This window comes from Pithys albifrons, chromosome 5, assembly GCF_047495875.1.
Source record: "Pithys albifrons albifrons isolate INPA30051 chromosome 5, PitAlb_v1, whole genome shotgun sequence".
In the NCBI taxonomy this organism is placed as follows: domain Eukaryota; kingdom Metazoa; phylum Chordata; class Aves; order Passeriformes; family Thamnophilidae; genus Pithys; species Pithys albifrons.
In genome coordinates this window covers 10,850,507-10,979,655 of record NC_092462.1, presented here as the reverse complement: position 1 = coordinate 10,979,655, position 129,149 = coordinate 10,850,507, and the positions used below count along the sequence as shown (strand labels likewise).

General features: G+C 41.1%; 2 protein-coding genes across 4 annotated transcripts in view; both read left to right on the top strand.

Moving 5' to 3' along the window:
• The first annotated feature begins 10,625 nt into the window (after positions 1 to 10,625).
• GAB1 (GRB2 associated binding protein 1) lies at positions 10,626 to 113,880 on the top strand. 3 transcript variants are annotated; one of them, XM_071555688.1, is made up of 11 exons: positions 10,626 to 11,412; positions 71,905 to 72,199; positions 83,757 to 83,970; positions 90,768 to 91,372; positions 93,866 to 93,951; positions 94,251 to 94,461; positions 105,874 to 105,963; positions 108,115 to 108,208; positions 108,539 to 108,662; positions 111,638 to 111,760; positions 111,999 to 113,880. In XM_071555688.1, the coding sequence occupies exons 1-11, from the start codon at positions 11,341 to 11,343 to the stop codon at positions 112,155 to 112,157; spliced, it is 2,073 nt and encodes a 690-aa protein (XP_071411789.1). In that variant the 5' UTR covers positions 10,626 to 11,340; the 3' UTR covers positions 112,158 to 113,880. The 3 variants fall into 3 exon arrangements, with proteins under 3 accessions (XP_071411789.1, XP_071411787.1, XP_071411788.1); XM_071555686.1 differs by having other exon boundaries at positions 94,158 to 94,461; XM_071555687.1 differs by lacking the exon at positions 105,874 to 105,963 and having other exon boundaries at positions 10,627 to 11,412; positions 94,158 to 94,461.
• An 11,779-nt stretch (positions 113,881 to 125,659) lies between these two features.
• SMARCA5 (SNF2 related chromatin remodeling ATPase 5) overlaps positions 125,660 to 129,149 on the top strand; it is a 23,851-nt gene continuing 20,361 nt past the window's right edge. The window contains exons 1-2 of the mRNA XM_071555685.1: positions 125,660 to 125,985; positions 128,220 to 128,294. Of these exons, the coding sequence (XP_071411786.1) occupies positions 125,857 to 125,985; positions 128,220 to 128,294 (204 nt within the window). The 5' untranslated portion in view covers positions 125,660 to 125,856. The remainder of the gene's footprint in view (positions 125,986 to 128,219; positions 128,295 to 129,149) is intronic.

Here is a 129,149-nt window from a genome sequence, read left to right as displayed (position 1 = left end):
CTATAGCTAGATTGTTACAGAATAAAACTAAAGCAAAATCACTGTTGACCATTAATATCAATAGACCTTTAAATAATTTTCTTTCATGCTTTCATATTCTGTTTTTTATTAGATATGTAAGGCACAGTGTTCTTATTAAGATCGCAGAATGTTGCAACTCATGAAAATAAGCCATTGCAACAACTTTGACATTACTAGTCAGGAACAGTTCACGTTTCATAAACCTGTTTTATGGGAGCCTCTAATTATACATTGATAAGAAAATATGAACTAGATACAGTTTGTACACTCTTTAAATTTAAGACAGAAAATTTTAGTGTAGAAGTTAGATCAATTTAAAAGGGAGGAATGTGCTATATTGAACCAGGATATGAAAGAGATTGACTGTTTACACAGAACAGAACAACTCTTTGTGGCAAAACTATTGTTGATCAAATTGTGGTGGTGCAAATTTTGGTGCTTTGCAGGAAAGATCCTGATTCCTCCATGGAGATGGAGATGTATAATCACTGACAGACACAAAAGTGATCATGGTCATAAAAGCTTGTAATAATTCTCACCTCATCATGTGAAGTTATTTAAAGTCACTTTTAACCTTTGGTTGGGTCATAAATAGGTCTTTATCAAGGCTGCACACGCATGTAACAAATTAGACTTTAGCTTACTATCATTATTCCTCTATCTGGTTTTGCTCAATTAGGTATATTGAGCATTTCTTAAATGGGAGTAAACACTTTATTTTTTACTGCCCTAAACTCACTAACGTCTGGGTCAGGAAGAGAGAAAAGGTACCACTGCATGCAACAAGGCACCTCCATCCAACAGCACACTAGGGCGTGACATTGTGAGGGTTGGGAAAGCAACAGCAAAGCCGCTCCTTTCCTGGAGGAGCCTTGGTGGAACAAAATTTGTGGGCTTAGTGCCTCTTTGATCACAATACCTGGTTATTTCTGATTTGCTGCCTGTGGGAGGCCAAGGATTAGCACAGAATTTAGTGTTGCAAACTCAGATCTTCCTGCTACGTGACTGCAGTATTACATACATGTAATAACACGTTAATAATATATGTAAGTTGTTACTATCATGGAAGGGCTCACAACAGGTTAAAAACATGAGGGTCAAGACAGCTTTCAGAGGGAGCTGACTTCACATGCAGCTGCTTGGGACCACAGGATGGTGATGGATGAGTCAAGCCCTGTATGTGCCTGGGGCTCTCAACCTCCTGCTGTCCCTCAACTTCACAGCACCCGTCTCTCTTCCTCCGCAGGGGCAAATGAGCAGAGGTGCTGCACTCATTTCATACTCCTGGCAAGCCATGGCCTCCTGATGGCACCACAAGCACCTTGTCATGCACCCTCTTCAACACTCCATCCTTGAGTCATGTGACTGGTCAAGTAAGCAACAGTTTTATCTCTTATTGTGCAGGATGACCTTGTGTACAAGGTGATGGCATGATCAGCGAACTGCATGTTTGTTTTCCTTAACTTCTACGTTGGGTTTTAGTCCCTCCAGTTAGATTGGAAAATGTCTTAGTCGTGGGAGAGAGACAACAGAGTCCCTTCCCATCTACATCCATGTTTCCCAGCCTCCTGAAACTTCCCATTGAGTATTTCTCATTCCAGACACAAAGTCTACCTCTCCTGCTAAGCTGGAGGTTGGTGCTCCTGAGGATGAAGACAGTCTAAGTCATTTTTGTCCTTATCTGTGGGAAGGCAAAACTTGAGTTGGCCTACATTACTGAAAAGGCTTATGATGTCTCTACACATAAATTTCACACACTGAAAATACTCAGAAAGAAATTAGGTAATTAACACAGTGTAAATATTGGAAAGCAATATGCATAACAGTGAGTTTTGTTCAGCAGTGCACTTTCTGAAGGAAAAAAAGTCAGACGGACACACTTTCTGTGATAACTTCATTCTACCTGCTGGGTAGAAAGCAATGCTGGTCTTAGATCTTTATGTTCAGCAACAAACTGCATGTGGGGTGGGGGGGTGAGCTGTTCTGCTGTATGGGTCAGCTCCTCCCTTTTGGGGAGCTAATGGGTGAAAAGATATATTTCTTCCTTCTCTCCTTCTGCCTAGAGTGTAGAGCAGCAGCACATTGGAGGAAACATGATGAAACCAAAGAAGTAATTCAATAATGTCTGGCCACATTATCTCCTTTTACATGCTGGCAGTCTCTGCCAGTGGTGTGGGACTGGCATAGGGAGGGCTGACCAGTTGTGAGTCCGTATAAACACTGACCAACTACAGCTCTGTCTAAAGCTGCTCATCTGCACCGTTTTGATCAGGTCACAGCAGCCCCCAGTTCCCTCCCCCATTCCATTCTCTGAGCAGGTGAGTTAAGCACAGCTTACTATGTTTTTCTGTTTGCACCCTTCTCTCTGTTTTCCATGAGGATTTTGTTTGCATCACTGATTTATAAAGGAAACACTGCCAACACATCCAGCTTTCAGAGGAATAGGAATACCCAGAGAAAGCTTTCAAGCAATCTCAAAACACTGGAAAGAAGAAGCATGAAAAAAAATTAACAATAGCATTTATAGAGAATTATAGTAGGTGATACCCTTTAAAAAACACTGTTAATCACTACTTAGCAAAATCCTTATTTGAATTGCTCTTTTCACATCCTAACTCTAAATGTTTTATTTTTTCCTCAGGAAAAAAAAAAAACCACCAGAAGAACACTTTGTGAAATGTTCAGTGCATGTGATGAAAGAGCTTAATGATACCTGAGGCCTACAGCAATGGCCCTAGGATGAACCTCAGACGAGTGCCTTTTTCCTACAGCATTTGTGTAATAGATACTGAATGGCAGGAATGCCTGTGCCTGTCTGCCTGCAAAAGCCACTGCTCTGGAACAGGTTTCAGCACACAGCAAATGAAGCAACCAATTCAAGCTACAGATATGCCATAAAAATCTGATAAAATAAGTATTTCATCCCTGAAATAACAAACCCTTTACTAAAAGCTCACATCTTGACAACCACAAAGAATTATGTCTGTGAAAGCCCACAATAAAAGTGGTCAGCTTACAGATGAACACGAGATTTATGGTCTAGAAAAAATGGTTACAATAAATCCTTTAAAATATAATAGTCTCCAGGAAAGGTAGACAAATCAATAAGTGAAAAATATTTAATTAGGAGTCAAACATAGCTCCTGATCACAAGTTTCCTGTGAACAGTTTAATTTATGTTTTCTTGCAAAGTGTGGCAATTTAGCTCTAAGTTGTTCATAGTGACTATTCACCTATCAATATTGGAGTTGTGTGGCTGATCAAGTAAGCAATACTTTTATTTCCTACCACCTTGGATGGCCTTGTGGACAAAGTGATGGCCTTATCAGCAAACTGGGATATTGTTACCCTCCAGGAGACAGTGGTGGGTAAAGGGATAGAGATAGGAGGTGATTCTTAAGAAACTTAAATTTTTTCTCTTAAATACAGGTAGAACATTCTATCTATTCCCCTTGCAATTTAGAAATATTTTTCCCCATCCTTTATTTTTAAAATTAAAATATTTGTTTGTGTCTGGAAGAATCAAGGGGAGTGTGGCATTTCTGTTTCATGACTGAGGAACTGCAGAAGGGACTCAACGCTTCAGCTCCATTGAAAACTGTCAAAGAGGCATCATTTTGTGGAAAGAAGAAAAAGGAAAGGATTATTACCATAGTGACTTTTGCTGAACTCTTCAGAGTTCATCTGAATTTTGCAGTAATGACAAGAATGGCAAGAATGAGTCTGCACCTGTCTCAAACTTTTATCTCCCCCATTTCTCAGATTTGTCTCATTGTGTGTTACTGGTAACTCTGATTGTCATCCAAAAGAACTGGAAATAAAAGAGAAAATGAACAGTGTTCCTAAATTACCAACCTGATCATTGATACCACTTGTAAAATTACTTGTAACCGTCTCTTCCTACCCTTTTTCTGGACTTGGCCTGAGAGATCCTGAGGAAGCTGCTGTGACTCCACTGTCCTCCTGCCATCCCATTTCCCTTATTTGTGGGACATTGCATGATCACAGGCCAAGGAGTTTCTCCTTTCCTGACAGTGGCACAGCACAGCTCCTGTCTGATTTTTTGTGGTTTGAGGAGTACAGAAATCCTTGGAAGATGTAATTGCAGCTCAGGCAATATGATATGTTCCACTCACTTAGCTGAGACAGTCTGCTTTGCTCCACTGCAGTGCACTTCTGAGGAGATAAAAATTCTTGCTAGAAAAGCTCAGATGTAGCCTGAAAGTGTTCAGATCTACCAAAAAAACCCCCAACCCTGATGGATCCAGAGTCCAGTGTGAAAGCTCTTAAAATAAAACAAAATAAAATAGTGAAAATCTTGCAAAGTAAAAAAAAATCCATGTTCCCCCATTTAAAATGACAGAAAAGAAGTACACCTTTCTGGTTTGTATTTGGAGATTTAAGATGCTATAGTGGTCTTAGATATTAGAAACTGATAAAATAATAATAATGGTGGAGATACATTTAAATCTCCTTAGCTTCAGGCTCTGGAAACCTCAGGCTAAAATACTACTAAGGGTTTTACAAATAACTATAGAAAAACTACATCTCTCCAGTGTACTCTACCTGGACAAGGCTGTCCTGTCTTTGTGTTTGACTCTGGTTCTTGGATCTCTTAATCCAATTTTTAAAGTGATTAGAACTCCTATCCTATCTCTTAATCAAATTTTTAAAGTGATTAGAACTTGATATAGGCTGAGGATTTTCAAAATTCTCAAAACCACAGAACTGAAATAAATAGACAGACAGACTGACAGACAGACAGATAAACCCCCATTCAGGACTGAGAATGTGATTGCTTTTCTCACTCACATGCTGTGGTTTCATCTTACTTAACTTTACATGTCACAGGCAGGGCTGTCTACCTCTGAGCCAGGTGTCTAGACTTTTTCATAGTCAATGGAGATAAACAAGCACTTCAAGGACACAATTCACCCAATCAATTTAGACATCTGCCTTTGGAAGAGATGAGATATGTCCCAGTTGCCTGTATCTCGCCACTGACTCTGGAGAAGGTGTAGGTGAGCAGTGCATATGCAAACCACCAGGCTGTAGGTGACTACAGCGAGAGGAATCCCAGCCAGGCTGACTTGCACAGCTGGTTGGAATACCATGACAGGACTCCCTTTGGCTGAAGGTGCAGGCAAGTGTCAGGACTACCCCTGAAACTGCCCTTACTCCAGCAGAAAGTATGAGAAGCTTGCATTTCTTATTCTTCCAGTAAGATAAAAGATAAGTTAATTTGGCTGTCTGAAAAGCAACGGCTCAGGACAAAGGCAAAGCACTTCTAATGGAGGCACCCTCAAGTCTGCAGAGAAAGTAATTTGTAGTGGTGCTAATTTCTCTGCAAAGTACCAGCTCCCAAACAACATGAGTTTGGGCCCTACTGTGTCACTCTGTAGCCTGAGAACATGTTAGAAAGACATCTTCTGGCCATTGGCTCTCTCTTGTGATGATAGATCCTTTTTCTGCACTGTTCAGAGACATCTGTGTGTTCATTAGATGGGGCCTCTCCTCAAAAGAATCTTTTGAGTTTTTACCTGTTGGTTTTAACTTTATGTTCCCAGTTGGTATCAAGATATTCCAAGACATCTAACTGTCATTTTTTGTTTTAATCATTTTAATAATTGAAATTTGGGAGCACTGCAGGAATGGTTCTTGGATTAATCTGTTAGAGGAAGAGATGAACTTCAGCTGAACACTTCTTAAAACTGACAGGCATTCAGACATTTTCCCTTCTTTCTTCAGATACTTCTAGGAAATCTTTGGATTTCCCTACCTTATTTTCAGGATCCCAGTTGTAAGGAACTGCTTAAACATGGAGATTCAAGCAAAGAAAGGTAAGAATATCTAGTTGACATAACTTACTTGCATTGCAAACTGAATTATTGAAATTGTATTATATAAAAAGGCTGTCTAACCAAAATATTCCTTTATATGAGCTTGCTTTTTAATGCTGTAGCAGAAACCACCAGCCTGCAATTCATCATATTTGCAGCCTCTTGAATTTAATTTGCTCCCCAGTATTCTACATTGCAATACATTTTTCTTCTGGAAGGTTTTCAGTATAACTTTCACCTGTGCTTTTGGAGGACAAACCACATTCAATCAAACAGCATGGGTGATGCTTTATTGACTATGCAAAGCTTTGGAGTATTGGTCTCTTATATGACCATGCCTTACTTTTTTTCCTGAAAACATGATCATCTCTACAAGTAATTTTTATTTCTATTACAAGCCCAAGCCCAACATGAATGAACTATTAAATTTCCATTGTGCTGAACTTGTGAAATGCTACCTATGATAGAAAAAGTCACTCATTTTCAATATGTGAGGACACGTGCAAAGGTACTGTCCTGATGGAGGGAAAAGCTTGCCAATTAATTTTTGAACAGTATAGACCTGAGGAAGGTTCTGCATGGCTGGCCAACCAGCCAGCTGCTCCTTCTTTCTTGCCTAACCTAGAAAGAAAAGGGAAATTCCCTTGCATGAAATAAAGCAGTCAACTGATACCCTGATGAAAAAACAGAGGACAAACATTTACCAGTGAATTTCCACTCCAGAACTGGGAATGAGAGTTTTCTACCAAATACAGAACAGGAATCTCAACATATTACACCAATGCAGAACTGAAAACAGGTCCTTTTCTGTGTGAGTTTTGCAGTATAGTATTGCCTTTATTTGTCTACATCAATATTAAAAGTAATCATAGAAAAGAGATGAGGTAGTTTAACAACCAGTAAACAACACTAAAGAGTGTGGACATACAGTCATCTCATTTAATTATGTCTGGTTTGTATTACTGCTCTCAATGTCTTTGCCAAATAATCTAAATAACTACAGTCTGAAAGAAACAGTAGATAACGTCATCCATGAACTGACCAAAATAACTACATAGATTAAATCTATGTGGGAATAATTTTGAAATCAAAAGATAAATATTTGAGATGAAAACAAATGTGTAAATGCAGGGGTTTGCAAGTTTAAAAGAATCTGTCTTTTTGCACAGGGTCATTGTTACACAGATGCCTAAAGATGTTTTGGGATGTAGATTGACATGCAACTTTTTTGTTAAATTAATTTTTATTAGGTTTGGGGTTTTTTAATTGGAGTGTTTAGTCTATTTTGTCAAAATACAAATTTTGTTTTCCAATGTAAGCAAAGTGCGTAGAGAAGTTTAGGGATCAGTATCAGGAGCCATAGCTGACTGTGAAACTAGAGAGAAATGCATAGGTTTTCATATTAGAAGTGTAATACACAGCTGGGACCTGTAGTGAGCCCTATCTTATTATGCAAGTCCAGAATTTCTAAGCTATTTGCATGAGGAATTAGTGTCATTTATACTTTTAAAAACAAACCCATGTGTATTTAATCTCCTCTTCTATCAGCTCCTGTTGCCTTTGTCAAGGTGACTTGGCAAGCAAACCACAGGCAAATAGGATTTCCACATAACCTACTTTATCTGGCAAGATACATAAATAGTCTACTCCAAAATTCTGGAGAACCATTTAAATCACTTTGGAACGCACTTGTGGAAGAAGACAAGGTCAGTGGGGATCAAGGCATTTTGCACATGCTTTGTGAGATGGAAGGTGGCACAAGCACTGTGACTGCATGTGTAGTTGTCACAGACCAGACCATGCCACCACCTTGGCAGCATTTTTTGTACTGCAACGTTGGTCACAGACCACAGAATGGGTACTGTTTTGGATGGCAATGGCTATGTGGGATTCAGAAATGGCAACATGCCCAATGCTGTGGTTGCTGGGGTTGGGTTTTGGCACTGCAGGTAGAGAGGATGGATCCCTCCTGAGCATCCTTCTCTAACTGCTCTGCTGGGCACATCCTCTTCTTGGCCACAGGTAGCTGCCAATTGCAAGCCCCTTGTCAAAAACAGGGAAAATTCTCTTTCCTCAAAAAAACCCCACAAACTCCTCTTCCCTTCTCTCTTCTTCCTCAAAGGACTGGCCCTATATAGAAATACCAAGGACCTCTGCAGTGCAATTAGTTGAGTGTAAAAGACTTTTGTCCTTTGGGCTTCCTGAGGGACAGCACAGAAATAACCTGAGGAAACAAAGTGAGGGGAAAGGGTGGTTATGTCCTGATGTAAAGTTATAGCAGTTCTGCAACCAGTGGCTGCCCCAAAGGGTATTTGGTACTTCCAAGCATAAAATGTATTGCGGGATAATTTAAAAATGGAGCAAGTTTAGTGGTTTTTAAACTCTCAGGACAAAAGTATAGCAGGCAAACTAGCTCTAGCAGTCATTCTGACAAAGGTCTTTGTGACTTTTAGACTCATTTCAGGAAATTATAGCCTAGTCTAAGCTAAGTGTAAGACATTATCAACATGGAGAAACTGTCTGGCATAACTATTTTACTATTCTCTTCACAGACAGTTTTACAGCTGTAAATATGCAGGTGTTAAGAGTCAGACACAAATATTATGCTGTTTATGAATTTCATTAGTCTTAATTGCTTAGGTTTACCCTAATACAGGGTATCTAAATTATGAACTGCAGAGCATTGCTGGTTCTGCACAAAAATCCACAGCATTAATATTCTTGGATTTGCTAGCTGTTCACTTACTTGGGAAGAGCAGGTTCCATGCAGCCCTCTCCCGATATGATTAGTGAATGCTTTAGTGGGACTGTGGATTGGTAACTCAAATGGTTGAGAGCAGAAAAGGAAATCCACTGTCATGGCTAGGAAGGGAGCAGCCCAACAGGCAACATCTTAACTAGGGATTTGGAAACCTTGCTTTGTTGTATTATGTTTTCCTCAATTCAACAATGCAATAAAATTATTTTATATCGGGTACTGGGGCTTGTGATTAGGTTCAACAACAAAGTGTGGCCTAAAAGGCAGTTTTTATTACTTATTATTCATCACTATGACATTAACTCTTTTCCCCCAACCTAAGTTTTATCATTATATGGCAGGGACGAAACCCACACACAAAATTTGTCTCTGGATGGCTATTTTTCAAAAAAATGAATTGACAAACAAATATATGAAAAGTAATGCTGGAGTCCAGGCTCACACTGGTTTCAGCATGTTTTAAAACACAAATGTAATGTTTTGAAATTTGACCTCAGGACAATCTTGCATCTTTGGACCAGATAACTTGTTTGGTTGGTGCCTCCATAGAGTCTGCTTAAGCCAAAACAGGCTTTCTTTGATTGTTCCTCAAGACATGGGTTAATTAATGGGATTTAAATGAACCATTGGATCACATTGCAATGCTCAAAGTCAATGGCATTTCTAGTTAGTTCACACTGATTCTACATGTTCTTGATCTGACAGTACTAAATAGTCTCCAGGGTTCTAAAGGAAACTGGAAAGTTTTGTGGTCTTATCTGGCGCTTAGATAATCTCAAATGTGGAGATTCTTAAAACAATGGCATTAGTAGTTTAAACAGAAGAGCTGTACTGAAACCCAGCTTGAAATCTAAACCTAACAGTACAGTTTGAGTTCATGTTTGCCAGCTACACTCTATGAAATCACATTTTTACTCTTCCCACTAGCCCCACTGAAATGATGATGTGCAGAGAAGGTAAGGATGGGTTCGATGCGAGGATTTGTGGACTTTTAATATTGATAAAGACCAACATTCACTGGCTTTCTTATTTCAAATGCTTTTGGCAAAGTATCTTCTTTGATAGTCTTTATTTTAGTGCTTAATAGTGCTTCACCTGTTACAATTATTGTGAACAGATTTATGTTGAAATCGCTGCACAGATTTTAACACTTTTGGGCTTTCACCTTTTTTTTTCCTGTTATTTCAAATGCCGTTATACACCACAGCTTTGTAACTTTTCCATGCACTGTACCTGGATGAGCAACAGGATCGCCAGACTCCCTTCAGCCAAGGCACACTAGGGGGACTATTTCTCTGCAGTGGAAGAGCACCGGGACTAAGCAGCACAGCAGCGGTGCCATGCCAGAAATTCGCAGTTTATAATCTGGGGGAAAAATAACTATAAAATGTATAACTATTTTTTATGCAGTAGTAGTTATGGATTGTATTTATTTTCTATTATTACTTATTTGGAGATCTTTTCTGGCAGAGTAGAAGAGACAGAGAGCACCCACAGCAGAGATGGTGAATGAGTTGGGCTTTCTCTTTATTTTGGTGTGGGTTTGGGTTTTTTGTTTTTTTTTTTTTTTGCTAAGGCAGTTTCAGACTTGCTAAGCGGAGTTTACTTTGGCCGAACTGATTTTTAATGCAGTTTTCATAGGGACCTTTAATTTGCTGTTTAGTGGGTTTGCTTTGTTTGTTTGCTTCCCCCATCGCCACTGAAGGCTTTTCTACCAGGTTGCCAAAGACCCCGCGCTCCAACCTCTGTCACTCCCCCCGCCCCGGCCCCGGGGCCGCCCCCCGCCCGGCCCCGCCGCGCCGCCGCATTGCCCGCCCGCCGCCGCCTACAGCTCCCAGCATCCCTCTAGGAAGCTCGTCCCTCCCTCCCTGCTTCTGTCTCTCCCAGCCCTTGTTGTTTGAAAAGGCTCCGGCGGAGTTTCGGGGGGAGCCGCCGCTCGGGGCGGAGCCGGGCGGGGGCAGGCGGGGCGGGCCGGGGCGGTGCCGTCGTTCGGCGCCGAGGGGGAAAGGGGCTGGGGAGGGGGACACGGTGAATTCCAGGGTAAACCCCTCCCTCCCTCCTTCCCTCTCTGGCCGGGAGGGAGCGGACCGAGCCCCTGGCCACGGCCCCAGCCCCGGGGCGAGACCACCGCCCCGCCACTCCCCGCGCGGGGAAAGGCGAGGAGGGAAGGCAGGAGTGCTGCGGGATCCCTCCTCCCGGCGAAGGGGGAGGAGGAAGCGAGGGAAGGGGAAGGAGCGATCCCGGGGAGCCGCGGCGGCCAGCGCTGGGCTCGGCGGGGCTCGGGCAGGGAGGGGAGCGGAGCCCCCGCGGCCCTTCCCGGCGGGAGGGTCCCGGCGGGGCGCGGGGGCGGTGCCAGCGGCACGGGGCGGCGGCTGGATCCTGGATCCTGCCCTGGGACGCCGAAGTTGCGGCGGGGCGGCGGCCGCCCCTGTCGTCTCTCCCGATGTCCGTGTGACTCGGCGGCGAGGAGAAGGAGGAGGAAGGGGGGATCCTTCCGCCCTGGCCCCGCTCGCCGCTCCGCTGCGGCGGGTTGTTGTCCGAGACAGACAGACACACACCCCCCGCGCTGCCCGTCCCGCCCCTGGCCCCGCAGCCCCGGGAGGCCGGGCCGGGTGCGGTGCCGCCGCGGATCGCGGCTCCCTCGGCCGGGCCGGCTCGGGCGCCGCTGTCTGAGTAGCAGGAGGAGGAGGAGGGAGCGCCCCGGCGGGCAGCGGCGCAGCCATGAGCGGCGGCGAGGTGGTCTGCTCGGGCTGGCTCCGAAAGTCCCCACCGGAGAAGAAGTTGAAACGCTACGTGAGTGCCCTCTCCCACTCGCGGGCCGCGCTCCCTCTCTTTCCCTCCTTCCCTCCGTCTCTTGCTCCCTTGTCTCCCGGGAGCTCCGCGCTCGCCTCCCGCACGGCCCGGCCCGGCCTCCCCGCGCCGTCCCCGCCGGCCGGGCCCGCACTGGCCGCCTCCCTCTCCCAGCCGGGACCTCTGCCCGGCACGTCCCGCGCGGCTTCCCCAGCCTCTGTTTTCCCTTTCTTTTTCTATTCCCTACTTCTTCCCCCCCTTTCTTTTTCCTATTTTTTCCCCTTAAAAAGGAGCGCCGAGCGGTCAGATGTTTCAGCCCAGCTTTTATCGCCTTTCCGAGCGAGTCGGGAGAGGGAGGGGGCGGAGTTTTCCCCCTGTTCCTTTGGATCCGGGCTCGGTGTACATGTATTTTTGAATGTAAACACTTGCGGTCCCGGTGCCGGTGCCCGATCGCAGGGGCCGGGGTGCCCCGGCACTCGGAGCCGCTCCCGGCGGGATCGCAGCGGGTCTGCCGGCCCGGAGGCGGCGGGAGCCGGGAATGCCCCGGGAGGGCTCTCCTTGCTCTCCGCGCCTGGAAGAAGGAGGAGGGAGTTGTCGGAGAAGTGCCCGTGTCTCTGCCGAAGTTGTTGCCGCTGTTGCTGGCGGTGGCTGCGCTCGCAGAGGGAGCGGAGACGGCGCTGCTGGCAGGGAGCGGAGCGCTTTGCTGAGCGCGCAGATTCCGTGGCGGGGCAGCGGAGCGGCCCGGGGAGGCTGCCGGGTCACGTAGGAGGGATGGGTGATGCCAGGAGTCATCGCTGCTGCATGAGCCCTTTCCCACTGGCACCCGGCTGGCTTCGCGGCATCTGTGTAATTGGGACAAAATGTTGAGCCGCCTTATTGGTTTTTTTCTTTTCTTTTTTTTTTTTCCTTTCTTTTTTTTTTCTTTTTCCTTTTAAGTAGCTGAATTTTCAGATTCTTTTGAGAATGTGAATACGGATCTTAACGTGACCGTGTTGTTTTCCTCTGTTAGCGTTTAGCATCCACTTCTCCTAGAACTGTTACTGTTATGGACAGGGTGTTTTTTTAAATGCCCGGAAATTGGTGAAATGAGACTCTCTTTAAATTTAAAAAAAATATTTGGGATAGCCCACTCTCCTTCCCTTTGTGCGAAGGACATGGAACCAGACTTACAAAGGGACTGTCCTGATGGGTCATAGCAGGGTTCTGCTTCCTGGCCGAATTCATTATGGACAGTATTTTTGGCCAGCTCTTCACAGCTATTTGTATATTCACAGGATGCTTCTTTACCAATGTGTAGGAATTAAGTATTAATGTTTTTTAAAAGTTTGAATAAATTTCCCACTCAAACTTGAAATCCTGTACATTTTGTGCCGTCTGTCAGTGGACAGAGTTGTAAGCAAGAGTTTGCCCTCCTAAATCGATCCCATAAGTCACTCCCTAAATACACCAGCTTTTCCCCTTGTAACTGCCCCTTCAGTGTATTTATAGCTCCACTTCCATACTGGAATTACACTAGAACCTTTGAGGGGAAAACCTTCACTAGAGCATAGGTCAAGTGGCTCTCTGTCCAAAAGAGGTAAATCCTTAATTTTCACTTGAAGGGGGACCTGCTTTTTGAGGAGGCAGAGTATCAGAGTAACAATGTGGCTCTCACTTACCAGAGTGTGACTTGGTTTAGCATCTTCATACACTGTGGGCCATAAGGTCGTGAGTTTAAATCTTGCACGTTGTTTTGGACTGTTTTCTGCTTATATGAAAGAAAGGTGCCATTTAGAGAAGGACTTAAAGTAAAATTCCTCCTGCTTGTCTGTAGTGCCTGATCAGTTGCAGGCTGAGGGTTCACACTCACTTCAAAGACCTAAAAGTGACCTTGACGTTATGGTCACCGTCTTGAAGCAAACAAAAAGTTGACGTCCTTAAGACGATGAACTTTACTGAGTGCATTGACTGAAGTGTTGGCCTGTGTTCTCTGTAATTCCACGCTTAAGTGAAGGCACAGGAGAGCTGTGTGTTTTAAAGCTGTATTTTATAGTGCTGATATTTCAAGAGCTGCACCAGATGAAAAGATGGGAAAGTGATTTCAATAGGAAACTGCTTTTCTGCAGTGCATACTTTTCACATATATATATGGAAAATTGTAACTTCACGCTCTATTAGCTTTGCATGCGAGTGTTGGGGCAAACCCAGGTTACCATCTGGGAAGGGAGATAAAAAGTCTGAAATTGCAGTTAAATATGGTTTCAGTTCTTAGGAAGGGTGAAAAGGAGCACTTTGAAGCTAGTACATAGACATATGTTTCACAGGGACTGCAATTTTGTTTGAAATAGTTGGACATGGTATTAAAGCTAACTTACATTCATTTTGAGGCTAAAAAAAGAAAAAAACTCTCCAACCAACCCTGTCCTGCAGGTGGAAAAATCAGATTTCCTTTCATGTATGCCTTAATGCCATGAGCAACTATTTCCCCCCTTAAAGGGAGTTCTATTCTCATGCCTCATTCATGTGTTTTTGTTATGAGTTAATGTTCTGATAGACATTGGCACCTGCTGTTGGTTCCCTGGAGCTGATATTCAGAATAGTTTGATGGAATAGAGCGATTGCTTCCAGCAGCAGATCTCTGAGGAAAGTACAGGTAACTTTTGGTGCCGACTAGGGGTCCAAGATGAGGATGTGGACTTAGTAGAGTAGGAGGAGAAGGGAGCTGGGGCTAAATCCTGCACAGGTCTCCACAGCCTATGCTGTGGTTGCACAAGTACGTGAAAGAACTTGTTTGTACAGAAGGATGGAGGAGGGCTAAATTTCACAGCTTCTGCTGCCCTCTTGTATGTTTTTCTTTCTTCCTTTGTATGGTAGTTTGTTCTGTTGCCTTCAACTTTGCAAACATTTATGTGCTCACCTTAACCTGCTGTACATTTTCTGCTTTGGTCTCCTTATTTTTAAAGATGTAAATGAAAACCCGTCTTTCCCCATCTGTCCTTTAAGAAATGATAGCAAGCCTTGGCTTCGTGGTTTTCTGCTACGTTGCAGTTCTGCTGTGCACGTGCCAGTTAAAATAGCTGATTCTTTGTGGGAGCAGCATAGAGGGTTTTTTTACTGCCATTATGCTATGAAACCACCAGATATTTAAACACAGCTGTCCGTGGTAAAGCAAGGGAGAAAAGCTTGAGGGAATGGGAATAAATCTTAAATTCTCTGCTATAACTGCTGCACTTTTGTCTGGGATAGGCTAAGGCTCAGTATGACAACTGGATATGCTTAAAATCAAGATCTTGGCATTGATGGTTTATGAAACCAGTTTTTAGAACTGTAATATATTAATTCTCAGTATTACAAGGGGATCTCATTAATGCAGATAAATATCAAAGGCAGGTGCCAAAAGGATGGTGTCAGACTCTGTTCAGTGGTGCCCAGGAACAGAACGAGGAGGAATGGCCATAAACTAAAACTCAAGAAGTTTCACCTCAACATGAGAAAGAACTTCTTTACATTGAGGGTGGCAGAGCCCTGGAACATCTACCCAGGGAGGTCACAGAGTCTCCCTCTCTGGAGACATTCCAACCCCACCTGGATATGTTCCTGTGTAACCTGCTCCAGGTGACCCTGCCTTGGCAGGGAGGTTGGACTGGATGATCTCCCTTCCAACCCTAACAATTCTGTGATTCTTATGTGTCCTACTTAGAGTGAAATAGATTTTATTTGATGAAAGGTAAAACTCCACTAAAAATGTCTTACATAGATTAAACACTTTTTGCAGTAAATTGGTTCAGATTTTTCTTTAAGAGGCTTCCCTGTACTTCTGAGAATTCTTAAGATGGTTTTGAAAGTTAATTAGGAATTAATTTTGATGTAATTGTTACTAAAAATCCTGTGGTTATTTGGCTATTCCTATTGATTGTGCATTTAATTATTTAAAAGCAAAGAGTGTGAAAGTGAGAAATAGGCCTGATCTCCCCAGGACAGGAGGACACTGATACCATTCAGACAAGGCCACAAAGAGCATCTTCTTACTTTCTAATCTTTGCAGTCGTAGACAGTAACTAAAAAACTGCCAGACTATTAAGTTTAGTTACTGGTGTTTGAATTAGAGGCTAAGACAGTATAAGTACAGCAGTGGAATATTTTTCTGGGGTTTTGTTTGGCAGTTGCTCTTTGGCATTAATCACATAGTGCCTCTCCTGTCTTGAGTAATACTTAAACGTGCTAAGATATATAATGGTGTTAAGAAATGTTTTATTCAGCAGAATAGTTGTAATTTGGTAGAAGCTGCAGTGCTTGACAAAGGCCCTTTTTCTGGAAGACACCTGTTTGTGTTAAAGCTTTTTTGTGATCTTTCATCAGCACAGTGAGCCAATTTAAGAAGCCAGTTGGTTTACAGGAGGAAAAAACAAGATAAGCTTGTTTGACATCATTCAGTGCTGTCCCTGTGGTGCTGGGTCAAGTTAAGTTAATGCAAGACAGATGAGTATAATCAAGTAACATTATGTGACATCTTAATAATCTGAACGTGATTGTGCTTGTGCTACTGGAAGAGTTGCTGAAAACCTTGCAGAAATTGGTGTTCGTGCAGAAAACTTTCCTTCTGGAAGGAATCCCGTCCCTCCCCTTCTGCTGTGCACTCTAGTCAGAAAACAGCAGTTTGACTTTTGATCTTTTTAACCATGGGTTAGTAAACCCCAAACGATGAAGTTGAAAGCAGGACTAAACATAATGTTTTTGTTGATTACAGAAGGAAGTTGCATTGTTTTGTGTGCCGACTGAAGATGCCAAATTGATCTTGGGGATGACTTCAGGGCTGTATCCACCCCCTAAGCTTCTTGCTGTTTGGGGAATTAACATGAGGAGTGTGTAATTCATTGTACAAGTATTTGTGATCTTTGACAACACATCAGCAGCTGGTGTTGACTTTGCTGCCAGAGCAGCAGTGCTGTTAGTGCTTGACCTGTGCTCTGAATTAACTCCCAGTGGATGGTTTCAGGGGGTAAGAGCAGGCAATGGTATATGGAACAGATTAAAAAGTCTAATATAAGTAAGATTCTCTTCTGCTAGTTATTTTAACTTTTATGTAGCATACCATGCTGATGTATACTGTTAATTTAAGTGTTTCTGAGCTTGAATGGTCAGACTGTACCTGAACTGCTTGAATGCTTTTTGTCCTGGAGATAGACAGGGAAGTCGGAGTCATAAGTGACAGAAATTGTCCTTTTGCAGGTGAACTACTGGGCATATGAAATAAGCCAGACATTCTATATATGTTAAGTGATGTGAACAATTTTTCCTATCAGCTGCTAAATAACAATGCTTAATTTGGGACCATGATAGCTGAGAAATGAGGAAATAGCTGAATTCTGACTCTCTGTGATGCTGAAGAAGGTTCTCAGCTGGATGTGTAGCAGCTTATGGATGTCCTTTGCTCTGCTTCTGTATTTTGATAGGTGTGTTAATAAGATTTGGTGCAGGTAATCGCAGGGGATTACAATTCAGTGAGGAACTAACAGGGAGCAGGGAGAGGAAGTGGAAAAACAAGTGAATGTCTCCCACTTTGTGGATGCTGCGTGGTGGCTGCTCCTCCATGTATTCCCAAACTTGCAGCACTGAACATTCAGTATAAGCAATGTATGTGCTGAGCAGAGGAAATAATGAAATGCCATGAATTTAACTTACAGTTATACACAGATGAGCTTGTTTTACATGCCTCTTAGTCAGTCATAAGCCCAAAGCAGATGTGTGAAATGTGACTTGGATGTATTGAAAGGAGAATGTTTCATTGGACAGTTTAGCTTAAAAAGGTATAGGCCTTGACTGTCAAAATTAGTATCAATTCTGGAATCCTTTGGTTGACCAGCTCACTCTTTCAGCTCAGAGGAAATCCTTCCATTTCCATTCATCCTTTTTAGTATTCAACAGTCCTTTATTTAAAGAGAGAGGAAAATGTCAAACTGAACTGTTTCTAGTGCCCTTTTCTCTCTCTTTAAATTTTAAAAATTCTGAAAATGATGGTTTGGTCACTTCTGAGGTATGTTTTTTTGGCATAACCTCTAGATCAGCTGATCAGAATAAATTATTATCCTCTACAGACATTTCGAAAACATTTATTTCCCATTAAAGTTGGCTTATGACTGACAGAAATCTCTGCAAAAACTGAGGGGAACATCTGTGATTCAAAATGTAGCAATTTTAAAAGAAATAATAAATTTGTGTATTGTAGATGGCTCTGTCTTGGCTCTGGGATCTTGTACTTCTTTAGTCTTGCTGTCACCTTTTGCTAGTCTAAAAATAGATGTCACCAAAATATATTGGGTGAAATATTTTCTTAAATCAAGAAGGTGAGTACAACTGATGAGGTGAAAGTTTTCTTTTGACATAGAGTAAATAAACATGAAGCAAAGACACACATCCTTATTTTTTTCATCCCTGGTTTTGTAGAATTGCTGTGCCAGACTTCTGGAGATCTCTTCAAAATGACCCTAAAATTTTCTGTGCTTCAATGACTAATCATTTTATTGCCAATAGAAATGATTTCACCTGTTGCAATTTCATTGCAGTATTTCATTAGGAGGGACAGACCTTGTGTCATGCAAATTGCTTGAGCAAGGCAGGCAGAAAGATCAGACAGAACGGAGTAATCTTGTCAAGGCAGGTGTGTCTTGTGTACCAGTGAATATTGTAGTCCAGTGTAATTTGTTGCTGTTTTAGTGACTCTAATGTGAATTCAGCTCCTTATATGTACAAACAAATAATTCTTAGGCAGTACTATGGCGTTTGGGGTTTTTTTTGTGATTTTTTTTGGGTCGTTGTTGTTGTTTTGGGCTTTTTTCTTTGGCGGGAGGTGGATTGGGGAGGATTCTGCCATCTCCACTCTGCAGTAAAATATTGCTCATTCTCAAGTCCCCCTTTATCCATTCTTGATTAGGCTATTGCAGTGGTTCTCTTATGAATTCTCTGGCTCATTTGCTTTAGGAAGTGTTCATAGTTGCAAAAATAATATTAGCTTTGTAAATACTGTTCAGTGCAATGTGCAAGTTGTATTTTTTCTTCTCTTTTAAAAAGGCACCCCTGGCTTCCAATAAAAGGTTACATAGTATGTTTTTGTACTTGTGTTTGCTTCCAGCTGTTGACAAAGGTTTTGTTTCTTATGATGAGCCTTTGAGGCTCTTTGAAACATGCCATACCACTTTTAGTTGTAAAAATAACCTTATGTTACCTAATATCTGTCTGTTTCTTTAGCAGTTTCCAGCAGGGAAATGTTTATAAGGTGACTTTTCTGTGAGATGAAAGAGACTGAATTAACTGTTGAACTTTCTAACCCTCTTTTTCTTGGTATGTGTTTGTTTTCTTAACTGAGGAGAAGGAATATATATTTAATTTCACTTTCTGCCCCAAAATTGCAACTTTAGGATTAAACTCCCTGAGGTTATGGTGACACATTTTTCTTCCTCTTTTTTTTTCTGGTAAATGGTGGTTATTTGGGATAAATGACGGTATGAGAGTTGTCTCTCTTAGAACTGGTGGCGTAATAACATGCAATTAAAAGTGTCAGGCAGTTATGTCCATATGGCTTGTGTATTATTACACATAATATCTGTACATAATACAAATAACTCTGTTTCAAGGCATACCATGAAAAAGAGGCAATACTTTGGCTAAGAAACTGTGCCAAGTTACTATACCAGCCTGTCAGTTCTGGAGAGCTGAGTTTAAACCCCACGTCAAGGAGTGAATTAAATGAAAAGCTTGTGCTCGTTTTTATTTTGTACAATAGTTTATTGGCAGAGTGATTTTAAAACAGCTCTGCTTTTTCAGGAGCTGTGCTTATTCTTTTCTCTGAGAATTTCTAGGAAGCCAGGAGAAAGGTTTGGTGTCTCTGCATGTCTTCTGTGACACAGAAAGGGACCTTGCTGTGGGGTGATGTGCAGGCAAGCCCCTGGCTGGGGATGGTGGGTGGGTATTGGGATAAACCCTGCCCAGCAGGAGCAAAGCAATCTTGTCCCTTTGCCTGTTTCCCACACCAGAGTTTTCCAGCCAGCTCGCTTGTCACATGTGGGTTCTCGGGCTGCTTTATAAATGAAAACAACGCCAGATAAACCCTTCATGGCAGTGGAGATAGTGGCTGTCACAAAGTAAATCTGGTTCCCCACCCACTTCCCAGCACAGCCAGCCTTGGGGCAGGGTGATGGCAGATCTGCTGCCTGCCTTGCTCGGGTGAGCCTGTCCCCGCCCCAGCACCAATGCCATGGGTTTCAGTGGTGCTGGCCAGAGTGCACCTCTCTGGGGCCACAGCTACGCCAGGCTCTGCAGTACTGCTGCCCCAAAGGGAAGGGGGAAAGGAAATCAACACAAAATTAGGGTTTGGTTTGTTTTTCTGTGTTTTCTGGGGCTTGGGATTTAAAAACAAAATAAACCCTCTGTAGGTGTTTATTGCTGACAGTAGGAGTTCACAGGATTAGATTTGGGGTATGGAATAAGAATACAGGAAGCTATTCAAACACAGTTAATACCCTTGCCCTGGGCGGTCCCGTGGTGTAATGGAGAGCACTCTGGACTCTGAATCCCAAGGACCTGAGTTCGAGTCTCAGTGGTGACCGTCCCCTGGCAGTTCAATGCCTCCCTGCCATCAGACCCTATCAGATCTCGGATGCTCAGCAGGGTCAGCCCCGGTTCGTATCGGGTGCTGTGACAGTCCCGAGGACTTCCCTGCCACTGTCCAAGCTTGCTCGGCCGTGGCAGATGGACCTTGGGACTTACGGTGGGGCCAGTTCTGTACACGCTGAGCCTCACCTAAAAAATGCACTGTGCAGGCTGGAAGGGCACGTCCACTTGGGGAGAGAGAGCCCTTCCCAAATCTTCACTCGTGAAGTCTGGCCATACAGTACCCTTGTCTTCAAATAGACCTTTGATGCAATCAACACATAAGAACTACAGTCCATTTGGGAGAGTTATTAAAAGGGTAAATAAAAATGGATTTTGAGTTTCAAAATGGAATGATCCCCATTTATTTAAAAAAAAAGAAGCAATTCCAAAAATTATGTGCCAGTTTGTCATTTTCCTTTTGTATGACTGCACTGAGTCACGTAATGTGCTAGACGAATGTTCCCATTCACACTTAATGCATGTTTCTGTTACAGTTTTCTGACGTTTGTGTTTCCATGTAGATTCTTAAGCAGGATCAGATGTAGTAGAGACGCTGTGCCTGGTTTTGGAATTGGTGCAGGGAGGATTGCTGCTTCGGGAGGGCTGCTGTTGGCAACCAATCAGTGTACAGCAATCGCTTACATCCAGGAACTCCAAAGTCCATATACAGAATCTAGCAAACATCTATGATTTAAAAAAGGCATGTGAATATCTGTGATCCTTAAAAATATGGTAAAATACTGGCAGTAAGTCTGCCCCTTTCAACTATGGAAAAGTAAGGAGTGTATTAGGAAGGAGTTGGTGGGATAATTTATTTGATGCTCATAATGCTTATTATAAGGATTGGTGTGCATTTGTTTCATCAAGAAACAATCAAGAAGGAGGATGTCAAAATAATGTATGGACTTGATCTGAATTGATAATTTGTCCTTGCATGGTTTAATTAAAAAAAAAAAAAGGACAGAGAGAAAAAGTGGGGGAAGGGTTTGGAGTGCAATTTGAAACAGAAGAGACTTGTGTTTCTCAGTGCAGATGAGGCAGTGGAATGCTTTGCCATGTGGTATCCACACTGGGAATGCAGGAGATTCCAGGGAGGCTTGGAGAGAATCTTCCAGCTGTAAACATGAGTGCTTGGAGGTCTGGGGTGTGATAAGACTTCTAAAATCTGGTGTTGTAACCAGTTCCTTTCGTTTACTTACACGATTCAGTCCTTTCCTAGTTCTGATGTGAAGGAAGTGTCAGAGGTAGGCTCTGGGTGTGATGCCATCTGGCAACTCTGCTTTTCTATAAAGTAGTGATATATATGAGCTGAATTTGAGATTCAAGCCTCAAACTGACAAAAACGTATCCCTTTTAAATCTCTCACTTGGATTTCTTGTGGTGCCCTTCATCAAAGAAATGTTTCTTCGTTCAGTTACATGTTACACTAGGTAAGGTTCTCATGGTGGCATTAGATAAACTTGTTGTTTACAAAATCCTTTCGTGTTGCTAAGGGAGATAACTGCAATAAGTGCAATGTATCAGCAAGTGTATCTTTCTGAATCTTGCATGTCCTAATGCATTTCTGTTTGCTGTTTGTATGCTATTATTGCTGAAATTATTTGCATCATGCTATGTAAGTTTTGCAGTCTAATGACTTGTTACTCAGTGTGAAATAATGCCCTTAAAGCTCAAAGCTGAGGTCATGTCACGCTCTTAGTTATGAGCTATCTAATAGTTGTCTGTGTGCACAAATGAAGGTAAATTGCATAAGCTTGTCAGCACTATGAGAAAGAACTTAAGTTGCTCTTTACTACTGAAGGTCTGTTGGCAGAGAAGACTCACTTATATGCACTTAGGAGCCAGTCATTACTAAGATAAAACCTGGGTTTGATTTTCTGAAGTTTTGGAGAGGGGAAGGGAGAAATGGGACAGGAGGAAGATTTAAAGTGAAGAGTAGCATTCAAATGACTCATTAGTGTAAATTGGGAAACTTAACCCTGGTTTCATCCCGGGGTAATTTTATCCCAGGACAAGTAACTACAGAGTTTTCTGCTATGGTGTATACTTCAGTGCTAAATTAATTCAGTCCTTTGCATCTTTCCTTGATCTGATGGCTCTGTTTGTCTGTGTATCTCTGAAGCTTCAGGGAAAAAAAATAGGAGAGCAGGAATTTATTGTCTGATTTATAAAGTGAGTGGCAGGAAGATCTTTACTGATTATATAAGGGAGGCACCACCATCATTATGTGAATTTGATCGTGTTCTTTGGTGGGGTTTTCTTGCAGTGCAGCCATAACTTACTGTGATTCAAACCTACTTGTTTGCTGCTTTTAGCCTTGGAATGGGAATGTTAATTATGCAGGCTATTACTGCAGTTTAAGAAACTAAACTTTTGCTGGGATCTGACAAACGGTGGCTGGGAGGTGCAAAGTGGTGAGCAGCACTGCTGAGATGCTCGATTGCTTCCAGCAGCTGCTGGGAAGGCAGTGCTATTCCCATGGGAGCGCTTCTCGTGCTCTCGGCTTACGGGAAGAGGTTTTCCTATCAGTCTCTGCAACCAGCATCCGACAGAGCTGAAGTGTGTTCCTGCCTTCCTTAGCTGGCTGGGGAATGAGCCCTCTTTTCATCTGCTTTTCGATCCTTTGCTTCTGGGAGCTGCTGTGTAAAGGGAGGGCAGATGGAGTGCCCTTCTCTGAAATCTCAGTCTGCTTAAACAAAATAGGGAATAAGGAAGACAATGATCTGTCCTTTCCAGCTTGGAGAGTAAGCTGGACAGATGTTTCTTACTCAGTGCAAAGGAGGAAAGTCCCTGGCTGGGGTCTCAAGAATGAGGGTTAAAAGGTGAAGAAATCCTACAGGGGCCTCCTACTGCAATGATGGCTCCAGCCCTGCACAAGTGAGAGAGAAGATCCAAAACTTGTGTCTCTTCGCCCTTTCTTTCTCCTCCTCCTTCTTCCTCTCATTGCAACTATTTTGTATTTTCCTACTTTTAAATTACATAATTTAGTCCTTCCTGTCACTTCCTAATGTCTGAATCATAGGTAGGTTTTCCTGCCTGCAGTAAACAAACACTTTACTCCTGGCACCTTTCCAAGTTGAAATTGTGTTTATGAACGTGGGGGGGTCCCTCTGGCAGTGTGCTTGGGAAGCTCATTCACTTGTGTACCGGTTGGATAAGCTGCTTACTGCGTGCCTCCCTGGCCAGCTGATTTCCTTGTCTTTCCAATCGTCTAAACTGATGCAGCTGCTTGGCTGAACAGGACCAGCAGGTGAATGGTAGAGATGATAAAAGCAGAGTATAAACAGTGCGTTATGAGCTTCTGAAGTTAATAACAGTAGCAACTGGGTTGCCTCAAGTCTTGCTGCTGTTGTGTCGCCTCTTCTCACTTGCATACCTTGTATGTAGGTACAGTGTGAGATACAGTGTCTGCCATTCAGCCAGTCACTTGTGAGAAGCCCTGTCTGGTCTAACATTAGGGCTTTGCTCATTTTTTGGATTCTTTCACTGCAAGACAAGAAGATAACACAGGGTACTTTGTGACATGTGGTCTGCCTCCATCAGCCTGATGGACCTCTTATACCATATTTGTAAAAGCTGCAGTGTCACCCTCACTTTTCATAGAATCATAGAGTCGGTTTGGGTTGGAAAAGACCTCTGAGATCATCAAGTCCAACCCTTGGTCCAACTCCAGACCGTTTACCAGATCATGGCACTCGGTGCCACGTCCAATCTCAGTTTAAAAACCTCCAGGGATGGGGAATCCACCCCCTCTCTGGGCAGCCCATTCCAATCCCTGATTACTCTCTCTGGAAAGAATTTTTTCTGATCTCCAGCTTAAATTTCCCCTGGCAGAGCTTGAGCCCATGCCCCCTTCTCCTGTTGCTGAGTGCCTGGGAGAAGAGACCAACCCCCACCTGGCTAGAACTTCCCTTCAGGTAGTTCATATTTCATATTGTTGCTCCTATTTCTAAGCTTTGAAAATCCTTAATTTTATTTTTGAATTTGCTGTGAATCCAGAATTATGCACAGAAGACATGGCTGACACCCATGGAGACTCCACACCTCTCCTATTATATTCACACTCTCTCTCTTTGCTGGTTCTCGTCCCTTAAGGGGAAAATCTGTCTTGAATCATGGTAGACCAGCCTCACAGTGTGCTGAACGCTCCAGCTCCTACACTGGAACTGCATGTGTAACTGTCAAATGGACTTAGCTTGGTAAATGGAGACAGCAGAGCAAAGATCCAGTCCCTGTTCTGGCAGCTTTGCATTTGTACCTTCCTATCCATCTGTGCCTCCTCACTTCCCTCTCTCGTTCTTCCTCCTAAGATGCCAGGAAGGTAAGAATAAGTCAAATATATTTAGGACACATTAGGTGAGGTAAGAACACCCTCAGTGTAATGCTGACTTCATCATACTTTCCTGTAAAAAAGAGAGAGAGCACCTCCTCTGCCCCAGTTAAAGCTTACCTTGATTTTTTTTTTTTTAGCAGTGGTGTGTATAGCATGGAGAGCATATTCTCAGTGAAGATGATCAAAAAAAAACTACCAAAAACATTTTGCAGGTTGTGCTAGTATGACAAATCAACAAAATACTATCTAGTCTAGTTTAATACCAATTTCAGAAAAGACAGTTGAAGCAAAAGAGCACTGCTGTTAATGCCATAGGACTGTCTGATGTCGTTTCTTCTGGCTGAGGTTACATATCCACAGGGACAGGGGGTTCTCCCTTGTGCCATTTGTTCTCATCCAGTCAGTAAATAAAAGGATGAAGTTCCTCGGAAAGATAAGTCAGAGGGATGTTGAACCTGGCAGGTTGTGTTGGAAGTTGATTAGGTTGGACACCCTTTCTGTCGTCATTGCCTACCTACACTGTTTGCCTGTGTGTACTGAAAAAATTGACATTTCTTTTCCATACTAGTGGAAGGAGTTACTGTTTCTTGTGGTTGGGGTTGAAATGAGTTTTCTGTATTTGGAGTATGAAATTAATTTTCTTGGGAGTGTGATTTGGTAATGCACAATGCTAGGGAATTGGAAGGAATAAAGGATGATAGAAGATAGTATCCTGTTTATAATATATTCTAGTCTAAAATCATGGCAACCTGTTTCTTAATAACACTGTACCATGTGGAAACTGAACGTGGAAACAATTGCATGAAAATATATTTGTTTTATGTTTGTTACGTGTGTTTTGGATTTCTTGAAACTTAATAGTACATATTCAAATAAATGCCATGTTAAATAATGTAGAAAATGCTTTTGTGTCCTTTGTACAGTGTGTGGTGAAAGTTTTGCTGAATCAGAAGCAAAAATGTAAGGGTTGGGTCCTGTAATTATAGTATTACAGACCTGACTACTATTGTTGTTTAAATTAAGCTTGTAATATAAAGTGGTTTGGTTAGAATGAAGATAACACTGACCAAAGGATAATGAAACCCAATTTTTCAGCCATTTGCATTACCTTGCAATGTCTTGTAATGTTCCACAGTATCTATTTTATCAGTTCTAGTCAATAAACATCACAGTGGTGTACAAATCTTTTCATTTGAACTTGAGGCTATTAAATTATACTCTTGTATTGAATTTCAGTGATTGGATTGTTGTCAGTCATCTGAGGCGATGACAAACTTGCCTCCTCAAAGGATACTGGGCTTTTTGTTTCTTTAAGAAGATATAAGTAGTTCTAAAGTGAAATCTGGTGGAGTGTTGTATGATTTTTAGCAAATTGTTAAGCAACGCTTCTGAGTTGCTTGTGAAATTTCAGTAAGTCTCAATTTAGAGTGCAAATATTTCTCTAGGCAATTGAACTATGCAGCCTTAAGTTGTTATTAAACACCTTTATGGTGTTATGAAAAAATCGGGCTGAGCTTTATACCAAAACTTGTGATTCTGTGAACAGGCGTAAGCCAAGAAAATCATTGAGACTGTAGTAGAAACATGTTTTCCCACGAAATAAAATCCAGGGATGTAGCCACTGTAATTGTGCAATAAATTATCATAAATGTGATGTCATAGTCTCTGCAACTTTCTGAAGGGGTAGTCTGATTTTGAAATCAACCGAGTAGGGAATAACAAGCCTCTGAATTGGCCCAGACAGCAGCAGACATGTCTGCATCATTTGGGGAGAGCAGTCATCTCCTTAGAGAATTAAACTATTTCAAAATAGAAGTTGTTGACTCAATGTGTTAATCTTGGCTTTTCATGAAGAAGTGCAGCATCCAACACTGGTGAATTATTTTTTAATAGCAGATCCCTAGACTACAGGGTACAGAGTTAAAAAGAGACAGATTGAAAGAAAGTTCATTGAGGCTATTGATGTAACTCTGAACTGCAGTTATTTCCTACTAGCATTCAAACATTTACCTGTAGGAAAAGGTCCCCAGATGCAGATGCTATTGCAGGATTGTAGCTTTCAGTTTACAAGGATAATTTCACAGGCTTGCCCAAGGGTGTATTATGAAGATTAGGCAGAACTCAACAAATCTTTTAAGATGTCAATAGCATTATTCAGAAAATTTGTTTTGGATGATTATGGGATGTAATTGCAAGGACATACTGCTTTAAGTGTAGCTCTGTTAGTCATTTATTATTGTAACTTAGAAAGACAAAATGAGAAAGTCCTCTAAGTTTGTTATGGGTCTGGATTAAAAATTAAGTATTGTTGATGAAATTATTTGAAAGAACATGTTGAATTTCAATTGAGTGTTTTACAACTTACCTCCATGTCCCAGTAAGTACCTATTCTCAATGCAATCAAGCTCTGTATATATTTTTCAGCATTTACCATAACTTCTTGGTGTGTGTATATAGTAATTAAAACAGTTCAAACAACTGAAATTAGTGGCATGGCAACAAAATATGTATCTTTGCCTTCCTAGTAGGAAGTAGGAGAATCTTCACAAAATCTGCATTCCCATGTCCTTCAGGTAAAAACCTGGGTAAGTAAATAAGCCTTATAGTGTCTCTCAGAAGGTCATCTGTGAGGGGTAGGTTGGAGCACAATTCAGAGTCAAGAGCCTTCCCAGAAAACTATCGACTGGTACCTCTCCATGTTTGGAAAGCTTTGGCTTTAATTTGGTTCAGTCTCTCCTCATGACCTTTGCAGATGCCTGCAGAGACCTACAGGTGACCTTTTCCAAGCCGATTCTTGTGTCAAAATTTGTTCATCCTTTTTATTTTTTTCCCTTTTCATCTGCATTTGCTTTAGAAACAATCAAAAACTCCGTGCTTGAGCTCTTGTATTTAGCCCTGTGACATTATACCCTGCTACTCTTGAACTTAATTCATGCTGTTACCAAAAGGCAATAATCTTTTTTCTTTTTTTTTGCTTTTCTTTCCCTTTTGGTCTCTGCTTTAAGGATCTGCAGCTTCTGTGTTAGCTGGTAGCTCTTCATCTTTGCTCTTCCTTGCCCTTGATCTGTCATGGATGGTTTTTCATGCCCATTTTATGTAAACTTTGCATCAATGACACGTGTCAGTCCCTCTGCTCCTTAATGCTGCCTCTTTGACTTGTCTTCTGTATGCTACTACCACTAGTGTTTTGCTACCAAATTAAGTGTCTTTTCTATTTTCTTGATATTTGTCTTTGGAGCTCACGTTTTCTCTTCCTTTAACATATGCCCAGCATCTTCCTAAACAAGTCTCTTGATCATTAGAGCTGCCTGTTCCAAGAACATGTAGGTGTTGGCCTATGTTCACCATGGGTTGGACGTGCAGGCTTTGTCCAGATAAAGCCAACTATAGCTGGTGTAATTTTTTTCTTTTTTGGCAGATCTGCTAAGCATATTCATAGAGTCATTAACGTTGGAAAAGACCTCTAAGATCATGGAGTCCAACCACTAACCCAGCACTGTTAAATCCACCACTAAACCACGTCTGTGCGATTTCTGAGCACCTCCAGGGACAGTGATTCTGTCGCTTCCCTGGGCAGCCTCTTCCAGTGGTTGACTATCCTTTCAGTGAAGAAATTTTTTCTGATATCCAGTCTAAACTTTCCATGACACAACTTGAGGCCATTTACTCTTGTGCTGTTTGTTGTTAATTGGGAAAAAAGACTGACCCCCACCTGGCTCCAGCCTCCCCTCAGGTAGTTGTAGAGAGCCATGAGGTCACCCCTGAGCCTCCTTTTCTCCAGGCTAAGGAGCTCCAGCTTCCTCAGCTGCTCCTCATAAGATCTGTGCTCCAGACCCTTCACCAGCTCTGTTGCCCTTCTTTGGACTTGCTCCAGAGCTTCAATGTCTTTCTTTTTGTGAGGGGCCCAGAACTGGACACGCGATGTGGGGTTTGGCCTCACTAGTGCTGAGTACAGGGGGACAATCACTGCCGTGGTCCTACTGGCCATGCCATTGCTGATCGAGGCCAGGGTGCCATTGTCCTTCTTGGCCACCTGGGCACACTGCTGGCTCATGCTTACCTGGCTGCTGACCAGCACCCCTGGCTTCTTCTCTGCTGGGCTGCTTCCAAGCCACTCTGCTTCCAGCCTGTAGCTCTGCATGGGGTTGTTGTGACCCAAATGCAGGACTCAACACTTGGCCTTGCTGAACTTCATACCAGTGGCCTTAGCCCAGTGATCCAGCCTGTCCAGAGCTCTCTAGGAGCCTTTCTGCCCTCCAGCAGATCAACACTCCCACCCAGTTTGGTGTCATCTGCAAACTGACTGGGGGTGCACTCGATCCTCTCGTCCAGGTCATTGATAAAGATACTAAACAGGACTGGCCTGTGTATCTCTAAAGGCTACAACTATTTGCTTCATAAATCCATAAAATTCAGACTCCTTGAAGGTTGTATTAAAAGCTGTTTGTAATTGCACTCTATAGCGACTTGTATCTCATTATTTTTCCTGCCTGCTCTAACAGTTTATTTCTGTTTTTAAACTCTGCACTAAGTTTGGGATTAAGTGATGAAACTATTTTCTGAACTATTAGAACTGTTTTTCAGTTCTCAAGGCTAATTTATTCTATTACATGGACAAAGGGTTTGTGAGGTTGTTCTATTCACTTGTATATTTTTGTGAAGAGCTCTTGTGTCTATATTGAGTGAAGGAACTGCTTATGATTTTTTCAGGAGAGTTCATGGTGAAAAGCATCTCTCTCTTAGCCTGGAAAGTGTGTAGAAGGCTTTAAGTGTAATTGCTACTCTAGTCTGAGTAGAGTGAGACATTCCTTTGGAGCTTGGACTTTGCTCATATGGAGATCCATGAAGGCTGAAATGGCTTGAATTTGTGCATGGAAACAATTGACAGAATGCAGACTGGTGAGCATGGGAATTATCTGTGCTCTTTTGGGAGCACTGCCAAGATAAGCTGCTGTCTTCTGTATCAGCTGTAAAGTTTCTTTGTGGTCATCCTTCAGTAAAGCCCCAAATAGCGTGCATGGTTCAAATTCCATTGAGATATAAAAGCAAACACAAATATGAAAGCTGACCCCTGAAAGAATGCAATTTTGACTATAAAGCCAGTTTTTTTTATTTGATGATCTCACTACTCTAATAATAAAATAAATACATTAAAAATTTTAAAAAAATACCCAAACCAACAAAAGCTGAAACCAATAGAATTCTCAACGTGCATTCCTTCACTTGAACAGGGTAGAAAGCTTTTGAGTCTTTTCAGTGCTTCCTGTAGCATCAATCTTGTCTTGCCTGGACTTTGCCTCTGTCGTGTAATTTTTTCCTAACCTGTGTCAGGCAAGTCTGAAGTGATCTGGAGCTGGCAAATACCTTTAGGGTGGAGATATGGCCACTGGGGCTACTCCTTTCTGTTTTCACATCTCTTTAAAAAATCTCTAAAAATGTATGACAAAACAGAATTGATTACTCTGCACAGGAGAGAATCTCAGCCCTGAGTGCCACAGTGTAATCCAAGCCTGTTGCTGTCCAAGAGGGAATAGTTGTGTGAGCCCCTCAGGAGGGTCCTGCACGTCCTGCCGTGGGTCAGGGCACTGGAGGCTGGTGCTGATTGAGTTAAAGCTGCTCAGGCTGCGTGTTTGAGTTTTGCAATGACCACACTTGGGGGAAGAGATACAGCTGTCTGCTTACGGATGGGACAGTAAGCTGGAAGTGGTCCAGAGCTGTTTGTGCACTCTGCAATTGTTCTGCTGCATCAATCTGTGCAAAGGATTCCTGGAAGTGAGGCGAGGGGGAGGGTGTATGGGGGGGAGAAGGTGATGAGTTGTTATTTTCTGGTCTTGCTAACCTGCAGTGTTCTTAATGGGAATAACTGGAAATGAAGAGGCTACTCAGGTGTAATGAGGTTTAACTAATGTAACCAATGTTTCAACTTGTTCTACTGCATGTTTGCTCTAAGGCTTGTTTACGTATTGTATAAGCCAAACTCGCCTGTCTTGTTGGGTGAGTGTGGTTAACTCTGCAGAGCTACGTGAATGTGCTGTAATATCTTACATAGCATGAACAAAGTGTGGCCCTGTGGAATGGCACAGTAATGGCACATGAAACCTGTGTGCTTTTGAAACACACCTTGGAAGGATGAGATCATGTTTTTGCAGTTTGGGGGAAATCAGACACACTCAAAAAATAGTAACCATCCTCATGTATTTAAAAAAATAAGGGAGCAGAGACCTGGCTTCTTAAGGAAGGTAAATGGAAGTTGCAGATTTTCTTATTGATGGTCTTTGGACTTGTCCTGAAATATGGTGGAAATGCTTGTGTAGATGGACAGTTTATATCAAGTGAGGTGACTTTTTTGTTTGGTTTTCTTTTTAACTTCCTTCCCCAAGCTCAATTCCTTCTTGGTCTCTTGGTGAGGTTTTGAAGTTCATCACTGGAATATTTTTGGTGATTTGTATAATATGGCTACTGTGAACAACTTCTTTCACTGAGAAGATCTAGTGTGAAAAGAATGTAACAGTCATTCAGCATAACACTTCTGATGCTAAGGAAAATTGTGCCAATTACATTTTTTTTCTTTTCCTCTTGGGCTAAGCTTCATGAGTTAATACTAAGCAAAATTTAGTAAAGAATTTTTCAAGTGAGCCCGTTAATCAGAGGTACTGTAAGTTGATTGCTATTATTCTAAACAGAAAAACATGAAATAAGTCTGGTTTTGAACTAAGTTCTGCAGTTATATTTTTTTCTGGTTTTGTTCATGAGAGCTGCTTCAGCTGTAGAATCTGGTCTGTTGTAAAAGTTTGGGGGTTTAATGCTTAGAATTGCTTTTTGTTGTTCCTTTTGAACCTTAATATGTAATTTCTGTCTGTCTCTAAGAACCTGAAGTTACTCAAACAAGAAAAGTGAAGTTCCCCTCAAGAAAGTCATACCAGAATTGCTATCTAGATGAATAGAAATATTTTATTATAATCTGTTGTCTTAATGACTTTTGTAGAAAAATGTTTTGTTACTTCTTGCACAGTAAAAAACTAAATATTTTAATTTTACCATGAAAATGGTAATAAAATGTCATCAGAAGACTGAAAATACAGCTCCACTGTAACAAAACATTTTCAGATTAGTTTTTCTTCTGCTATCCCCACTCTCCCAAAAGGTTGGAAGGAAACGTAGCTTCATAATCTTGTGAATTCCTGACTTTTCCTGTTTTGATAGTCTTCCAAATGTGCATGTCATAGTTTGCTTGGGGTGGATTGTTCAGAGTTTTTCAGAGTAGCTTAAAGCAGAGATAGTGAGCATATATTCATGTATAGTTTACCATGTGGCTCATATCTCAATATTTCTGAGGAGTTATCTGCCCTCCTTAATCTCTGCTGCAGGAAGAAGGTTTTTGCAAAACTCTGGCTTTATAACAGAAGAGGCCATGACCCAGAGTGATTTTTATCTGGAAACAGTTGCTAGAAGGGAAGATGTTCCCTTGTTTGAAACTTCTTGGTAGTTTGAGGGTTCTTGGTGGGTTGTTGGGTTTTGTTGGGGGTTTTTTTGTTTGCTTTTACTATTTCAATTTTCAGTCTATTTATTTTCTGTGTCATGTAAGAAACTGCTGTCTTCACACTACACTGATGTTAGCCCAGTGTGTGGATGAAAATCTGGCTTTCCCTGGGATCCAGAGGTGATGGTGGAGCACTGTGAAGATGCCAGACTTTACAGTTCTGTATTGCCCTGTCTGACACTTCTGTGTGTCAGAACCTACAGGCAGAAGCTTTGCCTTGAAGTAAATAAATGATATTGTGACTGGTAAACTTTGCTCTAGAGTGGAAAAGATCTGTCTGTTTAGCAAACTGGAGGAATTCCTTGCTGGTGTTACTGCCTTAAATTGAGAGGATCCAGTGAAGAATTGAGTAATGTGGGCTGCATGCACTGTGGGTGATGGGATGGCCTGGTATATTTACATTTGACTTATTATAGTATAGTCATTCTTCTTCGTCTTCTAAAATTAGCAAAGAGCAGCACAATTATAATACTTTCATGCTTCAGGATAAGCTTTGCATTTCATTAGTTCATTGGTTCTTATTTATGCTATGTCAGTTCAGGAAGAAAAATGTTAAACTGGAATAACTTGTTTTGAAAGTTCAGTACACGTGTGTGCTTTCTTCATCTCTAATTTTGAATCTCCCACCTCTCCTCTTAATGTGAGAGTCTGTTTGCGTGTCCTCTGTGAGGAGTTGCAGACTTCACCACGGAGTAGCATCAAAGCAGTTTATTTGCTTTCAAATGCATGTGTGTATTTGATGAGAAGTTTTTAGTTGACACCCCACTAAATCCTCCTTTTTTTTCCTCCTCCCCACGCAAATATTTGTAGGACAAGATTTACTGGTAAAAATAGCAACAAGTTAGAGGCACTTTGCTTTATCTTGGTTACGCTCCTCATTAGAGACTGATGTTTGTGCCTCTGTGTGGTGGCCTCTGTCACCTGAAGGGCCAATGCCAGCCCACCAGCACCGAATGGCTGCTGCTTTCTCATAAGTCGTGGCCTTCAGCAACAGTGGTTTCTAACTGTTTTGGGAGGAAATTTGGTTGGTAATTTGAGGACAGGTTTTCTTCTCCCCCCTAAACCCTGTTGGGTGTGGGGCTGGAGGCTCCTCCCCACTCCTCCCTTCCTCAGTTGAGACTTGTGGGGCTCTGTCTCTCTCAGCGCAGAGCCTTCCAAGGAGACCACCAAGTGCAACTGGCTGTCCAGAGGGAACCTCCAGATGTTCCTGCCCTTCTGCCTTGTTCTGGCACTGCTGGTTTTGTGCACGTTGCAGTGTCTCTCCCACCTGGGCTGGGTGTGCGCTTTGCTGGTGGGAACAGCGGGCACAGGAGATGTCAGTGTTCCTATGGGTGTTTATCTTCCTTGAGCACGGCTTTAAAGTTAGCTGGCAAGCACTGCACACTCTATAAAAGATCACAGCCTTGTAGAATTTCTGTGGATACTTTGAAAGGCAAAAAGGAGCTGGGTTAGCAGGCAGATAAATGTGTGTGGCCCTGGGGCCTCGTGCGCTGGGGGAGCCGAGGAACCTTTGAGACAGAACCAGAAGGAGAAGGTACTCAGTAGTCACATTTCTGTTCCTTCTGTGCCTTGTGGCCGAGGCTGGAGTGACAGATGAAACACTCACCCTCAGACCACTCTTCAGAGCACAGACATGTGCTCCATCTCAGTATCTTTTCCTTGCAGTTGATGTTAATGGAGGTAGCCTTTTTTGCCACACATTTTTGTTTCACAGGCTTCTCTGTGACCTTGCAGTGAAGTCATAAAAGCTTGAGTCTTTGCTATCGCAATCCTTGCCATAGCAACATGCGTCATAGCTGTATAATTATTTATTTAATGGGTTTAATTATGAAAACTGAGAAAGGCACTTACGAAAACTGGATCAGGTAGGGCAAAAAAAGCACTAGTTTTAAAGTAAAAACAAAAAACAGCAACACTTCCATGATAACTTGAGACAGGAATAAGTACTGGAGCCTTTGTTTTAACTACTTTGTTTTCTTCTCTATTTGCCTTTTCCTCCTTTTTTAATTGTTTTTTTTGTCCAGTGTGCAAGAACTGTGCAGCTGCTTCAGTGATCCCCCCCGTCTGCAAACCTATAAATACACTTCCTCTGTCATGTTGTTTCCTAAGAGCTTTACTTCCAGATAGCTTTGCTATTTAAAATTTTTCATCTTTAAATTTCATATTCTTATGTAAAAAGTAATTAGAATTCCTAAAATCAAATGCTCTTTATTAGTCTTTAAATTTCAGGTTGCCTGTGGCTTTCCCTCCTCGCAGTCAGAAATGAATTTTGCCATTGATAATCCGTCTCAGATCTACAGGAGTAAAATTTAAAGTATTTAAGAATGTATCGAAGCTGGCATATTCTCAGATTAGAGAAACTATGTATTTTTTACAGCTGTGAGTACTACGCTCTGAAGAATTTCATCATTTATTATTATCATCAGTGTATACACCAAAAGTCACATGATCTGCAGCAACTTGCAGTACCATACTGATGGACTGATCTCTGAGTAGCAGCTATTCCTTTTCCTTAATTCATGAGGAAAGAATGAAATGAGACAAATAACTTTATGGATTCCATTTCAGACTTTCTGGCATGTTGTGAATCTTTACATTTAACTTAATTGATACTTCAGTAGCTGTAACAGAACAACACCGGGACTCCTGGCAGAGATGCCCTTTCCAGGTCTCTGCCTTCAGGCTACCCTGGAATCTTGAATGAGAGTGGCAGCGAGTGGAGTGGCAGCATCAGAGCAGGTCTTGGCCATTTATGATTTTATAGATGGCTCTTGCTGCAAATATGTTGAATACTGGTTACGAAATATGACTTGGTGACAGAGCAATGAATTGTTAATCCAGGATGGGACTAGAATTTCAGATTTGTGAACTTTTGGCAAGGAGAGAAGGGTGGAGTTTTGGAAGGAATTTCATTTGTTGGATCATGATATAAAATGCAAAGACTTTTAACTGAATAGGTCAAAAACTAATTTGGAACAACTTTTTTTGTTGAAGTCAGAAGCTGCCATGAGTGAATATTCCTGCTCAGGCCTGATGTGTGACAGCAGAATTCAAATTTTTGTTGTGTGTGTACGTTTTTGGTGGTTTTAGTTGTTTTCTTTCAGTTCTGAAAAGTGAAACCTTTCCTGTTGGCATGCTGACTGGCTTAACTGCTGCTTTGGTAGACTCTTTCTTGCTGTGTAGGAAGAAGAGATATCCACTCCTCTGCTGTCTGCGGAGAGCTTTGTGAGATGTGATCTTTTTTCCCTTGGAAAATTACATTTTTGCATTTTAGTCAACAAATCTGATGCAAGACTGTGTAGAAGTCTCAGAGATTAATAGCAGTATGTTAGAAGGAAAATCTTCCTTTAATAGTTAACATCAGTTTCATTCCTGTTGCATCTTCTTGGCTTCTCATGAAAGTCTGCATTTTGGATTCTCAGTGCTTGTGAGAAAGTACCTTGGGCTTGGGAGCAGCTTTGTGGCATCGCTCTTCGTAAGAGGAATCAGCAAAGCCCTTTTGAGTTAAAAACAGGAAAGAAAAAAAAAGCAGTTCTAAAAGTAGACTGTGGGATAGTGAGAGCTCTCTGACCCAAGTGCCTTGTGAGTGAGGGACGTATTTAACATGTGGATGGAAACCACTGGAGGGCAAATAAATGTATGTGGCCCCCGGGCTACAACAGCAGAGCCTCAGAAGGAGAGTTCTGCAGCCTTGTGAGGTTCACAGATAGAGTTGGTGGTGGTCCAGAAAAGCATACTTTTATATTCCTGATAAATCTTTACCCTGCATTGAATCCAAGCATAAATTTAGTATTCACAATATTACTCTGTAATTGTCTCTAGACCTTCAAAGAAAAAGCCATACCGCCTTAAAAGTACTAATGCAAAGGTATGCAGAAGTGTGTACAAACTTGTAATGTATCTCTCTCTCTTCTGCAGCTGTTTTGACTCAAACTGTCTTCCTTAGTCAAGCATCCAAAAACTGGAGGAAACTTGAAGTGGAAAGTTTTCAATTAAAAATAGCAGGAGAGCTCCCATTTAAAATCACTGCACTACAGTGTCAGTTTGGATAAGCAAAACCTATGTAAGGTCTTCCACAACATGTTAGGAGTATTGATAATGTTTACCGAGGAACTTGGGGCACTGTGATGTCTGGCTGGTATTTCTGCCAGAGGCTTCTCTATTAGGTTGAACTTACCAGGAATCAAAACGCTGTTGTTTGGGTGTAGTGCAGCCTTTGCATTTGGAAAGGCAAGGTGGAGTTCTGCCAGTGTCCTTTCCTCACAAGATACTCCTCCCTTTTTTGGAGCAAAGGAGTCCTTCTAGAAGTCTGTCACCACCCAGAGTTTGTAGTTGTTATGGGGGAATCTACCAGTGAGAGGACTCAAGGAAACTGCATGAACCTCAGTCCGGGAAGGTTTCAGTTGGATATCAGGAGGGAGGATTTCACCCAGGTTGTTGAGCACTGGAACAGGCTCCTCAGGGCAGTGGTCACAGCACCAAGGCTGACAGAGTTCAGGAAGTGTTTGGGCAGTGCTCTCAAGCACATGGTGTGATTGTTGGGGTGTCCTGTGCAAGGTCAGGAGTTGGACTTGATGGTCCTGATAGGTTCCTTCCAGCTCAGCATATTCTGTGATTAAGTCTGCAGCAGAAATGTGTCACATCCACACTGGAGCTCTTGGCTGTCTCCTTGAATGACTGTCCTGGTTTAACCCCAGCTGCCAACTATGTAAGAGTTACTTGGAAAGACAAAATGGCATCACTCCAAACATGCCCCTTTCTTCTTCTTCCACCACTTTTATATGCTGAGTATGATGCTGTATGGTCTGGAATATCCCTTTGGTCAGTCAAGGTCAGCTGTCCTGGCTGTATCCCCTTCCAACTCCTTGTGTACGCCCAGTCCATTTGCTGGTGGGGTGGGGTGAGGTGAGAGGCAGAGAAGGCCTTGGCTCTGTGTAAGTCCTGCTTAGCAGTAACGAAAACATCCCTGTGTTATCAACACTGTTCCCAGCACAAATCCAAAACATAACTGATACCAGCTACTATGAAGAAAATGAACTCTGCCCCAGCCAAAACCAGCTCATTGCCACTTGAAGAAAAAATGGTGGTGTGAAAGAAGACATAGAATCATAGAAACGATTGGGTTGGAAAAGACCTCCGAGATCATCAAGTCCAACCTTTGGTCCAACTCCAGTCCATTTACCAGATCATGGCACTCAGTCCGATCTCAGTTTAAAAACCTCCAGGGATGGGGAATCCACCCCCTCTCTGGGCAGGCCATTCCAATGCAGATGGACTTTCTCTGCTGTCGCTTATCTTTGCTGTATTCCTTTTCTCTCAACTTGATGAATGTTTCTGCTTCAGACAGAAACTTCTGGTCTTATCTTGGGCTCTGAGTGTAGAATCCTGGAGAGTTGCTGGCCTGTACCAGCCAGGCTGTGCTTGAGAGGTGTTTTACTGGGAGCTTTAGAAGTGAGCCTACACCTGGGGAGAAGGGAGTGGTGGGAATAACTTGCACCTAAGAAAACAAAATAAAGCTAAACTGAATAGGAGAACTTTGTAATGTAACAGACCTTTCCATCTGCTTAAGGCAAGGTCAGGAAATTCACTCTTTGCTTCCATAAACCTTGGTGTGGGAAATCTTAGACTTATAATCCAGAAACTGCTGAAAAAACACGGTTTCTTCCAGTGCAGTTTTTATCTTTTTTTTCCTCTGTCAGTATCTTGACAGTGAAACTGTTTCTTCAGAGGAAGATCAGATGTTCTTTTAACATTGCAGCAAAATGTACCACTTAACCGTGTTTTGATGCATAATGTAATCAGCTTGATTGCTTTTTAATATGTCATTCAGACCTACAGTTGCTGTCAGCTGGGCTGAATCTGTTCTCTTGGGGAATTTCAGTGTTGCTTTCTGGTGGATCACAGCACCTGGTGGTAACAGGGGTTTTATTCAGGGCTAAATCTGTGTCCCCAGGGGAAATGGGGGCAAAGCTTACAGGGGAAGGCTGAAGCAAGGTGTGGAAAAGGTGCTGGGTTCTTGGTCTCCCTCTGCTTCTGCAGTGGCAGAAAAGGGCTGGGTGGGGTTTAGACTCTGCATGTGCATCAGGAGGCACAGCTGGAGTGCTGTATGACAGCTCTGAGGGATGCTGGGTACATACCTTGCAGGTTTTCCCAGGTGGAGAAGCTGGTGGGGATGAAGTGGCAGCCTGGAAACCTCCCTACAGAGAACTCTTCCTTCTTAGCTATTAGTTGTGCAAGGCTTGTTATGGTCTGATCACAGCAAAACTAGTACTAAGCTGTAACAGCTTTGAATGTGTTCTGTTTACTTTGCAAATCAGAGTGCCAGGTTCCAGTAAGAGACAGGGTTTTTCTTTTTGTGTGTTTTGCTTTTGAGAAGTTTTATTGACAGTATGAGGTGTGAAAATAAGGCATGTATGTGGCTGTGCTTTTTTTTTTTCCTTCCCCATCTGAGTGTGTGGTACCATATCATCTTTAATATGAATATGATCTCACTAAAATACCAGATGGTTGAATGTGGGGCCTTTTAATGTAATGCATTCTTAATTAATTGGGAACTAGACAGGTTCAAGAATTAAGATTTTTGAGTTTTCTTATTGGGATGTGCTGGTCCCAGAAAACACAGGTGTTTCCATTTCTCCTTCATTAAAAGGAAGCGTAAAAAAACCCCAAACCAAACCCACGTGGACTCATTAGAAATCTACAAGTGACATGGGTAAGAAATTAGATTTGGTATTTTCATGTTTGCTTGCTTAAGCATACTGTTGTAACTTCAGTATTCAGAGACCTTTCTCTTAACAGCAATATGCCTGGTTTCCTGTGTCTGTGGCAAGATTCTTGGCTGCAGGTTGAATGAGTTAAAAATGGCAAGTTCCTATTTTATATATATTGGGCACAAAAAAAAATCTGACATAATGAAGTACTTGTGAAGTGTCCTTAAGGGAAAAAATCTTCTCTGTGTGGGAGTGTGAGGAAAGATGAAAACTGAGACAGTCATTAATCCCCCTCCCCTCTTTTTAAAGAAAGAAGGCTTTCCAAGGAACACTGGAGAAAAAGAATACCACTAATTAGAAAGACTTAAAGATAAGTGAAAGAATATTGATTAAAATAAGGCTAATAACTTACCCCTTCAGACTCATTCCACAGGTGACTTGCATAGAATACAGATACTGGTTTCTTACTTTCATGTCTCCTTCTTTTTTAGCCTTTCCTCCTCCTTTCTTTTCTCTGTAGAAAACTTTTTGGCGAGGCTACTGATGCAAATTTGACCTTTAAGTTTTTGACTGAACAGCTCGTGTATCAGGAAATAGCTTAGAATGTGCAAGATAATTTATTGCAGGAATTTTGTGCATTTTGTCAGTCTTTGAAACTTTCAAGGGCTTTTCAAAATCAATCTCTCTTATCTTGCCCTTTACCATGAAGGGCAGTGCTTGGTCAGGTGCCCGTGCGAGGTGCTGGGTGGTGTGGCTGGTGCACCTTGGTGTGCTTGCAGGGCTGAGGAGGCAGGTCTGGTTGCCTTGTGAGCTCCTTGGTGTGAGAGCCATGAAAGCTGCCCAGCAGGGAGGGGGATGTATGTCTGTCTGTCTGTGTTTCTTCTGTAGTGAACCCAACTGTGGCCTGTGTTAGGTGGCACAGCAGGTTTCTGTGCTGCAGAAGGGGTGGCTGAGCGAAGGATGCAACCCCCTCGATTTCTCTGGCTGTCCCCCTGCCTCTTGCTGCTCTGGCCATATTAATATGGAGCAGCTGAAGTCACTCAGCTGGCTCTGGGCCAGCCTGTGCTGTCTGTGCCACTTGTGTGCACACCCACTGTGGGGCACAGACCGGTGCTGTGTGTCGGGGAGAGAGAGGGGCAGCGCCAGGACAAAGGTAGGTCTGGTCTTTCTGTCCTGCCATCTTTGACGTGCCCAAATCCTACTCCTGCACTTGACATCTCCTTTATTCTCCTCACTGGACTCTCTTTCTGTCCCACTGGGGTAACTTTGCTTTCTTTCTGGGTAGACTGAACGATGCTGTTTGTAAGCTGAGGGTCTGTCTCCGTGAAGTCATTAAGCCACTGCTCTTCCTTCAGTCTTGTTCAGCAGCCTTGGCGTTTGAGGGCAGTGGACTATCTTTATGTAACAGAAGGGCAGGGGTGTAGCTACAAGCATGTCATACAAGTAATTTTTTAAAAAATCATAGCAGGAGTTTTTTGCACATGATAACTACTGGTACAATAAATAGAAGTAGCAACTCAGATTATTACTATCTTGAAAGGTTCTGTATTTACTTTTTCTTTTGGAAGAAGTCAAGCATTTTGTCTGAAATAACTCAAAAGTTACTAAACTGTGGAGAAAAAAAATTATGTGAAACCTGAAGTCATCTTGAAAGGGACTTCTTGTCATAATTTCATTAAACCTGTTTCACAAGCCTAGAACTTGGTATTTCTCTTTGCTTGCAATCTCAGTGACTTTTTACTTGCATTTAAAGGGACTTTAAATGTGTGGTGAAACATTAACTGGATTTACTACAGTGTTTAATATATTTTTTCTTGAAACAGTGTTGGTCAACTTTTAGAGAAAGCAGTTCCTCATAAACTTTTTATGAGTTCTCCTCAAGAACTGTAACAATAAATAAAAGGGAGGATGTTTGAAAACTTACCACAGAAAGCTAACAAAAAAACTGCAAAGGCTTTTGCTTCCAAAGAACATATATCTTGCAGGAGGGGAAAAAAAATCGTAGTGGTGGTAATGCTGACTATCTGGATTCTCAAAGCCTCTGAAAAAGCCTAATAAACAATTGAAATACAGTCCTTACTATTGCAGTGTTTTAAACTTCTGTGTTGCTGCAATGATTTGTGTTTATGTTTAAAACCCTGATTACTGGTGTACCAAGGCTGTTGCAAAACATTTTGTTTCTTCTCAGCACATTAGGTAGATGGATCTGGCAAGTGACTCATTCCATGCTTTTAAGAAAAAGCCTGTGAAAGACAAAGAGAAAAGAGGAGGGAAAGTGTGTTTTGGAGATGTCCTACACACTCTGTGTGTCTCTCTTTCTCCCTGTGAAGAGCAGATGTTTTTTCCCCCTCCTGCAGCATCTGTGTTAAATAAACCACTGTGAGATAATGTATTGTCCAGTGATACCTGGTCTTCACTCCTCAAGTGAGAAAATGTAAAATAACCTTGGCTGCTGTCACATTCCAAGTAATGGTATTCTCATACTGAAAACAAACCTAACTCTTGCACTGTTTCTGCTTTTAGGAGTCACTGTACTGGCTTTGCCTTAAAGGAGGTTTTGCTCTGGCTGTGCCTCCAGGTTCACCCAATGTATTGTGTAGCACTAACACTCATGTCAAGGGTTTTGTAGATTTTTTTTTCTGTGGTGTTGTTTTGGGGAGGGTTTTGTTTGTTTGTTTTTAACTGCAGACTTTGGGATATGTGCTTGTAAGACTGGAATCTGAGATATTTCTTGATTTATGTAAATTCTTGTATCCTACATATGCAGTTTTTATCTGTAACTGCCTTTTTTCTTTTAAGGCTTGAACAAACAGTTTCCTCTGGTTGGATTTAACTATCCAGTTAAAATCACTGGAGAAGAGTTTGCAAAGTATATTCTGAGTAGCAACACTCTATAACAGCCTGTATGAAATATAATTAGACTTTCTTATTTAGGTGTCAGTATCTGATGGTAAAACAAAATGAGAATATCTGTAGAGAGAAGTGAAATACTTTCCAGTCACTTGTTTCAGTGTGAATTAGTCCTTCTGTATGCTTAACAAAAAGAAACAGAGTATTAAATGGCAAAGCAGAGAGGACTGGGGAGAAGGCAGAGCTTTTCACCTTGTCAGTCTGTCAAACTAGATAACACGAAACTGAGTGTTTGAGCTCTCTTGTGGTTTTACATTTTTTTCTGTGTGCATATATCTGCTGGGGTGTGGGGACAGCCCTTCCCAAATCTTCGTTCGCGAAGCCGAGCCCCACACACACATCTCTGCTGGGGTATATATTTTTTCATAGGAGTTCTTAGGAGTACCAAGAGTATCACTTGTGCTTTATTATAAATAGTCTATGTACCCTTGGCATAAAAACTAACCTCATTGTTTCACCTCAATATGGACAAAAATCTTCTATTTCTGCTCTGCTCTTATCCATAGTTATTAAGTTAATTATTTGTAGCTCTCAGATTATAATTTCCTATGAAAACACTTCTGTAATTCCTGTTGAAGTATTTCTTAGTCTATCACAGCAAAGGAAACATGATACCTGACAGGAGTTGGTGCTTTCTCTTCAGGACCCAGTGCTTTCTCCTCAAATTGTCTCCTTTCAGTTACTTACTCTACAGATTTGGATTTATTCCACATTACCAACATTTGTTTTTCCCTAGTAAATAAGATAGGTGTGGATTTCCTGGCAACTGAAGGGAGTCAATTGGCTCATGCCGTGGCAGCTGAGAGGGATCTGTGCAAATTAAGAGTTGTTACAGTATGGAGTCTGTGCATTGGCTTTTGTCGTCACTGTTGATATTCTAAACATGTAAACCCAAAGGAAATATGGCAGCTGGAATTCTGTCTGGTGATTTTTTATTTTTTTCTTCTTTTTGACTTCTGAAAAGTTGAGACTCAGTTTGCTCTTGGAGATACTGCGCTCTGTGCTGGGCTGCTGAATGTGATGGAAACAGTAGCCTATAACCAAAATTCTGGATTTCATAGGGTTGGGCAAATCTCTTTGAAAGTGCCATGCAACTTTTGGACCTGCAGGTGATAGTAAGAATAGTCTTGCATTCAGTTGGTATGTCAGAAAAATTCCTTGCATGTGACACAAGAGGGAACGAACAGTGTGTAAACAGTTCCTTGAATGCTTTTGCATATGGGTTGCCCAGTGAAGAACCATCTACATTTTACCAAAAATACAAAATTAGTAAAGCTTCTTTTTCAATAATCCATTTCTGGAGCTGCTGGCTGTGCTTCACAGAAGGGGAGAGGAGTTCTAAAAGCTCAAATGGCAAAAGAGCCTTTTTACACAGTTAATCCATGCCATTTTTATCATAATAAGAAATGTTTTTTGAATCTACGAAAAAGGACCCTTAATGCTGTATGTGGCTTCATTTTTAACTCCTTGAACTATTCTTGGTTTTATCAAGACTAAAACTGGGGGAAAAAAAAAAAAAAGAGTATGATACTCTACTGTCACTAGTACATACCACAGTGAAGCCTAAGCAGCATTGATTTAATCAGTGTAATTCTGATTGTTTTGATCAGTTCTTCACCATTTTTAGAGGGCCTCCATCCCCACCCCAAGACTGTTTCCTTCATTTAAATTCTTTGTCTGGTATCATTTAGTCTGAGGAAAACAGTCATCCTTATTAACATGAAACTGAGGTCATTTTGATGTCATTCTCCAGAAAGAATTTAAATTTCTTGCTAACAGGACACTACTGCGAAAACTGACTCCTTAAAACAAACTGCTTTATTTGCATTGTAATTTCAGCTGAGCCTTTAATCGAAGGCAATTCTTTTAAGTCTCTGCATCAGCTTTAGTTTGTGAAACTTATTATAATTTTTTTTCTGAATAGCTGGCAGTGTGATCAATTTTTCTATGACTTGGTATTCTAATAATAATGGTAGTAATGAGGAGATGATGAATCGAGGCAGTCACCAAAAGTAGCAATCAGTTTCTTCTGTAAATGACAGTCCCAGTGCTGAAGTACACCAAGAGCAGTCATAGATCAACAGAAACACATCAGTAACAGTAGAAAATCATAGCACCACATCTTGATGGCATCTTTTGTTTTCTTAATGGAATAAGTGTCATCAGCCTCTTATTAGACCGGTCCTATTCACCCATTTTTACAAATTGGTAGCAGGAGACTTCTAAGATTCCTTTGTTGGCTCGAAGATGTAGGACAGAGCTAATTAGCAAGCTCCTTCATTTGAAGCTTCTTCATTAGAGATAATGCATAATCATGGTTAATGACAGTATTTATTATAATAGGGGATAGTTTGGAGCTGCATCAAATAGTGATTTGTTACTCAATGCTGAATAATTAAGTTGTTCCAGTAATCACCCTGACCATGGTTATTTTCTTGCAAGAGCGTCTTGTACTGGAATATTTCTGTCTGGCTGTCATAGATGCACTGATACAACTTGGTCCTTTCTTAGACACTTGAGATTCCTAGATAATACAAACCATCACCCCCTTTCCCGACTCCTCCTCAAAACAATTTAACAGTTTAATATAACCATGCCAGGAAACAAGACAGTTCTTAGACTTCAGTTGTTTTACCTTGCAGGATGTGTAAAGTTGAGGCAAAATTTTCTCCTTAGTTTTCCTTTACAGATGATGTAGGTTATCTCCAAGCAAGACTAACCTTAGGCTTGTGTGACTCTGTGATGGCAAAACTTTACTGTGCAGAATTTTTGCTATACATGCCCAGTCATTACTAGTGTTTAGTTTACACAATTACCTTATGTAGATAAAATGAATTACTTTTTATAAGCATAATTTAATAAGCATTTACACAATACGGTTTAGCTTAGATGACCCTTAATCACTTGTGATTCAACTTCTTGGATGAGCAAATTTGACAACACTTATTTTATGGAAAACACAGAATTGAAACTGTAAAATTAGAGTGTATGTTAGCACAACTGCATCATTCAGACAACTGTGTGTCATATTGAGCAATGCCAGGAGGAAAGCTGATTGCAGGAAGTCTAAAAATACTTTGTGTAAGTTCATTGCCTCATACACACTTGAAGTGGCTGGAAACTCAAATGTATGCTTGTTAATGTCCTACAGCTTGCAATTGTAGGGTTTGGAACAGAGAGACTCTATAGAAATAGTGAAACTTTGAAATTGTGTTTAGTATAATGTGCGTAGGCAGTCAACTGTGTCATCCTGCACAATGTTACTGCAGTTTGTCTTTCCCTTTGTAAACATCTGGGATTGTGATAATCCTCTAGAACACCTCAGAAAAACAACAGGACGTTACACTTGCAGGAAATCAATTGTTGTTCTCCCTGTCCTCTCAAAATACATGTCTGCAACTGTGTGTGCACCCGTGCACAGCTGTTGGGACATTCTTGAAGGATGAGCAAGAATTGTTTTCTTTATCATCCTAAGAGGTACCTCTGAGCAAGTATAAATAAATACAACCAGCTTTCCCTTTCAAGTTAGAATTCTGCAGACAAAGTATCAAAGATGCAGTTGTATCCAGTCTATACAGACATCCTTCCTGCAGGCAGCCTCGAGAAACTGTGGCCCTGGAAGTGCGTTCGGTGGGTGGCGAGGTGTGTGCTGCCCCACATCTCCCTCCGGGGCAGGACAGGGCACGGAACTGGCCCTGTGTAGGCAGGACTTTGCACAGACAAACTGTGTATTCTGCTACCTAATGCTGCTTCAATTCATCAGCTCCTGGGCTATGTAATCCGTTTTCCCTTTTCCTGCAGGTCTGTTTCTTCCATGGTACTTTGCACCTGGAACAGCTTCCCCAATACGTTTGTCTTGTCTCTGGTTTCACGTGTGCACTTTAGTGCTTCCCTCTCTTCTGCAAAACCTGCTGTACTTCACAGAATCATAGAATCCATCGGGTTGGAAAAGACCTCCAAGATCATCAAGTCCAGCCCTTGATCCAACTCCAGTCCCTTTACCAGATCATGGTACTCAGTGCCACAGCCAGTCTCAGTTTAAAAACCCCCAGGGATGGGGAATCCACCACCTCTCTGGGCAGCCCATTCCAGTGCCTGATTACTCTCTCTGGAAAGAATTTTTTTCTGATATCCAACTTCAATTTCCCCTGGCAGAGCTTGAGCCCGTGCCCCCTTGTCCTATTGCTGAGTGCCTGGGAGACCAACCCCCACCTGGCTAGAACTTCCCTTCAGGTAGTTCTAGACAGTGATGAGGTCACCTCTGAGCCTCCTCTTCTCCAGGCGAAACACCCCCAGCTCCCTCAGCCTCTTCCCACAGGACTTGTGCTCCAGTCCCTTCACCAGCCTTGTTGCTCTTCTCTGGACCCGCTCCAGCCCCTCAATATCTTTCCTGAACTGAGGGGCCCAGAACTGAACACAACACTCAAGGTGTGGCCTCACCAACACAGAGTACAAGGGAAGGATCACTGCCCTGGTCCTGCTGGCCACAGTATTTTTGATACAGGACAGGATCCCATTGGCCTTCTTGGCCACCTGGGCACACTGTTGGCTCATGTTGAGCTCCCTGTCAATCAGTCCCCCCAGGTCCCTTTCTGCCTGGCTGCTCTCCAGCCACTCTGTGCCCAGCCTGTAGCGCTGCAGGGGGTTGTTGTGGCCAAAGTGCAGGACCCGGCACTTGGCCTTATTGAACTTCATCCCATTGGAACAGCCCATCTCTCAAGTCTATCCTGATCCCTCTGCAGAGAAATATTTCAAGTGTGCTTTTAATCAAATAAAATTAATGAGAGTGTTCTGGTTTGCTCTTTGACTATAAATTTGCCCCATAAAATCTTATGTCGTTTCAATTCATATGCTAACAAATGACTACTTGGTAGTCGTGGAACAATGGTTGAAATCACTCTTACCAAATGTCAGTAATTTATAATTGTAAAATCGTGTTGTTTCTGGTATATGCATACCATATCTCTGTAGGTAATAATGCAGAACAGAAATTAGGGGCAGGAGGCAGAGTCCAAAAAAAGATGTTATCCTTTATTTTCAGACCTGAATCTGCACTAGAGAGATTAGAAGATATCACAGGTTGGTTATTAGCAGCATCGTAGGTCTAGAGCTCATTCTGCCAGAGCTCTGCTGCCTCTCAAGACTTGTCTAGGCCAGCTTTTTATTTTGACTATTAGTAAGACAACGCCCTGGAGCTTGTACTCTTCAGATGGTCTGTCCCCTGCTAGTGATTGTTCACTGCTTGCCTGTCTGAGAGAGCTGATAGGGAATAATATCAGTAGAAGTGATCAGGCTTCCTTGCTCTGAGCAGTTCAGATAGAGCGTGTTTATCAGCCTGTATATAAATGTGTGTGTGTATCTTGTCTCGTGCTGCTCAGGAAGGTGTTTCAGTACCAGACAGGAACGGCAAGGGCAGGCTGAGATACGCCTTTTACAGACGTGGTCTTGGCGGTGCCGTGGAGTGTGTGTGTGTTGAGGTTTGTGGTTCTGAACTGCATCCATTGTAAATCCTGTAGGTGAGGTTTGAAAGCATGCTGGCCTAAGGAGCACCTGCACTTTCCCAGGACAGGCTCTTTTAAATATGCAAAATCACAAAAACACCCAAACAACCCCAATCCCATACATAATGTGGTCAAATGTCCACCTCCAGAAGCATTTTCTCATCTTTAAAGTTTTCTGTGGGTGTAAGTTCCAGCACAGCTTCACACTCTGCTTCATCATAATGGAGTCAGAAAGAAATTAATGTCAGGTGGGAAGATATTTCTCAAAACCGTCTTTCAACATTTGTGGCTATTGCAGTGCCCTGTTTAGAAGTGTGGAGCAATCTCTACATTCTGACCAACAAGAAATGTGTCAGAAATAGCATGTTTTTATGACCCAAAATGACTTGTCAGGCATCAAGCCTTGTTATGGTCTTGCATACACAGCTTGAGATAATTTCCTGATAGATGGCATTTATTGGAAAACTCTTTTTAATTATTTTTATAACTGCTGTTTGGAAATCCCTGTTTACCACTTGTCTTGGGCTACAAATCAGTTTCTTCCTGTCTTTCCCTCTTTTTGATTCACTGGTTGCTTGCCTGTTTGTTCAATTTTAACAGGCCTGCCTTGCACTGGGTGTATTTTAAGACCTAGGAGATCAATGAAAAGAAGCAAATTCAGGAATTGCTTTTTTTTTCCTGTTACTTCAAAAAAAGGTTATTTCTCGCTGTAGTTCCCAGTCTTTTCTGAGTGATAGGTCATCTGCATGAGCAAATTCTTACCTAGTGCTTTTCCCCAACCCTCCTCCCCATTCAACACCCTCCAGAAAAATGAGCAGAAAGGTGAATAGCGACTTGATATGTTCAATAAACTGTTGTTTTTTCCAGGGCAATGTATTTTTCTTTTTCTTTTTTATCCTCTGAGCACTCTTGGTGATTCATTGGTGTTTCACCATTATGAGCAAGTACCTGGGTATCTGTGATGCTCAGACTGGGTCTAGTCAGCAATAGAGTGTGCTTATGGTGTGCCTTTCTGAATAAGAAAAATGATTGTGGGACAGGAATGGTACCACTGATAAATGAGTGACAGAAAGCCAATAAAGTCTGTGCTCTACTATTAGGAATTATTTCTCTCATCCTAATGCAGCTTCCCTGGGCTTTATGTGACTCTCCCACCTGGGCTTAGAGTTACTTTAAATGACAGTTTCATAGACCATCAAACAGAGGCATTAGGCAAACTTGGGTTGCATGGTGAAACAAACTTCATATAAAGTTGATCTCTTTTTGGTATTTTTTCCACTGAGAGTGCAGTTCACACATTTTTTTACTTTTCATTTAATTAGCTTTTTGCATTCCTATGGAAACTACCATAATAGCATCAGGAATCTTATTACAGATAGACCAACCAATGAATTTTCGAAGTTTAGGGTTGCCTAACATCTCTCATTATAGTATTGTCTTAGTTAAATCATGTTTTAACTGGTTGTGCTAATGACTTTTTGTTCTGGATATCTGTCATAAGCTGACTGTGTGTGAGAAAAGGAGTTAAAACGAGGTAATTATTGGTTCCTTTAAGGAAGATGCCCTTCTTGTCCTCTACCCCTTTTCAGTAGTTTCAGTTCAAGGCTGAGAGACCCTGGGAAGCATTTCAGTATTTTTCAACAGGAACTTTTTTTTTTGGTGGGGGGCAGATGGGAAGGAAAATCTTGGTCTCACAAGGCTGTTAAAAGACTTTTTTGGAAGATTGTTCAAATTTGGAAACAACAGAAAGTTCCTGGATGGGGCAGAATTAAATATTGAAGTGTATTAACGGCACAGCAGTTTAAAGACATACACTTTTGCACTGCTAATGTTCCATGCTTACAGAGACTAAACTGACTAAGAGTTGCTCTTTCTAGGTAGATTTCAGTGTTATACTATTGGCAAAATACTAATGGTGCATTTAATGTCAATATTTGATAACTTGAGATGAAGTAAAACATGATTAGAGATTTATTTTTTACCTACTCATTTTTTTGTAGCTAAGTCAAATTAATTTTCCCTCCTCTCCTTTGTCTTCTCTTTATCTGCTCAATTATTTTGATGGAAGCATTGCTGATTTGTATCTACAGGTTTGATTTTATGCATTTTTTAAAACTGTATTAACAATTTAACCTCTGAAAAGGGAGAGATCAGGTTGTGTAGTAGCTTTTCTACCTTTCCTGCTGTTCCAGTTGTATTCCTAGTTTGGGATGCCTCACAGACCATTCGAAATGTCTTTGTAAATAGTAAGTGATTTTATTGTGAGGGGGGTTCAGATGGGAAAGCATTTGAAGGTGTTTGCTTATGCAGACTGTCCTTTGGTTTGTGACTTCGTGGTAAAAACACCTTCAAAACTGTCAACAATTAAATGTCTGACACTTGATTAATTGTTGATACAGCCACAGAATTGCTGGAAGTGGAAGGGCCCTCTGGGTATGTTCTCCAACTCCCTTGCCCAGAGCAATGCCAAGTTGCTCAGGATCATGTCCAGTTGGGTTTTGAGCACCTCCAAGGATGGAAACCTTGCTGGGCAACCTGCTCTTGTGTTCAACCATCCTCACAGTAAAATGTCCTTCCTTAAGATTAAATGAAATTTCTTGTATTTCAATTTGTGCCCTTTGCATCTTGTGCTGTTACTGGGCCCAACTCAGAAGAGTCAGACTCCATTGTCTTGCCTTCCACCCTCCAGGTGGTGATGTGCATGGATAAGATCCTTTTAATCTCTGGGCTAAACAGTCCAACTCTCTCAGTGTCTCCTCATATTACTGATGCCTCAGTCCCCTAGTTATGTCTCCAGACTTTCTCTGGACCTTCTCCAGCATGTGCAAGGTTCGTAAGAGCCCAGAACTCGATGCAGAACTCTAGATGTGTCTTACCAGACTGAGCAGAGCAGAAGGTTTGACTGACGTGCTGGCAAAGCCCGTATTTCACTGGAATTGTCTGTGAGGATGTCCTGGGAGACAGTGCTGAGAGCTCTTCTGAAGTAAAGATAATTAAAATTAACTGCTCCTAAGCCCATCATTTCATCACGTTGGTCAAGCATGATTTCACTCTCATGAACCTGTGCTGACTATCCTTGGTCATAGTCTTGTCCATCATTTGTTTGGAAGTCTGATAACTCAAAAATATTAACTCAGTATAAAAGTATTCAAGTGTGAGTGAAAGAATCATGCAGGGCCGAGTTTTATATTCTATTTGGAAGGGTTGATACATATTTGGGTAGCAGGGGTAAGTTACTTGCAAGTCTCTGCTTTGTTATTTGAAGTGGACAGCTGTTTGCCTTCACTTTGGGATGTGCAAAGATGATAAAAGGGGAAGTAATTGAACTGCTTGAATTGAGTATGCTTGTGGAAGAGTAGGGGAGAAAATGTAGGTGCTTTTAAAAATATGATGTTTTATGTAAAATTTAAATGCCACAAGGTTACCTTTTGGTATCTAATCCCTAAAAAATGATTGCTCAGCAAGGCAAGAGTCCCAAGTCAGATCCAGGCTTTGATTGGGCCAACGTAGTCCGTGGCTTACAAGGCAATTAATTTGGGATAACAAAGTCAAAAGCCTTTTTTCCCCTGAGATTGCCATGCTGGTTTTCCCATTTTACATTTCTATTTTAAGTGAGTATTCTGGCAATGGATTGAGAAAAGTTTGGGATGCTTAGTCCAGCAAAATGGGCTGATGATTACCAAAGGGGGTTGTAAGGGTCTAAAACTTCTTCATATTAATTGTGTGTGTGTGTTTTTTTCTTCGTTTTTCTGTCTTTTGTTGTTGTTTTATTTGAAATTCTTGCCTTTTACACGTTATGTCAAGTTTTAAGTGGTTCTGTATATTTTCAGCCTAATTGTGGACAAGATTATAGTCTTATGGTACTCACCTGTCTCCTTTATTTAATTTCCTTTCCCTTTCCTTCATAGTATTGCAAGCAGCTAATGGTGAAAGGGTACAGTAGAGAAGGTTAGGGAGGCCTGGTCTGTAGTCCCCAGGCAAGTTATGCAGCCATTAAAAAAAAAAGTATTGTTAACTATGTGTTAATTTCTTTCATTGTATGAAGATGTGTTGGAATTCAGGCCGCGATGTTTTCAAGTGCTTTGGGAAAAGTTTGAGAGGTAAAGCCAATGTGATAAGGCAGTGCTAATTAGCAGGGATGTTTTAGATTTTTGCCCATGATTCTTGAGCTTCTTTGGGCAAGCTGCTTAATTTAACTTTCTTGTATAAAACGCTGATACTAGAAGGGCTTGTTTGTCTTTTGAGCTGTGTAGCGTTCCTGGCTTTTATAACTGTGTGTGTACAACAGCTGGATCTCTGTCTTACCTTAGCAGACATCAGAACTCAGGGTTGCTTTTTCCCCTTGCAGCCCAAGTATACAGTGTAGGCTAAGCTTGGTTTTAATATTTGGATTTTTCTCATTCTCCTCATGTGTCAAATAGAACAAGATTTATTTGTCCATGCATGATGTTGCTTTGAGGTGGGGATACTCCTGGCTTTGGTAAATGAATGGCAATGATTACGGTAACATTTTTGTGCTGTAACAGTAAAATGGGCAGCGTGCTGTGCTTGGTGAGCTCCCTTGGATGACAACTGGGGCAGCTTGTCTTTCAGAAAAGGCAACTACTGACGTTCCATGAAGCTCTATGACTTTTCCGAAGTGAAATTTGTTATATGTAAGCTTCATGTTCTCCATGTGAGAGCTGTTGTACTTTGCTATGATTTAGGATAAAATATATGTAAAATTTAAAAATGGAACATGGCTTATAACCTGTTGGATGGAAGCAAGATTAATTTTAGGACCGGGGCTAGCAGTGCTTTCTGTTCACAATCATTTTTCTCCTGTGAGGCAGAAACTCTGGATGGCTTTGGTTTCTGTGCGTGGCACTCATTTGTCTGTAGGAGTGATAGCAGAGAAAGCCGATTAGCGTGATTGATACTGCGTGTCAGGGGACTGCCTTAATGGGCTGCCATCGAGACTGCATTGAGAAACCACACACGGATGAGGTAATCTCATTAGATGATTGAACCTTCATTGAGTCTCCCAGATTGCAGGGCTTTCAGTTGTATTGCTGTTGGGAACTGATGCTACACAAGTGCAGTGCTCTTGGAGCGATGCTGAAATGGAGGACTTGCTGGGATTTCCTCCTGGATAATGCTCACAGCAGCTGGAGGCTGATGAAGGACCTTCCATCTTTCCATGTTTTAAAGTAAGATTCTGTGTATGTCATTTTCTCATAAAGTCAGTGTCAGGCTTGGGCTGGTCTAGTTTTAACATGCTTTGCTGTTCTTTGTGAAATTCTATAGTATTCCTGTTGAGTGGATATCCTTCTGCTTTGTGTAGCTTCCTATGGAATATCACAGTGTACATATCACAGCTCTGTTTTTATAATGGGTCTGTGTTTCTTCTGCAGGTCGGCTTTGTCTTGGCCTGTGAAGAGGTGCAGTGTAAGTGTCCCTCCTTACCCTCTTGCCTTTGCTGTTTACAAGAGTGGCAAGCAGCACATGGTCATTCTAGACCTGGTGGTTACAGAAATTCTGACTTCTTCGTGTGCTACTTTATTTAAGAAGCTCATTGAAAACACTGAATTTCAAATGAAAAGTAGTATACTTCACCAGTCCTATGCTTGAGCTTTGTTTTTTCCAGCAAACTACAAATATTTCTAATTATTGGTCTCCGCTGTTACAGCATGTATAAAGCAAGGGTTACTAGGACAGAATTTTGGAATATCAAGGCTGCTATTCTGAGACTGCCAGTGACTACTGTTGCTGTATAGTCAGATTTTTCTGTATTAAAAAATAGCCCAGTTAATCTGTTGGGAGGCTTGGAACCAGCAGAAGAAACATTTATAACTTCCATTGTGTGTTTAGAGCAGTTTGTCCATTTCTTTTGTTTAGAGAAAGTACTGTAATTAATTAGCACATCCAGTGAGACAAAAGCACAGATACTCTGTTGTTTTGGCAAGGGAACCCCAACAATATCTTCTTAATTCTGTTGTCAAATGTGGTCTATTTACTTAGCAGTTTTGCGAGGAAGTGAACTTTGGCTAAGAGCTATTTTGGACCTGGTGTCAGGAAAAAAAAAGCCAACCCAAAACCCCACAGCAACAACAACAACCTGTTCCAGTATAGGAAGTGTGGAGAGGAGAGTGTCTTTCATGTGTATTTAACAAAAAAAATAAAATTACAAATTTGTTCAAGTTAGTAACAGGTTATACACACCAGTATCATGTGAAATTTGATCCACAGAGCAAATAAACACCAAGTTTTCAGGTTTAATTTTATTACTTTAGTAAAAATGGCATAGCTTGATGATAGAAGAGATCATCTCATGATTGATTTTAAAATCCAGGGTTATTCTGGATATCAGTGATATGCAAGTTAGAGGCAGGCCAATAATTTACATGCAAAATCAAGTAAAGTTTCATCAACTATTGAATGCTTAAGAAAGTAAATGAATGACAAGTGTTACTTTATGTCATTTTTCTTTCAACTTTTAATCTGTGCACAAAGTGTTTTGTGTAGTTCTTTCTGTATCATAGACTGAAGTGAATTACTAGACGATTGCAGTATCTGGTATGTACAGTTATGAAAATATTTTCCATTTCAGCTTTAACTTGTTCTCAGGCTGGCTGAGTTGAATTATCTTTTCAGAGACCGTGGTCAAGTCCTGATACTTCCTGACATATCTGAGGGTGCTCAGTTCATGGCACTGCTCTGCAGTTACTTTTTACTTGAAGGGCAAAGCCAGGCCTTGTTCTGCAGCTGTATTTATTTTGCCAGAGAAGGACCTGTTCTCCTGAAGAGAATATAAAAGTATGGAGTATTTCCAGTGAAACAAGGCAAGTGTTTTGATTATGAGAATAGAAACCTCCTTTGTTGGTATGACTGCAACCCAGCTTACTCTTTCTCAGAGTGTCTGCCATGAATGAAGGAGAGCAAATCATAAATGAGAAATCTCACAAGGGGTTTTTCAAAAGGGATGAGTTACTGACTGGACTTCTTCATGAAACATTCTTCTCTCTGCATGTTGGGTCTGCTTAGAAAGTGAACCTCAGGGATGATGCCTCAGCCCTCTTGGCTGTTGGAACAGATGAGTGACTTCAGGTTCACCAGGACAGAGTGTAAGCTAAGAGATTGTACAATCCATGATTGTACGTGCTACTCTGCCCTTCTTATTTAACAGTTGTAACTGTTTTTCTGCTTACATAGGCTGTAATAGCTGAAAAATCCATAATCTCTCTTGGTCCAGATACACTTGTTTCAACTCTGTATCCATAAACTGAGTGCCCTTGTAAACATCTGTAAATAACATGACTCAAAATACCTCTTCTGACTGACAAGAGGAAAGAAAAACACTGTTAATGTAGTTTTTTCAAGAAATCTTGGGTAGGATGGAGAATTGGATTTGAGTTCCTGAGCTGTTGTCGAAGAAAGGGGGGTAAAGCTCAGCCCTCCTCATGACAGATGAAGTGGGGATTACCCAGAAAGTGCATTTTGTTCTTCTTCTTTGTTCCTAGAGATAACAAATAGGGGTTTTTTTCCTACTGACTAAAATTTTGCTGGTCATTTGTGCTTTGAGCACCGATTTTTCTTTCACTGTAAGAAATCCATATCCAGGGGTCCTTTGTTTCTTTTGTCTCATGGTAAGCAACCTGATTGAAACTGCTGGATGTGTCTCTGTATGAAATGTGCAGGAGTTATTTTGTTGAGTATGAACTGTCTCTTGAACCTTTTTTTCTTTTATTTTCTTTTTTTTTAAGAAACTTTCCACACTTCTTAAAATAGTGTGTTCACAACTTATTTTGCTCCACTGTTCTGTGCTGTTTTCTTCCTTCCCACCCCCTGCTCCCTCTCCATAACAGCCTGGTGGGTGAACCCGAGAGCAGCTCTTGTTCTACCTCTTCCCTGTTTCTTTTGTAATCTGTTTGCTGAGCTGGCTCGCCTCCAGAAGTGCATAAGTGTGTTTATACATCCAACCTAACAATAGTATCATAACACCAATTTGTTTAACCTGGGCTGGAAATAACAATCTAAATATTGTGAATCAAAGAGAAAGCAGGCACTTGTATATGCTTCTCTACCCCGCCAGCTCACTTCTGTTGTGTGTGATAAAAATCACTGAAACTGCTCTTGCATTCTGTGGCAATTTTGTCAATTCTGTTGGTATGATGTGGTACCTCTTTTAAATGCTGAGGGAAGTTCAGCTGGAGCTTCTCCCCCAAACTGCATCCCATGCTGTTGTCACTTTGTTCAGGCAGGTGGTGTTTGAGTGTCTGATTCAAGCACAAGGTAGTGCAGAAAGGCCTCTCTCTCTCCCTGCTGCTGTGGGGAGGGCATTCACAGCACAGCAAACCATCAAACTGCCAGCCATTAAACTGTGCTTTTATTGTAGTATTTGAGCAGTTGTGAGAGGTACAAAGCACACAATAAATACTGGTTATGCTTATTTAGTAGTCACAAACTGACTAACAAATTGATTGATCACCATATTTTGGTTAAGGTGCCAAAACGTTAATATAAGTGCTTTTTATTGTTGCTTTGATTCAGTGACTTTGATCACCAAAATAATTTTCCTCTGGATTGAAATGATTTGGACTGTGTCCCTCAGTAGCTGATGTGAGAAGTACTAGCAGTATTTATATTCTTAGCATGCCACGGGGCCTCCTGTTTTAAAGTTTATAGTTTCTAGAAGAAGAAAAGGGAAAAAAGTGGCGGGGGAGAAGGGGGGGAGCAGTGCATGCTTTTGAACCAAAATGAAGTTTTACTGAAATTGAAACACTCTGCTTTATCCTCAGAATCTTCTGATCTTTGCTGTGCAGTGATGCAACTTCGTTTTAGCAAATCTGAGTTGACTTGCCCAGTCTGCTGAAATCTGTCTTACTTTCTCAGAACAGTTTTATCATGGGAGTGTAAGAGTGGGCCTTCTCTTAGGAGTGCCCTCTAGTCTTGCAGTAGCTTCAGTGGAGTGGCCCCTGCCTGGCTGGCACTGGAGCTGCCTGCAGCAGTAACGTGGTGTTCATGGTGTCGTCCCTGTGCAGTCGGTGACAGTGAAGATACAGTCATTCTGCATCAGTGGCTTCCAAAATTACGGTTTCACATTGTTATTGCTGGTCTTAGTTCTTCTCTCATGATTCAAGTCTTGAATAAGCAGCTTCAGCTTTGTGGATTTGTGGGAGGAAGAGACAAAACCCACATGTGCAAATGTGAAGGTCAGATGAGTATTGCTTAGGGTAGCTGTTTAATTTTTTTTCTGTACTTTTGTTGGCCTTTCAGGAGGATGGATAGTTGGCTGTGGAAGTAGGGTAGATATCCACTTGGAGACCTCAGTGGGAGAACCTGGAGAGGGGCACCCTGGCCTGGCCAGCAGCATCCCCCTCACCTTGCTGTGTTATGTACGGCCAGACTTCACGAATGCGGATTTGGGCAGGGCTCTCCCCACGTGGGTGTGCCCTTCCAGCCTGCACAGTGCATTTTTTAGGTGAGGCACAGCATGCACAGACCTGGCCCCACCATTTAAGTCCTGAGGTCCATCTGCCACGGCCGAGCAAGCTTGGACAGTGACAGGGAAGTCCTCGGGACTGTCACAGCACCCGGTACTGACCGGGGCTGACCCTGCTGAGCATCTGAGATCTGACAGGATGGGATGGCAGGGAGGCATTGAACTGCCAGGGGACAGTCCCCACTGAGACTCAAACTCAGGTCCTTGGGATTCAGAGTCCAGAGTGCTCTCCTTTACACCACGGGACCGCCCTCACCTTGCTGTACTGCTCAGACAAATGGGTCCTTTTCACAGCCTAATACAGGTGGCACCAGAGTTCCCTAGGGGAGGGAAGACTTTGGATGCCACTGTAAGTGGTGGCAAAAACGAGAAGCTTTTTTTTTGGTGTGTGAAAGTTGATACATTGTTATAGCAGCATTTTTTGTTATATTAAAAAAAATCAGGACACGCAATGCTGTGTCTTAGTGAGTTCATAAAAATGATGATGTGATACATATTTTTAAGAGGGGGGAAATTTTGTACAAGATACTGCACAAAAATTAAATCTTCTTTCTGAATTCACAGCTCTTGTGGTTGTCCCAAAGTTCTTTCCATTTTAAAGATTAAAAAATGGTCATCTTTAGAAATACTTTAGAAATACTTTTTCACTGTCGTGGTACAGGTAAAAATAACCAGTGTTACAGCAAATCTGGCAGTGATTATTACTCGTAAATGGCTCCAGAATGAAAAGGGTTAAGTTACGAGTTGAGATAAAAATACCTGGTGAATTAGGTTGTTTTGTCTATTTGAGGTTACCTGCTATTAAAAATATTTTCGAACTTCTACATGTGTACCTTGTAATTCTGTTAAATGACAAACAAAATGTAGAAAAACATGTTTTCCCCTTTCCACAGTTACATTGTTCCTGAAGTGCTGGCAGTGGTAAGAGCTTCCAGCCCGTAAACAAAGTAGTTGAGTTTAGATGTATAGAGAGCCAATAAATAAAGTAACAAGGCACCCAGTTTTAGAGTTTCTTTGCTGCCTGTAAGTTAAAAATTAAACAATTTTATAGCGAGTGAAGCTGGTTATGAAACTCTCACAAAAAAAGATGTAAAAAGCGATTGGATAAGGCACTGCTTGCTTTTTATGTCAAAGAGCAAAGCCTAAAAATGTGAAGTACTTTGCAAAGGAGATAAAGGGACTGTAACATTTGAATCTGCTCAAAACTGCAAAAGACATAATAAAAATCTAATGGGGTTGAAGTTCTCATTGCAGTGTTGGTGGTTTAAGGGTAGATTTTTTGCTTAATCTATTTTTAATGTTTTTCTCTGTTCCGTGATGTGATCTGATACAAATGAAGAAATGAACAATCTCACTGTACTGAGCAAACAGCAGGCTAATTGTTCACTTGTTATCTAGTGCACAGAGGAGGAGGGGAATAGTTTGTGGTGAGATCAGAAATTGTAGGCAATTTTTGTTTTCCACGAGTCTCTCAGTTACTCATCAGAAGGATGCTGTTATTAAAAAGGACAACAGCAGCAACCACCTCCACAGGGTAAATGCGTAAAAGAAGAAATCCTTCTTGGCAGTAAAAGGTGGAGATGAATGGTGATATTTAAAACGTCTTGAGTTTGTGGGCATTTCCTAGATTACAAAGCTGATCTTACAGGGCCTTTTGTCTCATCTTGTTCTTTATCCAAAGAAATGCCTGGCATGAGAATGCGTTTGCTGTACTTTTAATGTTGAAATGATGCCATTTAAATTATTTATCCTTGGGTTATACCAAAGATGTTTGTATTCATCATCTGTCCAGATGCACAAAGCGTGACTTTTTTATCATGCTTAGATGAAGCCTTAGATGTGGGATTCTTTTAACTGAGCTCAATGTGAAACACTGGCCATTTGGTAAACTAAATGCCCTTTGTCTGTTGGGTGGCGAGCTGTAGGAGCTGTTCAGCTGGGAGCTGCAGCACAGCTGTGGTAGCTGGCCTTGGAAATGAGGGCTAAGAAACAAATTCCTTCTTTCATGATACAACTACATAAAGATATTTTTATTTTTCTGTGTTTACTTACTTTTTGTCATATGATACTTACAGCAAAAGAGTATTAGTCTAAATGACAAGAGCTGTTGAAAGATTTCTCCCAGCAATTGTTGAAGCAAATGCTTCATTTTTAGAGAAAATGCTATAAAGCTACATATCTTTTCTCTTACTTAAACTTAGCATACAAACTGAATTCAGGGTGAGTCTCGGAAGAATCATGATTGTGTCTGTCGCCTTCTAGTTCTTTTGTTTTTGTATTCCCTCCCTCAACTAGGCTAACTCCTTGGTTTTTTAATTTGAATTTTATTAAATGAAGATTTCATGGACCCTGGGGGTTGGCCATTAATTTTAGGCCATTGTGTAAATGCTGACTACTTAAAAATAGTCATGGAGCCAACCTTGCTTCCTCTCAGGGTTTATCAGTTGGAAGCATCTTCTTTTTATCCCATGTGTGAGCAAAGACCTCTCTGGATTGATGATTTGATCTGTATAATGGAAAATCTAGGCAGGATATCCTTTCTCTGTTATTCCTTGGTGTGATGGCATCAGGTCGTGTCTTAAAATGGGGGAAGGGAAAAGGAGGATCCTATTAACAGGCAGGGTGTTTTTAAGGGACTCTTAAACTGCAGACTTGCTGCAGACCTCGTATTTACTGTCTTGTTGAACCATTTGTGCCTCAAGCTGCTGTTACAACGTCAGTGGTGGCTTCTGCTGCTGTGCTCAAAGGCTTGCTCCTGTGCTCCATGAATGTTTTGTATTTGGAAGTTGTTGTTGGATACCAAGGGGTGTGAGGGGCTTCTCTGTAGTTATTTTGAGCTCTAGCAGACCTTACTGAAATCCTTTGACAAGGTAGATCCAGTCTTATCCTGCAGAAATGCAGTGCCTGAGCTTCCCCTGCCAGGAAAAGAATGTTTCTAGTGTAATTCCATTATTAAAATGTCTCTAAAATGAAGCAATGCCTAATGTGCAATAGAGATACAGCCAATGCTTGAAGTGTGTGGGGGGTAGCAAACATACTCAGAATTATTTTGGAACATTATTATAACCTTGCATTTCAGCGTGCTGGAAACTATTCCACTGTAATACTCCTAGCTTGAAATTTTGGTTGGTGTTTGCAAGCAAAGTACACGAGGTTACCAGTTTGTGATTGTGGAAGAACCTTCATTTTAGTTGTTTTGTGTTCAGGACAAGGAGTAAAAATGGCAGTGACTCTTTATCCCCACCCCTCTGCCCCTTCCCTTCTCCAGAAAATGCACTATAGCCCTTACACAGAGGTGAGTCCCTCTCTGAGTTAGTGCATTCTGCTCCTGTCGCTGTGACCTGGATGTGCTGCGGGGTAACTGAGAGGAACCCGAGGGCTTTGGGGAGGGATGGCAGAGGCCGCACCTGATGGTGGGTTTAGCAGGTACTTGCAAGACAAAATCATTACAACTCATAAGAAGGAATGCTGTAGTTGCCTGTTTGGACTTTGGAATCTGTAACCCTCAAGTGTTCGTGCCAAGATGTTGGTACAATTTAAAGCACATGAATATTTTACTCTTAATTAAGATATATATATATATATATATATATACTATATATATATATATATATATATATATATGGGATCGTTGCTTGAACTTTTATGTGAGGATAAAGATGTTTCCTTCTACACTACAAAGTGTATCTCGTCTACTTAGAATTAGCAAAGGTCCTTTTTGTACTAACAAACTGATCTGTGACTTTCCATCACCATGATTTGTTACAGCTTTAACTGCAGTGTTTGAATGGACACTTATTTTACAAGAATGTCCTACTATTCTGTGGGACTTACACCTATTACTGATCTAAAAGCTCAGATAAATGAAAGTATTTTTCTTAAAAAGAGATAATGCTGTAAGAAACTTCTACTACTCCTACTTACACTGTTGGAAAACTAAGTTTGTTGTACATAATAGCCTAATGACTATGGCTTAAACAGGATCTCAACATATGCAAGGATTTGGACCTCTGTGCTCTTAAAAGTGTGTTTTACACTTTTCAGCCTTGTTCAACCCAAGACTTTGAACAAATGTTCTATGTAGATAACATGTTTTGAGCAACTGTTGAAAAACCAAAGCAAGGGAAGTTTTTCAAATCTTAAGCCCACCCCTCATGTATTAAATCATTCGAATTCTTACAATTGCTGTTATTTTCAGTCCATTGTGTCTGCTTCCTGTTGGTCAAAGGTTATGAGGATAGGGTGGTGTAGAGTGAGGTGGGAAGCCGGCAGGAAAAAGAAAGCTTTGCTTATTTTGGGGTAGACACAACTGCAGAAATGGCCAGGACATTGCTTAAATTTTCTGAAGACTCGAAGAGGTAAACTAGAAAAAAAAGCGTTCTTGATGTTGTTTACTTTTCTGGCTTTGTAACTTAGGCATATGAAGAATGGAGTAAGTAAACAGAAGCTTCCTTAAAGAATGTTATCTTTGTGCTTGAAAATGGGTTATTTGTTCAAAAAGAGGTGTAGCTTTCGTTTGGATTTACAAGTCGACTCGGTTAGTTCAGGTTCTGAAGCACGAGCCTAAACCTCGTATCAAAAAAAAAAAAAAAGAGGGATTATTTGTATTGTTTTTCAGGAACTGTCTGTAGTTTCTTGGCTGTTAGCACTGGTGTGAGTCCTCCAGCTTTGTCCCGGGGAGCTCGCAGGGACCTGCCGTGAGCTCCGGCCGCGGCTCTGGGGCTCGGTCCCGGCTGCGGTTCCTCCGGTGGGCACTGCTGCGCTGGGGGAGCGGCTGTGGCTGCGGCCGGGGGGCTGGGCTCGGGGCAAGTCTGGGCTCAGAGCACGTCTGGGCTCAGAGCACGTCTGGGCTCAGGGCAGATCTGTGGGTTCGCAGCAAATCTGGGCTCAGAGCACAACTGGATTCGGAACGTTGCTCTGCCAAGGGGAGAAAAAGTGCTAAGTGACTTGGTTGTTGTGGTTAAGTTCTACAAAGCTGTTGATCGTAACATGGCATGAGGGTACTGTTACAGTCTAGGAAACTTTTTCATTGAATTGATGAGAGCCACAGGAGTTTTTTCTAAGATAATCCAAGTAATTGTATTGAAGCATCTTCATTTTCAAGTGTGCTGGATTTGATGTTGGTACATGACGTAGCTAGTTTGTAAATTTCTTAACCATTTTGTTACTAAAAAGTGTATTGTTTGCCCTTTTGGAAAAACAGTATTTTTGTTACAGTAGTAAATCATGTAAAGGAGGATAGTAAAAAGAATTTATGTATCATAATGTCTTACTAAGAATGTTGACTTTGTGCTTGTTTATTTTGAAATTATTTTTCCTCTGGAGTTGTTTAGGTCAGTTCTGCTCAGAAAAAACTCTGCTGGAGCCTAGTTGGTAAATACTTTCAGCCATGTAAAGGGAGAATGTGTCTACTGGACACAATGCTGACTTTTACTTTATCTTAGCTTTTACTTTTCTCAGCAACTCTTCCTGCCATATCTGCACACTTGGTTCATGCACATTTCAGATCTGATGATTTGTAATGGTAAAGTTAATAGTTATAGTCTTAAAATATAAACACTGAGATTGCAATTCTAATTCTTCCCCTTTCTTAGAATAAGGAATTCCTTGCAATGCCTCACAGTATTTAAAAAGTACTGTGTTAATTCTCCCTATAAAACTGGCAGAACAGTTGGTTGCCTTTAGCTTTCCCTTTACTGTGCCTGAGTGAAATGGCTTGAGTATGTACCAGCCCTTTCATTGCTGTAGTAGAGGCCAACTCATGTACAGAAGAGGCTCCTGCTTTGATCTGCAGATACTTGATATGCAAAGATGTCAGCAAGTGTGCAGCCTTGCTCTCACAAGGAACAGATAAAGGTGGACTGTCAACATGTCCTAAATCTAATTTGCAGGGATTATTTAAAATAGTCTGAATTTCCATTGGAGACTTTTCCATGTGTGTTGATGGATGTGTAGAAACTTCTTTAATAAAATTGATAGGTTAAACCAGTCTAGTTAGTTGGGAGGCAATTTGTAGAAATTATGGGGTACACTTGTACCATCCTCCTTAATTCATTCCTAAATCCCCCTTAATTCATCATTCCCTATTGAAATTGCTGCTTCTGTAGCTTGAATCCCCTTTCTTTTATAGGGACTACAAAGCACAGGATTTAAGCATTACAAATACTGTGTTGAGGAGATGATGTGCAGAATGCTTGGCCTCTGTCACCTCTGGAAACCTCTTGTTTTGTTTATGAAGGGAGCATGCCTGAGTGATCCAAACACGAGGCAGTGAAGCATGTGCTGTACATTTGTTGCAACTGCAGTGTCCTTTAGAGGATCCAAACCTGTGTTAGGCATTGCATGTTTTTACAAGATCTTGTCTTGCTTTTCCTTGTGTATAAGACTTTGACAGATGATGAAGATAGATCTCTGCACGGGTGAGTAAGAAGGGAAAAAAGAAAACAGTGTGTACAAGATAATATGAGAAGCACTAAACTTGTGATCTGGAAGAATGGGTATTTCTCACACCTTCTTACAAACACCACTTCAAAATGACTGTCCTTCTAGGAAATGAGAAATGAATTGAAAAAAACCAACATGGTGAAATAGTTCATCCCTGGCCGTTAATGGGAGAGCAGCTGTTGATGTCAGGAGAGTGTAGGCTTGACCTTTCAGCTTTGGATTTATCATGTCTTTATAAATGTTAATTTTTTTTTCTGTGTGTTGCTTTCGTGCAGCTTGTCAAGGGGGTCTTGTCAGCACAGTTGTAATCCTTGTGGTAAGTAATGTACAGACACTTCTAAAAACAGGGCAGAGCCTACCCCAAATGTTTTGCTTTCTTAGATTAAGACTTGTGGGGGGAAGTGACTTCTGATTAAAAGCTGATGAAAAGCCTGAAGCAACTTTAAAAAACACCCAACAAACAAACCTTTGTCTGATGAAAACACAAAAACATTATTTCTCAAATAAACCCATGTGATGCACAGCCAAATTGTAATTTGGTTGGATGATCATATGTACTGTTAAAGAGGCTGATCTTTAGGAGTAATCTGAAGGAAGGAGATGTTATGCCCTTGCTTTGTGGTTTGGGAAGCCTTCAAAAGTTAAAGAAAGATGAGCCAAATTTGGTATCAAAGATAGAGCAAAAAGCAATATGAGGTGGTGGGCAAGAGACAGAAAGTCGAGTAAGAACATAAATTTTTGAAGAAGAAAAAGCCTAAAAATAGGAAAAGAGGCACAAACCCACAATAAAGCAGGTCAATAAATGGAGAACTTTAAACCAGGAGATGATGTGATCAGAATGAGATGGAAGATTCTCCTGGCAGTATTATTTTAAAAAGTATGGATATGGGAAAGACTAGGGAGGGAGATGATCAGAACGTGCTCGTGATTAGAGAGGTGTAGTGGTTTTAGCTAGGCCTGAAATTATTCCTTGTTATATATATTATATGTTATATATGTGGGAAGTTATTCCTTGTTATATATATGTAACTTGTGTAAGTGTGCGTTATATGGTAGTTTTCTCTTCATTTTCTCTTTTTTGTATAAATACATGTAGTTAGTTTCAGCATAAACTTGCTTTGAGGGTTTTTTCTCCTCTCCCTCTTCCTTTCCCCTTGGCTGGTCAGGGGGAGGAGGAACCCTTTTCACTCTGTCCTGGACAGTTGGCATTTTGCCAGCTCAACCCAAGACAAGAGGAAAACGCCAGATTTTAGAAATATTCTGAGAAAGAGGTCAGCAAACCAAAGACCTTGTAGATATGTGAGAAAGTGACCTGCAACAGATAAGACTTCTGCTTATGCTGTGACAAACCTCATGCCATGGCAAGTGTTATGTCCTCCCTGGTGACAAAGCAGTGGGATTGAGCAGTGAGAGGAGATAGTGAAGCTGCTGTCAGTGATAAGGAATCTGTTCCTGGCAAGGAGCTGTGTCTTAGCCATGCAGGATGGGTGGTGAAGGAGGACAACTAGAAGTGAAAAGGTAAGATTGCAAGCGGTCAGAAACAGCAGAACTTCTATAGGCAGTAGAGCTGGATTAGAGGATGTAGGAATACAGAGAGATGGTCACTGGTCTTACGTTGGGGACAGTGAAATGAGGGCTCAGGTCCCGATGCTGCTGCAGTTCTCCTGAGCTATTGCTCGGTAGAGCTCTGAATAGAATCATAGAATTGATTGGGTTGGAAAAGACCTCCAAGGTCATCAAGTCCAACCCTTGGTCCAACTCCAGTCCATTTACCAGATCATGGCACTCAGTGCCATGTCCAATCTCAGTTTAAAAACCTCCAGGGATGGGGACTCCACTGCCTCTCAGGCCATTCCAATGCCTGATTACTCTCTCTGGAAAGAATTTTTTTCTGATCTCCAACTTAAATATCCCCTGGCAGAGCTTGAGCCCGTGCCCCCTTGTCCTATTGCTGAGTGCTTTTCTTTGGTGAAGAGGGGATGGTCATTCTCTGGTGGGCAGCAGTAAATTTGTGCTTGCTATTAGAAAATTTCTGGCATATTGCAGACAAGTATTGAAGTGCCTGATGCTCTCAGTCATAAGGATGAGTTGATGGGAATTAGATGATATGGACCTGGCTGGACAATTGCACTGGGAATAGGCATAAGGCTGTAGGAAAAATAACCCCAAAATTCAAGAAAAAAGCAAGAATCCCCATGAAAAATGGAAAGGACTATGAAGACACTCAGTTTTAGATTCTCTGAATTAAAGCAGCACTTAGTGCCACGTTGCCTGAATTGTATTTTGCACCTTTTTTGGCACTTTAATTGGCGGTGTAACATTAGGAGACTAATTCACGTGCTGTAACATCGGTTATGAAACAGCTCACAGTAAATGTGTGTGGAAGTATTGTTCTGCTGTATTTTCAGTGTTTTGTTTATTTGACAAGCTAAAGTTAGAATCGACAGCACAAGACTAGAAAATGGTGACAATAGTTTGAAAACAGGAAATTTTGGCCTTGTGTGTATTCGGAACAGATGATCAGGATGATGGCCAGGAGAGTGGAAACTTCCACTGAGACTGTTTTTTCCTTATTTTGCTCAGTGAGAAAAGATGGTGCTTCCTGGAAAACAAGTCTTAGGTATTTAAAGAAAGTCATAATGCATTCAGTATTTTCCTCATCTCACGTTTGTTTATTTTGCAGCAATCTGTTTACAACTTCTTAGTATTTAACACTGCTGAAAGTAGAAAGTTTGGACTATTTTGTCAGATCCTGGAAATTCAATTTCTGCTGTATAGAATTAAGACACTAAGACATTCTTTTTTTTTTTGCCATCAGTTTAGTTGTTCACTCTTTCATTTCAGAAAATAAAGGGCATTATTTTTAGGGAAGAGCATAAGAGGGTGGCAATTGCTGGTTGGTATTATGACAATGGTTCGAGAACTAACTAGTAATTACATATTCCTCAGATCCTGGTGCTCATGATACGGCCTTTAAAAAACAAACCAGCAACAAAAATCCCAAAACAAAGCACAAAACCAAACAAAATGGTTTTAAAAGATTTCCAAAACCTTTCTGTACAACACATTGTAATTTATTTCTGTGTAGAAATCCACAAGTGTTAATTTCTCAGGGAAAATGTCAGGCGAAATTTTGAAATTTCCCCATGTTGGAGTTAGTTCTGCAAGCTGGAAGAGCAGCAAGTGGAAAAAGTCAAGTGCTGTACTTGAAGTGCTGTTACCTGATGTGACCTCCTCTTGCTGCTTCCCGGCAGTCCTCCCAAGTACGTGCCTTGTGGGATGAAGCTCCTCAGAGATACTCGTCGCTGGTTTATGCCAACCACAAACAGGATTTAAAAAGAAGCACAGTGTGAAGGAACACTTACTTTTGTTTCACTTGAGCTTCTAATGGGATGCAGAGCACAGGTCTAATCCAGGAGTTAGAATGCTGTGCCAGAGCTGTGTTTGTCTCCTGCAAGGAATGGAACACCTGGACACTAGAAATGTGGAGGCAAAAAGGAGAAGTACTCACCTTCTGTTTGTGATCCTTCTTCTGGTTGTTTGTCAAAGACATGTACCAGTTTTGCTGTTGTTTAACCTTTGCACTGAAAAATAAATAAAGAGAGAGGGATAGATTAAATAGATGGCAGCAAAAAGTATATGGAAAATTAAGTCCTGATCCCATCAAACAAGCAAAAAACCCTCAACAGCAGCTTCAGGACTTAAACAAATGTCCAGGAGAGTATTATGAAGGCACCTAGGGCTGTGCCTTTTGCTGTTCCTACCTCTCTCTGGTTCACACTCTTCCTGTCTTCTGTTTACTTCATAATTTCTTTTGAGCAAGGAAATGTTTTGCTGTGCATTTATAAAACATCAGGTGGTTTTTTGGGACCTTCCCTTGTGTCCCAGGGTAAGTCACTTCTTTCTTCCAGGTCTTAAAGGGCTTGTCTAAGACAGGAGGATGCCAAATACTGTTAAAGTACTCTGTGGAGTACCAAGATGCAAACCTAAGAACAAATGTCTGCACACTTGAGAGATGGGAAGGAAGGACTGAGATTTGTAATTTTGTTCTTGAGTTTACTGATCATACATGGCAAAAGATTTATTAGCAGTATTGCTGGAGTGGGATGGAAGTGATACCCTCTTCAGCTTAGCCACTGCTCAACAGTTTTGAAAGGTTTTTTGGACTGGATTCTACCCCGAAGAAAAAAAGTCGTAAATGTGCTGGAAGAGGAAAATCAGTTTTAAATGACCTTAGAATGATGGGTAATAATACTTAGAAAAATATAGGAGGACATTGACCATTTTATCAGTAAGCACAGTTACTTGGCCACGTGAGAGCAAAATCTGTAAAAATGGACCAGAAAAATTGTCTTTGATTCAACATTTCTAAGCTTTTATTCAAACGTGTCATGTAATCATTTTGGCCTCTTGAGTAACAGCTTGGGAGGATCCAACTGGAATGTTAAATCCTTTTAAAAATATAAATTATCTCCTCTTTCCTCTCCTTTCCTCCTTCCTTTCCCTCTCCATTTACACATCCATCCCATATTTCCTACATCTTTGAACTATAGCCAGCAGCTGAACGAGGTGCATTTTGAGTGCACATGATGGAAGGGAAGGTTAAATAACCCATAAATGTAAGGATTAAAGAAGGTGTGGCTACAGCTTCTTCAACATGTATGGAGAATTTATTGTAAAATCTGTGTGCTGGTTACAGAATTAGGTACAGTATTTTAAAAAATACACAAAAACCAGCTAAACCTTAACACTGCTGCATGATGCTTTCTGCCAATTTCTGAGCTGATTAATTCATTTTTAAATCAGCAGTTTGCATATATCTTAGTGAAAAATGCCCTAATCGTAAGAATTTCATGTTTTTACTTTGAAACCTACTCAAAATGCTGTGTGAAAAGTACAGGCTTCCACTGTTGCTTTGATCATTTGATGCTCTGTGGGTGAGCAGCTTGTCACATTTCGGCCTCCCTCAAAAACAAGCAAACAAGCTCGTTTCTATAGTTATGATGGTCTCATGATACGATGGTCTCATGATGCAAACGGGACAATGTTTGGCAGGCTCGTTGCTGTCCTGTGTTGGGCCAGCTGATACGCTCTGCAGCGCCAGGGAGAAAACAAGCTGAGAGGCACACAAGGCCTTCCTTAGTCTGAAACAACAGCAGCAAACCTTGGTAAACCATGTTCTGTAGTAGTTTACAAAGCCTACACAGGTTTTGGGGGAACTTGATTCCCATGATGTTTGCCTTACTACACTTACAAAAGGAACCATTTTACTTCTGAATTAAGTATTTGCTCTGCAAGCAGTGTTTAGTAAATGTGCTAGTATATTTATGAAATACATTTTAAAATAATATTTCTATTAATACCATAATTTATATATTTGAATATTTCCTTTTTAAAAAAACACCTTTATTTACTCAGATTTCTTTCCAGAATTAAATAATATTTGTACAAAATGTTTAAATCCTGTTATGGCTATTTTTTTGACTTCTCAAAGCAATTGACTTTTAGCACAGAAAGCCAGTGTTTGATAATGTGTGGGTGATAACATCAGTTACATGACAGATAAATAACTAGTACCTGTGATATTCTTGTGACATAAACCGGTTGCATCTTTTGGGGTGATTATGAGCAATAGTCTGTAATGTGCTCTGGAAAAGAAAATGCAAAATTTTTTAACAGGAATGACCAAAGTAGGTTAAAAAAAAGGAAATAAAAGAAAAAACTTGCATTAATACATATTTTCAGATGTACACGCTTTCTTTTGGAGCTTTCTCTTCGGAAGGCTGTCACTGAAGAAGCTCTTCCTCACACATTTAGCACACTGATCTGTACTTCAGTGAGGCAGTGCACAGCTTCCCTTACAACGACAAATAACTGAAATGCTAAAAATAGGTCCAGCTTTAAGAATCCCAGATATTTTCAAATAACAAAGAGTGATTTATGTGAGCTCATTTTGCACTTTGACAAAATATAGAGGCGCTTTTGTGCCCTGATTAGCAAGGGTGCTGATGTCAGTTCGCTTGTCTAGCTCTAAGCTTTATTCTGCTGCTAAATTGTGCTTTGTACTGTAATCCAGAGAACCTTTGTATCTGCCTTATTAGTGTGTAGTTTATGGAATTGCTTTTGTTTTTGAACATAATCTGTGCCAGTTTCAGTGAGTGTGACTCATTATGGGACTGAAATAAGCGTTCACATATGCACTATGTGAAAACTGCAAAAATAGTAGCAGGTGCTGGTAGGCTAAATTCAGTGTTTTAAGTACTTTATAGTTGCTGGTTTGTAGCCTGAAGGGCTAAAAGGAAATTCTGTTAGGGCTGGTTGGTTTTTCTCAGTTTTAGAGAGTCCTGTTTACCTGGTGATGCTCAACAGAGATTGTCAGAATTGTAATGAACCTTTCGCTCTTAGCAGGGTACTGGAAATAAACCTCTAGAGGAGACATGCCTGGTTTATACAGAGTTGATGGGGGGTTTTTTGCATAGTGTTTTCTTGTTGCACAAATTATGAGACAAAGCACTGTCATGCTTCTCAAGTGCTTTTGTTCCTCTCCTCTCTCTAATCTCTTTCCTCCTGAGTTCAACTTTGAAAATTTTATCTGAATGGCTGAAGGCTGAGGTTAAAGATAAAGTGAGTTTCTGCAGCAGGAGAGTTTTGCAGTTTGGTTTGTAACAGTTATCTGTGATCAACCTTGCCTGGAGAGAGAGCCTCCAATACTGAAGTTTCCTGTTATCCCAGCATCTGAGCTGTCACTTGATTTGGAAACAGGAAACAAAACAAACTTTGCTAGAGTTTTTGGGTTGCTGTTAAACAGTGCTTATCCAAGTGTGCTACTAGAACATACCCACATTTGAAATCTAAATTGAAGGGATTTCATCTGTTATGTTTGCTACCTCTGTGTTTGAGTGTTCATCCAGTTAAATTTACTGCTACCATGGAAATAGTTGCTTGAGGCTTTGACTTGATTCACACAGTTCAGCATTAAAAGGCAGATGCTGTACTGAGAATAATGTAATATACAATAAATACAATCTACTATACATATGTATTGTACAACTGCAATAAATATACTTGTTTTGTGTAGTGTAGCCGTTCTCTTAAAATCAAATAACTTTTAGATTCTTGGTAGGTGGAGACTGGATCACAAGCCTTAATTAAGCTGTCTGGCATTTTCCCCTTCCTCCTGCTTTCTGTATTATCTTTTCATAATGGCTTTCTAAGCTTGATACCCCAAAAAGGCATTTCCACTCCACAATGAGGGTTTTGTGAGTCTCCAGGGTAAAGCTGACAGCTCCAGTTCAGAGCTGGGAGATGGCAGTGCAGTTCTCTCCTTCTTTGTCCTTTATGTCCTCCTTTCACTAGTTTGAAGGTGACAGCTATATGAAAATGGAATGGAAGCACTCTTGTGCTTCACAATAAAGTCTCTGAATCTTTTCCTAATATACAGTAAGAAAGTCTTGTTTTCAAACCTCTGTCCCAGTGTGGAAGGGACATCTTGCATCTTGACCTCTTCTGGGCCTGTCCTTGCTGATTTCATTCCTTTCCTTTGTTACTCTGCAGCCAGAGCTGGCCAAAAGCAAAATGCACTCACCTGTCTTATTTATGCATTTCTTCTGTTGATTGTTTTTGACCTTCCAAAGGACTTGCTGAGAACCTTGTTTGAATATCCTAAAGAAGTTTTAAATGGGGTGCCTTGGGGCACGGTGTGAGTCTGTGGGGTAATGCACAGGGACTTGGCTACTGCATTGATTTGCCTTGGTCCCCAACTTTGCTGGAAAGTGTAAGAACAAATGGATCAAGCAGTGATGGCTCCCCACTGTGTCTGGGCTCTACGTTCAGATTTCTAACTGTGAAGGCAGTGCAGCTTTTCTAGTAGGAAATGGAAGTACATCTCCCTTCTTCTGCTGTGGCTGCTATCCTGGCATTTGGGCATATAAAGAAGCTGGAAGGATAGAATGTTGTATTGCTTGTAGAGCTGAAGAACAGAAATGCAGCCAAATGGGGCAATAAATTTGCTGTTGGAAACAACAGGACAGCTATATGCAAGCCTTGATTTCTTGGTTTGAGTTAAACATCTTTGGGGAGAATTATGACAGGTGATAGAGGCCCATGGGAATGAAAGGCAGCTGAGGATTAGTTAGATGATGAGACATTTTGGTTGTGCTTTTCTCTCAGACCAGCTCCTTTTTCTCTGCCGCATCAGGAGGGCTGATGTAATAAGCACAGTGTGTCAGACTATCAAATGTCTTTCTTCAGTGGATGTACCTTCCCCAACGACTGGCTTTTTGTGGTGCAATTATAACATTGGGTCATTCCCTCCATCCCCATCTCTCTAACGGTTTCAAAAAGAATACTGCAGTTCTTTTTCTGTGAGAAGTACTACTGTAGAAATATTATGAGGTTCTGAGCATGGAGTTCCCCTGGCATTGAGGCGAGTGTACAATGTGAGCATTGTTTGTTCTTTAAATGCAGGTCACTGTCATTGAGTATCAGTGAAAAATTCAGTTAAAAGGCATCAGCCTGAAGCAGCAGATACTGGAAACAAAATGCTGTGGAGCACTTAAAGATGTATTTTATTTTTAATTCCATGCCTAATAGAGCTGTAGTTTTTGTGTGGAGGTTTTTTCCCCCCCCTCTCCTGATCCTCTTCCCTCTTTTTTCCTTACTGGGTTCATGCTTTCTCATTTTGTAAACAGTGATTTAATTTATATATCCTTGTTGTAAGCAAAACTAAGAAATAAGCTTTAAAATATAAATTCACTAATCGTCAAGTCCACTGCTGTAATAATACCTGAACAGATTGTGTTAAATGTAGGTATGTGGTGTATAATCTCTTAGAATAGTAATTGGACTATTTATTAGTACTCGGTTCAACCCAGGTTGAAGTCGTACACAAAAGGTAACAGTCTGATTTCTTCTAATTTTTCTCCTTTTTTTCTCTCTCCAATTTTCAGGCATGGAAGAGAAGGTGGTTTGTGCTCCGGAGCGGCCGTTTAACGGGGGATCCAGATGTTCTGGAATACTACAAAAATGACCATGCCAAGAAGCCTATCCGTATTATTGACTTAAATCTGTGTCAACAAGTGGATGCTGGACTAACGTTCAACAAAAAAGAGTTTGAAAACAGCTATATTTTTGATATCAACACTATAGACAGAGTTTTCTATTTAGTAGCAGACAGCGAGGAGGAGATGAATAAGTGGGTTCGATGTATCTGTGATATCTGTGGGTTCAACCCTACAGATGAAGGTAAGTTCTGTTGCTTTTTCTGAGAAATTGCGGTGCCTCCATGCAAAGAACGTTTCAAAGATCAGATGACTATCTTTAGCTGGCATATGTTTTAAAACGTGTATGAATTGGCTATGAAACTTCCTTGTTAACTCTGAAAAAAGTAAGCAGAGCAGAGGGAGTTATTAAGAATTTGTTACAAATTAAGTGTGCTGTAGAACTTGGATGACACTCCTCTGTTTTGCATGGCATTAGGTCTTGAGAGAACAGGGAAAAAACCTTTAAGTAAAATCATGCACAGCAGTAGATCATCATAATCATCAAAGGGATCCCATTTGGTATAAAAACACATGGGTATGCAAGCAGGAATGAGTGCAAAATGTCAGGTTTCTAATATTGCCATGTCTCTGTCTGCTTTGCAACTTGGGGAAAAAAAATCCACCCCCCACCAGCTGAAACAAACAAAAAATAACTTGTACTTCTGCACTATCCAACTCTAATCCTGCCAAAATAGACGTTATGTGAAGGCAGCTTGTAGAAAACAGGATGGTGTGTTTAATTCCTTACAAATACCTTGTGGCCATTGCTTGTCCTGAATCCATTCTTATTTATTTACTTATTATTCCGGCATTCCTTTTGGAGATTAGTGGGTTGCATGATTTGCTTGTAGCTCTGTGTACAGTCCCAAGAAAAGATTAAATAGGAGTGGTAAGAGGGTTATGAATAAGGCATGCCTGACTGAAGGGGCTAGAATTAGGCCCCTGCTTTTTGTAGGATTGTGGATTGAGGGAGGTGAAGGAAAAAAGGACTTACATTACTTCTGCTGTAGCCAAATCTTGAAAAGTGACTGGAAAACATTGTGCTTCTTTCTCATTATTGTAGTTTTGAAGTAAAACTTTGTCACGAAAACCTGATCTATGAATTACCACTCAAATAGCAAACTCAGTGAAGGGTGCTTGTTTTGACAGTGGCAGCATATTTTCATGGCATTCTGCACACACCCGAGACCACCCACAGCACATTTCCCAGAGCGATTGCCAGGTGATTCAGGGTTCAGTCTGTCAGGCATCCCTTGCCAACGGGAGAGGGGTGGGCAGGTGGGTGCCTTTCAGTGGGTAACACACTGATGCACCAGTGCAGCTGAGGGCAGGAGATGCACAGAAGTCACCGGTTCTGGGGACAAACTGAGAATCTGGGAATTAAGGGGGAAACGTGTTTACATGGAAGCTCTTCAGCAGACCACAAAGGAGCTCATGCAAAGTCTGTTGTATGGAAGGGAGACATAGGTCTCCTCAAAACCATGAGGTCCTTTCAGGGCTGGTGTATTGCTAATCCTTAATTTTTTGTTGATGGACCTCATCACTGTCTAGAACTACCTGAAGGGAAGTTCTAGCCAGGTGGGGGTTGGTCTCTTCTCCCAGGCACTCAGCAATAGGACAAGGGGGCACAGGCTCAAGCTCTGCCAGGGGAAATTTAAGTTGGAGATCAGAAAAAAATTCTTTCCAGAGAGAGTAATCAGGCATTGGAATGGGCTGCCCAGAGAGGTGGTGGATTCCCCATCCCTGGAGGTTTTTAAACTGAGGTCGGACGTGGCACTGAGTGCCATGATCTGGTAAAGGGACAGGAGTTGGACCAAGGGTTGGACTTGATGATCTTGGAGGTCCTTTCCAACCCAATTGATTCTATGATTCTATGATCTGTTTTTGAACTGAAGGTGAAACAGGCTATGGATGGGGAGAGATCTAACTATGCCATTGTAGGTCATTTGAACCAAAACTGGTTTTTGCTTAAGTCAGTTTTATTGGTAACTTATTGGTAACTTATCCCCATTGTACTCTCATTTCATGTTTCTTCTTGGGCATTTTAGCTTTGCCTGGGTTGTTCCAACACTTTTACTTCACACAGATGACAGTTGACAGTACTGCCTAGTTTTTGGGTTTAGCAATGTCTTGCAGTGCATTGAGGAAGAATTAAACAAGGAAACTGGGAAAATCAGTTGCTGAGTGTTCAGTTGCCAAGTTCTTATTTTTCCAAGATGAATCTTCCTACTAAGGGAAAAGTAAATCATAAATGTACTTTATAAAATCTGTGTTAACCTCCAGTTTATTTTGAGAAGTTAAAGACTAGGTGAAGTTCAACCAGTAAAAAAGCACTATTAATATGCTCTTGTGAGACCCCACCTGGCGTACTGTATACAGGTCTGGTGTCCTCAACATGAGAAGGACATGGAACATGGAACAAGACCAGAGGAGGCCCACCAAGTTGATAAGGGGATTGGACCACCTTCCCTATGAAGACAAGCTGAGAAAGTTGAGGCTGTTCTGCCTGGAGAAGAAAAGGTCGTGTAAAGACATGATAGCAACCCTTCAATATCTGAAGGAGGCCTGCAGGAGGCTAGAGAGGACTCTTCATCAGGAACTGTAGTGATGGGACAAGGAATATTAGATACTAATTGACAGGGGGGAAATTAAGGTTAGATATGTGGAAGAAATTCTTTACTGTGAGGGTGGTGAGACACTGGGTGTCCAGAGAGGTTGTGGATGCCCCAACCCTGGCAGTGTTCACAGCCAGGTTGGATGGGGCTTTGAGCAGCCTGGTCTAGTTAGAGGTGTCCCTGTCCATGGCAGAGGGTTGGGACTGGAGGAACTTTAAGGTCCATTGCAACACCTTAGCATTCTATGATTCTGGTTTTAGTCTGAAACTAAACAAAAAGGGTGTCTGGGGCACAACCAATCTCCACTTTAGCCTGTGAAAGCAGAAGATAATTTTCTTTGAAGCTTGGCACAACGTCTCTTGCCAGACCTGTTAAGGGCTGTGTTAGGAGAGAACTGTCACTGCCATCCTTTGCTCCATCAGGGACTAGGGGCACTATTGGCCTATTGCTCCTGGTGGTGTTTGTTTGGAAGTCCAGACCCTGCCTTGGATTTACAAAGGAAGAAGTTACAAGATGTGGTCACTAGTGTGCCATTAGAAAATGCATGTGGAGTTGTTATTCTGGTGTTGGAAGGAATGAGGGACAAAGAGTTAGTTGTAACTGTAAAGAAACAAAAAAAATAATTTCAGAGTAGCTCTGAGCTGCTCCTTTCATATTTAGTGAAGACTCAGATATTCCTATGATCCTAAGTTTGTGTTTTATTTTGTTAGAAATCATTTTGTGTACTCATTTTTACCTAATCCTTTGGTGTGACCTTCCAACTAGAAATTGAGCTATCCTGTAAAATCTCTTCATTGTGGAGATCTGCAATGTTACAGTTGTATTTGGACAGAGTAGATAAATTTATATTCTTCAGTCATAATTACAAGCTACTGAGTCTCCAGGTTTCTGATTGCATCATACTGTAGTGTAATCTTTAATGATTGCATTGCCATTACAATATATGGCTTTTTATAGAGACTTTCTTTTAAGAAAGGTTTCACAGTGGTTTGGGTATTTTAGACTTGCAGCAAGACAGAAACACAAAGGAAATGTTTTCTTTAAAATAAGGTAAATAATTCACTTTAAAAAACTAATTTCTGGGTATGTTTTATGTTTTTTTCAACTAATGCTTCTTGTAAATGTAAATGTTTCTGTAGCATCTTTCTTTTTAAAATGCATGTGCAAAGGTAAGGGAAGCTGTGCATGCACAGGGAGTTTAGGTTTACCTCAGAGTTTCATCCAGCACTTTTCACATTCATGTTTTGTCTGTAAAGTCATAATGTAGTAGGTCATCTAGACATTAAAATGGAGCTACAGGCAAAAATGTGTTACCAGGATTTTGTGCGCTTCAAACTCTAGTGAGTGTCATTGTGGGATGGAGAGAGTAGGACCTAGGAAATGACTGTTCTCTGTCCAGTGCTGGGGAGTGGCCTGAACTTTCAGAAGGATGAGGCTAAATGTTTAAGAAAGGTAGAAATAGAGGAAATGGAGTTTTAAAAGTAATTGATGAGAAGAAAGGTGGAAGAATTTTTTTTCCCCCAGGGAAGAAAATATTAAGGGAAGAACTGGCTTTAAAAAATGCTGTGATAAGCAGGACATGGATTAGTTGTTATCTGAATAGAAAAGTTACTTCTTTTTCTCTCAGTGAGTGATGTAACAATTAAAAAAACCCTTCTAAGGATATCCAAGCACAGGCTGTGAAAGCCCTCGCCTAGAATTCAGTAGACATCTGTGACGAATGTTCCATACGTGATCCAGCTCCCTGTTTCTGTAATTTAGTGAATTGCGTGCTTGGCAGAGCAGGGGAAGGAGGAAATAATCTTACTATATGCAAGCATGTTAGTTGCGTGTATTCATTTGAATAAAGATAGCAAAAGCAAAGTAAACAAGAAGAAATAACAGGGCAAACCAGAAGAAAAAAAAAAAGAGAAGAACAAGACATTGAAATCTACTATTACATTTATACAAATAATTACATGTGGTGAAGAAAGTTTGTCATCATAAGGGCCGTACTTTGAAGGAGCTGCAGCTTGTTTCACACACAGTGCCTTCAAAGTGCAGTGTTTCTGTTCAGACAGCTGCTATGTGGTATATGCCTCATGCCTTCACCTTTGGAGCAATTATTTTTTGATAGCTATCTTTTTTTAATGGTGTTCTGATAATACCTGTGCTGCAGGTTGAGCACAGCTTGGGTGCAGTATCAGTGACAGGATGAACATAATTTCACCTTCCCATCCTGACTCCTCGTATTCCCTTCTGCATGGTCACTGCTGTGCTGTGCTGTGTTGGGGATCTCTGCTCCGATCAGGACACCTCTGTGCTGCCTGTAACACAGGGCATGGAACAGAAAACAGGCTCTGCCACGAAGAGCTGACTGTCTGCAGTAGGAGAGATTTGAACACCAGAGCAGAGGAATGGGAAGAAGCAGTAGCAGACAAAGTGGCTCTGACCATTGTGGCAGATGAGTGGTGTTAGTGCCTCAGTTGTTGGATTAGTGCTGAGCTCTGGGCTTTTTTCATAAGAAATTTTCAGAGTTCTTTGATTATGGTGGACGTAAAAGGTGTTCAGGTTGTCCTTGCTGCATAAAAGGGCTGCCCTTAACGAAATTAAAAGTGTTCTCTGACAGCTTTAACAAGTGGATGGCAGAGGCTGGCACACTTGGCAAATCAAAATCACCATCCCCATAAACTTACGGAGAATATTAGAGACCTTGGTCATGGAAGGTTGCAAAAGTGAGGACAAGTAGCATGAGGTTTTAGATGAAGGAAGGGAGGCTCTGGAGGAGCATAAAGAGAAGAGCAGTAACAGAGTAATAAGCTTTAAAAAAATTTCACAACAAGTTTACTCCATGGGGTCGATGTATCTAATGATGGGTTGGGGGGTTTTGTACCTGTTAAAAATGATTTGCTAGAATGTTGGCTCAAAGGTGACATGCCAGAAGGATGAGTGACTGGTGACCTGGAGTGCAGTGAGAAATAGCATAAAAGGGCTGAGTTAAGCGTTAGGAGAGAGACCCTCCAGACAAAGACTGTAGGTCTGTTCTCTCAATAGTGAGGCAGTAAGTTTAGAGGGAATAGTGGCACAAGGGCACATCTTTTCTGGAGGCTTTTTTGATTGCTTGCTTTGAGTAAGTAGAGTTTCAGGGCTAATGGCCACTGAGACATATAAACATGATTTTGGGGGGTTTTTAAGGATGGAATTGCTGAGAGAAGGTGAGGATAGACTGAAGGAAGAGGTTAGAGTTATCTGGCAGAATTGCATAGGAATAATCAAACTTTTGATAGAAGTAGTAGCTGGTGGCCCCAGAGCTACGTACAGGGGGGCAAAGCTGAGATGATCGTTGCTTGTTATCCAGCGGAGAAAGTGAAGACAGCAGAGGACTAAGATGTCTTCAGGTCTTCAGCTTCAGCTGATGTGGTAAAAGAAGAGATGGTTAAGTGGGATGATGATTAATAGAGCAAAGTTCTACAACTGTAGGGCTTCCCCTTACAAGATGTGAGAAAAAAAAATACATACATTTAAAAGGTAATTTACTGTCAGGGGTATAATCAGAGTCTTAATCTCAGGTGTTGGGGTTATTATCTTAAGCTTCCAGCTGCATGTAACAAAAGTTCACATAGAAGGGGATTCTGCTCTTCCTTGAGGAAAAAAACCTGAATCTCTTATGCCAATGCAATTAATTTCATTTTCCCTGGTTCCTACTGGACATCTGTGCTATTAACATCACCTGATGAGTTGCTGGGAGAAGGGCAATGCAAGGGGGTGGAATGGAAGACTGTTTTGCAGATGGCTGGCTCCCAGGTTGTGAGGTGCTAAGAGGAAGGCACAGGGATGCCACAGGGATAGTTCCAGGCACCATGTGGGAGCCCCAGCTGGGAAAACTCACCATATGGTCAGAGAGTCATGCTCTGCTGAGGAGAACTCTGGGCATTTCCAGAGAAGAAAAGAAATCCAGAGAATTTGAATGTGGGGGGCTGCACTGTTTCTCTTCATAAGCACCTACAGAAGTTTGTCTATAACAGGACTCCTGGATTATTTTACCCACATCACCCAGCCTGTGTGCCATCTGAATATGGAGAGAACAGGTTACAGATCGTTCTTTTTTCCCCCTGCTTTTGAATGAGTAGTCTTCAAAAGAAAATTGCAGGTGAAGGCAGGGAATAAGTTCTGACTGTAAATGCTTCTGGTATTTTCAAATTTCAAATGGGTAACCAAATGCATACCTTAAAATTGAACTGCAGGTAGTAAGTACTAAATTTTAGATGTTAGCGCTGAAAGCTGAAAACTTTGTGATAGGAAGCTGGTCGTGTTCCTGGCTTGGATGCAGGAGGCAGAGTTTTCCAGAGCATAATGTACAATGAGCAATTCTTCATTGGTATTTTCAGGGTATCACGTTTGTCTTCAGAAAGAGATTATACTAAATTAAGGAAACAAACTTATTAAATGCACAGGACTTTTTATTAAGGTATTTAAAAAGGATTTTCTCTGAGTAGTGTGGAAAGGTTCAGAACTGAGGTTTGCTGCATAGATTTCATATGGGTTGCAGGCTGATTGCTTATGCCGAAAACCAAACCCAGGCTGGTGTGTCTGTGCACCTTCTGGGCTGGATCTGGCTCTCATCTGCTGAGTCAGTGGGTGAACAGAGCAAGTGCCTCTCTCTCTGTACATGTGCTTATGCTCTGTGCAGGCACACCCAGGCATGTGGCCCTCTCATTGCAAGATTTTTCACTTGAGACCACATAGAGGCTGACGCTGGAGGAAACTCCAGCAGTGTATTCCAGGATTTCTCACATTACCTTAAGCAGCAGAGATAACAACTTAACAGACCTAATTTAAAACAAACAAACAAAAAAGAAACACATCCCCCAACAAAAAACCCCAAGCAAACAACAACAAAAAAGTTCTTTTAAGGCTTAAACTGAAGTCATCGGTTTTTTATTATACTTTTGTGTCTGTAAATTTTTGCTCATAATTACGACTGTGATATTTTGTTGGGCTTTAATTATTTTAATAGCTTCTGCATCGTAGTAGATGGATTGAATGAAACATCTCAGAAGAATCATGCTGTTGCATATCTGTTGCTGATTCACTGTTGCAATGGGAAAGTCCCATTTCTGTTTTCATATTTCTACCTACAAGCTGTGAAGAATGCATTTTCTTACTTTGATTGCAATTTTGACATTTAAAGAAATGCTTGCTGTAATGAGGCCTCTCACTATGAGAACATTTCAAGTATTTACATAATTAGAATATTAAGAGACTATATATCATAGTGTAGAAAACAAGTTGATTTTTGCTTTCATTAAAAAATCCAAAACCTAAACCAAAACACAAACCCAATTCTAAATGGAAACTCCCACACTCAAATCTTCTAGGTTGTTCACGAAGCAGAGATATAGGAATTTTTGGAATAAAGAAGCTTTATAGAGTTAAGAAGAAAGAAAAGGAAGCCTTTTATTATTTTTGTTCAGAAAATGCTCTTTTTACCTCATTAATTTTCTGAAATGCAAAAATGGTTATGAGGGAAAAAGTATAAATTCTAGCAAAGATGATGGCTTTAACTGCTCTTAACAAAGCAACTGAGAACAGATAAAACTCTTGCCCTGTTTTGAGAAAGCTGCTTGTTCTAGCTGTGCTGAATGTAGGAATTATAAAAACAAAATAGGATTCTTGTTAGACTCATTTGCATGTTAAATATTCTGGCTGTTTTTCCAGCTCCCAGTTATTTCAAAGCAGTCCGAGTGTCTGAGCTCTGGGAACAAACCAAATGACTTACAACGCTCTTTGGTGTGCAGATGACCCCTTCCCTAAAAATCTGCTAGTCCAAAGTGCAGCAAGTTGATGACTGTACTCTTTGAAATCATAATAGGCTGCTGGGAGAGAAACTTTCCTTCATATCAGCCTCAGAAGTGCATGGCTAAGGAGAATATTTGAGAGGGTACAGATAGGCAAGCAGCATTCATGTGCTCAGTGATGAAAGCTTTAACATGACTGTTTTCTTTGCAGTCAAACTTGAAATACCATCAGTGCATAAAGCAAATACACAGTGGCCCAGCGTGAAGTGCTTCAGAATAAATTCAGTTGCTCTTTAAATCAGGCATTAGCCCACACTATTTAACACGTTCAAAATGCCTGTATGAGGACAAATTTCAGATCACAAAGTTGGTATTTTAATAGTTTGAGGTTCTATCCACTGGGAAAAAAAATCTCAACCACACACAAACCGCACAACACATCTGTAGGAGGATCAGGGATTTTATCAAGTGGTATCTGTGTCAAAATAAATGAGGCAGCTCATCAGAAGGAAATTGTCCCTAATGATCCATTAGCATTAATGGGCTCGAAGTCCTTGCTCAGAGAACAGATCATAATAGACAGGTGGACAGAATCACCTTTAATATTTCAGTAACAATCGAAAGGCAAAGGTTAGTGTTGGAACAGAATTCATTATTGTTATGTCTTTGTATATCAGTAAGAGTGTCCCAGACCACCTTCTGTGCAAGTCAGTTTCCCTTCTCAGGGAAAAAGCTAGTAGAGCTAGGAAAGGTGAAGATTAAGGGAAACCAAATTTGCAATTAAATGGCTTCTGTGCCAGGAAAAATTAAACAGCACCAACTCAGTAAAACTATGACAAAGTTGTATGAAGTTGGGAATGGGGATTATGAATAGGAGACAATTGTTCACTGTTTCACTGAAGATGGGAGTTAAAGGGTATCAAGTGAAGCTGTCAGGCAGCAGGTTTAAAATAAAGCGGGTTTTTGTGCCACCAGTAATAAGGTGTGGACCTCACTGCCACAGGATGGTAGCAGAGACCAAAAATAAGAAGGCATTCAGAAGAAGGAGAAATTCAAAGACCAGCGTGTTAGAGGCTGGTCAGCACTGGCTGGGGATGCAGCTCTGCATTGGGGTGCCCCAGAAGCTGGGGGCAGTACAGCAAGGCTTGATGTCAGCAATGGGCCACCATCAGAGATGGCATCATGAGCTTCAGAGAACACAGATCTGAGCCCCTGTATTTACCCTAATGGGCTCCACCACCTCACCTCCTTTCACCAATTACAGGTACAGCCAGCCTGTAATTCTTTTCCTTTCTATCTCACACATGCTTTTTTCCTAAAGTAACTTTTTCTTTCTCCAAACTCTGTGCATACATAGGTCCTCTTTAAAAATTATTGATTTTATTATTCCCTAGAAAGTTACCCTTGAGTCTTGCTGCTCTCCTGGGAATGCCGGTGCGCGGTGTGTTTAATTGCATCAGCGTCACGTAGGCATGCATGTTTCTGTATACCTGTAGGGCTCTCCTGACTACGTGAGGTCTCATTGACACACCCATCTTCCCTGGAAGCCCCATGGACACCCTCTTTGATTTCTTTTTTCCCCTGTGTGAACTTGGCACCAAGCAGATTTAATGACATGAGGGTTGTGTGCAGTTGGGGCTGTGGTGCACTGAAGCTCTTGAGGATCTTGTGTGTAAGTGTGGTCAAAGAATGAGACTGTATGTGGCAGGAAACCTTTTTTCTCCACTCTTACTCATTCACAAACTTACTTATATTCTTTGATTCTGGAGGGGACAGGACAGAGAGATGGTTGTCCCTTTCTGTTGTCCAGGAGCAATAAGTACACGCCTGGTAGGTCCATTCTCTGTTGCTGGTGTTGAATCCCAACATTAGGGGAGTCAAGAAATTTCAGTAGGTGCCTCAAATAGGCCCCTTCAAGCTTTTGAGTATCCTAAATAATAGAAAATTGTTCATGTCCCTGGATGCAGCCTGGTTCTACTTTTCTCCTGCTAACTAGCTTGATGAATAGGTCAGGCATAACCTTTAATAAATTTTTTTTAGGTTATCCTACTTTTTCAGGTAAGTTGAGTTGAGGAATTTTCATACACCTAGACTTCTTCCACCCACATGGGTGTGGTGGGATTTAATTTCTGAGCCTGTGTAAGTGCCATGGGAGTTCAAAGCAAGTGCCGCTATTTCTATTTCCACGTCTAAATCACTTGTACAAAGTGCACACAGAACTGGAAGCAGGAGAGCTGTTTTCTGGGCTGCCAATCTGCTTCTTCCCAGAATAGTGCTGAAGTTACTTTGTAGTGCATACCTGGCCTGTAAGCCTAACAGGAGCAGGAGCAGTCTACATGGGATAATAACATGTTCATTTAAACAGTGCTAATAATCAGCGTCCATTCTTGGCATGTGCAAATTGGAATGTACAATGAGTTGCAAGTATAAGGGAGCCTTGATAATTGAGGAATAATTTGCTTAATTATGTTGTTCTTGGTCAATGTGTCATTAAAACAATGAAAAAGTGAAATGATTGTTTAATGTCTGACCGTGTCAATATTTTCTAGTCTCACAGATAATTAAATAGTCAGGATACATGTATTTGGAAGGAAAAAATTACTTTAGAATATACCTATATAGAAATGCTTAAGAATTATAAAGATAAGGTTATTTAAAAAAACCCACAATCCAACACCTTCTGTCCCCACACATGAGAAACCCAAACCAAGCCAAAACAAAACAAGGGAAAAACCCCAATCCAACCTCAACTTCTTCATTTATTGCTCTATGTTAAAACGTTGGGCTTGGTGGAACATGGTACCTGTTGTACCTCTGCATTATTTTTATAGTTGTAGTGGATCTTCCCTTGGTTGCAAAAGCAGCCCTTTTCCTGTTGCTTTTCAGATACTGACAGTGGCCAGTTCTTGCCTGCTGTCTCATGTCTCAAGTGTTGAAGTGGCCTTGGTCAAAAAGGGATGAATACTTGCAGGTGCTGACTCAGGTTGCCATATTCAAGTAATAACTTATGGGCCTTTGTCTGCTCTTGACTGAAACAACAGATTTGTGGTTTTAGCTGTACTACTGCAGCTGTCAGCATTTCTGCTCTTTCTGTGACCAGAAAGGTTAAATAAGTCACTAAATACGACATAACCTCTGCTTTCAAGGCATACTTAAGAAATTGATTGCAGTTTGAAAATAAAAAGATTTATATATAAATTTAAGTACTTAGAAACTAGTCTTAATATACAGATGTTCCTATGTTTACTGATTTTTTTACAGTTTTGAATTAAATCCCAAGAATTTTCTCATCCTTGGGTGATGATTTTCTAGCATTGAAAGACCATTTCTTCATCGTATAAGGAATGCTTTGCTCCTGTGTCTGCAGATGCTGTGAAGCCACCGGTCAATTCTTTACAACCATCTGCTGAGTTACCCTTGCCCATCAACACTTCACCACCTTCCATGCAAGCAGAATCTTCCCTACCTTCTCCGTATCGGCTTATTAACATCCCCCCACTGGAGTCTTCCTCTGGTCAAGAAGATCCTCAGGACTACTTACTGCTAATAAACTGTCAAAGTAAAAAACCTGAACCTATGAGGTAAGTGACTTTTGTTTCTTAAAAACACCTGTTTGTATTACAGGCCAACAGCATTTATGCTAAAAGCACTTTTTATTGCTGAGACATGGAGGATTTGGATGTACATGATGTACCTGAGGAAGCTGCCTGTAACTTTTGCTTCATTTCTTTCTATGCTTGAACTTTTCACAGTCATAATAAGTTGTTTGACCAGTTCTAGTCCCATTTCGTTCTTCAATAGTGTGGACAGAAGTTGTTACCATGAAGTACAGGAATAATGCAGTGATCCAAGCATTTCGTTGTAGGTTGGATGGTTCATGGCACAGAGCAGAGAAGGACCCTTTCTTTAGCCACAGCCTGGTGTGCCTAGTCCAGTTTAGGACTAGAAAAAGCTGGAGGAATTTAGCCTTTCTCCCTTCTGGTATTTGGTGCCCCAGTTTTGCCAGCTAAAGCTTTCATTGAAGGGATTTAGAAAACATGCTGGTGTTTATTATCACCTGCCTGGTTACCACAGCACTGAGTGCAGCAATCTTTGAGTGGTATTTGTTTACTATTACTAGCAGGGTTCAGACTCTCAAGCAAGAGTAAAAGCCAATTATTTTATGATCATTGAGAATGCAGGAGGTTGAAAACACTGAATTTCTGTATCCTGTATTTTATCTCTTTCCAAACAACAGGTATTTAAAAGCAAGCTCAAATAACTTTTATTTTTTACTGAATAAAGAGTATTTACACAGTCAGTTCTTCAGAGAAGTGTGCAATAGGAAATTTTAAGTAAAAAATTTAGGACTTCTGCTGAATTACATGTCTGTTTATTTCTCCAACTGCTACTTCAAACTTAAATAAATGCATAGCACCTCCTGCATAGAAGGATATCATATTCATGGTAGCTACCTGGGAAGTATCACTATGGTTTGCCAGAATAAATCATGCTGGCCACTCCTGGAGTAGCTGCCCAGGGACATTGTGGAATCTCTGTCCTCTTTTAAAAAACTAAAGAAAATCCCAAAAGAACCACAAATGAACTTGACTGGACAAGCTCCTGAGGACCCTCAGCTGATTTTGAAGGGTTTTGCTTAGTTATTGGAAGAGCTGGAGCAGATAATCTCCAGAGGTCACCTCCAACCTTGAGCATTCTTTAGGAGATCTCTATAAATCCCTCTGGCAAGCTTCTTTTCTGCAGTAATTTCAAATAAAATCTGCTGGGGTATTTCCAGAGAAAGAAACAAAATGTCATGTTCTTTTTGTGATTGCAGACAAGTACATGGAAGCTGAGGAAAGCTTCCTTTGAAAGTGTTTTGTGAGTATTTCACATACTTCCTTAGGGCTATACCTTTTAGTGGCAGTGACTTCTTCATCAACACCTTGATGCTCTGCCAGTTTTACCTCTGCCATGTGCTCTGTGGTCCCTTGGCATTTTTATCATGCTCTGTTATGCCTGAGGAGTTTCCTGCTCCATTTACTGACAATTACGTGGTAGAAAAGTATCCACCCTTTACGGTCTTCCTTATAAAACAGAGGAATGAGCCTGCAGTTCCTCCAGAGTATGGAATGTGCAGGTTACAGGCAGCAGATGTTTAACACCATCTCATGAAGTGTGTCTTTAGGAATTGTGAAGGTTGGGATGTGTAATTCACTTTCTGACCTGACTTCCACAGTTCTGTGACATGTGGGTTAAGCAGAGGCTGAGGAGACCATAAGAGGGGGCGCAAAATGTGGCAAAGTACAGAGTCCATGAGCAGTCTCCAGAATTTCTCAATGAAGACACTGGTGACACAGGGGAGAAGATACTGGGGGAGGCAGAAGGTCCAATGGAAGTAAAATGCCAAGTGAACTGAGAAAGAACTAAACAAAATCTTTGGGACTGTAGAGATTGTTTAAATAAATGATGATTTTAGAGGAATATTTGAGTGAAACATTGGCGTTGTGATCACTTGAATATTTATGGGCTTAGTATATTATATGTAACTAAATTCACTAAATGGCTGTGTCCTTTCATTAAAAAGGCTGTAATAATGAAAATTCAGAATAATAGTTGTGCTGGACTTTCAGTTCCACTTAAAAGAACTGCTTATGTTTTATGTCTGGTAAAGTAGGTGTTCTGCTGGATTTGGGCCAAAGTGTAGAGCATAGACACCTTTTCCTGTGGAATTAGAGCTTTGTGTATCTGTGTAGCGTGTTATTAACAAGAAGAATGTACTCTCTGCACTACCCCAACCCACATCCTTACAGGTGAAGAAAAAAATTAAATGGCTGCATCATTTTCCTAATTATTTCCAGGCTTGGAACAATTTATTTGTATATTTCATACAGACTTAGATGAAGTGCAAAGCTCAGTAGCTGTAATTAAACAGGCAGATACTGTTAATTGAATGGATTTATTTCTATGATGTTTTCCCTTTTGACTTAAAAGTTGCCAGTATGGAGAGGGAACACTTTCTATTCTAATTCTTCATGTTACTTTATAGATACTCTGGGAATCACTGAATTTTATTTCAAGGCTTTGAAGTTCTTTTCTGGGTGAGATGGGTGACTGTGAAATACAGAGGAAGTATCCGAGATGCCTCTTTGGTATTTTTGAGAATTGTGGTATTTCAGACCTAGTAAATAGTTTTGAAATGCTTCATTACAATGTCATACAGTGCACTACATACTGTTGTGAGAATATCTTGGATGCAGCAATTGCAGCTGTAACAATCATGCTGTATTTTGTCTAAAATAGTTTTATGCTCTGATCATTCTTGACTTGAGAAAGAGCATTGTTTGACTGTAACATTTAGTGAGATTTTAAGGTTTGCATTTGGATCCTAGAAAGGAAAATGCAGCCACAGACTGTTTCCAAACCCCTTATTGTTCTGGCTCATTTGAGAGGTATATTGAAATACTAAACACTGTCTTCCTCATCTTTCCTATGTTTATGAACCAGCCAAGGGTCACCCTTTCTCTCCGAAGAAGGGCAGGAATACCTGCTGTTGGAAGACTTTGAAAGTAAAAAGATTCCACTGCAGTGAGTGAACAGTAGCCATTGTTGGAACGTGTGTGAGAAATTAATCACAGAGCCATTAACTTGCCTGAAAATACTGTTTATTTATTTGAGATGCGTCTTGCATGGTGTTCTGTGAGTTTTAACAGAAAAACTATGTAACTTTGGCTTGCATTTCCTGGAAAGAGAGCTGGGTTATTATTTATTTATATATCTATTGCATTCTTTTCTATGCTTGCTCTTTTTGTCCCAGATTGCTGGCACATGAGTGCAGTTTTGCTGCCATTTTGTTCATAATACTCTGTTTAATCAGTCACATTGATTCCTGCAGATGGGAAAAGAATCAGCTGAAAAGGATGAGTGGTCAAGCCAGCCCTAATACAGCATTTTCAAAAATGAGATGATTGTCCCTCAGACTCAAACACTTCTTAAACTCTTTTTGCTGGGTCTCTGTCAACACGTAGTTTTTAGTACGTGAAGGTTTTTTGCTGGGCTCCCCTTGCCTCACTGCCCCACCTCCTCTGTGCATCTTAATGGCCAGTCCTTGTAGTCCAGCAGCTTGTACAGTTTTCTTTTCTTGATTTGTGGAAAGAGATGTCCAGTCCTAGGACTGAGTGAGGGATAGTTTGGGGCCACTTAGCATAATTTGGAGGTATGTGATGCCCACGTGTGATAACATTGAATTAATGTCATAGTCATCCTCTGCGTATAAACTGAGGAGTTATCATTGTGTTGTATCCAGTTTGACATTACTTTAAACTGAGGAATAAAAGAATTTATACCATTAATTTATACCCATTAATGCGTACTTATCTTAATAACCAATTGTTAATGGACTATTTAAAGCAATTGGGTTTTTTTAATTGAGCTGTACTAAAGAGCATGGTAAAAATTAAAATTCCTGAAGTACAAAAGTCATCAGGCATCTTGTCAAAAAAAAAAAAGCAGGAGTAATGTCTTTTTCCCTCAACTATGCACTGTGCATTTTCAGAATTGTACATGGTGTTCTTATTATGATCAGTGGTTAATGCTGATTTGGGAAAACTAGTTGAAATTCAGAGGTTGCATTCCCTGTCTTTGTTTTGACATAAACTGCTTTTTTTGTTTCAGACTGTCTTCAAACTTTTAGTTTTGCAAAAGCAGATTGGTTACAACCCATTCATATTGTGAAAACTATTTCAGTAGACTAAGAAGTTGATTACAAAAGATTGCTTTTAAAATTGTGAAGTAAATCAGCAATGCCCTCTTATAATGAGAAATGTAATGTAAGTAAGCCACCAGCTGAGCAAATTACAGACCTGGCTGCCTCTTGTATCATGGTTTTTGAAAGTCTTCATTTTCATAAGTGCTTGTGGTCAAGAAGAAGCACCATCTACTTAGACCCAGAAAAACTCCTATATTTAAAAAAGATAGCATTTGTTGCTTACATATTATGAGTAATCCTTAAGCACTGGCATTGTACATGTGCTGTTGTTGCATTTGGAGCTTTGCTTATATACTCCTGCCTGTTTTTGTAAGATAAATGTAGTGTTTATCTTTTATTTCTGTAGTTTTAGACATTTGTTTTTCATTTTAAAGTATATCCTAGTGAACTGGAACTAATAATTTTGGTTCTGAAATTGATTGTCGGTGTCCAGCATCTCTAGACTGCCCACTTTATTTTTATAGCATAGAAAAATCAAGATCCCAGCCCTTGCCATACTTGCTCTTGTGAAAAATACTTGACTTTCACTGAGATTTCAGTACAAATGAATATCATAGAACTGGAAGAGTACATCTAGAAAGTGAGGAACTCCTGAATCAGTTCTTTGAGTAAAGAGGAAAGGCTGCAGCAGGGGCTGAGCTGAGAGTGTTACTGGTCACACAGTCTGTCAACAATTTATTATGTGCTCAGTTAACCTCAGGTAGTTCCTTCAGTCCTATGTGCTCTAATTTTTGCAAGTGTTTTAAACTTCCAGTGGTTCATTCATTAATTTCTGAAGCTCTGAGACAGAGGGAGTAAATTGTTAATAGACAAGAGATACAATTTTCCATGGTCAGCATCAGAAGGAATATAGGGAGTTTTGCTTCCTTGGTTGTGCCAAGGATAAATAATGAGAAAATTCCCTTCTTTTGGGAGGGTTCTATTAAACTAAATGCAGATTACTGTTCAGAGTTACCTGGAAACCAGTTCTGACCAGTGAGGCAGAACTGAAATCTGTGTTTGAAATTAGTAAGCAGAACATTTTTCTAATGGAAAAAAATGCCAAAAGAATAAGCTAATAGAAAAAGGTGATACAATTAGAGTGGAGAACTCTCATAAGCTGCTTGTCCTGATGGAAGATGGTATCTCAGCTATTAAACAGGACAAAAAACAGTTGGTTAAGTGAATGAGGTTTTTCTTGACTTCAGATGTCCATTCCAGGCTAACCATGTCGGTTCCCTTGATCACTCTGAGAGACACTCCAGGAGGGATTCATGAGGTTTATGTGGATACCAAAAAGAACAGATTGTGTTTCACACAGTCACCATTTCTCCAATAACTGCAGAGGAAACATAAATAAATAGCCAAATTGGATTCCTTTTTCCTCAGGTTGCCAGACCCATGGGAGATAAATTCAGCTATCCTTTAAGAAAGATCTGTGCAAACTTATTGACAAATGAAATTTGAATAATAAAAATATCGGTTGTGATTCCTCTGAGGCAGAGAGCCTCCTAAATAAAGGGGGAAGTGCTACTTGTGATACTCCATGTATTTTATTCCTTAAAGGTTTTGGAACTATGTGGTTCTGTTGCTTAATAGGGCTTAGTAAGAGTAGCAGGTGTTCACTGACACACATGCATGCTGAAATACTTACATATGTATGTATAAATTAACAAAATGTGTGGTATTGTGATAATGAAAATAGGAAATATATTGGTATAATTGATCAAAAAGTGTATGGACTGCCTTAACTTCATAAGTGTTAGTATTTTACTGCTGTCCTAACTTTCATTTAAGCAAGGAGTCAGACCAATAATGTGACTGGAGCACAGTAACTGGGGAGGTTTACAAAGAAAATGAAATTATTGCCATGTGGTTACTTTCCGTGTAGGTTTACTGGTATTAGTACCAGTACTAATGAGTGCTACTCTCATAAAACAATTTCCTAAGAAATCCAAGTTAAACAGTTGTGCAGCTTTATCAAACACCACTGCTTTTATTTGCACTCAAGACAAAAGCACTCTGTTGCACATGCAACCTATGGATTTTTTTTCCCCTCAAGGAGCATACTGTTTTTCTCCTATTTACGTTGTTATCTCTTGCTTCTCTTTATGCATTAGAAAGGAGTTTTATATGGTCAGTACAACTTCAGGCATGCATTTAAGTGCATTTCAAGCAGTCATATTTTTTCTCAACATTTTTTTCAAATTAATTTGAAATAGCAAGTACTATAAACCCAAGAATTGAGTGTCATATTTTTACCTCAGTGCCATTAAAGTGCTGCTAGTTTGCAGCATGGGTTAAAAAAAACAATAATTACAAAATCCTCAGCCCCCAAACAAACTGCTCCAAATTGGCATCCTGGAAATCTCTTGCTTTATGAAACATCAACCTGTTGCAGAGCTGTTTGTAAAGCTCCACAGGTGTGTTATGTGTTTCACCTGCATGGATTTGTACGTATGTAGTTACTTAGGATTCTTCAGTGCTACTGTTTGTTTGATAACTGAGTTCCTGCATCTCATTTAAAAAAATAAAAATAAAAAGTTGGAAGACACTGACAGACTTTTAAGTTGTTTACATTTTGAAATGTTGTAATGTTTGTTTTTCTTTGCGTTGTTCACCAACATTTTAATCTCACAATCTCACACACAGATCTCACGCCGACTCGGCCAAGTCCAGCTCCTCTGAGACAGACTGCAACGATAACCTGCCCTCGCACAAGAGCGCGGCTCCCCCGGCGAGCAAGCACGCTGTGAACGGCTTCTTCCCGCAGCAGGGTGCCTACGACTCCCCGCCCTCCCGCTCCGCACTGACGTTGACCGACTGCAGCCTCTACAACCTGCCCAGGAGTTACTCCCAGGATGTCCTACCCAAGGCAGCGTCTCCGTCTGGGACTGACGCGGAAGGAGAGCAGCACGTTTTCACTACGCCGTCAGCAGCATCTACATTGGACGCACAGATGAGACACGTCTCCATTAGCTACGACATTCCCCCCACACCTGGAGGTACTTACCAGATTCCACGGACTTTTCCAGAGGGAACATTGTCTCAGACTTCAAAACTGGAGACTATTCCAGATATTCCTCCGCCTCGGCCACCTAAACCTCACCACGCTGCAGATCGCTCTCCTGTGGAAACATGTAGCATTAGTCGCACTGCCTCGGACACGGACAGCAGTTACTGCGTCCCCACGGCGGGAGTGCCGCCCTCGCGCAGCAACACCATCTCAACTGGAGATCTGAATATCTTCCGTAAAGGTCAGTGTTCCCTATCCTACCCTGCACAGTTTGTGTGCTAAAAGATGTGGTCTTGTGAGGAATGATGTGATATGAACGATGACACCAAGTTGGGAGGGAGTGTCAACCTGCTGGAAGGCAGGAGGGCTCAGCAGAGGGATCTGGATAGACTTGAGAGATGGGCTGATTCCAGTGGGATGAAGTTCAACAAGGCCAAGTGCCGGGTCCTGCACTTTGGCCACAACAACCCCCTGCAGCGCTACAGGCTGGGCACAGAGTGGCTGGAGAGCAGCCAGGCAGAAAGTGTCCTGGGGAGAGGCAGAGGGAGCTGGGGTTGTTTAGCCTGGAGAAGAGGAGGCTCAGAGGTGACCTCATCACTGTCTAGAACTACCTGAAGGGAAGTTCTAGCCAGGTGGGGGTTGGTCTCTTCTCCCAGGCACTCAGCAATAGGACAAGGGGATAAATTTAAGTTGGAGATCAGAAAAAAATTCTTTCCAGAGAGAGTAATCAGGCATTGGAATGGGCTGCCCAGAGAGGGGGTGGATTCACCGTCCCTGGAGGTTTTTAAACTGAGATTGGGCATGGCACTGAGTGCCATGATCTAGTAAATGAACTGGAATTGGACCAAGGGTTGGACTTGTTAATCTCGGAGGTCTTTTCCAACCCGATCACTTCTATGATTCTGTGTTGTGATATGAATGATATGAATGGACTAAACAATACGAAAGGCATTTCTAACCTTAAGAAACAAGTATGTAGCCCTGCACAGAGCAGTCTGTGGTCAAAATACATAAGAAAGAGGAAAAAGAGATTATTAAAGGAAACCATCAAAACAGCAAAGCACAGAACATCAATAAAAGGATATACATTGCACGTGGTCTTGGCTAAAAATATTTATGGTGTTACTTATCTGTAGAAAACAGCAGTGAAAAACTAATCTTATTTTTAGTATTTTTTTTATGGCTAATAAGCTCATATAACTGAATTCAATACTGCCATTATCAGTCTTTCAGAACGACCAAAGTGAGTGAGATTAGTGAATTGTGGTCCAATCTGCAGAGGGTGAAAGTGTTTCATGAAGGTCAGTGGGATTTGTTGTATACCCAGACCTTTGAGATCAACCCTAATTTGGTGATCATTGCCACCAACCTTTATTTCTCCCCTTCTGATAGATGGAATTACTGTAGTTTTTAAGTAAAATTAAAGTTGTTCCTTTTGGCCACCTAAATGTTGGTATTCCAGATGTGCTGTCTCATTAACTGTTCTTGTGCTGAGTTTCATCCTTTTTCAGGTTCCTGAAGCAGGTGGGTATTACAGTGTGGTTTTTAGAGTGAAATTCTGAACTGATTAGCATGGATACTAGAATTAGAGGTCGTTTTAAAGGAGAATTGTTTGAGGTGTGCTAGGTATGCAATGGGATGCTGGAATGAGGGGCAGGAACAGGGCTTTTAGAGGAGGCAATATACAGAATAAATGTGACACTCAGGTGCTCAGATAGTGTTGTCCTGTTTGCCATTCATTTTGTAGGCTGAGTTTAATAATATTGGTGGTTGATAGTGTTTTAAAATGACAACGTAACACCCTGAAAGATCCTTGTTTGCTTTGCTTATCTTTTCTCATTTTGCCAAGTTTATGGGTGAGTATTCCTATGCTAAAGCTGAGGTTCTCTGTCTCAGGAAAAGTAGCCTTTATGAAAATACTGTTTTAATTTGGTGCTTAATAGCAGAGATGTTTATTTTTCCTCTGAGGTGAGAATCTCAAAAACACTTGAGACTTTTTTTAGGGCAAGATGGGCATAAAACCCAGAGTTTGCCCAGTTTCTGTTTTGGCATCAGGAGGAGGATTGTGCCTGCTGCAGGGTAAGGCAGCCTGGCACCTGCATAGATGAGCACGAACACGCCTGTCCACCAAGGAACCACCCATGAAGCTCAGGACCTTCTTAATGGGAACTGCCAGGAGGCACAACACTGGAAATGGAGAGATCTCTGCTTCTGCAGCAGTTTGTTCCAACTGAGAGCCCCAGGAGACACAGTGGGGAGCTGAGGGAAGGGATTCACCTGTTCCTGCAACAGATGGAATCCTGTTGAATCAGCCCTTTCCAAGGAAAGAGTGTCAGACAGGAAGCCTTTGTCCAGACCCTGAACTACATCTGCCATTTGTTTATTTTAGAATAGCTTTTTCAGGAGGGTGCAGGTTCTGAGTCCTTCACTAAGTTCTTACACTTGCTCATTTGAAAGAAAGACATTGCTTCTGCTTTAAAGGCAAAAATTCCTTTTTTCTTTTCTTGCCATGAAAAAATGGCGCTGTAAGAGCTTCAAGTTGTGACTGATGAGTGCTAAATTTGTTTGTGAACAGTCCCCTCCAGTACAGATAAAATCTGTGGGCCACAGCTTCAGGAGGTGTGTTTGTATGCTCTCAGAAGCAGACAGTAAATAACAACAGACTCTGGATGCCTGGTGCAAAGTGACAGGAACAAGGATGATAAATAGCCACTTTCTCTTCTTTTTTCTTTAGAAATTAGTTCTCAAGACTGTTATGATATTCCACGAACGTTTCCGAATGACAGATCTAATTCATTGGAGGGCTTCCATAACCACTTTGTAAGTATGGCTTGATCTGATGTGAGGAGACAGTGACAGTGCTTGAATGCTCTTTGTTCCTGTGCATGAAACCAAGCTGTACAGTGTTTGTGATTTTTCAGTTTCAATAGAATATGTTAATCTGAATAGATTAGGTTAAAAAACTCATATGATTCACAGCTGATTGCATAACTTATTTTGTTAAAGGAAATATATGTTAATTCTAGAAAAACAGAAGCATGTTGACAGTGGGAAGTGTTTCAAGTGAAGAACTAGATGAAAATTATGTCCCAATGAATCCCAACTCTCCTCCACGACAGCATTCCAGCAGCTTCACTGAACCCATCCAGGAAACAAACTATGTACCAATGATACCAGGCACGTTTGATTTTCCATTATTTGGAAAGCAAGTCCCTCCTCCTGCTCACATGGGTTTCAGGTCCAGTCCAAAGACCCCTCCCAGACGGTCGGTACCTGCTGCAGAGTGTGAGCCACCGCCAGTGGATCGGAACCTCAAACCAGACAGAAAAGGTGAGGAAAACGTGCAGTAGGTGCTGATTTTTTTATCATCCAAGCAAATAACATAGCTCTCCCAACTTCAGTTAGTGTAAAATAAACATACTTTTAGAAATAATTTTTATCCTGTGACATAACCATAACCCAAAGGGATTGTAGGATTATTCTTAACAATATTAAAACATCACGCTAACACTCCCAAACACAAGCACAGGTTTGTATTATAGTCCTGTAGGTATTAATGAAAAAATGACACAGAATTGCTGACATTCAGAGGTGTGAGTTTTAGTCCTCATATACAGCAGATACTTATGGTGCAGAGAAAGCACACAAGGCATTGGATAGAGTACAAATTTATAGCTATAACAGTACTTGGTATAGGATCAGTAAACCTTTTTATTTTAGAGGGCCCTTCCAAATGTATCCTAAAAAACTAATCTCTTAAATCTGGTGCATACTGTGTTTTCTTTTCCTTAAAATAAGGATTATTTGGGTGACCAGTGTTCTTAAGGAACAAAGAAGATAGGATTGCAATGTGTCTGTAAGAGATACTTGTTTACAGAATCACTGATAAATAGCTTGGACTTTCCAGTTCAGATAAAATTTTTTATCAGCCATCTTATCAGAAATACAGGCAGGCAAATGCTTGAAGAACTCATTTCCTCTACTGTGCAGTTTTTCAGACAAGATAACTAACTTGCTTGTAGAAGTGGGAACTAAAGAACATTAGGTCAAATGTCTGCACTATTTTGCATTTGACTAGGTCCTATTTTTAATCATTTGCACTTGAAAAAATGAGTATTTACATTGAGAATGCCTGACTTCATTGCAGAAAAGCTTAATGGCAAATATTCAGATGATCAAAAACATTCACTAAATAAACTTTTAAACTGATATTTTTACCACTAAGTGAAAACAGTCTGTAATTAGGGGAAGTAGTATCATTATAGATGAGCTCAGTGTGAAATGGGATGTAGCACGTCTCATTCTGCCTGTCCATCTTCAGAAAAGGAGGCATGGCCTTTCTCAAGACCTTGGCTCTATGCATGGGTCTAATTGTTTCTGTGTCACCAGTAGTTGTGCTTATTGCTTAAGAAACACGACAGTAGCAGATTGATGAAAGTTGATAATGGAAAATATTCTCAAAGTAAGCACTGAACTGATTTAAAATATTTTCCCATTCCTGACCAGTTTGTATATTTTACTGATAAAATGTTTGACCTTCGAAAGTAGTAAATCTTTGTGTTTAAAAGCGTCTCACTTTTGCTGTTGGCAGTGCAAAGCCGCCACACAGATGTCTGCTGGGGCAGCATCGGTGCTCTTGCATCTCTCTTTTTGGAACCGAGTTAGTGTTTCACATTCTGAAAGTGGCATGTAAGGCTCCTGCTTTGCTCCCATCCTCAAATGCTTTACAGCTAGAAAGACCTAGCTACCATCAGGGAAAAGACTTTTAGGTGTTCTAACATACCTCTTCGTAAGTGTAGAGTGACTGGCTGAATTTTTTGCATGTAGACTTTTAGAAGCTGTTGTCACTGTAAAATAATAGGATTCTTTAATGTCATTTACAAGATAAAGTAATTTGAAAGTAAATCTGTCCCTAAAAGTAAATGCTATGGGGCTAAAAAAATTTTTGTGAAGATCTTGAGCTACCAAGAATGGTAATGATTCTGATTTATCAGTGAGGGTTTTGCCTTAGTAACTCACACCCAGACACACACACACTCACAGTTTCACTCAAGTTTCATCAAGTGCATACTGCAAGGTTTCTATTGTTGTGAAGAGCAGCTACGATGACACATCAGAATGGCAATATATCCCCACTTTAGTAGTTAAGTTCTCCACACAAATAACTCCTTCCAGATACACCTTTGGGAAAATAAAACCGTAGTCCCTTTTGAACCAAAGTAGGATAAACCCCTTGTTTAAGTGGACCCTTACCTAATTAAAACAAGTGTGTGCTTTATATTCTTCTGTGTTGCTTTTTCAGCTTTCAAGTTCTTGTAGCAGCTTCTGTTATGGGGTTGTTTCTGCTTATGTAAATGTACTGCAATGCTCTTCTGCTGCAAATGAGTGCATAGAAAGTATCGAGTTGGCCGGTATGTTCAATAAATCTTTGGCAGACACAGAAAGGGAGGAAATGGAACATAAAATATTTACCTTCTGGGTATTGCTCCATTAAGTGTTGGGGTTTTTTTAATAAGCCGATGGTTCAAGAATTTCTGTTGAAGACCACTGGTGCTTCTCTAAGAGATGGTGTTACTGCAGAGATCAGGTGTGTTGGGTAGGTAAAGTATTGTGAGGGCACATCTCATAGTCTATTGAAAGAAGCTTCTCTATCTTTTTTTATTGATTACAGATTGCTGGAAAAATAGTGTTTTCACTGCCTCTAAGTTACAGTTGCTCTTTGGTAGCTATGAGAAATACCACCAGCACCTTTCAGATGACTGGCTCAGTCAGGTTTTTGTGGGCCAGGGAAGTCTGGTACATACAGTGCTAGAAATGTATTTAACAAAGGAGTAACGCAGTGAAACTAGCACATAAAGCATACACTGCTTTTTGTTGTCAAATGTGTGTGTTTAGCATCTCCTCTGCTTTCCTTAGGTTTAAGGGCTTACAGGCAGTATAGTGTGACAAGAGTAGAAAACGGAGAACTTGGTGATGGCAGGGCACCTTCTCTGGCATATAACCTGCTCTCCCCCTTGTTTTGCTCTGTAAACCTGAGATGGAACAGATACTCTCACTTGCTTCTGGTTCTGCTGTCTTTGAAGAATGATGTGTCAGACGGCGAGAACCTGGCAGTGTGTCCATCAGCAGCAGTAGCTGTCGTGTCTTCACAGCTCTCATGCAGCAACTGACACTCAGGATAATTTACCAAATCATTAATACTCTCCAGATTTTTACAGTTATGTAGAAGTAGTGACTGACAAAGGGCTGAGTTATGAAAAATCATTAACATAACTAAAGGTAGGTAATAGGTCTAAAATTTATTAAAGTACATGTGCATTCTTCTGAGGAGGGTACTGGTGCAGCCCAGCTGTGAGAGCCTTAGGCTCTTTGGTCTTCCCAGATGGAGGAGTAGCTGGGGCCAGGAGCAATACTGAGCTATGACATACCCTGTGTCTTTTCCCACTGGTCTCTAGAAGAGCTTTGTTTTAGAAAACAGGTTAAACAATAATAACGAAAACCCCCCATATAGCTTTGATATTACGCGAGAAGTTCGCATAGTTTCATTTTTCTAGTTAATAGCTGCTTCTGTAACTATGGGAGCTTCCAATACTTTCTGGAAGTCTTGAAAGTAATTTCAAAACCTGGCTTCCTGCCCCAATAACTTGAATCAAAGCACTTTACTTTTTCTTTAGAGAAGCATACAAAAAGGTAAGTGATGTATTGCTTGGGACAAAGGAGAGTGTTTTGGCAGGTGCTTTTCTGCATTCACCTGTCATTGAGTGACAAAAATAATCTTTGTCATTTTTTTGCAGGATGCTATTTGTTTAGTTGTATAGAACCACTGGCTATATTGATTTTTGTATTTCTGCTTTCTGGCCGCTTAGCTTCCCACTGTTGCATGTAGTCATGATGCTAATCCAGAAACATGTTTGCTAGCAAAAGGCTTCAAGCAGAAGAAATACTGCATCCATCCATGCAGTTGAATCTTACTCACTGAATTGCTCAAAGACTGTGAATGGTTCTGCCACAGAGCAATTGTGACATTTGTTGTGACAGTGACATGTTCCTGCCTCAAAATACTATTTATGCAAGAAGGAGCAGTGGGATTAAAGGTGCCCAAACACAGTGGGCAGCCAAGGCAGGAGAGAACAACCAGATTCTCTTCTGTTCCACCTCATTTCAAGGGAAAAGTGAGTGGTCAAAAATAAAAGGAAAAAGGTGGGGATTCCTTTTTATATGTCAGGAGGAAGCATTGAGTGATAAGCATTTGAGATGGGGGTGTCTGTGAACCTTTGGACATGATAGTGAGCCCCTCCTGCCCCAGGGTTTATTTCCAGGGCTAGTGGGGTGGGATGTGTCAAATTAAAGCAAGACTTCAAGACCAAACATCTACAAAATGAGATTTTTTTTTAAATAACTGTTTAGGAGCTGCACAGGAGTAGTCTCTGTAGCTATGTAACATCATCTCATCTGTATAGTTGAAATCTGTGCTTGTCGTCTTGACTGATGAAACAGTTTTTCAATACGTGAATCAAACTGTTAAGTCAACAATGGAATTGATGATGGTGGAATTTACTTCTTCAGAGTCTCAGTTTGATGCCCAACTTACATTAACTTGGCAAATTCTTTTTTCTGAGACGTAGCACGTCTCTAGCCACGTGGGTTTTTTAAGGGTCTGAAAAGAAATATATGAACCGTGGACATATGGCTGAATTAACAATTCATAGCCATCATGGAATGAAAGTCAGAAGTTAGATATCCTAATTTGAATGTAATATATGAATGTAATGCATGAATGAATGAGTGAATATAAATGTCTTTCTTGTCATGTTTTTGATCCATAGTACTTAAAAACACTTTATGAGAGAGTTCCATTTAGCACAGGTCCTGGTTCAGAGTCATGGGGAGGTGAGATAGAACAATGCCCTCGGGATCAATGTGCAGCTTGTGACACAGGCAGTACAGAATTTGGGAATCCCAGTTTACAGCATGGTACTGGACTTCATTTGTCTTGAATGGCAACTGTATTTGCCCAAATATTGTTAAGAGTTAAATTACATTAAAGACTATTTTGAACAAGATGTTCAGGCCCAGTTTTGGGTAGGATTGCACAGGTTATTTTGCTGATGGCAAAAAGAAGCAATAGCCACTGTAGTGGATTGTCACTTTTTCTTTTCCTTTTTTTTTTAAAAGGCTTATATTGCAACAAAAATACATCAGCCTTTAATCCGAGATGCTTCCTATTGCCTTTAAAAGAAACTGCTGCTTGGCCCTGGTAGTTTTCAGCTCAGCATGAGATAAACTTGGGTTTAGAAACAGTGAGTGATGCACACATTTCTTTTCATGCCAAGAAAATAGCCAGTTGCAGCTCAAAAACAAGAAAACAAACAAACAAAAGAAACCAAGGGAGAGGAGGAAAATTCTCATGGAATTGTAAATTGTGATTTTTTTTTTGTTTTAAATGTTAAAAATTCTATCTGGTTGTTTTTCTCATAGTTTTTTCTCATTTAAGATGGTAAAAGGTGTAATTTCTGTGGTTAAACCACAAATATGTGAATTGCTTCTAAAACCGTGGCTGCATCTTGGCCATGACTCCTCACGAGCATCTCCCAAACAGATTAACTTCATAGAAAATTCCAGTTTTCTTTATATAAGAGCATAGGCCCACTTTGAAAAGGTATTTGTGTACTGATCCTTCCCGTGGCAGGAAGCACCTGCCACATTCTGGTCCCCTCGAGACCTGCTGTGGTGCTTCTGGATGAGCAGCATAATCACCCATTGTTGTAGTGTAGTGATGGTGCTGTAAAAATCCCAGGTAAAGTAGGTAGTTGTTAAGGAAATTAAGAATCCTCATTAATCATGGAGGTAGTTATAAATAGCCTGATGAACAGTTTCCTTGTTAGACACTCAAACATGTAAATATTTAAGTTGGCCAGTGTGAACATATTGCATGTTCTAATACAGCAACATCCTGAAATAAAACTTCAGAGAAACAGTTAAAAGCATTTGTGACAACAGAAGCTCACAATTTTTTAAAATATTAAGTAATAATAATAATTAGAAGCTGGCAGCACTGCAGTGTTCTACACTATCATAATTGCCTTGCATATTCCTTCATAAAGGTTCACTTACGTTCTCAGGCATTGAAAAAGTGCGAATGGTGATTTTAATCAGCAGCTAGAACTGAACTGAAGATCTGTTTAAAAAGAAACTAATTTTTATGATGATTTGTCTAACAGAAGTATAGTTCATTTTGCTTTTAAGAAGTCCAGGCATTTAATCCTTCTATTCTCTCTTGGAAGCTCCACTTCCTTTTCACTCCATTTAGGAATTTAAAAAAATTAAGTTTTGGGGTAATGTTTTGGTGCTTCCTCAGAATTCCTAAAGCAAGTCAAATATAAATTTATTGATTTTTTTTTAATTCTTTGATTCCCCTACGAGCTCCAAAGGCTTCCATTTAGCTGAAAATTAAACTTCCTCCTGTGCCTGTACAAATTATTTCTACGAGTCTAGTTTTTACTTAATAGCTTTAAATGAAGTTTACATAACTCCTTGCTGTGATACACCAGTCCTCAACTTGCAGCTGTGATTTGTCTTACAAAACTTTGAAACAACAAATAATTTCAGTGAGGATTTCATTTGCATCACAGCTGCAAAGGAAGCTCCACTTTGCTGGACACAATGGCTTTAACAAAGCTAAACATACAGGTTTTCTAAAGACAAACTGTGATACTTGCTCTAATACTGCTGATAGGGGTGGTAGTTTTAAACTCCAAAGACCCTGAGAAGAGTAGGAACAAGTGAACAAGAATAATAATGCCTTACGTTTTTTGCCCTCCATAGAATTTTTCATTTTCTTCCCTGTGTGCTTGTTGCTTTTTTAAAAGAAACATGGGTTTTGATGCACATATTGTCGTTCATTTGGCTTTTTTTTTTAGGTTCTTTATAGTCTTTTTGTAGGCTATACTTTTCTGGTGAGCACGTTAAACTCCATTATTTTTTGTGTGTTTTGTTTTTGAAGTCCCTTGGACTTAATGAATCTTAGGGCAGCTTTGAGCTGCTAATCAATAAACACTACAGAGCACTGTACTTTGTCATTGAATGCTTTTAGTTCATGATGCTTTGGGGGCTTTTAAAATTCAGACATGTAGAGTTACTCACAAATTAGAGCAGTCAAACAGCATTTTGATGATTAATAGCTTTGCTATTCTCTGAATAGTTTGTGGTATTTGGCAAATATTTTAGGAATACCAGTGAACCTTAGCTGTCAGATCCACTTGGACTTCTTCATAATCTGGTATTTTTTTCCCATTCATTCTTAATTTCTGGAGCATTCAAAGTACCAGTTCTCTGAGCAAGGTTATTTTGAGAAGATAAAGGTATCTAAGAAAACTGGAGAGCCTCTCTTTAGGTGATTGCTTTTTATATTTCATAATATTGAAGAATAAGTTGATTTCAGTTTGTTTTTCCTGTCCTAAAGAGACTTATAGCTATTGTGGTCTATGTTATATCAATGACCAGAACAAAGCATGTGATTGATATTCCCATTTGTTCGTGGATACTACTATGGAAATCCATGGGAATGTTGTATAACTAAATACATGTTTCTAATTACAAGTACCTTGGCAGGAAATAGTCTTATAAAAACAGAGATGAAAAAGCAAATTCAGGGTATTTGTAGAGCTCTGTGCTGAGGTCCATGTACTTGGGAATCAGAGTTCACTGGGGTGAGGAAGAGGAAGAGAAGGAAAGCAGGAGTTTATTCTGCAGAATTGAAAACCAAATAATAAACCCTGTGGGACTAAGACAGGGAGTTTCAGCCCTGTTTTCCAAGGAAAAATCTACAGTGATTCTGAGTATGGGAATTCTTCAACCTTAGCGCAAATTTCTGTTTCCTCTAATTACAAAGAAAAGGATAAAGATGTGTATTTTTTAACGGAAACAAGAAACTGCTGCTAGTTATTTCTCTCTGAAAGTACTTTTGTGGATGCAGGGCACTTGTGGCTGGTTTTTCCTTTTGCTCTCCCCTGCTATTCCAAGTACAGCACTGCTCTAACATTCCAACGTCTGATCTCCTTGTCTCATGAGGATTAGTCCTGTTGGCCAGGAAACAGCATTAACAGATCGTGCATTTCTTAAATTTTGTGTCACATTAGTATATTTGCCTTAAAATTTTAAGCCCTAAATAGCTGGTATTTAAATAGAGTTGGCCTCTTTTGTGAGGATGTTTGCAATTTCCTGATGTACAATCCCTTGCCAGCAAGCCATGGAGAAAGCAGCCAGTCAGGAAAGAAGTATCCTGAACAGAAATCATGTTTAGTACTGGTGCTTCAAGGCAATACCCTGCAAACAAATGAGGCTCTTCAGTTTTATGTCCACAAAAGCATTGGGACCCACCTACACTGATGAAGGGATTTGCTGCAGTGGGACCCCTTCTTTCCCCCCCAGCATTCCAAGTGTTTTATGGAAAATAACAAGAGAATACCTTGGCTGATGCAAAACTCTAAAAGTTTTTCATCTGAAACCGTTACTTGAAACAAAATGAAACCTGTGAAATAGACTCTTCTGCTGATGACTTCTGAGACAAAGGCAGCATTGACATGCCCTGAAATGCCAGGAGCAGAATTCATGCGTCTGAGTGCGCTCTAATGCCGGAGCCATCATTGCCTGCTCTGCCTGGCAGTTTTTACAAGCAGCCATTTGTTAGAAAAATAGACTTCATTAGTGATTTTTCAGCTCAGAGTGTCTGATAGAATGTGCAGAATCTGAGCTGCTCTCTCCTGGCTGTACCATTTTGCATTTCACAGGTGGTGACTTGACTGAACAGCAAAAACATCTAATTTTCACTTCTTGTTTGGTTGGTTTCACTTGGCATAATTTATTTGGGGTTTTTTTTCCCCTTGTAGGTTTGCATCCAGTGTATTGCATCATAATTTATTTCCTTTTTGGGTAAAAAAAATAAAATTCCATAAATAAAACCTTTTTTTAAACCCAGATTTATCTTTCCCAGAATAAGTGTAAGTTAAAAGTGTTTTTTGTGAGTGCCTGAGTATGAGATGAGGTAACTGGGCCTGTGGGAACAGTCGCATGTTCCTCAGTATTGCTGCCATTGGATTGCTGTGTGGACCCAGGCATTCCATAGAGCCCTACTGTCCTTCCACCTGTTTGGAAGGACAGCCCCGTGACACTCATCTGTAGTGACTATTTGGGGATAGAATAGATGTGGGAGACCAGCCTGCTGTATGAGTCTGAGGCACTTTCTCCCCCATATTATGTTCAGTTTGTTGCTTCTTGGAGATATCAGGATGTGCTTTTGAGGAAAATTATGTCCTTTGACAGCAAGAAGGGATATTATTAAAGGCTTTCAGTGCCCTAACTTGTGTCACTTTATCTTCTTAAATGGGCAAAAATGAGCTGTAGGAATTCCGCGCTTACACAAACACGACCTCAGTTTTGTGACTGTGATCCCCTCACTCCGTTTTGCTTTTCCTGGTCTCAGGTCTTTCCTGTTGCACAGTATAAGCTCCTCAACAAGGATTAGGCCTTTTGGGTTTTTATTTTGAAGAGAGGAAAAAGAAAACACCCTGCACAAATATTTTAATTCTCTGTGACATATTAAGCTCGAGGAATTGCATTATCTTGGCTGGTTGGTATTAGCAAACTGTTTTGCCATGGTATTTATGAGGTTGAACAGTCTTCCAGCAGCAAGAGATGAAAGCTCAGTGAGTTTTGTATGCTCTTGTCTGATACGGAAGAGAAGCAGTATAGGGGACCTGCACTTCCATAGCTCTTCTGAAAATCTTGGCGTGCTAAATCAAGTGTGAACAGGCAGTTACATAATATCCACGTTTTACAAATAATCACAGTTCAGGAAGGTTCGCTGCACCAGACCACGTAGCATCATTAACAGAAGAAGCATTAATGAGTCACAGTGCTGAGTTCCTTGAGCTTATCTCTATATTACAGGTTTCAGGCACTTCAGTCTGTTTGGTTATAAGAGCAGAGGTTATAAAGCACACAATTTTTAAATAACTTCATGAACTCTATTACCTATGCTAGTTTTCTCACTTTACTTACAATCTCTGCTCGTATGTCAAATGATTGGCATTTTAAGGTGAGTTGTACTGAAGCAGATTTCTTTAAAATCAGATTTTATAACTGTGGAACACAATATGATCAAATAATGTTATTCAGCATCAAATTGTTCTTAGTAAATAAAAGGCATTTGAATTTGAACTTCTACATTTGTTCAGTCGATTTTAAGATCCCAGTCTTTTTATATAGACGAGCTTTTATCAGAGTTGTAGGCAAGTACTTAAGAATATTGGATCAGTTCAGAATTAAGTATGCCAACATGTTGGGTTGTGCTTTTGACTGGGCTCCAGTCAACAGCATAGTGTACAGAAATTCCACTTTACAGTCTGGGTCTTTGGTCAGCATTGCCCAACTGCTCATCCTTTTCATCAGCATGTTGAGCCATTTAAGGGACCATCTGATTTTGAAATTGGAAAGGAACTGTCTATATCAAAATAATTCCATGTCCTTTTCTTTTTAAGGAAGTTGCTATGCAGCACTACTAGTAAATAAATTTTATCTTACCTTCATTGTCTCTCAGGAGCACTGTGTGTAAGTGAAGATACAGTACAAAACTTTCATGTTTACCTTTCATGTTGTTACTTGATTATTCCCAATACTTCAGTGATAAGAGTGATAGAGCACTTCATATGCAAAACCCGTGGGGTAGAGATTTGCAAACTTCTTGTGTTTGTTGCCAAGTTTATTTTTCACTAAGCATTTTCACTCACTGCTGGGAGTACCAGCCCACATCTGAGTCTGTACTAGTCCTTTTCCATTTTGTTCTGTAGGGCAACTTTCTAACATAATCAGACTTCAACTTTTCATTTGGTTTATTGTAAAGATGTACCTTTCATATGGCTTCTTGGTATACCACTTAAATGCACTCACCTTTTTTAATATTAACCCTTTGTCCAAGAGACTTTAATGGAAGCTTAGGGCTATTTCATGTTGTTGATCATGTTTATTTACAATGTGGCCTGGAAACACCTGCAGAGTTTGGTCAAGCTGGCTCAAGAACATCCTTGTGTTGGTATTTTCATGACAGGGTCAGTGTAGTGGAGGTTGAGTTGTGCCATGGTGGGGGGAAGTAGGCAGACTGAAAACTTGGAAAGAAGATCCCACTGCAGGGTCAGGGAGGTGTTTTTTGGTGTGGACAAATGGAGACCTCTAGGGAATGAGTTTAACAAATACATTGCTGAAAAACGTTCTTGGGTCATCTCAAGGGGGAAATGCCCAGTGAATAGGAGACGTCCCAAGAGTATCACGATTTCCAAAGTAATATTGTGACTAAGGAGGATTTAATTCCCCTGAGGATACCTCAACTTGCATCTGAATTAAGGCTGTTCTTTTGTGCTACATACTCTTCAAATATGGAGATTTTTTTTTTAATAAAACCAGTTTATAGTGCTGGCTAGTTACAATATTGATGCACTTTTTAGCTTTTTTGTGCACCTTTTATGCTTGCCTCCAACAGATTACTTGCATGCAGTGTTTTCTTTGTTTCTGGTTTGGTGCTTAAGCCCTTAGTGTGAGCCCAGCTAGACTGTAAAACTCTCCTTCAGCAACTTGCTTATGCTTGTGGCATTAACGTCTCTGCAGGGGGTTGTGCTGCTTGTTTACAAAATTCCAATTTCCCACTTACAAATAGAATATTATTAAGAGAGTCTTCTTTTTACCAATTAGGTCAAAGTCCTAAAATTTTAAGACCTAAACCACATGGTTTAGAGCGAACTGATTCACAAACCATAGGTGACTTTACTACAAGAAGAAAGGGTATGTACTTTAGCACTGTATGTATATGGAGCTTTATAAAAATAAGTGAAGCAAAAATTAAGAAAACTGTTATTCTAGAATAACTCTTGCATAGTCTTTTTACTTCTATTATAGTCTAAGATTATGAATGTGTTTTCCATGCCAAGCAACAGTTTTCCTTGAACAGTGCATGGAAACATTTCGTTGATATTAACATGAGTGTTCTGATCTCTTAAGTTGTAGTTTTTCATAATTTGCATTTACTTTTTTCTGTTTATTTAGAAGCAAATATATATAACTTGTAAGTTATATATGGTAACTTGTAAGTTACTTGAAATAACTTGTTAGGCAATTACCTGAAATCAGAGCTCACTTAGGTCTCCTGCTTTTGGCTGAACACCAAAATGAAGCAAAATACTGATCCTCTGACCATATATTAGTACAGAGATGTATTTATTCATCTTAATGAGCTTTGCACTTAGTGCTTTTTGAAAGTGCTGAGTTGGTGCCTTATAAAGTCACAAGAAGTAGAGGAGATTATGAATAATGTTAAAAATCTCGCAGAAATATCACTGATCCATACCTTTGGTTGTTAAAGCCCACTGCAACTGGATGAAGCATTGCTGCTGTTCTTACGGGCTTTGGGCAAGGTCCTGGCTCTGCTTTTGCGGGAGCATTACCTTGCCCGCCGTCTGTGCCCATGCCTGGAGTCTCAGACCTTTACAGAGGACTTGAGCCAAGCTGATCAATTTTTGTGTCACTCATGTTTTGGTATCGTCTTGCCTATGTCACGTTCAGTTCTGCCACTCTTCATCTCATATGATACACTATCTCGACATGGGTGAGTTGTAGTTTCTCAATCTGCGGTCACAGCTTTTTGTGAACAAGTGAGTGAAAGTGGCAGAATCAGTGGAGTAGGCCTGGAGAGTGTAATTGTGACTTCTTAACAGGGAAAAGGAGAAAAGTGTTTGGGATGCCAAAGATTAATAATACTTACCCAGAAAATTTAAATTTGGAGTTCTTACAGTCAGTGTACAATAGCCTACTTTTTAATAAACTCAGTCTGAGGAGCGAGTGTAATGAAAGTATAACAAGTACAGTTGTGCTTTTCCCTTGAGGCAAACACACTGAGCTGGCAACTGACTTCTGTCAGCTCCTCATGTGGTCACTTAGGGCAGCTCTTCTGCCACATGAATTAGTGCTACATGCCTGACATTTGATCTTGGTGAATCTGCTAATAGACAGCAAGCTCATGAAGAGGAGGGCAATGAGAGGAAGGGGTGATTATAATGACATTGCATTTCATTTTCTAAAAACAGTTTAAGGGAGGAAAAAGTTGAGATCCAAACTGTGACACCAGATTGACTCTGTGATTTTTATTTTAAATCTCCTTTTACAATTTTTTTTTCCCCACACAAGTTTTTTATACCTTTTTTCCTAGTGTTTAGTAGGGCTGAGACATACAAGCTGGAGGGAGAAATAATGGATTTCTGACTACTAGTCTATTTGTGGTTCTGTTCTGAAAATGGAATTAAAAAATGACACTTCTTGTTAGCTGTCATGAATGGCAGAAACACACCACTGCTCTGCTTGTCTCTTGATAACCACTGAAGTGAGCCAAGCTCCTCTGGTGCTGGCTCATCTCTCACTTTTGCAGACTTAGGCTTAGCTGCAGGTTCTGCCCACACTCTGAGCTGTGAAACCTCATCAGTCAGGGCACATGTGTGCAGCAAGGGCAGAGTTTACATAATCATAATTGTCTGTGAGCCAAGAAAAGTATCTAGAGTTGGCTCTGCTCAAACAGTTCATCAGCCCTATCCTGGGCTTATCAGTTCAATTAGTTATTGTGGCAGAGTAAAGACAGAACCTGATGCTGCCACTCTCAGAATCTCTTTTCAAAACAGAATTCCTGTGTACAAGTAGATACTACAAAATTCTTAAATTGTGCTGGATTTTTAAAATTTTATACTTTAATTGTTTTTATTTGATATTGCTCTTCATTATCTGTAAATATTAAAAATATAAGTTAATATAACATGCCTTCCTGATAACTGAACAGTGTCTCCTTTTCCTAGCTAGTATTTACTATTTAAAATTTACTATGCAAGAGTTTACTATATAAAAGTTTTTTTGGAATGTTCTGTGCTTTAAGATTGTCTGTTTCTTACATAGCAAAACCAGCTCCACTAGAAATAAAACCTCTACCTGAATGGGAAGAATTACAAGCCCCAGTTAGATCTCCTATCACCAGAAGCTTTGCACGAGAGTAAGTTTCTTGGCTTTTCCTCATTCGGGTTATTGGTTTTGTTAAATAGAAAGCTAATAAATGTGTGTACATCTGTGTTATATTTTTAGTCTGTGCAATACCAATTGAAGTTTCCTTTGGAAGTGTGTGTCTATGTGTGTGTGTATCTGTGCATTGGAACAAAGTGTGTCCATATGAATTTTCATTTTGTAATATTAAATATAAGATACTGTGTGACACTCTAGTAATCTTGAATGAAAATTTCAGCTCTAATATGCTTATTTTTGTTGTTTACCAGGAGGTTTAAGATACTCGAGATGTATTGTTTGTAAAATAATTCCTGGTAATTAGCTCCTCCAGGTTTCCCGTGTCTCCCAGACCGGATTCAGTTCATAGCACAACTTCCAGCAGTGACTCGCACGACAGTGAAGAGAATTATGTATCCATGAATCCAAATCAGTCCACTGAAGACCCAGTATGTAAAATCTACGTCTTAACTACTCTCTTCCTGTGCAGTCCTTACTTTTAAATCATGCAAACACAGATCCTTCACTCAACATCACTCTCTTTATACTTCTAGATCAAAGTAATAATAAAAAAAATCTCCATAGAAAAACTGTAATTTTGGTAACATCTCACTGAAGAAGTTAAGAGCATAATCATATATAAAGAGAATGGCTGATATACGTATCTATCATACACAGCAGTTCAAGACCCGACTTTTTTCCTACCTCTTCCCTAGAAACTGTCTCCTCTTTGTAATTGCTTGTCCTTAGGCTGTGAACCAGTTCAGTATTATGACATCAAGGGAAATAAACCGTCTTAGGACCTCTGAGACATGCTTAAAAAAACTGTATTTAAAGGACATCTTCAAGAAATGTGGAAGAAACAGGGGGAAAAAGGATTGATACTTGTTGTTTGCATTCTATGGGAACTGAGCCATGTGTACTTTTATTGGGCTTCTTTCAAAGAAGAGGATAGAAGAAGTCTTTGTGTATTGAGTATCTGTATTTTTTCCCCTTGGGGGAGAACTTCCTCAGATAATAAACTTTCACGTATTCAGCATGCAGTGCAGTAAGTAAAGACCTAGTTAGGAAAAGTTAGTGATGCATGCTGTGGTTTTTCTTTGCTGTGGGGGGAAGAGAGGGAGAGAAAAAGAAGACACAATTATAGTAGTTTAAAGAAAGGGAATAGCAGTAGACCTGGGCCTAAACTGAAATGTGGTCTAGAATACCCATAAAACACTGGAGGAAAACCTGTATCTTTAGCTCAGCTTTTTGTTCAGTGTAAAATCATAGAATGGTTTGGACTGGAAGGGACTTTAAAAATTATCTGGTTCCAACCTCCCGTGCCATGGGCAGGGACACGTTCCAGTAGAATTGTTCAAAGCCCATCCAGCCTGTTTCAGGGCATTCATGTTTTCTGGCTTGGGTTCTTACTAGGGAATACAGCAGCATTTTTCATTTTTAAAGCATTTATGCAAGACCTTCTTTGGGGAGGGCCTGTCTAGCACCCTTTTTGTCCTGTTTGTTTGTCTGCCTCCTTATATGGCATGTGCTGGCCCATTTCACAAAACCCTGGACTCTCCTCTCTCAGTGCTCTTTGCTTCCCTGTCCCCTGCTGCTCTGGATACCCTCCCAGTCTCCCTGCCCTGCTGCCTCTGGATGCTGCATCCCAGGCCCTCTGAGCCCCTCCTGCTGACCCCCCCGGGGCAGCTGCGGCCAGGAGCGCGCTCAGGAGCCTGCAGAGCATCCCGAGCGGTGCCTTGTGCCATGGCTGACCTCCAGCAGTGCAGGTGTGCTTCCCAGGAGGAATGTGCCTGAGCAGTGGGGAGCTGGGGCTGTCAAACCCGAGCCCCTCTCTTGCAAGGGCATTGGTAAGTAACTGGTGATGTCCTGTTCTACAGGTGCAAGAAACATCCCGTTTTACACAGGATTAGTGTCACCTGTGCCCTCAGTTCTCCCTGCACAGAATCACAGTGCAAACTGGGGATCTCTGGTGGTCCTTAAGGCTGCTTTAGGGGGTTATCTTCAATACCAAGGTGCTATAATTAATGCCACAGCTCAGGCGCCTGTCATTAATATCTTCTGAGTGCTTGCACTGTTTCTTCTTTAAGGTTGTTCTACAGATTTCCTTTCAGTTTCATTTGTGTATATTTAAAGTTTTCTAATGCCTATGTTCTGCCTGCCTAGTTTGTTTGAAATAACATTATTTTTTGTTTAAAGAGCTTTTTTAATTTGTGCTGGAAACATTGATGCAGAATCTGATTTTTATATGTTAAATATGCAGAAATTTGTTTAGAGAACGTGGGCAACAAAAATGAACTTTGTATCAGTTGTTTGTGTTTGTTGTCCTTGTTACCAGTTAAATGAGTTGGATGATGCAGATATAATATCAATTTTGAAAGCCCAACCCATTTAGCTTTAACCCATAAAATATTTTATTTCCTAGAGAACCAGAATGTTTCCAGATACCTCACAGCCTTTGTTTTAAAGTATGACAATTAAAAAGACTTTTTGAGAATTTTTTATTTGTTCCAACTCTATCTGAGCAAGGAGTCCATACTTCTTCATCTTTTTCTGTCATCAGCTTCGAGGCATCTTGTTTGGACATGTAATACTTCTGTTTTATTTAATAAAATCAGCAATATTCTGCTTTTTCTTTCAAGTTGCTGTCAGCCTTACCCGTCTCTTTCCTTCTGCCTTCCTCTTCATTTTTTGCTGACTGCTGCCCTCTGTCTTCCTGTTTTTTCTTTATCTTTTAGAGAAGAGTCCTTCTATTGTACTGTTCCTATAACACCTGTTAAGAGGGAGGGATCAGGCTGGGAGAGGACAGAGGAGGTGAGGTTGTAAAAGTCTGAGCTAATTGAAATTTAGGTATATTAAATGCAAATTCAGTTCAGGCAGCCCTACACATATTTTCCAAAGTTTTAATATTTTGATCTTATCAATTGAATAATACTTTTTGATTTTCAGCTTAATCATGATGACTTTTGAATGAAATGTAAAAGTTTCATTTGAAGTTTTACCACTATTGTAAATCTGAAACTATTGTAGGTATTAAATAGCAATTTAAGGAAATAAAGTTTGTAAGTAAGTAATGCTAAATTTGAGATCTAACAACTATAATTTAAAAAACCAAACCACACTCTGTTCTTATTTCATTATATGAAGGAAACATTAGGTGGAAGGCACAGATGAGTTTGGTGGCAACCTTAAATTTGGGGGGTTGGTTTTTGGGGTTTTCCCTCCCATAGCTATTGACTCTGTCCCAGTTTGGACATAGAATATCTCTCCTTGTTACACAAGGTCAGTGAAATTTGCATGATTTAACTGATTGCAAGAGCTCTTAGTCAGTTTTTGAACCTTTAACATTTTGGCAGTTTATTTGATAACGTGGACCACTAGCATGTACCTTTGTAGCTGAAGTTATTTTATATTATGATTTCAGAATTTGTTTGGAAGCAACAGTCTTGATGGAGGAAGCAGCCCTATGGTAAAACCTAAAGGAGATAAACAAGTCGAGTATTTAGATCTGGACCTAGACTCGGGAAAATCTACCCCGCCTCGTAAGGTAAGCAGACAGGTCTTACACTTCTGCCATCAAGAGTTTGAAATTGCTTTACAAGTACTTGCTGGGAAAGAGGGAGCCTCCAGCAAGATCATCTTTACTAGTTTCTCAAATGGTCAGTCCAAGAGACAGTGTTGGACCTTTCAGGGAAACACGGGCTTGTTCTTATCTGTTTGGAACATCTCACTTCTCATTGTTAATTTATTTTAACATGTTTTTCCCACTTCCTTGCCTTTCCCAGAAGAAGAGCAGTGGCTCAGGCAGCAGCGTGGCCGACGAGAGGGTTGATTATGTTGTGGTGGACCAGCAGAAAACGCTTGCACTGAAGAGCACACGAGAGGCCTGGACTGATGGGAGACAGTCTACAGAGTCTGATACCCCGACAAAAAGCGTGAAGTGAGAGTACTGCTGCTTCTGCAAAGAACAGAGAGAAGTGAATTCTGAAGAATGACAGAACCACAATGGCAGTGTTGTTCAACTGTACAGTACCTGATCCACTGGCGTGTGAGCAGGTTCTCGAATAGGTTGGAAGCCAAGGGACACTTTGAATATAACAGAGGAACTGTAATATCATAAATTGGCTCTGTGGTGTCTGGAAAACTCGCAACCTGTAAATAACATGTAAAATAATATCACTTAGCTTTCAGAAAACCTTTTGTTCTGTAGTTAACACATTTGTAGTATTACTATGTTTATGCACTTTTTCAGTTACAATGTTGGTTCAGGTATTCCCAGTTAGTGTACCTTAATGCCTAATTCATCTGGAGAATTCTTTTTTCCTTACACTACTATTCCTTACAATTTTAGGTTAATTAAGCTACATGTAGATATGGAAATTAATATTTGAACTTCATTTTAACAACTCAAAATTGTTTTTGCAGAAATACTTTCACAATTGAATAATCTACTTGAAATGCCAAGAGACGACCGTTAGTTACATACTTGTTTATATTTAATACACACAGGATTATTTGGAAGTCTACAGGTTACCTTCCTAACAAAAATTGCTGTGAGTTAATAATAATGAACTGTACTTGGTTTAGACCTACAATCCTGGCTTATATGTTAGTTGTTAGTGGTGGAACTTCTATTGTATTTTATTAATGACAGTGTTCTGTGTTCAATGGGTGAAGATTCTGCAGGGTGGGATCTTACACTTTTAAAGACTGAATAATTAAATATCAAGTAAGCCTGCAAACCACTGATGGCATGCAGTAATATTGTGATCTCACACTTATTAACAAGAAATAACCTTTATATTATTTACAGAAGGTAGAGTATATAAATCAGGTACGTACCAAGCACTGTTGTGCTAATACACTGATCAGGTTTAGACAATGAGCTTTAGTTTTGTACTATTTAGAAGTTCTAATGTCAGTTTTCAGTTCGAGATTAATGGGACAGTTTGACATTCACTTTTTGTAGTACTAGCAAAATACTGTGATTTTGAATTAGACTTTAATTCAAATGGAAATACTATGTTTTGACACCATAGTGCCCTTCTTATGAGCTCTATTTTACTTTAATCTCCTGCTTGGCCTTATATTTAAATTCCTATGCAACTGATATTTTATATCTCTGTTTTTTAAAATTAGATAATTACCTAAATGATCCCCTTGTAAACCACTTGTTGCTCTTTCCTGGTACAGGATTTTAAGCTCTGTATACTGTGATCCTTTATTTTACTATGCCAGTTCCAAATAATAATCTCCCTTGGTTTTAGAAACATTTTTTGTTATTTGGAAGAAGATAGAGATTTTTAAATACATGAATGAGTTAGTCTAGATAGAAAACTTACTAACACACTTATTTTACACAAACACCCTCAAGTAAGCGGTTGGTTTCATTTTCCCACCCAAGTGTTTTATTTGTCTAGACGATTTAAAAGTTGAGCATAGACCTGCATTGTTTTCTGGCATGTTGGCCTTAGTACTGTGCCTAATCTACCATGGGTTGTTTCTCTCCCCTCACAGCCACAATCTACAGTATGTAAATTATCTTATTCTTAACAAAAGTTTCTTTTTAAATTAGTAATATTTTGATGCTTTGAATGTTCATTTGAAAGAAAAAACTAAACACAACGCATTTTGAGGTGAATTTTAAATAAATCAAGTTGTTCGGTTTTGATGTGTAAACTCTGTCCTGTGAACCAGCAAAGCAGCGTCGGTGCGTCCGTGATGGTGCCTGGGTGCCAACCACACTGGGTCAGAATTGTACACTGCCTCTTAGTGCCTCTCAAAAAACAAATGTGCAGCTAAAACAACTCTCAAAATGCATCTCAGATTCAAAACCCTTCACCAGGAAGCTAAAGGATGGGAATTCTCACTCTTCTGGAAGCCCAAAGCAGTGATGTGGGTCAGGGCAAGCTTGATGGTTCAATGAAAATAATCTCAGGGCTGTAAAGATTCAGCTGTAGCTGAACTCTGCTTCAATGGTCTTGCTATCCAGTAACAATCTCTCCTTCACTGATGCCACAGGTGAAGCAGCCACAGGCACGGTGAGTGCTTGGTCGCTGATGCAATGATAGTTCTGTTTGAGGGCACTGGCTTGAAGCATTTGACTGGTGAGGTGCCTGTGACTCTTCACAGGTGTGGTCAGAGAAGCACTTTGCTGTTTGTCCTACACAACTCTTTCAGTGTTTGCCACTGGGGAGAAGAACCCATACTGTGGGCTTCTTACTCATACCTGCACCTGAGGAGTGAGGTGATCTCTCAATAGGCAGGAGAATTTGAGGGAGAAGGTTAGGAATCTTTTACCTATTCCTAACCTGTCTGTCCTTGAAACATTGACCAACTACACAGCTGTGTTTTATTTTTAAAACTGGGGTTTTTATGATCAAGCAGTAATACTGATGTTTAAATATCAATACTATGTTTTCAGATGTTGTGAGACTCTGATAGTGAGGGATAAAAGCCTAAAATAATCTGTTTCCTAGGCTGGCCTCTTTTGCTGAGCTTGTGACAGAAGGCGGGTTTGCTGTAAGTTTGCTGATATCAGTCCTTGGTTTACAGATTACACTTATTCTTTCTTCTTTTAAAATTTGGCAGTGTTCACAACATTAATGTTACGATGATTGAGGATCCACTTTTAATTTCTAGGCTTTTTCCCTTTTGTTTGTTTAGGAAAACTTGAGTCTTCACACTATAGAGGCAGTATAACACTTTCTGAGGAACAGTCTGAAGTTTCTCTTTAATTAGATTTCTAAGCAGTTTTCTCCCCCTTACTCCAGTAACACATTTTCCCTACTTACATGTTGTCCAGAGTATGTTCAGAACCAGAGGCATGTTATTAACTTTTCATGCTGTGACTCATTTTCACTTATAAAGCCAGAGAGGCTTCATGCTACAGATCTGTGTCTCAGCTCATGGATGGTCTGAGGATGTGAATAAAAATTGAAAATGTGAATCCTAAAATTGTAAGCTGGACTGATATTAGCCTTGTGTCACTTCCAGTTAGTAGCTTTGTGAGGACACTCTAGTTGGAGGGATGCTGGTGGAAACTTCAGTAGATACTGGTGCAGAAGTAGTTTGTGAGTGTGTTCTTTTTTCAAACAGGTAAGTTTTTTCTTGTTTCACTAAAATGGAGTGTTACCAGTTGAGGGTATAGTTGCTGTATGTGTCATAAACAAGGTTCATTATAAACTACAAATATATGTGTGTAGTAAGTCTTTTACAATTACACAACATCTTGCTCACAGAAACCAAAAGAAAAACTTAGTGCCTTGTGCACTCAGGTTGACTCCAGAGGTGATTTGGTATCACTTTGTGGAATGATCTGAACATTGTGCTCTCTGGTAAGTGCCAATGGCCACACTTTTACAGGCTGTGGTGTCATCACTATTACCTCATGAAGGTGCAAACACAGCTGCTCTGTTCTGCTAAAAATTTGTGATGTGACATTGAAAGACATAAATGTGTTCATTAATCTTTTTACTGAGATTTGTATTTATATTAAAAATTTTATCAATCCATTCATGTGTGGCAGTTGTGACATAGTGCCACACTTAGGGTGTACAGGCAAATTACAATATGGGTGTTTTAATTAAGTAAGTTAGAATTCATTGGTCAATGTAGGGAGTCACAGGAGTGATGGGCAGCCCTACAGCTTTCACAGCAAGATTTTTATCACAGTGACATTTAAGCTTAGCTATTACTGACTGCAGCAGTGAATTTATACATAGTAGTCCTGCAAAAGTATTTTGGAAACTTAGCAGTCCTGGACAGAGCTTCCCTTCCATCCTTAACTGTAGAGGTTTGTGTCATGAAGAGCCAAAGGATGTTTATTTGCCCAAGGAAAAGGCATTGCCATACAAGTATACAATTTAGACAGCAGTAATGTCACTTCATCTGTTTAAATATCCCACACCTGTAGCTCTTAAGAGATTAACTTAAATTTGGAAATGACTCTCCAAGTATTTCCTGCATGTGCTGTTGGTCTCTGTGTATTGCACCAAACTGCTTCTTAAAGGTTCATTTCTTGTTGTTTGTCTTATTACTTGGGAATACTAATGTGGTCCATGACCACAAATAACAGATGCTTGTCCAGCAATTAGTGTAATGAGTAGTGTTCCACAAAACCACTGTGTTGATTGAGTGTAGATGAACCAAATAGCAAGCAGTGAAGATTTTTGGCTTTTTGCCATAATTGAACAAGCAGGTTGCTGTTCAGTTCTCCACCTGACAAGATATGAAGTGGGACAAAAAGAAAAGATGCTTGAGATGGTGTTCTGAACAATGTCTGTGACATGGTGAGTTACCCAGTACATGTTTGTGGTTCAGCATCCTTGGTGTTAATTTTCAGCACCTGAAGTGGGAGGATAGCAGGGATTGGATGCATGACCAGGTGAAAGGCTTTTGCCAACTCATCACTAGATAAACAGAGCTAGACTGGATTTTCCTTCTAGATGGTCTTTAAAAGAAAATTTCCATGTTTTATTTGAATAGAACAATCGTAAATTTGCCTCAACTTTTTAAAAATCAGGTTAGCTGAAGTGTACAGTCTTATAATCTGCTGTGCACACACGTAAATGTTTTAGTTTGCTGTAGAAAAATGGAATAGAAAAAAATCCTGTACAGTTTAGAACATAAAAGACAAGGTTGTTAAAATTGAGACTCTGAAAATTTTCTTGTAATTACAAAATTAGCCTTTGTAGTAATCACTGTGGTTTGCTCTTGAAAATTCTCACAGGATCTGTCTTTGTCAATCCTTTTCCTGGTAAGGGATATCTGCAGTGAAATAATTCAGAAATGTCACATCGATTTTGAGAAAGGTCAATCCTAATAAGATTTTATTTAATTCTGTGTGAGGTCCTGGGTTTGATGAGTGTATGTGAGGCTTGCACAGGGTACCCACATGGCTTGATTGCATTTCAGGAGAGGGTGTCGAACTCCAGTCTTCTGAAGATATTTAAAGGGTGTAATACAAAATAGAAACAGACTTAGTATTGCTTTTAGAATCAGCCTAGCACTTTCAAGTATGAAATAATATGCTTTTCATTTGGGAAAAAAAAAGTTCATAGTAGGACATCTCAATGCTTTATTGAATTTAGTTGTAGACATTGCAAGAGAGTTGAATTGTTCTTGGACTAGGTGTAACTAGCTATATAAAATGCTAGCTTTGTTGTTTGTTTTTTTAAGTACAACTAAAATTCCAAAGACCAACACTTACAGGTAAAGTATAGATTTATATTCTAAACCCTTCTTTACAGAAAATCTGTTGGTATCTGGAAAGCCAGTCATTGGTACTGAATGTGAGCAAAGAAGCCAAAGTTGTGTTGACTACTTATTTTTTTTATTGGCGAGAACAGGAGCAAAGTGTAATGGCTTATTTTTCCTGACTTCCTAACAGACTTTAAAATACAAAGTTAGTATATTTTGTTTTCTTTTCAGGGAATATACCATAGAGGAAGGACTCAATCGCTATTTGTTCTGTGCACTTGTGCTGTAGATTTACACGCTCATAAACTGCGGAGACTTGACTGAAATGTTTAGAAATTTTTTTCTGTTTCCAGTTAAGGCTGAAGGATGCAGGCCTGGGAGTTTTGGAGAGACTTCTGGCTGGCCTGCTAGAGTACTTCAATTTGAGTCTGGAGTTAAGTGCATCGAAATGGTGATGCACCCCTCTGCTGAGTTTGGCTTCATAGTAATACCTATAAATCATGGTGTGCATGTTCAGGTATATTTTAAAAACTAATTCTGGTCAAGACCAAAATGTTGGAAAAAACCAGTATTTAGATTTAGGATCTCTAATCTCTCTCTGAGGCGTAGAGCAGCATTTTAAGAAGGCATTAAGTCTAACAGGGTTCAGATTCCCCAGGTACACAAATGCATTGCATGATCTTTGGAGGAGCAGAGTTCAAGCACCAGTGTATCTTCTAAGCAAGTGAAAGTTCCAAGAACTTTTTCAAAATAAAGTAATTTCTATTCAGGTATGTAAGTATAAGTTTAGGAACGAAACTCTAAAAAGACTCTTGTGTTTTAACTATTGTTTTTTCCTTCATAAATGCAAGAAGTGATGATCCTGAAGACATTTTTACCATTAGAATAATAGAATCATAGAATTGTTTGGGTTGGAAAAGACCTCCGAGATCATCAAGTGCAGCCCTTGGTCCAACTCCAGTCCATTTACCAGATCATGGCACTCAGTGCCACGGCCAATCTTACTTTAAAAACCTCCAGGGATGGTGAATCCACCACCTCTCTGGGCAGCCCATTCCAATGCCTGATTACTCTCTCTGGAAAGAATTTTTTTCTGATATCCAAATTAATTTCCCCTGGCAGAGCTTGAGCCCATGCCCCCTTGTCCTATTGCTGAGTGCCTGGGAGAAGAGACCAACCCCCACCTGGCCAGAACTTCCCTTCAGGTAGTTCTAGACAGTGATGAGGTCACCTCTGAGCCTCCTCTTCTCCAGGCTAAACACCCCCAGCTCCCTCAGCCTCTCCCCATAGGACTTGTGCTCCAGTCCCTTCACCAGCCTTGTTGCTCTTCTCTGGACTCGCTCCAGCCCCTCAATATCTTTCATTAGCTCTACTCACTGACAGCTCATTATGAGGGAGCATGGAATAGACTTGGCCCTTGAACTTTTTTAAAAAGAAGAAAATCAAAAGAGCCAACCAGGACCAGGGTTGAGCCTCTGCTCTGCCTTGCAATGATGCCCCTTCCCCTCACACACCATGGAGTGGAGCTGCCCCCAACTCCAGTGCTCAGCTTGCAAGTGGGGACAGAAATCCTGTGGCCAGTGTCAGAGAAGCACCAACAGGCTCTGAAGAAGTGGTGAGCTCAAAAACCATGTCAAGAGTTGAAGCAAAAATTGCTTTTTGAAGAGGATTGGTGGGTGGTGAGTTTGTTTCCCCTGGGTAAAGGAACACAGTATAATTTAGGTTTGGGATGCAAGAGCACTTGCTATGACGTTTTACAGGCTGTGCTGCATTTTGCTGCAAGTTTTATTTTTCACACACGTTTTTTTGTAATGGTTTCTGTGGTCTATATTTTTTGTAGAGTATCCTTTCATTTGGTGTACCAGGGGGAGGACCGTCTTTTAAAGTATGGGATCAAGGATCAGAAAATATTGGCCCCCACCCTTTCTCGAGACAGACATCCAAGCTGCCTGGAATACAGTCCCCTCAGACTTTGGCAAGAAGCTGAATAGGTGCAGGTTTATGGTCAGGTCTGATCTTGGATTGTGGGATTGTTTTAGGCAAGCTTGTTCCGGACTCAGTTTTGTGATAATGCACTTTGTGGTGACTCGACACACAAATTCATCTGAAATTTCAACCTTTTGTTTTGTCAAGGTGTACTTGCATAAAAGTTGCAGGATAAATTTCCAGTGGATAGTTCTAAGATCGCCAGGTTTTGTTTTAGTAGGTGCATTGTGGAGAAGGATGGAAACTTGAAACAAAAAAGCCAATTACTATTCTATAAATAAGATGATGTTCTGCATTAAACACAAACTACAAAAAACCCCTACAAAATAAACACTCAGAGAGCCCTCAAAAAACAACAACAACATAAAAAGAGAACTTGATTTCAACTGAATATTTAGTATCTTCTATTTATAGATCTGACTGTCTTCAGGTAAACCACAGCTGCACAGAGTTCTGTTTCCTTCAGAGAACTTCCCTCCGGAAGGCCGTCGGTTCACTGGCTGGGGCTGCTGAAATAGCTGTGCCTGGCTGACTCCCTTAGGCCAGACCCTGCTCTAGAATTATCATTTCTGTACACTCAGTGTCACACTTTTCTCTTAGTAGTTTTTATCTCCCCTGCATCATAATGATCTGAATAAATGCTGTTACATTTATGCCAAGACACTTAGTTCTTTGGTGAAGTCTTACTTTGATTTCGTGCGTCTTTCTGACATGATTTCCCCCCCCAAATGTTCTGCTTAATTAAAGCAGGTTTGAAAAACAATTTTATAATAGCTGCTCTATTTTTCATGACTGAGCAGAATTTTTTTTAACATAGGAAATCTCTCTTATTCAGAATAATCACTAATGCAGAAAGGAATTCAGATGATGTATACAAACCAGTAACTCAAAAACAGTGACCAGAGACTGATAGAAAAAGCTATTCATGCATAATGCAAAGGGCTCAGGAAATACATGTGGCACAAAGCAAGCACAGTCTACACATAAGAGCCCATTTTTGCAATAAAACCTATACTGGAAGCCTCTGTATGTCCTATTTATCCTGAAAGGATAGTTTCAGGGAAGTAAGCATTTGTCAACATGAGTTAAGTGTTGAAGTGTTTTTCAAAATCTGTTATAAGTATGTAAATACTATGTGGAAAATTGGCCCAAGTCACAACTGAGTAGAAACAAAACAGTATAAGAAAGCCAAGAAAAACACAAGAATCAGATTAAGATGCTATGGCAGAGGCCTCAATGTATGAAACTTGGGTGTAGAGGCAGATTGATACCTGTGTATATGTGCAATCCCACTAGAACTCTTAATGTAAGGGATAAAATTGCAAATGCAGTTAAAATAGAAAAGGTATTAAGTCTTGGTTAAGAAAATTTATCTTTCAGTGAAGTCCACGTTTATGTCCAACTTCTTAAAATCCTTTTTTGCTCTAAGAATGACAGCAGCAGGAGGAAGTCGTGTGGCTTAAATGCAGTGCCAACAGATGGAGGAAGTGCCTTTCCCAAGGGAGCCTTTCCTTGCACTGCCTCCCTCTGGCTGCCATCCTGTAAGGCGAGGAGTGAACTTTGTGGGTGAAAGGAAACAGGGCCAGGGCAGAACCTGATGGCTGAGAAAGAGAAGAACCTGGAGTTTAGAAAAGGAAAGTATCTGTGTGTGTAATAAAGTGTTTGTGCATTATTTTTTTATACAAAAATATATTTTACATATTGAAAAAAAATGGTTTTGCCTTTTGGTTGAGCATTTTCAGTCATGGCAGCATACAAATAAAACATAAAAGCATTTTATTTATTCTGGGGGTTTTGGTCGGTTCTTGGATTTTGGGGTTTTGTGGATTTTTTGTTGTGGGTTGTTTGGGGTTTTTTTTCTGTGACAGTGCAGTTCATTCTCTGAGGATTTCTGTAGTGACTCTCAGCAGCTGACTGCATATAGGGTCATGTTTTCATGGGTAAATTGTATTGATCAAAGGCCTTTTTTTTAAACTGAACACAAGCACAGTCTGACTTGCTATGCCAGTCTGTGCATGCCATGTTGCTGTTACCATATTTTCACTGTTTATTTTGTATGAAACATTCATTTTACTAGGGTGCTTACACTGTAATTTGAACAACCTCAATGTCATCTTCATAGCACCCAAAATTTAAAGAGCACATGGGTGAAATTTATACACTTACATGTGGTAAATCCTGAAATGGTGTTTCCATTGCATTGGGAGGTTATTGAAGCTGGTGACAGTGGCCTTTGCTGTCGGGCACAGGTTTTTGGGGGGGTCATTGTTTTTAGCAGATGCAGCATGATTTTAATGCTGCTTGGACTGCTGATTCTGAGTGTGTGTGTGTGTGTGTGTGTCTGTGTGTGTGTGTGTGTGTGTGTGTGTGCACATCACCTGTTGCCTGTAGCACCGTTAATCTGAGGCTGGAAGAAAAGTGACATTCACAGAGAAGTGATGGCTTTGAACGGTAAGCCTAATTGTATTTACTTTTGATGGGATAGTCCAGCTCAGCATCATCTTGTGAGGGGCTAGTAAAACTGGCAGGATCTAATCTCACTTGTGTAGCATTTTGCTTTTGCATTTCAAACTAAACTTTAAGAAAAGCAACAAAAAAATCCCCTAAAGTCTGAAGGCAAACAATGCTCTCACCCCTCTCCTACCTTCCTGAATCCAAGTGCCTGCCACATGTCTGATGGTGGGACCACAAACAACGTCTGTTTCATTCCCTTCATTTCCCAAACTTTGGGAAGATTTACAGTGTTGATTTACATGTGCAGCAGTGCCTATTACCATAATTACTGCACAGCTAATAGTATCATTTAGAGTTGCTCTTACTTGTGGTGTTTCAATAGCTTGTTTAAAAAGGAGCCATCTAAAGATTATTAATTAAAGTTGTGATTGCACAACTCAGCAACAAAATTGAAAGATGTGTCGCCCAAGAGGCTTGACAAAAATCTGTAATTAAGCTGTTCTTTACTAACTTCATAAGCATGTTAATAATTAGTTGTCTCTGCAGTTTGGTACTGGCTGAGGGAAGATTTTTGCTTTATGGTGTATTTGACCATATGTTGGTGTTTAGCACAGTAGTAACCCCTGTCATGAGCTTCTTTATGCCACTGGTTGCTTTCAATTTAAGGTTTTCATATTCGTGCTCTGTATGAACTGTTATGATTTTGTGTGTTCATGACCATCTTCATGTTAACTTGGAAAGTCCTCTTTCCTGCTTTGGTTGGGGGTTTTTGGGGTGGTTGGGTTTTTTTGTTGATTTTTTTTGTTACTGGGATTTTTTTGGGCTTTGGCTTTTGGTTGGGGGTTTTGAGGTTTTTTTTTGCGTAGTCTTCTGCTCTGCTTTGGAAAATTTTGAAAGAAATTTAGAGCCTTTGATCTTTTAAATTTTGGAAAAAGGATTTTTGTTTTCATTATTATCCCTGTTGAATTAGAGATGAATGATAAGAAGTTAAAGCTGTCTCCCTGAATGGAGAGAAAAGGCTTTAGCAAAGCTCAGGGACTGGGTTTTCATCTCTGATAAGAGATGACAAGAGGGAGTGGGAAAATATGTCAGTAAATTTGTTATTAGTTGAGAAATCCTATTCTAGGAAAACTGAGATTTTTCTGGGAATTTATCCTTCTGAGTAGTTTTGGCAGAAATGAAGTGACACAATCTTTTGAAAATGTCAAAGCTAATAATTTTAACTTCAAAAAAATGATAAAGAATGTATGCAATAAAAAACAATGGAATGAAGGTTGTGATAATCGTCACAGGGATGGTTTCTGTTTAGCTGCTGCTTTCAAGGTTACAATAGTTTCTCAGGATGTGGGAGATGAGCTTCTCAAACCTGTGCAGTGCACTCATTGCCTGCATCTGCACTGACACTGCTTGGGAACACTGTGGCCATACCTACAGGTGTAACAAACCCGCAGCAGTGGATCTGCAGAGCAGTTCAGCTGATGTGCAGTACCCAGCTGCCCATGCTGTGAACCATTCAGGGGATTTTTGCCTCAAACTAACTCAGGTCAGGCCCTTTGGACTTGGCCTGTGTTAGCAGCTGGAGTGCAATAGTAATGCTTATAAACCTTCCTGCTCTGTTTCATCCCATTTTGTGCACTCCAGGGTTTTTTTTGGGATACGTGCCCTGGGATACGTGCTCTGGCCCGTGATACCTGTCAGGGGCAGTGGGGTTATCAGTGAGGTGCATTGTCACATGACTGAAGGCAGTGTTGGTGTAGATGTGCTCAGACACATCCTAAAGCAGGGGCTGCAGCCCACGACGGCTTCAAGCTGGGAGCAGACACTGTACCATATTCAGCTGGTTATAAAACTGCACTTCTGTACTTACAAACTTGGTCTTGTCCTGGGCTTTGTGCCCTGCAGCAGCTCTGCCAGGTCTCCCCGGGGCTGCTCTCAAACCCAAGGTCTTGGGTTAGAAGGGACCCTAAAGATCATCTCATTCCAACGCCCCTGCCATGGGCAGGGACATCTTCCAGTAGATCATCTTGCTGAAAGTCCCATCCTGTGTGGCCTGGAACACTTTCAGGGACACCCACTACTTCTCTGGGCAGCCTCGCTACAGTCACAGTCAAGAATTCCTTCCCAATATTCCTCTAGTAGTGAAAAGCCATTCCCCCTTGTCCCATCACTCCATGCCCTTGTCCAAAGTCCCTCTCAAGTTTTCCTGTAGGTTCCCTTTAGGTACTGAAAGGTTGCAATAGAGTCACACCTGAGCCTCCTCCAATCTTCTGTTAGTCTGTCATGGAATCAGACTACATCATATATTGGCACTGCACTGTAAGAAACATATTAAGCCATCAGAGTGTCCAAAGGAGGACAACGAGGATGGTGAAGGGCATGGAGGGTAAGTCATGTCTGAGTGGCCAAGGTCACTTGTTCTGTTCAGCCTGAGAGAAAAGGAGTCTGAGGGGAGACCTCAGTGCTGTTACAACTTCCTCATGAGGGGAAGAGGAGGGGCACGCACTGATGTGTGCTCTGTGGTGACCAGGGACAGGACTCAAGGGAATGGCCTGAAGTTGTGTCAGGGGAGGTTTAGGTTGGATATTAGAAAAAGGTTCTTCACCCAGAGTGTGGCTGGGCACCGGAACAGCTTCCCAGGGAAGTGGTGACAGCACCAAACCTGCCAGAGTTCAAGGAACCTTTGGACAAAGTTCTCAGGCACATGGTGTGACTCTTGGGGATGGTCCTGTGCAGGGCCAGGAGCTGGACTCGATGATCCTTGTGGGTCCCTTCCAGCTCAGGATATTCTGTGGCTCTGTGATATCGGGATATGACACCTGACTCCCACCTCCACCTGAACCAGGTGAGTGACCATCTCCTCTGCACGGCCTGAGTTGCAGGGAGGGAGGGGAGGGGTTCGCAGCCACACAGGTCAATTTCGCTTCCCCCTCGAGTTTCAGAAGCCCTCGCAGCCTCTCCGGGAGCCAGGCGCATCCCTGCGCTGCCCTTCCCGGGTTATTCCTGCGCGCCATTCCCGGGCTATCCCTGCGCTGCCGTTCCCGGGTTATCCCTGCGCTCCATTCCCGGGGTATCCCTGCGCTGCCATTCCCGGGCTATCCCTGCGCTGCCATTCCCGGGCTATCCCTGCGCTGCCATTCCCGGGGTATCCCTGCGCTGCCATTCCCGGGGTATCCCTGCGCTGCCATTCCCGGGGTATCCCCGCTCTCCATTCCCGGGCTATCCCTGCGCTGCCATTCCCGGGGTATTCCTGCGCTGCCATTCCCGGGGTATCCCTGCGCTGCCATTCCCGGGTTATCCCCGCTCTCCGTTCCCGGGCTATCCCCGCTCTCCGTTCCCGGGTTATCCCCGCTCTCCGTTCCCGGGCTATCCCCGCTCTCCGTTCCCGGGCTATCCCCGCTCTCCGTTCCCGGGCTATCCCCGCTCTCCGTTCCCGGGTTATCCCCGCTCTCCGTTCCCGGGCTATCCCCGCTCTCCATTCCCGGGTTATCCCCGCTCTCCGTTCCCGGGTTATCCCCGCTCTCCGTTCCCGGGTTATCCCCGCTCTCCATTCCCGGGCTATCCCCGCTCTCCGTTCCCAGGGTATCCCCCCTCTCCATTCCCGGGTTATCCCCGCGCTCCGTCCCCGGGTTATCCCCGCTCTCCGTTCCCAGGGTATCCCCCCTCTCCATTCCCGGGCTATCCCGCGCTCCGATCCCGGGGGCGGGCGGTGCCTTTGGCGCCCCCCAGCGGCGTCGGCGGGCGCCGCTCGCGCGCCGCGGGCGTTGAGGGAAGTCTCGCGAGCGCGGGCTCGCGGCGCGGCTCGCGCGCTGGTTGGCGCTCCCGCCGGACGGGCCGGGAAGGGCCTCGCTCCCTCCGGCCGCGCTCCGGCACCGGCACCCGCAGGGCCGCCGCTTCCTCCTGCTCCTCCTGCTCTGCCGGGACCTGCCCGCCCGGCCGCCCTGCCCGCAGCCCGCCCGCCGCCAGCCCGAGCCGCGGGGACCGCCGTGCCCTCGCGGCGGGATCATGTCCGGGCAGCCGCCGCCGGACGAGCCGCCCGCGCCGCCGCCGCCGCCCGGCGCCAACCCCGGCGAGGCCGCGGGCCTGGGGCCGCCGTGCGCCAACGCGCTGGCCGGCGGAGACATCAAGATGGAGGTGAGTCGCCTTCCCCCCCGCGGGGGCTCGGCCGGCGGCAGGTGCGGGACGCCCCGGGCCGCGTGGGGCCGCGGAGACAATGGAGCTGAGGCCGTGGGGCCGCGCTCCGGCCCCGCCGCCCGCCCGCCCTCCCGCAGGGATGGGGCGGTGTGTTTGGGGGTCCCGGCCCCCCGAGCCCGCCGCGCAGAGCCCGGGGCCGGTGCTCCCAGGCGTGGGACACGGGGCGGGGGCGCTGCGGGCCGGGCGCTCCCGTTGTTTGTGTCCCAACGGGGCCGCAGCTCCGCCGGCCCTGCCGCCCCAAACGCTGCCCATCCCCTGTGCGCTTCCTGCTCCGGCCGCCAGCTCCCCGCTCCCACAAAAACACGGACCCTAGCTGGCTCCTGAAGTGCTTCAAAACTTTTTGGTTCTTTACTTTTTTTTTCTTTTTTTGTGTGTGAAGGGGGGGTAGGTGGCTGGAGGGGTTATTTTGGCAACAGGTGCGCATATTCCAGAAATTTTAAGGGATTGCCTGGAAATGCTCATTCTAGCGCAGTATTGTTTCTTTAATGATAGCCGAAAACTGGTCGGTCCTGCTTTCGGTGCTGGGTGTTTCGTACTCTGAGTCACGCTGGGCTGTCCAACCTACTTGATCTAAATAAATTTGCAAATGCCATATTTTTCGGATGAACAAGTAGCGAGAGCACTGTGGGAAATAAATCCTGCTCGAACCTGCAGAAATAGGGCAATTCCTGGCTGCAGTTAAGCGTGTGGAGCCTGTGAAACGCGTGCTCTGGAGGCGCCCATGGGCGAGGGCTCTGCTGGCCAAGTCGGTTCCTTATTACCTTAGGAAGGGATTTCCTTGTATAAAGTGAAGTTCAAGTTGAAATGCCTCCGTGAGAGTCACGGGCATCTGAAGGACTGCTTCTCTTGGGCTCCAGCGGAACTGCAAGTTCTCGTCATCTGTGTTGCAGATGATGAGCTCGGATGGCGTGGTGCTCCCCTGCCGCGGTTTTCAGGTTACGCATTTTGGGAGAAATGGGAATTTTGAACGGAAGTTCGAACGGTCCCGTTACTGGTGCTCGCTGGGTGTGGGCTCAGCCCAGGGAGAGATGAGTAAGAGGATCTGGTTATGACTTCAGAAGAGCTTTAGCCGTAACTTCTTATGCTCAATTCTTTATATTTTGGCTAGTGAATGAAACATTTGTGTTAGGATTTTTCTGTTTCCGTGTGCCTTACCTGCCAGAGGTTTGTGAGGAAATACCCGCCCACAAACATCCCGTGTTTTGCCAGCCTTTGTTTCACGCGTTTCTTACTTTTCCTGTTCCTTTGTTCTACGTTGGCCACTTGAGATTGAATTTAGCTCAATTCTGACTTGGCTCGATTAAACAGATGGTTAATAATCGTTTTGAAGGCATCTTGTTTGTTTCCTTTTCCCACCCTTTCAGGAATTATTTTGTAATGTGTTACCTTGGCATTGTTTATCAGGGAAGGATCATCTCATCGCTTTTAGTTTTAACAGCAGAGGATAAAAAGACATGTGGGAGATGGTGTGCAAAGAGTTAACGTCATAGCAGGAGAGACAAGGATAAAGCAGCCCTGATCTGGAAGGGTAATTGAAGGCAGTATGTTAAGGATTTGGCAGGAAGGGAATGAGGCAGGACTGCCCCCTCCCAACCAGCTTGTTTTTCTTAGTTAGTGGTACCATTGGTGGTAACAATTACTTGATTTAATAAACTACATAGGGAAAAAAATGCAGTTTGTCTAAATTCCTGCTAAACTGTCAGGACAAAACTGCAGTCTGGATTCTTGTTTAGAGTTGATCCTTCCTTTAATACAGAATGATGAGGGATTGGGAGAGTCTGAAAAAGGGAGAAAAACCTTGAAATCACTCTTGCTGCAGGCCCAGAGCTGGTGCTTTCACAGCACTTCAGGAGGGGCTTGGCTCAGCACTGAAGGGGCAGGCTGAGCTCCTGGACCACAGCTGTGTCTCTCATTCATGTTGATGTGATGCTTTAATGATGGAGCTAAATCGGATTACAGAGACCTAGCTCTGTCCCTCATCAGTGGCAGGGATCTTTGATCCATCTCCAGGTAATTTTACAGTAAATAATAGAAAGCTGACTATTATATATCCACATCAGATGGCACAGCCATTTTTTGCTGCTTTGATGTAATTTGAAACAAGCTTATTCTCCTTTACATGGATACCTTCTCTTTTTCAGAGATTTTTTTTCTTTCATTCTTTTTCATCTCAGGAGTCTTTTGATGATGCATCCCTGGCAAAACAAAAAGAAATCCAGGAAACAGATCCTACATATGAAGAGAAAATGGTATGTAACATTTGAAGTGTGTGCAGTACCTATGCACTTGAATTTTCTGTTTGTTTGAAATCTCTTTAACTGGATTTATAAAATTCTGTATAGATATTAAAAAATATGTAAGTATCTTTAAACCAGAAGATATCCAAAAAGAAGCTCCTTAGACCCTTCTGCTTTTCAGCATTTTAAAGGTATCTGTAGAGCTGTCCATTCTGTAGGCAAGGAGGGTTATAAAGAGTTGAGTATTCAGTTTCTCAGTCAGAAATGGAAACATTCTCTGGGAATCTACTTTCTGAAGCTCTAGTTAAAGAGTCCTCAGGTTTTTGAAGATGGGTGATTTTGTGCTTCACAGGTTAGAGAAGAGAAAATTTGCTATTTTCCTTATTTTTTTCATAATACAGGTTTTTGTAGTTTTTATATTGTAAGAGATGGAGCTGTCCATTCCTCACCATCTCATTGCACTTTTTTCTCTCTGTTTCTTCTCGCTGTTTGCCTTTCTTCCTGTTTGTAATTCCAGTGTCTGTGACTTCATGTGGAATTTCTTCATAGGAAAGTGAAACCGATTCTTATAATTTGCTGCTTCCTGTGTTGTTGCTTCTTGGCATTGAAAATAACTCAGTCATCTTTTGCTGATTTCTTGGTGCTACTTTCTGCCAACTTGAAAAAAGTGGACTTGGAGTTGTCTCCCCCAGTCTTGAGACAGACACAGTTATGAGGGGGTTGTATTTTACTGTCATACCAGTCAGAAGATGCACCAAAAAAGAAAATGGAAAAAGCGTCTCTGTTGGCAGAAGGACAGATCAGGGTTGCAGAGTACAGCCTGTTCTTGTCTGTGTCCTGCCTCAAAGATACAGAGAATGTTTGTTA

Excerpts from the sequence above, each read along its gene's own strand:
- GAB1 (XM_071555686.1), top strand. The coding sequence starts at position 11,341 with ATGAGCGGCGGCGAGGTGGTCTGCTCGGGCTGGCTCCGAAAGTCCCCA. Across the intron at positions 11,413-71,904 it reads AGAAGAAGTTGAAACGCTAC|GCATGGAAGAGAAGGTGGTT; the intron begins GTGAGTGCCCTC and ends TCCAATTTTCAG. Across the intron at positions 111,761-111,998 it reads AATCTACCCCGCCTCGTAAG|AAGAAGAGCAGTGGCTCAGG; the intron begins GTAAGCAGACAG and ends TGCCTTTCCCAG.